This window comes from Ochotona princeps, chromosome 19 (assembly GCF_030435755.1).
Source record: "Ochotona princeps isolate mOchPri1 chromosome 19, mOchPri1.hap1, whole genome shotgun sequence".
Taxonomy (NCBI): Eukaryota; Metazoa; Chordata; class Mammalia; order Lagomorpha; family Ochotonidae; genus Ochotona; species Ochotona princeps.
The window spans coordinates 5,978,775-6,098,580 of record NC_080850.1 but is presented as its reverse complement, the minus strand read 5'-3'; the positions used below and the strand labels follow the sequence as shown (position 1 = coordinate 6,098,580).

Here is a 119,806-nt window from a genome sequence, read left to right as displayed (position 1 = left end):
TCTCTGGTACTCTGATTTTCCTCCCCCAAAATTGGAAACTCACCTTGTGTTACTTATTTTCTCCCTGTAAGTACAGACTTGCTACTATATACTTTAGTATATACACCAATGTCTCCAGGTAGTAGCTTATTGTTGCTTGTGGTTTTGTCTTATATTTGATGAAGAGTTTATAGTTATTGTCTGTGGGACTGTCAGATTTAATCAGTTCTTAGTCATAGTGGAACACAGAAAGTCAAATATACAAAGAGAAAGATCTTTCATTTTCTGGCTCCCTCCCCAAAGGACCACAATGGCCATAGCTGAGTTGATCTAAAGCCAGGAGTCAGAGCTTCCTCCGGGTCTCCCTGCAGGTGCAGGGTCCCAAGGTTTTGGGCTGTCCTCAACTGCTTTCCCAGGCTACAGGCAGGGAGCTGGATGGGAAATAGGGCAGCCAGCATGTGAACTAACATCCATATGGGATCCTGGGTGGATGCAAGGCAATGCCTTTAGCCACTAGGCTACAATGCTGGGCCCCCCAGATTCTCTCTTTCGTCAACCGTTTGTAGTGAACTTCCTCTTTTGTTGCAACCATAGCTATCAGCTGCAGAAGGGCATTAGCAGATGAATTGGGGCAGTGTTTCCAAGTGCAGAAGAGGCCTTGCCCAGCTCCTTCCTGCTGGGAGTTGCAAGGTGTGTTTCCTATACTCCAAAGTGGGTGCCTTGGCGTGGCAGACTTGAATCGCAGAAGACCTCAGAAAAACACTGACCTAGCAAAGTTATCATTTCTCTGCCTCTGCAACACGTGGTCTTTCTTGAACCTCTAAAGCAGCCGCCATTTCTTGCTCATCAGGCACACTTAATATTAAGACCGATGTGCTATTACAGATAGGGGTCCAGAAAACCAAGGTCTGTTTGGACTGTGTTGTGGCAGTGCGTAGGAACCTTTATGGCAGAGCACTAAAGCTAGCCCGTGAATGCCTACTGTTGTCCATCCATGATAAATGCAGACTGCCTTTGATTTTCATTTCTACTGCAGACTGAAAGGAACACATTCATTGGCCCCACAGGCACGAACTGTGTAAGGGAGGCAGGGTGGCTTCAGTCTAGTATGGATGCCTCAACCCACACAGCAGCTGCCTCGAGGCTGCCTCTTAGCTGACTATACAACAGGCTACTGTCCTCGGCCACAATCCATCTGACTTTACGGGCATCCAAGCAGTAAATGAAAATGGGGTCACACAGGGATCGCACCCTCCTATTCGTGTCTCCAGGGTCAGCACACCATCCCCCCCACCACGGTTGTATGCTTTATGATTGACCATTGTAGCCAGATTTGGAGGGATTCGGGGAAAGCAAGGGTAGCTCAAGGCTTTGCACTTGAACTTGTCTACTCTAACAGTCCTTATTCCGTAAACGAAGGAACTAAGGGAAGGGTTCTCTACAACATTAACCTAATTCCCCCCCACATGTACTTAAACATGTTGGACCTACTCTAAGGCAGACTTGGGTCAGGACTGCATTTGTTGCCTGATCTCCATGACCCCCTATCTTAACAATGAGTCTTTGATGACAATTTAATGCTAGAACGTTGTTTGGTATTGAGAGCAGAGAAAGAGACAGGCCTGGAAAAATAGAGCTCCCACACACTTGCTCACTCCCCAGGGACTCAGTTAAACTCAGACACCCTGATGTGGGGTGTGTTCTCTAGTTTCATCCGAATCACCTCTTTGTAAAGACTCAGATGCACTTTGTTGTGTCTGCATGCCACATTTTTTTTTAATCTTTGATTAATGGATTCTAACATTTGTTCCGTATGTTTTGGTCATTGCAAATGGTGCTGCTATAAATATAGATTTCTCAGGCAAACTGGTTTCACCTCTGCAGTAGGTGCCTACAACTGGAACTGTTGATCAATGATGTCTTTTTTGTTTTTTCCCTTAAGATGTATTTATTTATTTATTTATTTGAACAACAGCGTTACAGAGAAAGGGAAAGATAGAGAGAGAGAGAGAGAGAGAGAGAGAGAGAGACCACCTGCTGGTTCACTCCCCAGATGGCTGCACTGGCCAAGGTTAAGCCTGAAACTGCATCAGGGTCCACCAAGTGCATGGCTCTGACCCAAGTACTTGGGCCATCTTCTGCTGCTTTCCTAGGAGCACTGGAAGAGAACTGGATTGGAAGCAGAGCAGCCAGGAGCCCAAGAGGAGTCCAAATGGGATGCTGGCATTGCATTGCAGGTGGCTGTTTAACTCACTCCACCACAGCACAGGCCCTAGTGATGGTCTGTAAAAACTGCAAGGGGTTCTGACTTTCCTTCTGGCCTGCAATAGGTAACTGCCTCGAGCCTGTCATCTTCACAAGTCAATAGCATTTAGCAACACTAGACTCATTCTGCAGGCGTTTAAATGACTGCTGCTTTGCCATTGCACAAGCCAATGCAGCCCCTTCGGGCTGAATGCGGTGCTCACTTACACAGACACATACAGCAGGAGCAGCCGTGTGCCAGCATACTAGGTACTAACTGCAGTGCCCTGACAGGAGTATGGTGTTTTTTTAAAGATTTATTTATTTTTATTGCAAAGTCATATACATACATACATATATATGTGTATATATATATATATATAGAGAGAGAGAGAGAGAGAGAAAGAAAGAAGAGGAGAAACAGCGAGAAATATCTTCCGTCCGATGATTCACTCCCCAAGTGACCGCAACGGCTGGTGCTGCGCTGATCTGAATACAGCTCTTCTGGGTTTCCCAAGCGGATGCAGAGTCCCAAGGCTTTGGAACATCCTCCACTGCTTTTCCAGGCCACAAGCAGGGAGCTGGAATGGAAGTGGGGTTGCCAGGATTAGAACTGGCGACCACATAGGAATCCCAGGATGTTCAAGGCAAGGACTTTAGCAGCTAGGCCATGGTGCTGGGCCCAGGAATATGGTTCTTAATCCCAGCTGGCCAGCAGGGGTTCCCTGTCGTATCCTGAGGGCCATTCCAAATGTGAACTAGGGTTCTTCAAAAGCGGGTTAGCACAAGATGGTTTATGGGTGAATCCTCCCCTACTGAAAAGCTCCCAGGAGAAACTGGGAAATGAATAAGGAGGAACAAGATGGAGAAGGAAGAACCAAATCGAGGGTACTCGAGCAGAGCCCCAGGGGAAGGGGGCCCCCACTTGATCCCCAGGGGAATGGGAGGATGTACATTGCACTGTTGTGTTTGCCCGGACTTGTTGCAAGGGAGCTGAGCTTTCATACTCCCAACACCGCCCTGGCACTGGCTGAGTCCCATCTCACTGTGGGTGGATGTCAACCCCCCAGGCTCTCCTACCTCCCTACTTGTAGGCGGAGTGGCTCCATGCAGCCCCAGAGCAGGCCTTTGAAGAGAGGCCCAGGTGTGGACTAGCCCAAAGCCACAGGAGCTGGGACGGGGTGGAGGGGAGGAGGGGAAGGGAAACCAAGAAGGGGGAACTGGGTGGAGCACCCACAGCTCCAGCCACTCACTCTGCACCATTGCCTCTCACACTGTCTTTTCACTGTTCTGGCCCTAGAGGAACCATTTGCAACCCAATGGGTGGAGAGTATAGTGGGACCACAGACTCCGAGGACCAGCTTGGTTATCCTGTACTAGAGGAACTTCAAAAAAGTAAGGAAAATTGGGCCTGGCACAGTAGCCTAGCGGCTAAAGTCCTCGCCTTGAAAGCCCCGGGATCCCATATGGGCACCAGTTCTAATCCCAGCTACTCCACTTCTGACCCCACTCCCTGCTTGTGGCCTGGGAAAACAGTGGAGGACGGCCCAAAGCTTTGGGACCCTGCACCCATGTGGGAGACCCAAAAGAGGCTCCGGGCTCCAGGCTTCAGATCAGCTCAGTTCCAACCATTGCAGTCATTTGGGGAGTGAATCAGCAGACAGAAGATCTTCTTCTTTTGTCCTCTCTGCATATTTGATTTTGCAATAAAAGTAAGTAAGTAAGTAAGTAAGTAAGTAAGTAATAAGTCTTTACAAAAAGTTGGGGAATGTTGAATTGAAAGATAGAATTATTGGGTCCAGTACAATGGCTCAGTTATAATCCTCCCCTTGCAAGTGCCGGGATCCTATATTGGTGCCGATTCATGTTCCAGCTGCCCCACTTCCAATCCAGCTTTCTGCTAGTAGGCTGGAAAAGCAGCAAACGATGGCCCAAGAGCTTAGGCTCAACGCTCCTGGTCAGATCAGCTCAACTCTGGCTATTGCGACCATTTGGGAAGTAAACCAGCAGATGGTAAATTTTTCTGTCTCTCCTTCTCAATGTAAACCTGCCTTTCCAATAAAAATAAATCTTCTTCAGAAATGAAGACAAAGAAAGGCTTATTTTGGTGCAAAAGATTGTGAAATCCATACATGCATTGGATCTTCCACCGTATAATGACAATGCGTGCCACGCAAAATCTGTGCATGAATTTGAAATATTTTTGTGTTCAAATAACTCTTTGAATTCTGTTTTTCCCATCGACTTTTTAAAGTCCCTTCATAGAAAAATAAAGTCCTCGCAGCTATTGCAATAAAGTTTATGTTTTGCTCATGCCTCGTGTCCCTAGTGGACTGGCACAGGGCATGGGGGCTGGGAATAAGGGATTCTGCTCTACCTGGCCACCAGTCATCCCACACCGTCATGAACACACAGCCTCGGCAATTCTTCAAAAGCAAAGAGAGAGACGGGGCAGGCATGTGGGGGCACTGGCTTGCTGTGACTTCAGCACAGCTGTGACAATCTCTTCACTGAGCAGAATGTGTCCCAGGGTGCTGCCTGAGGACCGTGGCACTCCAAGGACAAGTCTAGGTCAGCAGGAGCAAAGCGTATCCGAGCTCCCAGAGTGAGAGTGACCAATTACCCACCTTCTCTCTGTTCTGCCCTTCCAGGGAGCCCCCAGCTCAGTGGATTACACCCACATACCCTGAGGGCAGGTCTCCTTGCAGTCCGGATTGACTCACACACCAATCTCTGCAAACAGTCATATACAGGAAGAAGGCTTCACTACTTCTCTTGGCAGTCCTTACTCTGTCAAAATTGGATTTGACACCTAAAATTAACCATCACACGCCCTCCCATCACCAAACCCAATTTTGTCTTGTGCTGGTCTTCCATCACTCAGTAGAAAATAGTTCTCGGGCCCGGCGGCGTGGTCTAGCGGCTAAAGTCCTCGCCTTGAAAGCCCCGGGATCCCATGTGGGCGCCAGTTCTAATCCCGGCAGCTCCACTTCCCATCCAGCTCCCTGCTTGTGGCCTGGGAAAGCAGTCGAGGACAGCCCAATGCTTTGGGACACTGCACCCGCGTGGGAGACCTGGAAGAGGTTCCAGGTTCCCGGCATCGGATCGGCGCGCACCGGCCCGTTGCGGCTCACTTGGGGAGTGAATCATCGGACGGAAGATCTTCCTCTCTGTCTCTCCTCCTCTGTGTATATCTGGCTGTAATAAAATGAATAAATCTTTAAAAAAAAAAAAAAAAAGAAAGAAAATAGTTCTCCCGGGCAGTAGGTGGAGTTTGGAGTTCGGTCCCTTTTTTAACTTCTATTCCCACTGAGCCCCTCCTGGACTCTCTGATTCTTTCCTAGGTCACATTCGTTCAGCAACCCAAATCCCATTTTTTTAATTAACTAATTAATTTTTTAATTTTTTATTTTTCAAATCCCATTTTTAATCGCCTCCTCTCTGACAGTCCCCTCGTTCCATGAGCAAGCAGAGAAATTCCAGTGGACTCTGCTTTGGTCCCCAGGTGTCCTCAGAGAAGTTCACCCCATCTTGTGGGCCGTGCTGTTTTGGTGGCTTGTCAGCATATCGTGTGCCCTCTCTCCAGGGAGCTGGACAAGAAAATATTTGGCAAGTTTTCCAGGGCCTTTGTCATCCCAGTCCGCGGCAGGAGGCATGGCAGGTAGCAGTGGGGAGGTGGTGCAGTGGACTCATGAAACCACAGAGGCCCCGAGGTTACCCACTGTGTGCCTGGAATGGAGGACTTAACTCCAGTTCCTTTTTGTGTTCACTTTCAATTTTTTTATGTTTTTCTTTAAAAAAAAAATTTTTTTTTTGGACTTATTTATTTGAAAGGCAGACCCAGAGAGTTTGGTTCGCTGGTTCATACCCCAGATGTCTGCAACAGCCAGGCTGAAGCCAGGGCCCCCATCTCTCAAGGAGGTGGGAGGGACCTTGCTACCTGACTCATCACCTGCTGCCCCCCGGGGTGTTCACCAAGAGGAAGCCAGAGGGGAGAGGCAGCACACACCCCAGGCCCTCTGCCGTGAGACCGGATATCCCAAAGAGCGGTTAACTGCTGTCCCCAGCACTCACCCCGCTGCTTGATGCTGCTGCTTCTGCTTTTTCTTCTACTTCTTCTTATTTCTTTTTAACATTTATTTTTATTGCAAAGTCAGATGTACAGGGAGGAGAGACAGAGAGGAAGATCTTCTGTCCGCTGATTCACTCCCCAAGTGAGCCGCAATGGCCGGTACTGCACCGATCCAAAGCCGGGAACCAGGAACCTCTTCCAGGTTTCCCACACAGGTGCAGGGTCCCAAGGCTTTGGGTCATCCTCGACTGCTTTCCCAGGCCACAAGCAGGGAGCTGGATGGGGGTAAGCAGGGTCACTGGGATTAGAACCAGCACCCATATAGGATCCCGGCACGTGCAAGGTGAGGACTTTAGCCACTAGGCTACCACACCAGGTCACCTGCTGCCATTTCTAATGTGTGGTATTCCTGTCATTTTTTTCTATGCCTAGTGATTGTTTGACAATCTTTACACAGTTAATTAGGGTACAAAGGGTCAAGGACTGCAGGAAAGTGGGTAAGACTATTATTTCCACTGTCCCACCCAACCTCCCACCCATCCCAGGTCCCCGACGTGGGGCATGGTCTGAGGGTCTTGCTCAAGTGGGTTTGATAGTTCACCAGTTATGAATTACTGTCAGTCTCGCCATTCCAAGCACAACAAAATCGCTGCAGAATCCACTGATTGACATAGTCCACCTTAGAGTCTCTGTTTGCCCTGTTTTTCACTGCCAACATATGGCTGGGGTAGTTGATTGATTTGTTCTGTCCTCTGTTGTGGTGCCAGGTATCCTCTGCAGGTTCCGCATGTTCATGGTGGCTGGAATCAGGGCTCCAAGCATGGAGTCCGACCTGACCTGGGACTTCCAAGAGCCAACCGGCTGGTGATTTTTAATCATGTGTTGGACATTTTAGTTGTAAATTGTTTGCAAAAATGGAAGGTTCAGAGGCAGTTCTTCTCCAGAGAGGATTCACCTTTTCTTCTGCCTGGGACATGTGAACACTGGCAGTCCAGGTCATCCCGGGCCTGTTTCAGAGCTTCTGGTGATGTGAACAGCTTTAGTCCCCTTACCCCTCCCACGCACACCCCCTCCCCGCCGCCCTTGCAAGGTCCTGGGCTCCAACCCCTACGCTCCTGGCCCTGGGCAATACACCCATCGCGCATCATCTGCCCCTCTTGCCTGATCTCCCAGGCCAGGATTGCACCTGTTCTGAGTCCGTTTTTGCCTGGGAAGCCTGCCTTGCTCTTCCAGCCTCGTCCCTGTCTCCAGCATCAGGACTCAGAATGGCTAAACTGAGTCGCTGTCTTCCAGTGTGGACATTCATTCCCCAGGACTCACCACCACCTCCTATAGCCATCCTTGATCCTCCCGTGTCAGCTGGGATGTTGCCCCTTTTTAGGACCAGGATTTTAAAGATGGTGCCCTTGTCAGAAGTCATAGTCACTTCAACATCTCTAGTGCTTAGCGTTTAAGAGGTGCCCAAGTGGAATGACTTCACTTCCTAAGCGCCCACCGGCTCCTGAGGTATTGTCTGGCATCTCCAGCACTCCCTCAGAGCCGCCTTCCTAGCCGGGAGCCTGCAGTCCGCACGGACACTGTGACCGGGCCTGCCCCCTGCTGGCCAGAATGTGTCTAGGCCCACTCAGGGGTGAAGACAGAGTACGGTTTTTTTTTTTAATATGTATTTATTTTGATTGGAAAGTCAGATATACAGAGAGGAAAGAGATTTCCACCCACTGGTTCACTCCCCAAGTGGTCGCAATGGCTGGAGCTTAGCTGACCAAAAGCCAGGAGCCAAGAGCCTTTTCCAGGTCTCCCACGTGGTACAGGGTCCCAAGGCTTTGGGCCGTCCTCAACTGCTTTCCCAGGCCACAAGCAGGGAGCTGGATGGGAAGTGGAGTAGCTGGGATATGAATTGGTGCCCATATGGGATCCTGGTGCATGCAAGGTGAGGACTTTAGCCACCATGCTACCGTGCCGGGCCCAGCAACAGAGATTCTTAACTGTGTTTATAACACCGGCACCTCAGGTATTCCACACACAAAAAAATAGGAAGCCCTCCTCAGAGTATTTCCAAATGCATCATATAAAGCTTACAGATCACACAGGAAATTAAACTAAACAGGAGGAAATAAAAGGCTTAAAATATTCCAAATATGTATTCGTATGTTTTTATCTGACAGAGAAAGGGGTCTTTTTGGGGCTGGCACTGTGGCATAGTGGGCTGACACCTGCAGCACTGGCATCACTCGTGGGCACTGGTTTGTACCCTGGCGGTTCCACTTCAGTCCAACTCCGTGCTTGTGGCCTGGGAAAGCAGCATAGAATGGCTCAGGTCCTTGGGTCTCTGCACCCATGTTGAGGACTGGAGGATAAGCTCCTGGCTTCTACCTTCAGATCGGCTCAGATCTATTTCGGCCATTTGGAGAGTGAACCAGCATATGAAGGAGCTCTCCTCTCTATAATTCTACCTTTAAAAGAGATCTTTCCATCTGCTGGTTTATTCCCCAAATGACTTGAAAAGCTGAGACCGGGTTAGGTAGGAGCCAGCAGGCAGGGACTCTATTTGGATCTCACACTGAGTGGTAAGGGCCCAAGTCCTTGGGCCAGCACTTGCTACCTCTCAGGTGCATCAGTACAAAACTGAATCAGAACATGTAGCAATGAGGGCTTGAACCAGGCACGCTGATGTGAGATATTGGCACCTCAGCCGGTGGCTTAACCTACTGCGCTACCACCCTTGCCCCCAAAACATGAATGTATGTGTGTACGTATATATAGTTTGTTTATAACATGCATAAGAATTCTAAAAAAGCTTACACAATGCAGAATTAAAACACAAATTTTAGTGCAAAAAAAAAAATTGAGGTCTTGTGTTTTGTTTTCCTAAATCACATTCTTTCCAAGAATGATTTTTTCCAAGATGTTTCATACGCAATTTCGAAATCGGTTTTGGTGCCAAAATAAACATGTCTCTTAATTCCATGAACTTTCTGAAGTGTAACAATTTTCACTATAAGGCAACCGGCCTCATAGTAGGAGATGCATCGGCAGCTCCAATGTGCTGTGTGCTCACTGCCGGGGACAGTCACAGGTTTTGCTGATAGCACTGTACTGTTATCTATGACCGCAGTGAAAGGGTTTCAGTCCAGCCGGAGGCGAGTAAAAGTCACAATCAGGGCCTGGGACGGTAGCCTAGAGGCAAAAGTCTTCGCCTTGCGCACACCAGGATCCCATATGGGAACCGATTCTAATCCCAGCAGTTCTGCTTCCCATCCAGCTCCCTGCTTGTGGCCTGAGAAAGCAGTCGAGGACGGCCCAAAGCCTTGGGAGGCTGTACCTGCGTGGGAGACTCAGAAGAGACTCCAGGCTCCTGGCTTCAGATCAGCTCAGCTCCGGCCATTGCAGCCGCTTGGGGAGTGAATCAACGGACAGCAGATCTTCCTCTCTGTCTCCCCTCCTCTCTGTATATCTGTCTTTCCAATAAAAATAAATAAATATTGGGCCCAGCGGCGTGGCCTAGCAGCTAAGGTCCTCACCTTGAAAGCCCCGGGATCCCATATGGGCGCCGGTTCTAATCCCGGCAGCTCCACTTCCCTTCCAGCTCCCTGCTTGTGACCTGGGAAAGCAGTCGAGGACAGCCCAATGCATTGGGACACTGCACCCGCGTGGGAGACCCGGAAGAGGTTCCTGGTTCCTGGCTTCGAATCGGCGCGCACCGGCCTGTTGCGGCTCACTTGGGGAGTGAATCATAGGAAGGAAGATCTTCCTCTCTGTCTCTCCTCCTCTGTGTATATCTGACTTTGTAATAAAAATAAATCTTTAAAAAAAATAAATATTAAAAAAAAACCCTAGCAATCAAATTTCTTACTATTAAAGTATAAAAATTCCCTATTACCCATAAACCCCAGGATAAGGGTTCCTAAATTGTCACAGAGGATGCCAGCAAGTCCCTTTAAACAAGGTACAACCAGAGATGTGGCTTAGCACGTTATGCCACTGCTTGTAATGTCGACATTCCATAGGAATACCAGTTCAGAGTCCTGGCCGCTCCACTTCCGATCCCGTTTCCTGCTAGTGCAGCTGGGAAAACAGCAGATGGTGACAAGTGCTTGGGCCTGGCTCCTCCTGTGAACAAATCCATGCAGGATTCCTAACTCCTGGCCTAGACCTGGCCCAGCCCTGGGCATTGCAGCCATCTGGGGAGAGCACCAGTGGCTGGACATCTGCACCTAGAAATCTCTCAAATAAATCAATCTTGAAAGGCGGCGAACAGCTGGTGGCTAGGGATCCGTGTGACCGTAGGGCCTGTGTGGGTTCTGAAGGCACCAACAGCACGGTGTACGGCGCAGCTGATCCTTCCCCTCACCCCAGATCCATTTCTTCATGTCTGAAATAGGTGTGACGCCTTCCTCAACGGGTAAAAGATGAGTCCAGTCAGCTTCCCTTCACTACAGCGAAATACTCAGTACAAGCACTTAGGAAAAGAAGGAGTTTGCTTGGTGCTTTTGTTTTTTGGGGGGGTCACAATTCGAGCCTGGGAGACCCCGCCTGATGTCCTGACATGGTCCAGGAGGCAGTTTCCAGGAGGCATCCCATGGCAACAGACGGGGTATGTGGCCTTCTTCTGTCCTAATAAACCCACCGTGCTTCCTTCGTGGGGCCCTGGCCCAACCACCTAATCCAACAGCATCACCGGATACCACAAGTGGATGAAGCTGCCACCTGCCAGTACCAGTACCCTAAGACTTTCTGCAGATGGACCTCTGGGTGTCAGCCAACTTCCAAACTAGTACCCAAATGATAGCCAAAGGATTCAACATGTTCCCAACCTAACAGCTCTTGGGGTGAAAGGAGAGTGAAGCGATGTGTCTGGAGAGAGTCCATACACACAGACACACACAGCTGCCAGGCATAACTCCTTTCAGAAACAGATACTCGAAGCCTAAGGCGCTGCCATGACCTGGGAGCTGCTGGGGGCGGCGGGCAGAGGGGGTCACCTGTGCTGCAGACCACAAACCCTTTCCGGCCAGGCAAAGAAGGACCAACATACCTGCCTCCTCCTCACCCCCCCATCCAAAAGAACAGCCCCAAATGCAAACCACTTTGTTATTTTATTAGAAGCCTATTTACATCTTTGCAGTCAACTTTGCGGAGCGCATCTTACAAAAGTTCCGTATACAAAGTCTGGAAACTACATAAAAATAACTTCTATCCTTCATCAAGGGAAAATATAAGTTAGTTTTATTTACTCTGCTAGGAACAACAACAACAAAAAAAGACTGAGATGGACCAGCAGTTCCGTCTGTACCTCACACAGAAAATGTTGAGCACAGGACACGAGGACCACTGCACGGACCTTCTCAGCAACAGGCACACTGCGTGGTGGCTCGGCAGGTGGGGCTCCAACCTGGCGGGACCCCCAGCTCCAGCAAAGACGCTGGGGCAAGGGAACAGCCTCTGGGCGGTGCAAGCGACCGGCCAAATCCTGGACTGCTCAGAGCCTTCCATACCTGAACCGGCGAACTGGCCTCTCACGGCCGGCTGCCGATGGAAGTATTGTAAACAAAGGGTCCACCTCCCGCAGCCCGCCCCACCTGATCCTCTGCTAGTGCAGGCTGGCACAAGTGGGCTTCTGCTCTGTGCCTACCCTGACTGCGGCTGCTTCAGGCATCCCAGCTCCTGCTGGGCACGCAAGCAACAAAAAGGAGATGATTGTTGTGCCTGGGAGCGTGGCTCTGTGAGACCTGAACAGCGACCCAGCATCCATAAGGCCTGTTGGTGTCCCTTGTCCTGTGGAAGCACAGCCCCTCCCTTCGCTAGCATCCAGTTAACTGCTCTGAGCAAGAGCAAGGAGCCGGCCCTTTAAAAAGACAGGAGGAAGACAATGACCTTCTGGGGCACCTTGGGCACCCTGCGCCGGGCAAACAGCACTCACACGGCACACGCCCGTGTTGAGGACTTCTCCCAATTACCATTTCCCGGGTGTTCAAAGCATGTGTGCTCCCACAGGGGCCTCCCAAATGGGCTTCACTGGGACAAGAAGGTGAAACAAGGTGGCTTTGTGCACGCACGGCATGCTGGCACACCGGCTCTCCAGGCTCCCGTGCTCTGCAGCCTCTGGTCAGGCCACCGAGACATCGAAGGCCCAGGAGTCGGGCTGAGCACAGACCCTCCACGTCTGCCATGTTCCTGGGGGCAGGAGTCATCCACTGGTGCTCTCTGGTCCTGAAAAGACTTTCCAGGGGGACTGCTAGGCTCAGTCTGCAATGCAAGATGGGGTTCCCAGGAAGGGGGCGTCCAGGGCAGAAGAACCCAGCCTTCCCACATTACACACAGGCAGGCTGGAAAAGCATCAGGCAGGAGCAGCCCTTGGTGGGCAGATTCCGTGTGCTGAGGAAGTCATCTCTACGTGACTGGCAGCACAGCCCGTGCCTTCTCAGGGCCTCCTGTGCCCACAGCCAGCATGTTCCCCAACAGCTGCTTCACTCTGCACACCCAGTGCCTCGGGCGCAGGCAGGCACACAGGGTGGGCACACAGGTGCAGGGAGGGCAGGTACATGATGGCACAAAGTACCCATGAGCAGCACAACCCATAATCAGACCTCCCTCCTCTGGCCTCTCCCCTGCATGTAGACACACACTGCAGGAAGCAGAAGGCAAAATGGGGGGGGGGGTCGGAGGAATGAGGAACACCCCCTGAGGTTAGGGGCCTTGCTTCTGGTCTGGTCCGCTAGGAATGGCTGAAAAGCCGGCAAGAATCACACTGCATCGTGGGCAGCGCTGCAGTGTCCAGAGGCAGCCTGCCGGGGGCTCCCCAGCACCCAGAGCATCCAGGCCCCGACTCCACCTGCATGCAGCCCGCAGGGATCCAGGCTCAGGGAGAACGCACACCAGGGCCTGGGTGCAGAAGTCAAGTGCCCGGGTGCTCCGCAGCAGGCTTGGCGCTGGCCTTGAGCTGGCACGGAAGCAAGAGAAAAGGCGAACCTGAGTCCGTTGTTCACAGAGTGGGATCAGGGCACCCCCAGGGTGCCCCACACAGCCCAGAGCAATGAAGGGTGTAGTTAAGAAGCCACCGCAGAGCTGGAGGGGAAGAACTTGGTGCTCTTGCTGGGCGTGGTGGGGTTCGGGCACTCAGCCTCCTCGTTCAGTTTGAAGAACATTTCCTGCTCTCGCTTCTTCTGGTTCAGATCCTCCTCCAGAGCCTGCAGACAGAGAGGGCGGACGGCACCAGTCAGATCCCCAGGCCACGCATGCGCCAGCATTTCCCCTCCAGAAAGTTCCCTCCCAAGCCTAGGTGGGGCTGGGGGAGCAGTCAGAAGCTGAAGAGGCGGGAGGGAGATTGAATAGGGAGAAGGGCAGACTTGTGAGAGTCACACAGTGGCCTGACCCAGGCACCTGCCTTCTGAAATCACCCAAGGAGGTTCTTACGCTGTTGCCTCCACTCAGCACCCAGCTGCAGCCTGTGGTGACGCGGGGGTCCATGTAGGGTGGCAGCTTAGCAGGAGACTCCAAAAGAGTTGTCTCCTACCCTACAAGCACCAAGAAGGCTCTCTGGGGTACTAAGTGTGAGATGGGTAGATAGATCTTCCATTGGCTGGGTCACTCCAGGCACGCCACTGCCACTGCAGTCAGCCATGGATCCTGTGTACAGGAATGAGCACGGCTGTGTTCCAATAAAGCTTTACTCACAAATACAGGTGGTGGGCCATGAGCAGTAGTCAGCTAACATCTACTTCACAGCTGGAAAAATCCAGCTTGGGAGGGAAGGCTGGCTGAGTCTAATTCTGTATTCTGAGTTGGCCAGGATCCAAGCACCACTTTATTGCTCCTATCCGGCACTGCATACTTATTGAAAAGAAATACGAAAAAAATATATATTTTTTTCTAAAACTACTCCACAATGTAACAGTCATCTCCTTTGCTCTCCAGGCAAGAAAAGCAGCCGAGGGCTGCTGGTTATGATTCAGAGTATAAAAGACAATGTATTCCATGGGCCCCGGCGCGGTGGCCTAGTGGCTAAAGTCCTCGCCTTGAACGCGCCAGGATCCCATATGGGTGCCGGTTCTAATCCCAGCAGCCCCACTGCCCATCCAGCTCCCTGCTTCTGGCCTGGGAAAGCAGTCACGGATGGCCCAAAGCCTTGGGACCCTGCACCCGCGTGGAGACCTGAAGGAGGTTCCTGGCTCCTGGCTTCAGACTGGCACAGCACCAGTCGTTGTGGTCACTTGGGGAGTGAATCATCGGATGGAAGATCTTCCTCTCTGTCTTTCCTCCTCTCTATATGTCTGACTTTGCAATAAAAATAAATCTTAAAAAAAAAGAAAGACCATGTATTCCAAAATGAAAATCCTCACCTCTGAGTCCTTGCTTCAGCAGCAACCCAGGTTACTAATAACCGCAGAAATTTACATAGAACTGTGCAAAGAGCGGACCAGTGTCATAGAGTGGGTGAGGATGTAATAGGTGATGCCGGCACCCATGAGTGCCCATGAGTCCCAGCTGCTCCACTTCCCATCCAACTTCCTGCTAATGTGCCTGGGAAAGCAGCAGAGGACAGCCCAAGGACTTGGGTACTGCCACCCACACGGGAGACCCAGATGAAGTTCAATGCTACTTGCTGTGACCTGGCCCAGCCTCAGCCATGGTAGACATTAGCGGACTGGATCTATAAGTGAAGGATCTCTATTCTCTCTCTAACTCTGTCTTCCAAACAAAGAAATGCTTAAAATCTTAAGGGAGAAAAATAAGAATTGTGCAAAGAGGCAGCCCCCCACAAGAAAAATCCAATGCCCACCGGCCAGGCCACCCCACGAGGGGGTCTGAGTCATCAGGAAGTTGCTGGGGGCAATTCACTCACTCATTTCTAGATTCTCCCGGGATCGTGCCAAAGGAACAGAAGAAGCCCCAAGCGACAGAACCAGGGCCAGAGCCAACCTACGTCAGCAACAGTAATGATCTGAGCATCAAGTATCAAGAGCTGGCAGGCCACGGTCACAGAGGGATGCGTGTGGGCTGCTGGTGTGGGGCCCTGGCCAGCTTCCAGCCAGAAGATTCCATCAACAGAGCAAGGGCAGTCCCTGTTCAAGGAAGTCCAGGGCCACTGCGCAGCGGACAGGGCAGCTGCCTCCTTTTCACAGCGCAGTCTCCACCAGCAGAACTGGTGAGGCATGGCAGACGAGCCCCAGAGCTTCAGGGCATGGGCACAAGGTCCAGGTGCTGAGGGTAGTAGGACATGACCATGCCCTCAGCCTGTACCGTCACAGGCTGGTGACCTTTTACAGTACTGACCTGTCCACTCTATCAATAACCACACTGAGGCTGTGGGATGGCTGAATTGATGCATCAACTCAGTGATGTCATTGGTACCCAGTTGCAGGGTCAAACATCAGTCCTGATATCACTAGATAGGTTTGAATTATTTGAGAGGTGAACAGACAGGAATCAGACATCATCCATCCACTGGTTCACTCCTCAACTGCCTGCAAGTCAGGGCTGGACCAGGTTGAAGCCAAGAACCAGATATTCCAGGTGGCGCCCACGTAGGCAGTTAGGATCCGACTATGTGCATGGGAGTCCTCACCTGCTCTCTCTTAGGGGCTCATGAGTAGGTAGCTGGGATTAGGAGGGGAGCTGGGACTTGAACCTAGGCACTCTGATATGGGAGGCATGTTTCCCCTATAGTGTCTTCATCACTGCATCAAATGTGCATCCCGAGTGTATTCTAAATGTGATGAACACCTATGATATTCACTCAGTTGAAGTCCTTAGGAGGACAGATGGGGAAGAAGGAATTCTGTCTCCAGATTGCACTGAGACTCGAGGCTGCACCTCAGCTTGTCCCTGGTCTCCCCTGGCCCCCCATGCTAGCCTGTCCCACAGAGTTTGAACTCATTGTGTCCCACAACTGTGTTGGCCAATTCCTTAAGGGGAATAAATGAACCTAGCTGGTTCCAAATCCCAAAACTGGTGACCAGCAAGAACCTCCAGAAAATAGCAGAGATGAACCAATTCTCCTCGCTTCCTTACTACCATCCTAACACAGCCAGCACTGCTTCTTGACAAGGTCAAGATTACGGCAGAGTCGGTTCCCACTGCTGATCCTCAAGATTATCCGGCGGGAACTTTTCCTTTTTGTTTTAGAGATTCATTCATTTTTATTGGAAAAGCAGATTTACAGAGAGGAGAAGAGACAGAGAGAGAGATCTTCCATCCACTGGTTCACTTCCCAATTGGCTGCAACGGCTAGAGCTGAACTGATCCTAAGCCAGAAGCCAGATTCCAGGTCTCCCATACAGGTGCAGGGTCCCAAGGCTTTTCTCTACTGCTTTCCTAGGCCACGAGCAGGGAGCTGGTTGGGAAGTGGGACAGCTGGGATATGGATTGGAACCAATATGGAATCCTGGCACTTACAGAGTGATGATTTAGCCATTGAGCCATCTCGCCAGGCCCACATCTACTGATTTCTAATGCCTGAACTCGAACCCCTAGCGTAGCCATCTCTCTCCCTGAGTTCACTCGGCCCCACAGCTCTGCATACCCTCCAAGCTGTGTCATCTACATCCCAGCCGTCCATTCCCACCACCCAGCCCAGCACTTTCTCTCGCCCAGATTCCCAGGCAGCTAGCCTGAGTGTCGGTCACTTAGCTCTGTCCCTTGTTCCTCTTCCTCTCCCCAGGGCTGCCTCTTGCCTCCTGACCTGGCCCTCCCCAGCTTTCCACCTGATCTGCCAATCTGCCTTCCCCCTGGACTCCTTGCACCTGCTCCTGTTGCCCGTGCCAGCTAACTCTCTCTCCTTAGGACCCTCTGGCACCTCTAGCCAATGGTTCTCAAGCTTTCTTAGAGCCAGGATCGGTTCATGCTCTCAAAGGAACCCCAAAGGAGGGTGGTGTTTGGCACAGCAGGTGCGATGCCGCTTGGGACGCCTACAGCCCGTGTAGGAGGGATGAGGTGAAGCTGAGCTGACCGTGACTGCAACTTCCTGCTAGCATGTGCCCTCGGAAGCAGTGGACAATGGCTGGAGCACATGGGTCCCTGCCACCCACATGGGTGATGTGGACTTAATACTTAGCTCCCAGCCGCAGCGTGGCCCACCTCTGGCTGTTGTACGCATTTAGGGAGTGAACCAGTGAACCAATGTTTCTGGGTTTGTATGTCTGTCTGCTTTTCAAAGAAATTAAAATAGGGGCCAATGCCATGGCGTAGTAGGCCATACCTCTGCCTGTGGCGCCAGCATCCTATATGGGCACTGGTTTACATCCCTACTGTTCCACTTCTCATCCAGCTCCCTGTTTATGGCCTGGGAGGGCAGCAGAGGATGGCTCAAGTTCTTGGGCCCCAGAGCACACACATACATGGGAGACCTAGAACTCCTGGCGTTGGATCGGCTCAGCTCTGGCCATTGCAGCCATATGGAGAGTGAACCAGCAGATGGACGATCTCTCTCTATCTATCTACTTCTCAAATAAAAATAAATACTTTTTTTTACAAAAAGAAATTAAATCAAAGACATTTAGATATTTTTTGGAGGAAACATCTTTCCTTCTCAGGCTGGGTTCCATCTGACGAAGGCTACAGAGCCAACAGTTACCGGAACAGATCCCGCGGCTCCAGAGCCCCAGTCCTGTGCCGCGTGGCCGGGAGCGCCAGCCCAGGCACGTGTACCTTTTTGCGTGGCCGGAGTCGGTCTCGCCATTCCTTCAGGTTCTGGTTGTGGCTCTCATCCAATGCCTTCAGCTTCTGGGTCTCATGCTCCACCAAGAGGTGGCACTTTTCATTCTGGAACAAAGCCCAGGCAGAACAGGTGAGACAATAGGACGGCAGAGGCAGCGAGCTGAAACCCACCCCAGGCCGCAGCCCCAAGGACACCTGCTCCTTGGTAAACATCCCATCTCTCCATAAAGCAGCCTATCAAATTTATTCAAACGTTGTTTTCTGACCGCTCAGTCTGTTTCAAATGTTCACATAAAAAAACACCGTGTTGGGTCCCAGTGCAATGATAGCTCCTCTGACTAACCCTTCCTGCAAGCACCAGGCTCCCACATGGGCGCTGGTTCATGTCCCGGCTGCTCCACTTCCCATCGTGGCATCTGGGGAGTGAGCCAGTGAATGGAAGATCTTTCCATCTCTCCTTCTCTCTGTAAATCTGCCTTTCCAATAAAAATAAATCTTGAAACAAACAAACAAAACCATTGTGTTATAAGGCACATCAAGCAAAGCCACTGCTTGTAATACTACCATTCCATATTGGAGCACGAGTTAAGAATCCTGGATGCTCCACTGCTTTATCTAGCTCCCTGTGAATGAGCCTGGGAAAACAGCAAAGCCCAAGTGCTTGGTCCCTGCACCTACACGGGAGACCCAGCTGTGGTGGGCACCTGAAGAGTGAGCCAGTGGATGGAAGATCTTCACCTCTTTCTCTCCATCTCCCTGCCTTTCAATCTTTTTTTCTTAAAAAAAAAAAAAAAAAAGATTTATTTATTTTTATTTGAAAGGCTGCTTTACAGAGAGGAGGAGAAACAAAGAAAAATCTTCCATCTGCTGGTTCACTCCCCAAGTGGCTGCAGTGGCCAGAGCTGAGCTGATCCGAAGCCAGGAGCCAGGAGCTTCTTCTGGGTCTCCCACACGGATGCAGAATCCCTAGGCTTTGTACCGTGCCCTCGACTGCTTTCCCAGGCCACAAGCAGGGAGCTGGATGGGAAGTGGAGCAAGTAGGACAAGAACTGGCACCCTTATGGGATCCTGGCGGATACAAGGTGAAGACTGTCATTGAACCATTGCTCTGGGCCCCGAATAAATAAATCTTTTTAAAATCAGTAAAATTGACACGGTGGCAGACAAAAACCACTGCACTGTTTTCTCTGCTCCTCTCTGGCTCTCCAGAAATGGCCAGACAGATCAGCAGCCTGAGCCGTCCTGAGGTCATGTAGGTTGGTCAGTCCCCGTTCCTGGGCCAACACTGCCTTGTTCCACCACAAGGGGGCTCCAAGTACCAGCTCCTGGGATAGGCCTCTCCTGTGTGTGGCCCAAGTCTTAAGGCCAGGGATCCGTGGAAAAACAGACAAGAGGGGACACATAATCTCAGGACACAGCAAGAACTGGAAGAACCAGCAGCTTGTCCCACCTGCCTGGCCTGGGCGAGGCCCTTTGCAGAGCGATCACTGCTTGCACAAATGGCTTGAATCTTGCAATGGGAGGCCACTCCACCCCACCCCCAGTCCATCTCAGGCCTGTGTAGAGCAGAGCTTGCCGGGTGATGTGCTCTGCCCAACATCACTTGTCCAGTGGACCTGGGCATGTCCCTGCTAGCTGAGCCACTGCCCTCCAAGCACCATCTGCTTGGGCAAGCTAAGGTCACACAGGGGCAGGGCGGGGCAGGGCGCCTGCTAACCTGCAGCTGCTGCAGCTCGCTCATGTTGCTGTCACACTGCGCCATCATGTCCCGCATCTGGTTCTCATGCTTCTGCTGCTGCTGCAGCCTCTCCGACTTCTGCCTCTTCTCCTCCTGCTGGGAGAACTGCCCCCACAGAGAGAGAGAGGGAGAGAGTGGGTGCTTTGGGGAGCCAGGAGCCTGGCTGGTCTCTTGCAGCCCTGCTCGGCAGGGTCATCAAAGGGTCTGGTCTATGCACAGCCCCTTCCTGTTCCCTGGACCCCCTCAAACAGCGACCTCTACCATTTTAAGATCCAGTTCTTGCCCTCTGGAGCTCGTAGGTTGGCAGGGATACCACACTGCAGTGACGTGCAGGAATACATGTGTGGGCCATGCAGCAATCACAGGCACCCAGGCCACTGGCTCCATGTCCCAGCCATGTGGGTGTATGCGAGTGGGCAGGAGCGCTTAACTAGCAGAGAAGTGGGTGTCCGCCTCAACAGCCATGGAAGGGAGTAGCACGAAAGACGGCACAAGGCCAAGGTCTTTTCTCCATAGGGACAGATTCATCATGTACCCAGTGAGGCTCCCAGGCCCTGACCCGGGACTTGCAGGTGCCCTTCCAGAACCCTGTGCTACGTCATTCCTCCAACAGCATCAGGCTGAGGTCACACCCCACCCAGTGTCTATAGCACTGCCACCTCACCCCCACCCCACGCCCAGAGCCCCGCCAGCCCACCCCACCCCACACCCAGAGCCCCGCCAGCCCACCCCACCCCACACCCAGAGCCCGGCCAGCCCGGCCCCACCTGTTTAATCTTCTCGCGCTGCTCAGCCGCACTACCCCCGCCGTTGATGTGCAGGCTCTTCTTGTACATGGCCATGCGCGTCTTGCCCTCGCTCCGCTGGATCTTGGGCAGCCGCGCCTTCTCCTGCTGCTGCCGCACCTTGAGCTGCTCCACCATGCGCTGGTTGTAGCGTTGCATCTGCTCCCGCTCCTGCCGGGGAGGAGACACACAGAGGCGCGGCGAGGTCAGCTGGGCTCCAGGCACCTGGCATGCTCGGAGGGCAAAGGCCACCAGGCTGGACTATGCAGCCCAGGGTGCTCGGCACAGCCAAGTTATCTCTGCTACTGTTAAAGAACACTTTCTGCTCCTGCTTTTCAAAGGACAGTCCTCTACCTATGATGGTCTGCTTGACAACATTTTTTGACTATTAATAGTGCAAAAGCCAACTGCGTTTAGTGGAAACCATATTTCCAAGTTTTGAGTTTGGGTCTTTTCCCGGGACATGCAGTATTGATACTGTCCCATGAAGTAAGCGCCTGAGATGCCCGACACTTTAATATGCACAGGAACTTAAAAAATATACATGGAAAAGGGAAATGGAAAGATAGGCTTATTTTGGTGCTCTTTTCTTTATAAAAAAAAAAAAAAGGTGATTTATTTATTTGAAAGGCGGGATGGGAGCTGTGGAAAGCGAGAGAGAGATATCTTCTACCCACTGACTAGCTCCCCAAATGACTACAACAATGGGGGCTTGCCTCCCAGCTTGGGCATCACCTCTTCCAAGAAGCCTCCCCGGATGGGTGAGCTCCCAAGCCTTCTGTAGACTCTCCTAACAAACTCCTCACCCAACTGCTTCTGTTGGCCTCAGCTTAACTGTCACCATCCTCGCGTGGGAGTGGGACGCAGAGGGCGCCCTGGTCACACTGCAGGGGCCCTGGCTGAGTCTGGAAGAGGGCTCTGAGCAGGGGGAGAGCTGCAAGCTCTCTGAGGAAACGCATGCATGGCAGGGACGGAAATAATAAGAAAATGGCATGAACAGGGACTGGACAGCCAAGAAGGCAAGACAAAGAGAGAGGCACCGGTGGGTGGTCCTGGGACCCCACTGCTGGCCCGGCTTCCCTGCTCCACCTCCCGCCTTCGCCGTCCCTCCAGGGGTCACGGCGGGCTCCTTCCTCCGGGGCGGGGGGCACCGCTGGCACCCAGCGCAGCCCTGCAGCCCCCCGGCTCACCTTCTCATGCTTGCGCAACAGCTCGTGCCGCTGCAGGAAGTACTGGTCCTTCAGCTGCTGCTTCACCAGCTGGTGCCGCTCCTGCAGCTGCTGCTCCTCCATCTCCCACAGGGCTGCCTCGCGCTCTGCGGAGGACACACGCACAGGTGAGCTGTGTGCAGCCTAGCAGAGCCCCCTGGGCTCCGTGCCCACAGCCAGGCTCCTCCCCCACCAATCCCCTCACCGCACCTGGTCAACCACCTGCTTAGCACTGGCCACCACCTCCCACCTCCTCAATTGTCCCGAAGCCCCAGGGCTGCCAGCGCTCAGCCCCTGCGCAAGGGCAGAGCTCCAGGGTTAGAGAGCAGAGGAACCAGAGATGAAGGCCTGAGCTCAGCTCCACCTTGGGTTGGATAAGAAACCTGCTCAGTCTTGAAAAGCAGAATGAGAGAGGAGGGCGAAACAGAGAACACTGCCCTCTGCTGGTTGACTTCCCAAAGGGCTGCCAAAGGTCAAGGTTTGGGTCACCCCAGCGCCAGGAGCCCACAACTCCATCCATGGACCCCACACCGGCCCAAACACTTGGGCCAGGCAGGCATCCTTGCCGCCTGTGACCACAGCTTGGTCTTCCATCAGCCATGAGGCATTGCGCAGCCCCTGGGTTTGGGTCTGACCATTTGGGTCTCTCCCATTCAAATACTGGGATTCTAGCTGTTACAATAATGCCATGAGGCAGCAGGGCCTTTGGAAGGGGCGGGCCTTCGTGCTTGGGCTTAGCGCCCCGGGAAGGAGGCCTAGGGGTGCTACCTGAAGGTGCCAGCTCTGCTGTGTGTATGAAGCAGAAAGCAGGTCCTCACCAGGGCCACACACCTGCTACAACCTTGGCTGTGAACTTCCAACCTCCAGACAAGTGAGAATCAATGTCTGTTGTGTATACGCCACCCAGGGCCCAAGGACTTTGTTAGAGCAGCCCAAACAGACATGTGGGCCAAAGAACCCTCCATGGCTCAGCTGCCCGTGGAAAGGCAGCAACAGAGGGACCCACCCTCCAGCTAAGGTGCAGAGTCTGTGGCACTGGCACAAGGCCCAGTAGACACTCCACGTTTAGATCAGTTGGGGCTCCTCTGCATCTGGTTTCTGCCACCCAGCTCTTCCAGACTTCCTGCCTGATTCCCCTTGACTTTCGGAAGCAGGTCCGATAGTGCCGGTGACAGCTGGTGGCCTCGCCTTGCTCCTGGCTTCAGCGTTACCACAGAGGATGTTGTCAGCCAGCAGGATGGAGAAGGCCAGGCAGCTGCTCCCAGCCTACCGGTCTCCCAGGTCGGGGGTGTCCTCAGCGAGCCCCCGGGCCCAGACGGGCTCGCCCACCTCGAAGGAGCTCCTGCTTCTTGTTGAGGCACTCGCGCTCCTTGTCACAGATCTCCCGCCTGTTGTCCGCAGTGAGCTTCTTCATGGCCAGCTCCAGGTCCCCCTTCTGCTTGGCGACAAAGTCCCGGTCCTGCAGAGGACAGGGGAGGACAGAGCTGCCTTGAGGGACATCCCAATATGATTATTATTTTTCTAATTAATAACCATTATTTTGGAGCCAGTACTGTGGCTTAGTAGGCTCCACCTGCAGTGCTGGTGGGCGTCAGTTCGTGTCCTGGCTGCTCTACTTCCCCCCATCCAGCTCCCTGCTTGTGGCCTGGGAAAGCAGTCGAGGACGGTATAAAGCCTTGGGACCCTGCACCCACGTGGGAGACATGGAAGAGGCTCCGGGCCCTGGCTTTGGATCGGCTCAGCTCTGGCTGTTGTGGCTGCTTGGGGAGTGAGCCAGTGGATGGAGGAACTTTCTCTATCTGTCCTTCTCTCTGTAAATTTGGCCTTCATAGAAAACTAAAATAAATCTTTAAAAAATACTTTCAACTTGACAGGTGATGGAGAGAGGGTAAGGAGACACATGTGCGCGCGCACACACACACACACACACACACACACACACGAGTGCCCCAAATGACCAGAAGAACTGGTGCTGGGTTACAGTCAGAGACCCAATCAGGTTTTCCACGAGACAGACAGCAACCCAATCACTTCAGCCATTGCTGTCGTCTCCCAGAGCCGGATGATCAGGAAGCTGCAGCTGAGAGGCAGACATTTAATTCACAATGATCCAAGGGGGTCGAGAAGGGAATGAGTTGCCAATGACTGGGATGGCCTCTGTGGACACATGACTTCCCGGGCTGATCAAGCAGATGTGACCTCTAAATGACCCTGAGACAACACAGGAGCTGGGGCTTTGGGGTGGGGGGTCAGTGTAACTGGCTGAGATGTTACTTCTAGCTGTGTAGAGGACAATCAGAGAAGGCTGCCTGGAGGAGGTAAAAACAGGGGGCCATGCAGGGTGGGCAGGATTCAGGCATTTGAGGGACAGGGCTTCAGCCAAGATAGAAGCGATTCCTGTTCACCTGTCAGGGTGTCAAGGCTGGGACTACCCCCCACCAACCCGCAACTGCTCCTCCACCCCAGCCCAAGCCCCGCAGCCTCGCACGCCCCCGACTGAGGCCAGAACACTCACAAGCAGCTGCTTCTTCTGCGCATGCTCCTCCATCTTGTGCTTCATGCTCTCCTTCCGCTGCTGCCGCGGCAGCTTCTCCACCTCGTTCTTCACCTACACCAGACACAGTGTGGACAGCGTCATCAGTGCACCTGTCGCATCTCCCAGGCTACACCTGCAGGATCGGCCATCCGGCCTCCTCCTGCCCACAGCCTGCTCCCAGGGTACGCAGGCGCTGTGGTCCACTGCTAGGCACCCCCTCTGGCTGTGGCGGCAACTCAGCCCTCTGCAGAAACTTCTAGCTTCTCACAAGCCTTTCTGACATGTCCCCTTATCCATTCTTCTCCAAGAAGCACAATCTTGCACGCTGTTAGTCTACAAGAAGGCTTCTTGGGGACACATTTGTCTACCTAGTCAGCGGCAATTAGGGGTTCCTACCAGGGCCGGTGTTGTGGCATAGTGGGGAAAGTCACAGTCTGCAGTGGGGACAGCCCAACCACAGCACTGGTTCAAGTCCCAGCTGCTCCACGTCTGACCCAGCTCCCTAATGATGTGACTGGGAGAGCAGCAGAGGATGGTCCAACTACTGACACCTCCCTGATGCCCATGCGGGAATGCAGATGGAGCTCCTGGCTCCTGGCTTCAACTGCCCCAGCTGTTAGTCTGCTAGCTGTGGTTATGGCACAGACTTTTCTAATAGGAGTAAGAAGAGATTTATGCTACTTAGAACTTTTTTTAAGATTTATTTTTATTTATTGAAAGATAGTTAGAGAGAGATGCAGAGACAGAGAGAAAGATCTTCTATCTGCTGGTTCACTCCTCAAATGGCCACGATGGCTGGGGCAGTGTCAGGCTGAAGCCAGGAGCTGTATCTAGGTCTCCTACATGGCTGTCAGGGGCCCAAGCACTGGAACCATCCCCCACTACTTTCTCAGGCCACGAGCAGGGAGCTGGATCAAATGTGGAGCAGCCGGGATTCGAACCAGCACCCATATCGGATGTCAGGACCACAGGCAGTGGCTAGATCTGTTTCATCACAGCGCTGGCCCCTAGAACTATCTTAATCTACTTCCCATGGCTATAAGGGGACAGTTGGGCTCAGGGACTCTCTCTCTCTCTCTCTGGAGCTCATGGGGCTGGCGGGTACACAGCATGGTGCCCAACCCCTGCCTGGCTTCCTGCAAGGCCCTGTAGGGTGGAGCACCTACAGACCCCTGCTCACCCATGTATGCGAGGGAATGCGCACTGGGGCTGCGCTCTCCCACCAACCACTGGCGCAGGTCCCCACTCACCCGCCACGGTAGGGGTTGCAGTAAATCCTAGGAAAGGGGCAAGTGCCTGTGGCCTGAAGACCACTTCCTAAAGCCCGCCTCACCCATCAAGGAATACCTCTTCATCTGCAGAGGTTTGGCCTGAATATCAGGAGAGACAAAGCCCACCTCTTTGGGGGGAATACAGCAGGCACACCCCGACTCCCTGGCATGGTACAGCAGGCTGGCATGGGCCAGTGCTCCTGCTGGCTGCCAGGAAAACTCAAGGACAAATACCCACAGTAACTACCTGGGGACTCTGAAAAGTACTGGAAGTAGGTGACCCCGGAGGGAAGCCAGGACTTGGCAGAGGGGCTGGCAGAGTGGGCACAAGTCCTGCTTCTTTCCCTCTGCCCTCTTTGCACCAGGTCCACACAGACCTGCCTGCTGGTAAAGTAATCAAGGTGGCGGACACAAACTGAGACCATCCTGTTTCCGGTCAGTACTTTTTGGCAACACCCGCTGGCCCACCCAGAACCAGCAGGTGGCACAAGAAGGGGCATATTCCCGAGGGCAGCCAACACGGACTAAGCGCTGTAGAGATGCATAAGTTCCCCGCTCTTCAACAGTCCCTGAGGGCCTCACAATTCCTCCCAAGGAAAACAACTGAGCTTTATCTACAAATTCCCGAGGGATCCTTCCCCAGTTACAACACAGCACCTCCGGGACATCCAAACATTGGAAGAGCCAGAGGCAGGTGCTATCTGAGAACTGCCAGGTCACATGCTTGTGAGCATCCGGATTTACATACCCGACTCGATGCAGGATCAGCACCTGCTGTCCCCATTTGATGCAACCAAGAGACCCATGTACATACGAAGGGCTGGCGCTATGGGGCAGTGTGGCCTGCAGTAGCGGCCTCCCACGTGGGAGGAGGAGAAAGTGGGGGAGCCCGGGCATGTCCTGCTTCCCCACTTAGCTGGAAATGGCATCTCCAGATCCCAGGCTTAATGCTGCTTCCTGATTCCCAGAGCATCTTCCCAGGGCAGCTGTGGAGGAGGCCACCGCAGCCTCACAGCAGGGACTCAGTTGTACACCAAGGCACCCCAAGAAAGTGGCTGCCAGGTCGTGGCTGAAGTGAGCACTCGCAGACACGCCCTACACCTGAACCCGCCAGGCTTACAAGCCCCAGGCGACCCTATGTGGCTGAAGTCCGACTGAGTTTGCAGTGATGGGGTCCTAGGCATCCGACCTGACCCCAGACACCCCAGTCTCTGCCCAGCTCACTCACCTCCTTCTTCATGAGTTTCAGTTGCTCCTGGAACCTGGCATAGTCCCGGTCCTGCTCCAGGCGGATGCGCTTGGTCTCCTCCCGGCGGCGCACGGCGTGGTCCTGCTCCATCTTCTCCACCTGCTGCTTCTGCTGTTTCTCCAGGTTCTCCAGCTCCGTGTCAAAGAACTTCTTCTTGGCCTGGAAGGGGCAGGAGTGGAGAGGAAGTCAGCGCAGCCACTTTGTGTCTGGGAGGGATACGGGGAGAGCTCAGGGCTGGGTTTGCATTCCAGCTCTTGTGTGACTTGGGGCAAGTCACCTAACGTCACTGGGTCTCATGTGCCCAAGGGGAGCAGACCACAACCTCACAAGACCCTTGCCTGAGGGTCATTTCCCCTCTAGAGAGCAACCCGCCTGGGATTCCGTGTTTGCAGGTCACCACACGAGGGCGCTGGGAAGGCACAGCCAGCCGTCCGGCTCGGCCCATGGGCACGTGTGAGAGGCGCCCACGGGCACGCGAGAGGCTCCCACGGCCCCGCGTTCCCACTCACGTTGATCTCCTGCTCGAAGCGCTTGTGCATCTGCTCCAGCTGCAGCTCATGCTTGCTGCTCAGCTGCGTCTGGTTTCTGTGCTCTTCCTTCTGCAGCAACCGCAGCTCTCGGAGTTCCTGGCGCCTGGAGGGGCACCAAAGACAAACAGAAGTTCACGGTGAGAAGGGGTGGCTGCAGAGGGCTCGGTCATGGCAGGATCAAGCTAAGACTTAGACAGCGGCTTCCTGAGGCGGCCATCAAGTGACTAACATCCAGCACTGATGCAATGGTAACCATGTTGGCAGATACGAAAGAAGATGAGCCCAGCCCGAGAAGAGGGTGAACTTGCACAGATCTCAAAGATCAGGCAGAATGTCACTGACTGACTGATGGATTTGCTGCTGTTTCACTACCCAGATGGCCACGATGGCCAAGGTCCTGAGCTCATCCAACGCCAGGAGCTTCTTTCAGGTCTTCCACTTGCGCCCTCCTCTGCTGTTTTCCCAGATCATCAGCACGAAGCTGGATTGGAAGTGTAGCAGTCAGGATTCAAGCCAGCACCCATATGGGATGCCAGGGCGACAGGTGGAGGGTTAACGTGCTAAGCCTCCAGGAAGAAGTCGTAAAATCCCCCATAGGTGGATGAACCACAAATTCAAAAAGAAACTTCATTTCCATGAGCTTATAGAGGCAGGCGTGTGGGGAAGTGGATAATTTTATATATGTTGATGGACAGAACGTGGACTTGCGTGAAGACACCTTGCAGCCATCTTTTGTCTTTTAGCACAGTTGTTCCACTTCTGGGACTGACTGAAAGAACTCCTTACTCTACGCCATGAAATAGAAATGTGTATAATAACACAACATTGGAAATAAACCCCAGCTATCGCAGTCCAGGTAAGTCTGCTACAATATATACACATGGAAGCAGGCATTTAACGCAGCAGCTAGCACGCCTGCCTAGCGCGGGGCAGTCTGAACTCTGACACTGCTTCTGACTCCAGCCTCCCGCTACTGCGGATTCTAGGAGGCAACAGCAATGGCCCCAGTCACTGGGTCCCTGCTATCCACACCGGACATCCAGACTGAGTCCCGTGCTCGCTTCGGCAGCACGTATACTAAATCGGAACAATACACAGAAGATTAGCATGGCCCCTGCGCAAGGATCACACACAGACTGAGTCCCTGCGTCCTGCCTTTGGACTGGTCTCAGCTATTGTGGGCACCCATGGGGAGTGAATCAAAGGATGGGACATCTTCCTCCTTCTTCCTCCGTGTCTCTGCCTCTCCAATAAAATGACAGATCCTGAAACTCTCCATATAGCTGTAGGATGGAATTCTATTTACAGTGCTATTAAGCATTGAGGTTTAGAAAGCAGGAGGGCCTGGCACAGTAGCCTAGTGGCTAAAGTCTTCCCCTTGAGCACACCGGGATCCATACGGGTGCTGGTTCATATCCCAGCAGCCCTGCTTCCCATCCAGCTCCCTGCTTGTGGTCTGGGAAAGCAGTCGAGGATGGCCCAAAGCCTTGGGACCCTGCACCCGCGTGGGAGACCTGGAAAAAGCTCCTGGCTCCTGACTTCGGAGCAGCTTAGCTCTGACCACTGCAACCACTTAGAGAGTGAGTCAACAGATGGAAGACCTTCCTCTCTGTCTCTCTTCCTCTCTGTATATCTGATTTTACAATAAAAATAAATAAATCAAGTTTTAAAATACAATGTTACAAACAGGTGTGGGATGATCCCCCGTTAGTGAAGCAGTGGTCTGTTACATAACCTATCACTGGGTGAAAAACCTCAAGACAAGCAAGCAGCACACGTGGCTCAGTGTGTTAACTCTCCAATCCCAGCACCAAGTGCTTCTGGGCAGATCACACCCAAAACATCAGTGCAGACGGAGGGCACAGACTTTCTAACAGGAAGGAGAAGTGGGGAGATCTACCACTCTCTGGCTTCTTCCTCTTTGATTTTTAAATTTTTAACCATGACATTCTATTACGTATTTTTAAGAACTGAATCTCACTGCAATTATTTGGTTAACACCTTCAGTTTCTAATTTGGTGTGCACTCACAGACACAAGGCCTGCAGATAAGCCCCAACGTATCAGCCACGCTTCTTGTTAGCCAAGTGCGTTAAAACTACCAAGTGTCATTATATAACCAGAAATGTAAAGAAGTTCAAACGCTTTCGGGAAGAATTTGGGACTCTGGGCTAAGTCAGGCGCCCCCTGGTGGCTGTGAAGGATTGGGGCCCAACAGTCCTGGGTCCTATCTTGGCAGGCTCCCTGTCCATAACCTGGGATTGCTCCCCAGTGTGAGGTCCGGCCCAGGCCAGCCTGGCCAGCCTTCTCCGCAGCTCTGTGGGGGCTGCACCTGCTCACAGAGCTGCCCACCAACCATTACAAGAGGATAGGCTTTGCATGGCTAATAATATTTTCTAGCACCAGAGACCTTGTTTGAATCTCAGCTCTAGTAACTTCCCTGCCAAGTGCCCTTTGGGGGCTGTGTCACCCCTTCTTTGTGAGCCTCTTTCGTAGCCTGTAAAACGAAGCAAACCACCTCTCCCACTCAAACACTGAGGAATTAAGCAGAGAATGCACATGCCAAGTGCTTGGCCAGGTCCCAACCAACGTGCCAGGAACAGCACCTGCTCCACGGATAGGGAAGACAAGCCAGTGGCTGCTTGGCAAGGGCCAGTTTCCATCATGCACCGGCAGGCTTCTGCTTCAGTATCTGCTACAGAGGACACTGTTCCACAGTGGCAAAGAAAGGGAAATCCTGACTCCAGAAACGACGACTTGGAGAGCAAGCAACAGAAAACCCAAACAGGATGATGGGAGGAAGGCAGGCAGCCCAGTGCCAGCACGGTCTCTGGTCCACCTGGCCTATGTGAGCAGGATCCTACCTGCTTCCCCTGACCTCATGCCCCATCCCCCAGCCCTGTGCCTTCAGTTCCTTACACAAGCCCTGCAGTCACTCCCTGGGGACCTCGGTGCTCCTCCAGCTCTGTGTAAGGCCCACGGGGACTTCCACTTGCAGCAGCCTCCCCCAGCCCAGGCTCTTACAATGACTTCCTTTACAGAGTACCCTCGGTCAGATGCCATCTTAGTATTCTACATTGCCCCACCACATCTAACTGGGCCACCAACCTGTGGGTGGGTGGGGAGTGAGTGGATGAGTAGACAGCCAAATGGACGAGTACAGAAGTGGGTGATTGGGTGGATGAACGCATAGGATGGTGGATGGATGGATGGATGGACGCACACATGGATGGAAAGATGGGCAGGTGGGTGGGTGAAAAAGTGAGAGGACAGGTGCATGACTGAGCAGATAAACAGCTGGATGGGTTTATGGAATGAATGTTGAGGCTGAATTAGTGGGTGGATGGAGAAATGGATGGGTGGGTAGGTAGGCAGTTGGTTGGCTGGTTGGATAGAAAAGTGGGAGAAGAGATGAATAATTGGGCAGATGAATGCATGGACGGGCTGAGCAATGGATGTGAGCATGGATGGGTGGATGCGTGGGCAGGTGAACAAAGGGACAGATGAATGGGTTGGAAGTTGGACGAATGAATGGATGGATGGATGGATAGATGTGTGACCAAATGAAATAGACAGGTGGGTGGACAGGCAAATGGGTGGCTGAATGCATGAGAGAGTGCAGGACCCCAAACAAAACCAGTTTCCTTCATTTCCCTGATTTTCTCATTCACACTGTAGCCACAGGGTCTTCTCATAAACAGGAGGCCCATCTCTCTCTCTGTGCCCACCTCCCCAGCCAGGGCCCCTCCCACACTTGCCTGAGAAATCTCATCTCCTCGTCCTTCTTCTCATCCTCACTGATGATCTTGGACGTGGTGATGCTCACCTCCACGCCATCCACCACAAACCTGCGTGTTCGCTTCAGGGTTTTATTGTGCAGCCGGGAGTCCTGGCCAGGAAGGAAGGCAAAGGTCAACATTCCAGCTACAGATCCACAGCTGGCCCAGGGGTGGGGAGGCCCACAACCCTCCTGGCTCCTCCAGCCTCAGTCCCACCCAGGGAGAACAAGGCTGCCCACCGTCCCTCTCACCCCAAGCTGCCTGACCCAGGGACCAGGGGCGAATGCTTTCAGGGCACTGCCAGGTGCTCCGTTCTCATTTGGATGCAAGCCTGGAGTCAAACACTGGCTCTCTCCCAGCCTCTCCCGTTCTACCCACTGCCTCCAAGTCCTTAGCTTGTTCGCCCTCTCTGGGGGTAGTTCAGTCCTTCTTGCCTTTCCAACACAAGCCCGGGACCTTCCAGGAGCGTTGGGACCTGGCTGGCTGCCCGCAGTGCCTCTCTGAGTTCTGTCCTTGCTCTCCAGAGACCCGCAAAGAGTTCTCACCCTCTATGGCTGGACTCCTCTCTCCTGTGGGCTTCTGCCTGAAGCCCTGCCCAGGGGCTCAGCACAGCACCTGTGAGCTGCCACATCCCGTTCCACACAGGAATTACGCTGTTCCCAGGCTGAAGGATTCAAGCAAGGACAGGTAGGAGCAGCAGGGACAGATGGAGGAGGCAGAATGGGGAGGGAAGGAAGTCCAAGGCCGAAGCCCTCGGATGAGAACAATTCCTGAGCTCAGGGTCCCTCATCCCTGCACTGGCGGGGTACTGACACCTCACACAGCTGGGAGTTCGTATCACAGCAGCCCAGCTGCCCGAAGCTTCTGCTCTCAGTCAGGACATGGTGTGGCACTAGGTGAACTAGCCTCAACTTTAAAATCAAACACCAGGGCTGGCCGTTAGCACTGTGGTTAAGTTGCTGCTTGAGATGCCTATGCGCCATAGTTGCGTGCACGGGTTCGGGTCCCAGCTTCTCTGCTTCCGCTTCCAATCCGGCTTCCTGCTGATGCATACTCTCTGGGAGGGAGCAGATGCTGATGGCTCAAGCATTTGGGTTTCTGTCACCCCCACGGGAGACCGACAGAGGCACTACCAAGCTCTCGGCTTCCACTGGTCACCCTGGCTGTTGTAGGCATTTAGAAAGGGAACCAGGAGAAGCAAGGTTTCTCTCTGCCTCTTTCTCTCTTTCAAATAAAATAAAAATGAATGATTTTTTGAAGATGTAAGTTACTACACACCTATGCTATAGAAAACAAGGCTTCGACACGAATCATCGCCACCAGGAGAGCGACCTCCAAGCATGGTATCCCATATGGGCACCAGTTTATGTTCTGACTACCCCACTTCCCATCCAGCTCCCGGCTTGTGGCCTGGGAAAATATTAGAGGACGGCCCAAACCCCTGGACCCTGCACCTGCGTGGGAGACCTGGAAGAGGCTCCTGGTTCCTGGTGAGCTCAACCCTGGCAGTTGTGGTCATTTGGAGAGTGACCAGCAGATGGAAGATCTTTCTCTCCTTATCTCTGTAAACCTGCCTTTCTAATGAAAGCAAATAAACTTCAAAAAGGACGTTAAAAAAAAAAAAAAACATTAAAGAGAGGAAAGAGGAAAAAAGGAAGGGAGAGGGAAGCTGTGGTGCCTTCCTTGCGATCCGCTCTGGTTAAGGAGCTCAGGAACACCCTGGGGCTCATCAGACCAGACAGGGAAAGGCAGCAACCCCACCAGATAGAAGGCCAGGGGAGGCAGGATGCCATGTGGGGTCCAGAGCTTACAGCCTGTGGTCTGACCACCACTCCACTGCTACCTTCTTAGCCCCGGGCTGGCTCCAGAGCTTAGAGCCTCTCTTTGCTCATCTGTGAAGGGGGACCATGAAGCAGCCCCTCTGTGGTATCGCAAGCATGGTGGCCACAGTCCCCGACCACACTGTCACCTCCAGGATGCTGACAAGAAGAGACAGGAGCCTGGAGCCCATTTCTCATCATGGCATCGATTAGCCATCAGCTGGTTTCACGGCTGACTTCCAAAGGCGTCTGTCGCTAGGACATATTTCTCTTTCCAAGTTTTGCTAAGGGCTTAAACCAAACTTGGCAATGTAAACCCCAATTCCAAGCCTGCTGCTCGATGCTGCTCAATCCCATAAAGTGCTCGGCGATTCGGCAGGTTACAGTAAGAACCCAATGAAGGTATGGGTGTCAGGAATCCCTCTGAACGCTTCTGCACACCCAGCCCTGGCTGCATCACCTCCTGCTCCCAGCCCTGGCTGCATCACCTGCTTCTGACTGCTCTTGGCCACTTCCTGGGTGGACCCCTTACCTTGATGGACAGGGAGCCTGTCTCCTTGTTCAGGGCCAGGTCCGCAGACAGGGAGGTGCTGTAGTCTGTGCTGTCAGAGGTGGAGAGGCTCCCACAGTCCGAGTCCCGCTTGGAAGCCCCTGGAACAGCTTGGGCAGGGAGCTCCAGGCTGCCATTGGCCAATTTCTCCCCACCCAAGGTCTCCAGGGCACTGCTGTTGGGCCGGCTCTGGTTTGCTTTTTGGGACCTATTGGCATCTGGGCTGAGGTCCCCATCCTGATCGGTGACATGCTTGTCCCCGGCCACCTGAATTCTTGCATCCATCGAAACCGGCCGTGACTTCCGCAGGGGCACAGGCACGACCAAGCCATTCTCTGTGGCGGGGGCAGCCCCTGGAGTGCTGGTGGCTTGGACAGGTTTGTCCTCAGAGGGCTGTGGGGTGGAGGATGATGCCTGGGTGACCTGGTCGGCATGGAGGCTCAAGCGATTCAGTTCAGCAGAATCCTGAGTGTGGTTCCCCAGGGTCTGAAAGAAAGGAGACAGGGTCACAGTCATGCTGCTGGGCATCAAAGGCCAAGGTCAGAGGCACAGCGAGGCAGCATGAAGTGGCACAGGGCAGCAGCAGGCCTGTCTCTGAGCCACAGTCTTCACCATTCCCTACTGCCTACCCGAAAAGACTGTTACAACATCTTGGACTCATGAATGCCTCTAGTTGTAGTTCCACTTAACTTTTGCTCCTAGGAGTACAACCCACTGTGGCCACCTGGAGAGGCAGAAGCCCATCCTAAAGGGGCAGTGGTTGCTCCACTCCAGCCAACCATGACAAGGCAGAAGACCACCCCTCCCACCCTAGGGGTCAGATCCAAGTCTCAGGACAACTTAGCAATCTAGGTGCTTACTTGACATCTCCTGTTTTTTTTTTTTTTTTTTTTTTTTTTTAAGGTGGCAACTGATTAGAATTTTTAAAAGCTCCAAAGAGGCCACCACAAATCTCTCTGGGGACTCAACTCAGCCTTGGTCCCCCTCTTCTGGAGTCTAGCTTCTGCAGAGGCTCCGTCATGGCCAAGGTGACTGTGCTGACCCCACGTGCCCCTTCATACTGGACAGGGTTTGCCACTGGCCTCAGGGTCTCCTCCAGGATGGGATCAGACATGAGCGAATTGCTGTGGATCCACAGTGCCAGGATGTGGGGCCGACTCCAGGCCACAGAGGACCATCTGGACTGCCCGATGTCCCCACCCCGCCCCGTGCTGGAAGAGGCCTCCGCACACAGCGGGCAGCTCAGGGCAGGATCCAGCCTGCTCACAGGCGATGATGCTTGGCTCCCACCATTCTCGCTTAGTTCCTCTTTCTAGCTGCAAATGGGCTAGAAATGTGCCAAGGCATGGGTGCCCTTAGCAGTCAGGACGGCCACACAGATGGCACCCGAGGTGGCCAGCGCTGCTGCCTGGCCCGTTGCCCCTGCCCATAGGTGTCTGCAGCCAGGTAGCCCTGAGGCTGCCAGAACAGTTTCGTTTTGCACACGAGCTACGGGAGGAATGAATTTGTTAGCAGCTTCTAAAAGCTGCCAGGTTTCACACTGACATCTGGACACTCGGCCTCTCCCAAGGGCCCACTGCAAGGGGCAGGTTCACGGCCTCACCCAGGCCTGCATCTTACGTAAACAGCAGTGTGGGAGCCTGGCCATCTGGCCGAGGAGGGACAGCGAGGCCTCCCTCCCACGCTCCACCCGGGCCCGCTGGGACCCCAGCCCTGCCGCCCTTACAGAGGCGGCGTCCCCAGCATCATCCTCTTCTGCCTCCTCACGGCCGTCTTCAATCTCCTCCATGACCTCGGCTTTGGCTTCGGCCACCAGCTCTCGCAGAGCCTTGTTGCTGGTGACGCTGCTGACGAAGGGGTGCTGGTGGGGCAAGAGGTACCTGCGTTAGAACCACTCTGGGATGGGGAGGGGAGAGGAGTCAGGGGTCGAGGGGGAGGGCTGGGAGAGGAGCAGGTCCTCCAGGGCCAGAGCAGGCCAGCGGCAGCCCTGAGCAAAATGTGCACATGACCTTGGCAAAGGAAAGCCAGGGGCAGCTCAGTGGGTCCAGAAAAAAAGGTCGAGGAGAGAGCCAGTGCTGCTCTGCTCCCCAGCAGCTGTGTGACCCGGGGCCTGTCACTCAACCTCTCTGAGCCACGGCCTTCTGGTCCCTGAATTGGAGATGACAGTGTCGAACCCTCAGGCAGGCCACGAAAATGAAGTGACATAATGCATACGAAAGAGTTGAGGCCAATGCAGGAGCTCGGATTCAGGAGGGGGGTTGTTTGTGTGTCTAATTTTTTTTTTTTCTTTTTGCAAGGCTTTAAAAGTGGCTTTACAGCGCACTCTGTGTGTGTGTGTCCTGGAGGCTGATGCTGTGGTATAGCGTGTTAAGCCACCACCTGTAACACTGACATCCTACATGGGCTCTGGTGCGTGTCCTGTCTGTTCCACCTCCCTGCTAATGCACCTGACAGAGCAGCAGAGGATGGTCCAAGTGCTCGGGTCGCCCATGTTAGAGACCCTGGTGGAGCTCCTGGCTCCTGGCTTCAGCCTGGCCCGGCTCTAACTGTGGGGGCCATTTGAGCAGTGAACCAGCAGAAGGAAGACTTCTCTGTCCCCGCTCTGTCACTCTGCCTTTCAAATAAAAATAATAAATAAATAAAATGATTTATGTATCTGGAAAGCAGAGTGACAGAGAGACAAAGATCTCCCATGGACTCCGCAAGTGGCCATAATAGCTAGGGCTGTCTCCCACAGGGGAAGTGGGGATTACTTGGGCCAGCACCCACTGCCTCCCAGGTGAGTTAGCAAGAAGTTGGATCACAATTGGAGGGCCTGGCACTCCAACCGGCACTCTAACATGGGATGCTGGCATTGCAAGTGGTGGCTTAGCTCACTATGCCACAATGCCTGTACCCACAACATGTATATTCTATAGAGGCACGGCTTACCTAAGAGCAAAGCTCCTTAACTAGTAGGTTCGGTGGACTTGGACGTCAACAGCCATGTATCACTCAACAAAGAGAAAGATCTTCCGTCTGCTGGTTCATTCCCCAAATGGCCACAATGGCCAGAGCTGAGTCGATCAGAACCAGGAGTCAGGAGCTTCTTTCAAGTTTCCCATGTGGGTGCAGGATGGGCCTTCCTCAATTACCTTCCCAGGCCACCAGTAGGGAACTGGATGAGAAGTGGAACAGCCAGGACACAAACTGGTGCTCATATGTAATTCCAGTGCTTGCAAGGCAAGGTTTTAGCCATTGAACCATCATGCTTGGCCCATAAAAATAGATAAATCTAAAAAAAAAAAAAAAAAAAAAAAGGGCTCCAAGCAAGCAGGTCCTGAGGAGTAGTGTTCAGTGACAGTGGTGGGCTAAAACAGCACACACACGCCCACCTGCTTTCAGCCTGGGGCGGGCCCAGCTCCCAGATGGGCAAACCGAGGCAGCACAGGGATGGGCAAAGCAGATGCCAGAGCCTGGGTTACTCAGCACTGAGTGATGTGGGCTCAACAGTGTGTACGAGCCAATGAAGGCCTCAAAAAACAGCATTGGAGGGCCTGGTATGGCAGCCTAGCAGTTAAAATGCTTGCCTTGCATATGCTGGGATCCCATATGGGCACTGCTTCTAATCCCGGCAGCCCCACTTTCCATCCAGCTTCCTTCTTGTGGCCTGGGAAAGCAGTTGAGGATGGCCCAAAGTCTTGGGACCCTGCACCCACGTGTGGGAGACCCAGGGGAAGCTCCTGACTCCTGGCTTCGGATCAGCTCAGTTCCGGCCATTGTGGTCATTTGGGGGAGTGAGTCATCAGGCGGAAGATCTTCCTCTCTGTATATCTGACTTTCCAATCAAATAAATAAATCTCTAAAGTCTCTCCAGGACCCCACAGGCGCAAGGACCAAGGTGGGGGCACAGACAGCCCCACAGGGGGCTGAGCCCTCCTCTGCCACTCCAAGCCAGGGTCCCCCGGGGCTGAGCCCTAGTGCCCTGTAGAGAGTGATAACACTCCAACCCTCCCTTACTCAGCAAGAAAAAGACTCTTTGACCAGGCTGGCGCCGAAAGGTGTGTGCTCGCCTTGAGTTTTTGCCTCTGTGTCCTGTGGCCCCTGGTGCTGCACGCTAAGAATGCTGAGTTTGGCACTGTATCCAAACACGGGACAGACATTCCTGGCTCAGGCTGAGGTTCAACAGGCTGCTATGGAGGGATGGCCGACAGCTGGCCTAGCCCGTGGAATGTCCCAGAAGCCGGATGTCCTGGGGCAGGAGGAGGGGGCCGGCTCGCAGCAGACTGAAGCTACCAAGCCCCTACCACAGCAGCCCAGGCAGGCCACCATCCCCTCACTGCACCGACCTTGCCCTGCCTCCTGGTTCCTGTGCATTTTCAGCAAATGTATGAATTCAATCCTTCAAACATTCCTTAGCAGGTTGCTGCCCAGCGGAGCTAAGTCATTTGCAGTATCTTCTCATTTAATTCTCACCAAGTTGCCCAGTACCAAGGGGTCACTGCCGTGAATCCGTGCTACAGAGAGGTACTCACCGTCAGACAGGGCTGGGGCTGGAACCCAGGACCCTAGCACACACACTCAGAACCACCCAGCTGCACACCCCAGAGAGATGCCCTGCAGCCCAGGCAGGCCCATCCCGGCCTCACTGCCCAGCACACAGCAGGTGCTCCAGGAAAGCCAGGGAACACAGAGGAGCCAAACGCTCAGAGCAGCACCACCTCCTTTCCTCTCAGCTTCCGGCACGTGCAGCCACACACACGCAAGGTCCGCTGTGGCCAGGGCAGCCCCTCTGCATCAGCCAGGCCCTTCTCGCTCGCTCGCTCTCATCAGTGAGGACTGGTAACATACAGCAGCCCGTATGAGAGCACTTGGATTCGAGGCTCTGGCCTCACTTCTTATTTCAGTTCCCTGCTCACGGGTGCACCCCGGGAGGCAGCCGTAATACTATGGGCCCCTGCCACCCATGTGGATTAACCTCCAGGCTCCTGGCTGTAGCCTGGCCCAGCCCTCGTATTTAGAGTGAACCAGCAGATGGGAGGTCTGTCTTTCAAATAACATGAAAATTTAAAAAAAAATTAATCTGCTATGAACATCCCAATGCTTACCCTAGCAACTGCTAGCTGTAGACCCCTTCCACTCCCCCCCAAAAAAACCCTTGTAAAGGACAGGTCATAAATAACCCCAGTAATTTTCAAATAGAGATTGAAGTTTATTTGCCTGGCCAAAAAAAAAGTGGGGGGGGGGGAGAGACTGATCTTGTATCTGCTGGTTAATTCTCCAAATGGCTGAAATGTCAGGTATGGGTGACTCAAGCCAGGAACTCCAGGTCTCCCACCTGGGTGTTAGGGGCCCAAGCACTTGGGCAATCTTCCCCGCCATGCCAGGCACATGAGCAGGGAGCTTCATTGAAGGGGGGGGGCAGGAAGCAGAGTAGCCAGGACTCAAACTCAGCACTCCAATATGGAATGCTGGCACCATAAACATTGGCTGCACCACAGCACCGGCCTCTCCCCCACTCCCACTGACATTTCAAGATCAGCTTCCTCTCTCCTTTGCCTGGTCCTTCCCCAGTCCTCTGGGTAACCCTGGGTCCCACTAGCAGGCTGAGCCCCACATGTTCTTTCAGGCTCAGGGCCGGGGAACCCCCAGCACCTCTTGCGGCTCATCTTTATCCCCTACCCCCAATCCTTGCACACCTGCCACCTGGCTTCCTGGCCTTTCCTGGTCACACCCCTCCCCTCCTGCTCACTCAGAGCCCCTTCCTGGGCCCCCTGTGCAGGTAGGCAGCCTCTGGGACCCCCGAGATGCCCACACCTCCATTCCTTTGCCACCTGCTCCCCGACCCGTGCCCTTGCATCACAGCTCTGTGCCCCAGAGGCTCCCCACCAGCAAAGAGCTGGCACACACAGATGCCTGGGAATGGCCGATCACGAAGTGGCCCACACATCGTGCTGTGAGCAGCCCGGAGCCCACTCACCTCCAGCAGCTGCGCTGCACTGGGCCGTGTCTCTGGGTTCTTGTCTAGGGCCACTTTCAGGAAGTCCCGGAACTCCACGGACCTGCCAGGACCCATGGTGAGCTCAGAGCAGAGAAATCCCCGAGGACATCACAAATCACCCCCAACCTGAGAGTCCTGTGCTGCCCAGTCACGCCCCTGAGAGGACAAAGGGCAGGGGTGACAGAGTGTCACAGCCGTCCCAGGACACAGAGACTCGCCCAAAGCCACACGGTATGTTACCGCAGGCTGCACTTCCACCCTAGTCTCCGGCTTGCTCTTGTTTTGTTGTTGTTGTTGTTGTTGGCATTTTTCTTTTATTTGAAGGGCAGAGAGGAACAGAAGGAGAGATTTTGCACCTGCTGGGTTGTTCTCTAAACGGCCCAAACAACCAGGGTTGGGCTCAAGTCTGGGAACTCACTCAGGGTCTTTCATGTGAGCGGCAGGGACCAAGTGCTTGAGCCATCCCTGGCTGCCTCCCAGAGGCTGGGAACTGAGACTTGAGCGCAGGTCCTCTGCCATGGAAGCTGTCAGCCCCAAGCAGCACCCAGAACTCATCCCAGAGTTGGATGTGTTGGGCATCTGGTCTACCTTGTCAGGGACATAAGGGCAGGATGGCGTCGGGTGCAGTGAGTTAAGCTGTTGTCCCACAGGAGCGCCAGCTGGAGTCCCGGCTGTTCTACTTCCAATGCAGCTCGCTGCTAATAGGTCAGGGAAGGCATCAGAAGATGGTTTGAGTGCTTGGGCCTCTGCCACTCACTCACGTGGGAGACCCAGAAGCTCCTTGCTCCAGCCTGGCCCAGCCCCAGGCACTGCAGCCATTTGAGAAGTAAAAAAATCTCTCTCACTCCCTGTCACTCTGCCTTTCAAATAAATAAGCAGCATAGAGAACAAGACAGGCACACAGGGCTGAGGGAGCTCAGGAGGACCCTGAAGCAACTCCCCTACCACCATCCCACCATCTCCACCCCCTTCCACCTGCCCACCCCAGGCCTGCTGCAGGTGCCCTAGCTCCTTACCACTTAGAGGGCGTGAGCAGCGTGGGAGGGTCTGACTTGGCGATCTTGAGCAGGACCCGCATGGGGTTGAGTTCATGGTGTGGGGGCTCGATCTGAGCCATTTCAATCAGTGTGATGCCAAGTGACCAAATGTCGGCTTTGTAGTCGTACGGGGTGTCCTTCATGGTCTCACAAAGCACCACTTCGGGGGCCATCCTGAATCAACCAAGGGACAACAGAGGGCTCAGAACCAGGCCTCCAAAAGCGCTGCCCGGAGACTCAGGGTCGGGGTCACCAGCAGCAGCGCGGCCCATCTTCCTCAGGTCTTCCTGTCCTGCTCGCAGTTGCCGACCTCCACCACAAGATGGCAGCAGCCACCCAGCCCACCGTGTCCTGGCAAGGGGCGGGGGGCGTAGGGAGGGAAGGTGGGGCTGAGAGAAGTCAGAGGAGGGGGTGGGAGCGAAAAGGAAGTGATAGAGAACCAGTTAGGAGGAGCGAGCGAGCCAGGAGCCCAAACTGCACCAGGGCACATAACGCACGTGAAAAAACTGAGCACACACAGCGTGGTAGGAAGCAATCAGCAGGCAGACGGAGCAAGGCAGCCTGCTTTGTTTTTAAAGTTTTAGGAAAGAACAGGACAGACTAGGGAAATCTTAGGGGACTGTGGGAGGGGAGGACTTGAACTGCTCTTCACTCCAGCCTGGTGCTGAGCTCCCAGTGTACTGAATGAAACAGCCAAAGGCTCCAGAAAATGAGTACGATGGAAAAATATATATATATATGCACCCAAGGAGACCTGTCCGGCGCTTCCTCCCCATATCCCGCGCTTCGCTTGCTTTCTTGGGATGCTGCTTTGTATTCCGTCCCTGACCTCACGTGAGCAGCAAGGTGAGGTCCAGGCCAGGACAGGCCCACCCCTTGGCGGCAGGTGCCCCGCAGGCCCTGGCCTCAGCACCCCGAGGCCGCCCATGTGGCTTGAAGCTCGGTGCTTCCAGAAACGGTGTGACTCACCAGTAAGGCGTCCCGATGAAGGAATCTCGCTTCTGCAGAGTCTTCAGATTCTTGGCAGACACGCCAAAGTCAGCTGCAAGATGAACATCTCAGCTGGCGCACGGCGAGCATTCCACCACCCACGGCCCCGGGCGCAGGCTGTGACCGGGTCTGAGTGAGGCACATTCCTGCCGTGTCCCTTCAGGGGGCCAGAGGCCGGACACCCCAGCTGCAGCAGCAGGGGTGCCCCAAGACGGGCTGATGAGGACGCAGAGAGCCAAGCACCTCCGACCCAAATACAAGACACCTTTACAGTGTCTGCATCAGAGGCAGCTAACACAGGTAGGAATGAAACGGTTACTCTGGCACACTTCCAGTTCATGTGGTCTTTCCCATTCTTACTTGTTAACCTTTAGCATTTGTGTCAAATGAAGCCTGTGGATTTAAAACCCACTCTATTTGCTGGGGCCAGTGCTGTGGGAGAGTAAGCTAAGCCTCCACCTACGGCGCTCCCATCCCGTATGGGTGTCGTTCATATCCCGGCTGCTCCACTTCTGATCCAGCTCCCTGCTTATGGCCTGGGAAAGCAGTCGAAGACAGCCCAGGCCCTTGGGACCCTGCACCCGCATGGGAGACCTGGAAGAGGTTCCTGGTTCCCGGCATCGGATTGGCGTACACCGGTCCATTGCGGCTCTCTTGGGGAGTGAATCATCGGACGGAAGATATTCCTGTCTCTCCTCCTCTATGTATATCAGATTTTCCAATAAAAATAAATAAATCTTAAAAAAAAAAAAACAGAAATTATGTCTTTGCAAGAACTGATGAGCAGGGGGAAGAAGGGGTGTAGGCGAGCGGGGAGGGTGCTATCATCCGCTATGCTATCATGCCGGGCCCGGGAGTGTAGCTTCTTTAAAGCTTATTAATTCAGACCCAGTGCAGTGGCCTAGCAGCTAAGGTCCATGCCTTGAACGCCCCGGGATCCCACATGGGCGCCAGTTCTAATCCCGGAAGCCCCACTTCCCATCCAGTTCTCTGCTTGTGGCCTGGGAAAGCAGTCAAGGAAGGCCCAAGGCCTTGGGACCCTGCACCCATGTGGGAGACCCGGAAGAGGCTCCTGGCTTCAGATCTGCTTGGCTCCGGCCATTGTGGCCACTAGGGGGAGTGAATCATCAGACAGAAGATCTTCCTATGTCTCCTCCTCTCTGTATATCTGACTTTCCCATAAAAATAGATAAATCTTGAAAAATAAAAGAAAGAAAAAGAATCCTGCATTCTGGGGAAAAAAAGTCACAATTAATTGCTTAACTATCATTTTAAAATGTTCTTTAAAACACCTTTCTGTAGTTTTTATTGGAAAGGTTGATTTACAGAAAGAAGGAAAGGCAAAGAGATTGCCCACTGGCTGGTTCATTCCCCAAATGGCAGCAATGGCTGGAGCTGGGCCGATCTGAAGCCAGGAGCCAGGAGCCAGGAGCTTCTTCCAGGTCTCCCACATAAGTGCAGGGTCCCGAGGCTTTGGGCCATCCTCGACCGCTTTCCCAGGCCACAGGGAGCTGGATGACAAATGGAGCAGCTGGGATACAAATTGTGCCTATGTGGGATCCCAGCACTTGCAGGTGGAGGATCAGCCAACTGAGCCACCATATCAGCCTCTATTGAAAATTTTCTATGCACAATATATAATACATTCTGCTCCTCCCCCACCAAAAAAAGAGGTGTATTATACACACACAGAGCATGACAAATTCAGAAACTGGAGAGGTATGGTCTATGTAATGGAATATTCTATGATCACTCATGACAACTAAAGTGTTTTCCTTTAATTTACAATACTGGACTTACACAGCTGCCAGTTACTTGATCAAAGTTGGGGAGAGGGAACGCAACATTGAGCCCAGGGTCAGAGTCACACCCTCCCAAAGAAAGGGAAACCCAGGCCCTGGGCGGGGTCGGGGGAAATACACAGAATTGCTTCAATAGCTGTCTGCGGGCAGTGAGGCCATGCATGGGCCTTCCACCTGGTTGGATGTCATCACCCTGGAGCAATGCACACGTGGGGCCTCCAGAGTAGCCAGGTTCCTCTTTACACTCACACCCGGCCAAAGAAGGGGGGGCCAGCGCTGCGAAAGGAGAGTCGCTGCAGCCCCTGGGGACTCACAGCCACACCGGAGCGCCCCACTTCCCGCCAGGCTGAGCATCGCAGGGGTGAATCGGAGGAGGGCCTCGCTGCCCAGCCTAGCTCAGCTCTCTCCCCACAGGGTCACCCACTCCTACAGGTGCTCACTGGGCGCCCCTGGGAGGCCAGCCCGAGGCTGAGCAGATAATGCAGTGAAGGACCCAGCTCACGCACCTGCACCTCTCTGGGCGTAGGCGGGGAGACCAAGAGTCATCAGATCAATACCACCGTGTGTCCTGGAAAGTGACCCCTGGCCACAGGAGGGGGTGGGTGCACCTGAGGGCCCTCGGCAGGAACTAGGAGAGCATCCTCCCCCTTTCCAGGTGCAGGGATGACCTTGAAGCAGCCTCTCCCCGTCCTCCAGCCCCTGGGGGTGAGGAGGAATCTCCTAGCACAGGGCTCTGCACCAGCCCTGAGGGAGGACAGGCCAGGGCAGTCACTCTCCCCCCTCACCCTTGCCACCCGCAATACTGGGACATTTGGCATAGCTGTCCCATCTCCAAGCCTGGCTCAGGGCAGCTGCCCCAAGGTGGGGGTGTCATTGGTGCTGTAGGAGCCCAGCCCCCCAAGCACAGGCAGCCAGCAAACTGAGCTCCCCTCCCAGGAGTGGTCGGTGACCGAGGCTGTGTTGGGGGACTCTGGCCAGTGACAGGGGCCATTACCCCTACAGTGGTGCCAGCTACCGAGACAGCCAAGGTGGGAAACTAAAGACCACCGGCACTGGCGCTGGCACCGTATCTGCAGCAGGAAGCAGGCTAAGGAGAATGTGCAGTCACTGAGCAAACCAAAGCCTCCCGGGTCCTACAGGGCCTTCCACAATTTGTTTCCCATAGTTCCTGTTGGACATGATCTACCAGGCTGGAAAACATTCAACAACTTATAAGAAACAATTCTGCTAAAAACAAAACAAAAAGAAACAATTCTGCTTGCATTTGAGAAAGCAGCGCAAGGGTGGCTTGGGCCCCAGCTACACGTGGGGCAGAACTGAAAGAAGCTCCTGGCTCCTGGCTCCTGGCTTCAGCTTGGCCCAGCCCTGGCCATTGGGGCCCTCTGGGGAGTGGCCCAGCAAATAAAGAGACATATCTTTAAACACAATCACTACTACATGTCTTCGATAGAGCCTGTTGCTGTTAGGTCTTAAAAATTGAAGTACACAGAGCAAAGGCCCTTTGGTTTTTGTGGGTTTTTGTTTTGCCCAGGATGTGGTGAAAGAGACTTTGACACTTGGCTAGGGGGATTGTCAGGGGCACATCATGGGCAGGGCCCGTGTGCGGCAGCGATGAGCCAAGCCAGGCATCACACACACCTGGGGAAGGGGGGCGCTTCCTCTGAGAAGAGGAGAAAGGGAAAGTGGCTCAAAGGGGCAGCAGGTGTCCGTACCACCGCGTGATTTTAGGGGGTAGCAATGAGGATGCTGCCTGCACAGCATGGGGCTTCCCCAGGCCTGCGGAGGAAACAGGAACCTTGAGCCGGAGGAGTATTTGAGGACACACAGGAAACAGGTCGATGTTATTCAACTTCAAAAAAACACAAACCAGGCGTGGGCATCTGACCTAAATAGAAAAGCACCGGCCGGAGTGCCCAGCCCCCATGTCACAGTGCAGGTTCGATTCCCGGCTGCAGCTCCTACGACCAGCTTCCTGTTAACAGGGACCCTGGGAAGCAGCAGGTGAGTCCCTGCAGCTTGTGTGGGAGACCTGAGTGGACGTCCTGCTGCTCCCAGGTTTGGCCCAGCACAGCGCCACCTGCTGTGGCCTGAGGAGGGCGGGGAGTGGAGTGGTCGGTGGAAGGGACCTTGCTCTCCAGCCCACCCCTTTCCCTCTCCTAGTTAAATTTTAAAATTTTATTTTTTTTAAAAGACTCATTATTTTTATTGGAAAGGCGGATATATATAGAGGAGAGACAGAGAGGAAGATCTTCCATCCGATGATTCACTCCCCAAGTGAGCACAACGGCCGGTGCTGCACCGATCCGAAGCCAGGAACCTGGAACCTCCTCCAGGTCTCCCACAAGCGTGCAGGAACCCAAAGCATTGGGCCGTCCTCGACTGCTTTCCCAGGCCACAAGCAGGGAGCTGGATGGGAAGTGGAGCTGCCGGGATTAGAACCGGCGCCCATATAGGATCCCGGGGCGTTCAAGACGAGGACTTTAGCTGCTAGGCCACTGCGCCAGGCCCAAATTTAAAAAATTTAAAAGAGGCTGCTGTATTAAGTGAAAGCGGTCAGGTATAGCTTTCCAGAACATACATTCTCCATGAATATTTTAATGACCCTCTCTAAGCTTGATTTCAACAATATTTTGCACCAAAATAAACTTTTTGAAGTACTTTCTGAAGTACTCTTGTATTTATATGTAACCTACACACAGCCTTTAGTTTGCTCTACATCACGGTAGCTACAGTTTGCAATGCAAAGTCCATGCCAGGCCATTCGTTATTAAACTGCAATGTTTAACAAAGGAAGAAGTCTATTTTCTTTCCCCCAAATTGAGGGGCTCGCCATTTTGGGTTACAAACTCGCCTGCAACACCAACATCCGTGATCAGATCACTGGTTTACGTCCTAGCTGTTCCATTTCCATTCCAGCTCCCTGCTAAGGCACCTGGGGAAACAGCAGGGGACGGTCCCAATGCCTCGACCCTGGCCCCCACGGTGGGAGACCCCGATGGAGTTCCAGGCTCCCACCTCCGGCTTGGTCCAGCCCTGGTCATTGCAATGATTTGGGGGAGTGAATTGAATGGACGGAAGCTCCGTCCCTCTGCCTCCCTCTCTCTGCAACTGTGCCTTTCAAGTACATAAAAGTCTTACATAAATAATGAATGTCCATCTTCAGACCACAGAGCCTGCACTCACTCAGTAAGAATGTCCACTGTCTCAGGGCAATGCTCACACATTCTCTCTCTGCCCACGCAGCCCAGCTGCACAGCCACCCCAGAACTGGGAAGGGTGCTTTTCAGGGCAGCTATCCCATGGGTCTCCAAGAGAGCCAGCAATTCCAGACAAGGTCGATGTGTAACCCAAGGAAGCAGCAGAGTGTCCAGAAGCCTGAGTGTGTGTGTCTGAGGCCAGGACCTTGCAATCCTCACCCTCCCACTGGGCACCACTGTCCTCGGAGGAGGCTCCACCACTGTGCCCATTGCACAGATGGGACAACTGAGTCTGCAGACGCTCCAACCACTGCCTACAGAGCGAGTACTTGGCAGAACCAAGATCTGAACCTGGCTTATCTGGGTCCACTGCCCAGACGCTGGGCTCCGCTCATGTGGCTCTCACTCTACCAAGAGCGCAGACACTGCAGGGAAGCGATGCACGGGCCTCGCAGAAGAGCTGGTACACAATGCCCTTCTGGGTTGCACGGGCTGGGCAGGGGCAGGCGGGAGGCTGCAGGTCCCTGGAGGGTGGGAGGAGACAGCCAGAGGCCCAGGCCTCCTCAGTGGCAGCTGCCAGCCTGCAGGGTCTCAGCCCCAGCTGGCAGGAGGATTTTTCCAAGTCAAGACAGATGCAGTGGGTGTTCTCAGCAGGGCTCCTGGTACCAGGGTAACCGCTCACCCTCTTTCTGTCTCCTTAATTTGTGTTGGAGTTTTCTTAACAGAGTATGACAAATCATTTTTTTGTAAGCTTTGTAACTGTTTCATGTTTAAAAACACGATTTATGAGTCTGACGTCATGCCGTAATGGATTAAGCCACTTGTCCGCAAGGCTGGCATTCCATGAGTGTTGCTTGGTGTCCTGGCTGCTCCAATTGCATTCCACCTCCCTGCCAAGGCACCTGGGCAAGCAGTAGAAGATGACCCATGTGCTTGGGCCCTTGCACCCACAGTAGAGACCTGGAAGAAGCTCCCGGCTGCCAGCTTTGGACCAGCCCAGCTCTGGTTGTTGTGATCATTTGGGGAGTAAACCAGCAGATGGCCAATCTCTCTCTCTCTCCTTTTACTTTGTAACTCTACCTTTCAAATAAATCTTTCAAAATATAGTTCATTCGCCAAGCACCTGCAACAACCCGGGCTGGGCCAGGCTGAAGGTGGGAGTGGGAATGCAACTGAGCACTCCCACAGGATTGGCTGCCAGGACCCAAGGGCCAGCGACTGGCGCCCACACCACTGCCTCCCAGTGCACACATTCATAAGAACCAATCAGGAGCGGAGCCGGGCCTTGAACCCAGGCACTCAAAGGATGTAGGTCAAATGCCCCTATGTCACTTTTTTTTTTAAAGATTTATTTTATTTTTGTTGAAAAGTCAGATATACACAGTGGAAGATCTTCTGTCCTCTGATTTACTCCCCAAGTGGCCGCAATGGCCAGAGCTGAGCTGATCTGAAGCTAGGAGCCAAAAGCCAGGAGCCTCCTCTGGGTCTCCTATGGGAGTGCAGGGTCCCAAGGTGTTGGGCTGTCCTCGACTGCTTTCCTAGACCACAAACAGGAGACTGGATGGGAAGCGGGGCCAACCAGGACACAAACCAAGACCCATATGGGATCCCAGCACATGCAAGGTAACAGAACTTCAGCCAACAGCCTACTGTGCCAGGCCCTCCCCACCCCAACATCATTTTGAAACTGACACATCCACCTGTCTCTGACCCGACCCTCCGTAGTTTCCAACTGGGATTCCAGAGTCGGCTCATGGGATAGCACCCTCCAGATTAAGGACATGTGTGGGGGGCGAGGAGGGAGGATGAGGCCGCCCTGGGCCAGTCTCAGCCTGTACCCACTGGGCCCCACCCCATCCCGGTGCTGCTTGTCCGTTCTCCCCAGGCTCTCAGGCTGGTCCTGGTCCAGGTCTCCTCTGCTCTGCCTCCTTCATCGGACGCATTCATGGCATGCATGTGTCCTCTGGATTTCCAGGAGCCCACAAGGCTCCCCCTCACCAGGCAATTCCCTGACTCAGCCTCTACCTGGCTGCTGTGGAATCAGGAAGACTCCCTCTCCTCCCCTTGCTCAAGACAGGTTCAAAGCATCTCATTCCTCACTGGGCCTCAGGGTCCTCTCTGCAAAGTGGGCACAGCCCTTCCCCCTGGGGTGCCCCGGGATGCTGATGAAATGAGATGACCCCCCCCCCAGGTGCTTCCTAGACTTGGAAGATGGTGTGTGTGGGTGTTTGCAAATGATTGCTCTCCCTGCCTTCCTGGGCCACCCACCTGCCAGCCCAAACAACATCTGAGTGCCCCAAATGCATCCTCGGAACCCGCAGCCCCTAGGCCCGATGGGGAACCACATCACCCATCTCTGTATACTCTACCCCAGCACCTGCGGCCCTCCAAGGCAGGCAGGGCTGTGCTAGGCCTGCCTCCACCCAGCAGGGGGCAGTAGTACCTGCACCCACTGGACCACATCTCCCTGGGAGGGGCAGAGCGCCCCAGGATTGAGCCCCATGAGGTCACACTGAACACACAAGGACAGCACTCCATCCATGGCCCAGGGCAGGAGGGGGAGTTCCCAGCCATGCCCCCGGCAGCCCCGCCTTACCTAGCCTGATATCCCCCTCCAGGGTCATGAGCACGTTGCCAGCCTTCAGGTCACGGTGGATAATCCTCTTGCTATGCAGGAAGTTGAGGGCTTCCAGCATTTGGCGGCACACGACCTGGATCTGGGGCTCGGTGAGGGGTCTGTCCAGCTCTGCAAGCAGACACAGGTGTCAGCAAGGCAGCCAGCGCCCACCGCAGGCCTCCGCCAAGCACAGGAGATAAACACACAGCCTCTGCCCTTGCAAGGAGGTACTCGGCACGGGTCCCAGGTTCACTCGGCCCATTTGGTCCTCACTCCATCCCGTGCAGCAGCCAGTCTTCTCCCCACAGAGCAGGGGAGGATAGAAAATAACTTGAGCATCAAGCCAGAATCTCGATTCAGCACAAGCCGGTGGAGGGGTGGGAATGGCTGTGCCAGCAGGTATGGGGCCCTGGAGCCGCTCTCTGCTGCAGGGAGGAGACTCCCAGGGCAAGGGGTGGCATCTGCTCAGCCAGCACCTGGCAAGGGCTAGGCAGGTGTTCCGTAGCAACACTGAAGCTGCCATCCACATCACGAGGCCCACCCTCATGACCTCCTCAAAGGCCCCATCCCCAGGGGCGGGGATGAGGGTGCTGGGGTACAGGTGTCTAGAAGACTAGAATGGGTAAGGATGCTCTCTCCCGGGGGAATCTCAAGGGGGCACAGATGTCTGGGAAGGGAATCAATGGGGCAAGGGCATTGCAGGTCAAGATCAGCAGAAGCAAAGAGGCTGACATGAGCTGTGCTGGAGGACATGTGCAAAGGCTGGGGGTGATGGCTTGGCAGGTGGGACTGCTGGGTCCCAGACCAGGAGATCAATCCTTTGCTGCAGCTCCCAACCCCAGCTTCCTGCCACCGCAGACCCCCTGGGAGGCAGCCATGATGGTTCAAGTGGTCCTGCCACTCACTTAGGAGACTGGAGTTTCAGGCTCTTGCGTTTGACCTGGCCCACGCCATGGCCACTGCAAGCATCTGGGAGTGAGCCAGTGGATGGCAGGTCTCTCTGCCCCAAGGATAAAGGATGAAAGGAAGGGAAATAGCATAGAAAAAGGAAACAGCCTGTGTGCAGAGGACCCCAGCGTGGCTGGAGGGGAAGGATTGGGAGTCCGGCGTGGGTGGAAACAGCCCAGGAGCAGGGCCTGAAGCACATGGGGCAGCCAGGGCTGAGACCTGATGGCAGACAGCCCCGGCCTGGGCAATGGAGGGAGGTGTTTGCAGGGGCTCCAGTGCAGGAGGTCGGCAGGGGTTCTGGATGGGAGAAGGAGATCCTATTTAGGTCGATGGATCAGGATGGCAAGAGTGACGGAACATGGGACAGAGTGGGAGGCAGTGGGAGGGATGGAGAAGATTCGAGAATGAGATCCTTGTACCTCTGTCCTAAATGACTGTCCTGGGGATGTTATCCGCTGCTGCTACCACAGACCCGTGACAGCCCACCTCCCAGACTGGTCACCCAACACATCACTCTGAGGCCTCTGTCGGGTTGAACCTGCACAGCTGTGGCTGTTTCTAGTGGTGGCCTGTGGCCAAGAATCTGCAAGGTCTCAAGGCTCCCTGTCAGGTCCCTGGGGAGCAGTCAAAGCAAGGACACAGCGGCCAGGGCTGCGGGCACCACTGCCTTGTCCTGGGAAGCCAGGCTGTAGAGCAAGGTGCCCGGACTGCTCCTCCCCATCCGTGCAGCCTACTCCTAGCCTCTGGCTAGCTGTGGGCTTCCTGCCTGACAACTCACTCCAGCTCCTGAGTATACTCTTTTGCTGACTGGCTAGCGCTCTCTGCCCAGGCTCCACAGACATGAGCCATGGGATGGGCACCGTGGTCATCAGGTTAAGCTGCCACGTGGGACACCAGCACCACTTCTCAGAGCGATAGAAGTTGCGGCTACTCCAGTTGCCGTCCAACTTCTGGCTGATGTGGCTGGGAAAGCGGCAAAGGATGGCCCCGGTGTTTGGGGCTCTGCCATCCATGTAGGAGTTCTAGGCTCCTGGCTTCAGTTTGGCACAGTGCTGGCTTTTGTGGCCATTTGGGGAGTGAATTAGTAGATGGAAAACCTCTATGTGTGCATGTCATTGTGCCTTTCAAATAAATAATCAGATCTTTAGAGAGTATGTCTTATCTTGTTCCTTATAAACCATTTGTGTCAGCTGCTCCTTTAGACAACAGATTGCGGATGGAAGCAACAGGGACCACTTTTCAAGTCTCCCTTGGGTGCCCCATGTTCACCTGCTCAGGGTGCCACATCCATCTAACACCGAGAAAGCTCGAGAGGCAAGAGACAGTTCAAGGTCACGTGGCTTCTGGAACAGGAAATACTGGTCTTTCCATCTCTGACCCCATCGTTGGAGATGTGGGAAGAGGCCATGGGCTTCCTGGCGTGGGGGAATGAAGGGCCCCAGCCCTGGGGACAGTCGCACAGGAGGTAGACAGAAGACGGCAGCTAGGTCCTCCTGTTGCTGGCCAAGCCACAACGCTCAGCACACTCACCCAGCATGATGGCGTCCACGGCTCCCCCGGGACAGAACTCGATCATGATCTGCAGAGAACACAGGCCAAGCAACAGTAAGCAGGGCGCCATGCCCCTCGAGACGGGAGACCTCCCAGCACCCCACTGTCCTCCCCCAATGAGGGCCCACCCCGGCCCTGTCCCCCTCCCCAGGTCACTCCAGTTTGTCCACTCTCCCTCCGCCAGTTGGCGGCCCCCACCCTTGCAGGAGGCCCCATCACTTAGAGCAGTGGGGCCGCCTGGGGCTCCCGTCTTCAGTAAATGATAAACTATCAACCAAGTGGCAGCAGACAGCCTTGGGCCCCCGCCTGCCAGCCCTGCTCCCTGATCCCCACCTGCCAGCTATCCTGTTTCCTGCGCTTCACTGGCCAGAGCCTCAGGGGACACCTTTCCTCAGGCACAAGCTGACCAAGTCTTCCCACTGCCCCTGCACCTGTCCCCTGCCCCTCCACCTATCCAAGCTGGGAGCCCTGCGAATCCGCAATGTCAGGATCTGGAATCAACTCAGAGGGACAGAAAAGGGGACGGCATTGACCAAAGCCACACAGATGGTTCAGTGGCAGGATCCTGCGTGCAAAACAGGTTTCCCACCCCAACTCGTTAATCCATTCACTCCTCCATTCATTCATTTATCACACACCTTCTATGTTCTGACTGGGTAGCAGGCCCTGGGAGATCAACTCAAGCCAGCCCCTCAGGGAGGGGACAGAGGAGAAAGCGCCATGGGAGGGGTGGGGCCGGAGCAATCCTCTACCTGCAAGTGCCAGGGTTTCATATGGGCACTGGTTCATGTCCTGGCTGCTCCACTGCCCATCTAGTTCCATGTTGGTGGCCTGGGAAGACAGTGGAGGATGGCCCAAAGCCTTGGGACCCTGCACCAGCATGGGAGAACTGGAAGAGGCTCCTGGTTTTAGAATGGCTCAGCTCTGGCCATTGTGGCCATTTGGGCAGTGAACCGATGGATGGAAGATTTTTTTTCTCTCCCTCTCTGTAACTTTGCCTCTCAAATAAATAAATAAATCTTAAAAAAAAAAAAAAAGATGAGAACATGCATGGCCCCTCCCTCAGGCCCACTCAGGGTTCCCTGCTTATAGGCACAGCTCGTCATCAACAGGACACACTCCCAGAGTCACTCCCAGCCAGGGAGGCCCAACGGGATAGCTCAGGGTGGGACTTGGCAGAGCTAGCATCCATGGCCCAGCCAGGGAGGCCCACTCTCTCTAAAGGCATACAGCCACCCTCAGCCACCACTCAGCTGGGCCCAGGCTGGGAGAGAACAGTAGCTTCAGAATGATTTTTTTTTTCAAAGAGCTCTTTATTTATTTATTTGAAAGGCAGGGTGACAGGGCAGACTGGGGGAGGTGGCAGCGGATCTTCCATCTATCTGCAGGTTCACCCCCAAAATGGCCACAACAGCCAGGGCTAGACCAGGTCCAGAGCCAGGAGCCAGGAACTCCATCCTGCTCTCCCTTGTGGGTGGCAGGAGTCCAAGTCCTTGGACCATCTTCCACTGCCTTCCCAGGCGCATCAGCAGGGAGCTGGGTTGGGATTAGAGTCTTGGCAAGGACTCAAACTGGCCCTCATATGGGACGCCAGGATTGCAAGCAGTGGTTTAACTCACTGTGCCTCAATGCCAGACTGTCTTAGGCCTCTAATGAGGCCTCCAGTTTGTAGCTGGCCTTCTAGAGGCTTCCTGGTAGGAGGCTGCAGAGGAGCTATGGCTTTGGAACCACTCACAGTTAGGTCCAAGCCTCAGGACCTTGGCTCAGCGGGGTGGTTTTGGACATGTCAGGCACCACCTGAGCCTGTTTCTGGAGATCCCAGTTATATTGGGGTGGTGGGGAGAGAGGAGCCCTACTGGGCTGCAAGTAACCCAAGCAGGTCAAACAGAGGGTTTGCAGGTGGGCCAAGCTATGCCAGGCACACTATTCAAGGCGAAGCACCACAGCCCTAAACCTGCCAGGCCTACCACCCACTCACACACCGCTGCCCGCTGGGGAGGAAGACGAGGTCCCATGGCTCCCTGGGTCACTCTGGCACTGTCCATCCAGGCTTCCCTGAGCCTTCTCCCCCCACCACAATGGTGACCATCACCAAGTCACCAAGAGATATACTCATGTCCCTCTGATCCACAACAGGGAGGAAGAGATATCTCAGTCATTCGTTCTTTCTTCAAGTCAAGTCAATTTCCCAGGGGTCAGGGAAGTGAAGTGACTTGGATATAGGCGCTGAACTCTCAAAGCGTGCATTTCACTGTCTTCTAAGCAGCTCTCAGTTCCACAAAAGAGGACCAAAAATCCCAATACTTGATAGGAAAACAAACCCACCCACAAGAGGAAACAGGTGAGGACGAAGCAACGAGGTGTCACTAGGCAAAGCCACTTGCTTACAGAACGACTCTAAGATGTATGATACGGGCTGGCCCCGCTTCTGATCCAGCTCCCTGCTGATGTGCCTGGGAAAGTGGCCGAGGATGGCCCAAGGGCCTGCTACCCATGTGGGAGACCCAGAGTAAGCTGCTGGATCCACGTTCCCGACTTCCATCTGGCCCACCTTTCCGAATTGTTTCACCCTTGGGGGTTATTGCAAAGTAGGACCAGAGGGACTCAGACCCAGGCAGCTCCTGCAGCTTTCCGGGAAACTGACCCCTTACCCGGCAGCCTTACGCAAGGCCTCCCAGCCTCGCCCCAGCACAGGTCAGCACAGGGAACATGCTCGTGGTTGGACAATCTGGCTTGCTTCCACTTCTGCAACTGGGAAGCTCGTGCTTCCTCTTTAATTACTTCTTTTTGCCTGAGCTGCCAGGAAGCTCTGAGTGCAAAGGACTTTCTTCACTTTGTTTTCAGTTTCTGGCACCACTTGCTCCTTTTTAAAGAAAAAAAAATATTTATTTATATTAGAAAGCCACATATACAGAGAGAAGGAGAGACAGAGAGGAAGATCTTCTGTCTGATGATTCACTCCCCAAGTGGCCACAACTACTGGAGTTGAGCTGATCTGAAGTCAGGAGTCAGGAGCCTCTTCTGGGTCTCCCATGCGGGTGCAGGGTCCCAAGGGCCGTCCTTGATTGCTTTCCCAGGCCACAAGTAGGGAGCTGGATGGGAAGTGAAACAACCGGGACACAAACCGCACCCACATGGGATCCTGGTACATGCAAAATGAGAATTTTGCCACTAGGCCATCGCACCAGGCAATGTTCAATGTTTACTCACAGAATAGGTCTCACGGTTAAGCATCTACCATAAGAAAATTAAAATGTTTAAAAAGAAAAAGGCAATGGTGGTGCATGAGTGTAAACCCAGACTACCTGGTGGTGAGAGGCGGAAGCCCCACCCCTTGGAAGGGGTGTGTCCTCAGCACAGGAGGTTGCCTTAGCAACCGCAGTCTGTACACAGCACCAGTGCCTGACGCAGTCCCCGCCTTTCAGCTCTGGCTGGAGGCCAGAGAAACTGGAAACCTGTGTTTACCTGGATTCCTCCTCAGGTCAGGCTGAGCAGCTGTCACAAGGCCGCTTGAGGGTGGGGCCTGGCCACGCCATCCTGGTAGCCACGTCACCCACTCCGGACATGACTGATGGAGGCATGAATGGTAGGCAGGCACTAGGCTGGCAGTAGGAATGCAGCAGTGGGGAAGACAGAAAAAAAAAAAAAAAAACAGTTCTGTCTCCATAAAGGTCCCCCTCAGGAGGCCGATCCACTCCTGGGGTAACTTCCCCACCTAGGGATGGTGTCTGGGCCTCTCTACAGTACCAGCCCTACACAGCTCCATCTCTCTCTTTCATAAATCATACACATACAGGAAATCCCACTTGCACAAGAGACTTCTCTTCTGTCGGCTTACTCCTTGTCCCCTCCACATTGCCACCCGGGGAATGGTCACAAGTTTAGCCAGCCTGAGGCTGCCTCGGTTCCCCCAGCTGTGGAGCACGGTGCTCCGGCTCTGCATGGGTCATCTCACATTCACCCACTGATGGCAGGGATCTTTAGTACCATGAAGTTCACCATGAGGACACACGGGACGGTGGTCCGTGGGAGGCAAGCACACGGCCTGGGGCCCAGGAAGTGAATGCATGAGACAGGCTACCCGTCTTTATCAGCCTTAGGTGGTATTTTACTCTCCCATTTTACAGACATGGAAACCGAGGCTGAGAGACTAAGGCCACACAAATAGAAAAGCTGCAGAGGAGTGTGGCGCGGTAGCCCAGTGGCTTAATTCCTCGCCTTGCAAGATCCCATATGAGCGCCGGTTCTAACCCTGGCAGCCTCGCTTCCCATCCAGCTCCCTGCTTGTGGCCTGGAAAAACAGTTGAGGACGGCCCAAAACCATGGGAGTCTGCAGCCATGTGGGAAACCCGGAAGAGGCTCCTGGCTTCGGATCAGCACAACTCCAACCATTGAGATCGCTTAGGGAGTGAATCATCGGACAGAAGATCTTCCTCTCTGTCTCTCCTCCTCTCTGTATATCTGGGTTTGCAAAAAAAATAAATCTTTTAGAATGAATAAATATATATATATAAAAAGGAAAAGTAGCAGTGCTGGGACCTTTTGGGGAGGTGTGGAAGGAGACCAGGCCCGGCCTCTGTCACCTCTGCTAGTGCAAGAGACCCAGTCGGCGCCCTACCCTGTCCCTGCTCCCTCCACCAGGAGCCTGCGTTTCCCAGAGAGCTGGGTGGGTGGGAAAAAAGGCCCTCTCAGGCCTCGTCCTGGTCAGCTCACACATACCAAGTGAGCTGGATGACCCAGAAATGAGGAACAGGGATGTTCCCAAGCAGATAACAGGCTGCTTGGACCACCCATGGTAACACTTTAATAGCCCCCCAGTTCCAGGCTGAGGGCTGAGCCCTGCCGCTGCTCCACCAGACAGCCGAGGCACACTCAGCATAGAGACACGTCAGCAGCACCCCAGGGACCTTTCATGTACAGGGCCCACAGCCAGCCAGGCTGTGGGAATTCCTGGGCCTGCCCCGGCACCTGCCCCCAGCCCCCTTAGGCTCTCTGCACTCTTCCTTTCCTTCTTGGGATCCCTGATTTCTCCCTCCTGAAAAACGAAGCGGTCAGCCCCTGGAAGGTCATTAGTGTCACTGATAATTCGGAGTCCACAGTGAATGATACAACTTCATGCTTGGAGACGGCGTTTCATAGAAGTCCATTCCCATCACCCACTGCCACACTCTGGAGGATCGCTGCTCCCCGATCAGAAAGCAGAATGAATGAATGAATGAATGAATGAATGAAAGCAGCTGAATGAATCCGAGATTCCTGGACCCATGGCAGGACACACCCACAAGGTGACTAATGTGAGTGGCAACCAAACCTGGCCAACAGCCAAGCAGGGGCCTCCGTCCACTGCCTCCCGAGAGCAGCCGGGGTGACTCACTCAGCAGCACTGAAGGCTTGCTGGGCACTGCTTTACGTAAGCCTAGGAGCACCTACACTGTGTCCCATCTAGAGATGAGAAAGCTGAGATCGAACGGGGCCACCCAACACCTAAGCTGCCTGAGCCAGCTGCCCATGTTCCACAGGCAAGCCATTTCCTCTCTTTGGCCTTGTCTCCTCTCTGTGTGAGCACAGGACGCCCCCAGGTCACCCTGCCCCGAGAGCACAAGCTGGGGACCTCTCCAGCTTCCCCAAAACACCCCATCAGTGCAGAAGGCAGACAGAAAGTTCTGGTTCCTCAACTGACCCTGTAGGCGGAAGTCCACTGACTGACCCGATGAAGCTGCCAAAAAGGGCAACAGTCAACAGAGAAACTGTACCCTGCTTATCAGCTGCAGGTCCCCGTAGGTGGAGTGTCCCCACCTCTGAGCTCAGGGCCAAACAATGTGGCCATTTGAGCCGGGAGCCCACACCCACAAGGCCTCCAGGAACACTGGGCCTTGTTCCTCCTCTCCCCACCCCACACACTACATTCACAGAAAGCTGGGGGCCAGGAATTCCCAGCGCCCCCTGCCCTGGGTAAACAGAGCTCGCCACGACAGGAAGCAAGAGCCCTGGGGTCCTGGGCAAAGGGCAAGGCTCCGGGGCTCCTGTGTGTGTGTGGAGCGTGAGGGGGAACAGGGACCTGCCTGGCACCAGCGTCAGTGTGAAGGGCAGGGATGACTTAGCCCCATCACCCAGCTCAGCAAGGGAGATAGAGGGACTAAACCTCCCAGGGGGCTTGCCATCTTGGCGGTGACACTGAAGGGGCTCACATCCTTGGGTGCCTCACAGGGCCATCTTGCCCCTCAGGGCCCATAGTTCTCCCAAAGGTGCTGTCCATCCCATCTCCATCCAGGAAAACCTTGGACCAGATTTGGACCAGATGCAAACTGGATTTCCAGCCCCAGAGAGACAAAAAGGCAGTTCCCTGTTGGTACAGACAGCTGCGATCCCCACCGTTCCTGAAGGCCACCTCTGCCAGGGGAGAGTGCCCCAGGACACAGTGGGGTCTGAGTTAGGTCACGGTCCTGCCCTGGGGTGGGGTCTGGGAGGGGAGGATAGGCAGGAAGCAGCATCTTTAATTCCAATGAGGACTGGTGTTGTATTGCTGGAGCTAGTGCTCTGGGGACTGGGAAGCGAGGCAGAGGCTGGTGACACAGATGGGCAGTAATGGAGCTAGCCAGCTCCTGGGGCTCCGGGCAGGGCTGAGCAGTGCTGCCCACAAGACTCAGGGTGTGCATTCTGCTGTTTTATCACATCTCTAAGGACAAGCCCTAGGCCTCCTCCACTCCCTGCCTGACCCTGGAGCCTGATACACCTGCTTCCCAGCATGACCTCAAGACATCGACACCTCGGTTTGCTCATCGGTGAAGTTGGGTAACTGCAGGAGCTGCCGCCCAGGTCAAGAGCACATGGGAGGATGTGGGCAAAGTCTTCGACTTTAGCAAGCATGCCACAGCCATGAGTCATCATGGGAAGCTGAAGTAGCTGGCTTCTGTGTAGAGACCAGCCCTGGCACTAGCACCTAACCCGGGGAAGGCTGAAGGGCAAGTCCAAAGGTAGTACCTCAGGGGCACACTGGGTCCTGGTGTCACCCCTGACGCTACCACCTGCCCTCCCTGCCCTCTTAGGGGAATGTCAGTTCCTTTGTATCTGTGCCCTATGTATGCCCTTAGTGCTCCATCAACACCTGTTGGTAAATGAACAAGTGAATGAATGAATGAATGAATGATGGCTACCCAGCCTTCTTGAGGCAGAGGGGACTCCAGGCATACAAGAACAGGCCAATTCAGGGAGGTTGTGGTAGGGATGGAGCCAGCATCAGAAACAGGCGCTGAGGGGTCCCTTGGGAAGAGCTCATCCTCAAAGGCCCTCTAAGGGACCAGCAGGGGCATGGCCAGGCTGGAAGCAGCATCCCCCAGAAACACAAGGACAACAAAAGACCCAACCATCACCAACCATTACACCCAGGAGTGGAATTCACAGTTCCATATCAAGCACCAGGCAGTAGCTGCTAAGCCAGAAAGCTTTCCTGGGGAAGGAGGCGGGAGGCAGACAACAGCGTCAGGTGTCAGCAGGGGAATGTGGCCAGTGGGGCCGGAACCGCGAGGCCTGCAGGCCACAGGCCACGTCAGGACTGCTCACGTGAGACATGCTCAATTCCAAAGGCCCACAAGCATGCTAAGGCGACAGGGGCCTGTGATCCACAGCTGGTGGTGGGTTCCTGTGTGGGACCGTGGGGGCCACTCCCACCTGCTGGGTGCCTGCAAGGCTTGCAGTTACACTGATGAGGCTACACACAAGTTGGGGACAGTCCTGACACTCCTACTGCCCACAGTGGGGTCACTAACGCTGGGTGCTCTGCTGGGAAGCCAGTGCAATCATCCCCACCCCACATCTGGGGTCACACAGCAGGTCTGCACGTGACTGATGGAAGGAACAAGGTGGGGAATGGTATGGTGAGGGGCAGGTGGACAGTATTCCAGTGGAGGCCATTAGCTGGCCAGCCAATCATAAGGCTCTTCCCATACCCTCCCACAACCCTGAGGCCACGAGTGTCTGGGAACATGGCGGCTGAACCCTGGGAAGACAATCTTGTCCTCCTCCTTGTCCCCATGCCTGTGACACAGACACCTAGCCTGGCCTTTCCAGTAAAACTCCACCTGCTCCAGGCCAGGGCAGCAACAGTTCCAAGAGGGTTTGCAGCACCCGGGCTAGAAGCTGGATGGATGCCCAACAAAGGCCTGCTATACCCAGTGTTACCACCACACACGATGCTAGATGGGGCAGGGGAGACCCGCAGGTAGAAGATAGGGCTGCTGGGATGCCCAGGGCATGGCGCCCAAAGAGGGGCACTGCAGGGGACAGCAGAGCAGGCTCTAGGGCTGCGCAGATCTGGTCTGGACCCCACTTGGGGGACACCTGGACCAAGTCTTTGTCTCTCTGCCCCCTCTGACCTCAGTCTTCACACCTGTACAATGGGGACAAATTAGGTAAGATTCGAGCAAAGTTGCCCTCTCGGTATCCTCACATGGCTGCCTCCTTCCTCCCATAGTACAGCCATCCCCTGCCTCTTGATTTACCCCCTGGGGATGAAGAGTCTAGAAGCAACCGTACCTGCTGTCCTTCCCTGGGCCTTAGGTGTCTCATCTGTCAAGTGGAAACATGCCAATGTGGCCATAACACCCCCAGCTTAACGGGCAGGAGCCCATGCACATCTTAAAGTGTTTTGCAAGTGCCCCTGATAACATGTTGGGACATGCAGTTATCCCAACAAACGTGTGCCTCGCAGACCTAATCCACAGGAGGCCTAGGACCCCAGGGCCCACAGCACGTCCAGGAGGGCCAGCAAAGTCACTCGGGCAACTCCAGATCATGGACTCAGAATCGCAGTAGCCCAAGAGCTGGGGCAACAAAAGCAGACTCGGCTGCAAGCCAATGAGGCAGAGGCCAGGGCGCACTGACTCGGCCCCACTCAGGTCCTCTCAACTGTACCTCGTGCTGTGGGCCACCTGCAGACGACACTCGCTCTTTGCCCGTCAGGGTGCTGACGTCGCAAGGGGGTGTATACACAACCTCCGTAGGTGGCCAAGGTCACCAGGTGTGCACACTCTGCTCTGTGACCCTGCCCTTCTGCAGAATGCTTTTGCCTTAAGACAGGCATCACACAGTGCCAAGCCCCAGATCACTGCTTTGGGGTGACCATGGCGCAGCCAGGTTCCCCAGTGGAAAGTTTGCAGGGGTGCTCCTGGGCAGGGCTGCACTGCAATGCCCCTGGCGGACAACAAGGATGCAGTCCGTGGCTCCCTCTCTCTTCCCCACACACACAACCATGTACGGATTTCCTGCCGGGACTCTGTGCTGAGACCTTTGGAAGGAAGCCCGAGACGGGAGGCAGCTGACGTCAACGGGAGGAAGCTGATGCTGACGGAAGGCTCTCAGCACACCCAGTCCTCTTCTGGAACTTGCCCACGTTCTCCAGGTGCTTCTGTGAGCACCCCCACTTCACAGCTGAGAAAACTGAGGCCCAAGGAGAGAAGCAACTGACCCAGGTCCCACGGGTGGTAGGAGAGGGATTTGAACCTGTAGTCTTCAGGGGCAGACCTTTATGTCTTCCAAGTGGAGTTATGGCACTACTTCGGGATCCCCAGCTCTCTTCTCTCCAACCACTGCTTCCTGTGAGTACAATGTGCACACACACACACACACACACACACACACACATCTTGACACACATGTTCAGGATATTTAGATGTCCTGGAAGCCTCTTAGTGGATTCCCTGGCCAGAAGTCCTGCTTAGCTCCCTTCTAATAGACTAGGACAGCCGTTGAGGACAATTCAAAGCCTTGGGAACCTGCACCTATGTGGGAGATCTGGATGAGGCTCCTGACTCCTGGCTTCAAATAAGCTGTTGTGGCCACTTGAGCAGTGAACCAACACATGGAAGGTTTTTCTTACTCCCTGTGTGCAGATGTGTGTGTGTGTCCCTTTCTCTCTGCCCTTCAAATAAATTAATTAGTTTTTTAAAAAGACGAAGAAAAACCTGTGCCTGGGGAGAACACAGCAACCGTGTGTGTCAGCATTGGGGACACGCTGGCAGCAAGGTCTGGGCAAGCGGGGGAGGTGGCTGCCCGATCCCTTCAGACATGCCAGCTCCAACTAATCCCAAGCCATGGAATCTTAATGACACCACGCCCAGCCAACACAGGGTGCCCCCGAGCCCGCCCCGGCCTGAGATGACCAACTTGGGATCTTTTACAATAACTCCTTTTATTGTTCCTTTATGAGCGTGAGTAATGCTTGAGAATATGAACAACACATTATAAAGCAAAAACTCCCTAAGCAGACAAACTCTTGCTCCAACACTGGAACCACCACAGCTCTTGTGTACTTTTAAAACGACTGAGTAGAAAAGAACTCTTCATTTCCCGGGACTTCTAAAACTATTTTGGAGAAGGCCGTAATTCACTCATTTGGAAAAGGACATTGTTAGGGGCAGGCAAACAGCCTGGGGGCGGAGACATTGGACAGGATGCCTACTTCTGGGATCACAGAATTGGGGTTCACTCGCTGGCTTTCTGGGACAGACCCTGCAAGGCTCAGGGTGATGGAGAGAGGCCAGTGGTGTGTTTCTGGCTTCAGCTCCGGCCCTGGCCAACCACAGCCGCTATGGGTATTTCCAGAATGAGCCAGCAGAACAGACCTCTGTCTCTTTCTCTGTCTTTCAAATAAATAAATGCATACGATGGATGGGATCCCATATGAGCGCCGGTTCATGTCCCGGCACCCCCACTTCCCATCCAGCTCCCTGCTTCTGGCCTGGGGAAAACCTTGGGACCTGCACTTATGTGGGAGATCTCAAAGAAGCTCCTGGCTTCAGATCAGCTCAGCTCTGGCAGCCATTTGGGGAGTGAACCAGTGGATAGAAGATCTTTTTCTCAATTTCTCCTTCTTGCTATAAATCTGCCTTTCCAATAAAAATAAATAAGTCATGAAAGGGAAAAAAGAAAACAAGCAAGCTTGAAAGGGAGGATTCTTTTCACCCGAAAGAAGCGGTCCCCAGCACACCCAAAGTAAAGGCAGCGCTGTGACTTGACTGGGGCCCATGGTTCATTGCCTGGCTGGCGGGTCAGTCACCTTGCCACCCCCAGAGGTAAGGGGCCACAAGTTGGGGGGAGCGTGATCACGATCCTCAGCCAGGGGCCATCTGCCCGTACTTGTACCACATGGCCACTTGATGGGCACCCAGCCTAGCGCTGGCTCCAGCATCCCACCAGGCAAAGACCAAAGTCACTGCTGAGCATCCATAAGGCACAGGGTGGCTTGGTCACGGCCAAGATTATCAAGCCCCAGACATTTACCAGGAGATAGATAAATAGATAGATAGATTGATTGATTGATTTTTAAGACATTTCTTTTTATTGGAAGGGCAAACTTACAGAGAGAATAAAAGACAGAGAAATATCTTCTGTCCGCTGGTTCACTCCCCATGTGGCCACAATGGCAGAAGCTGAGCCAATCTGAAACCAGGAGCCAGGAGCTTCTTCCACGTCCCCCACATGGGTCCCAAGGCTTTGGTCCATTCTCTACTACTTTCCCGTGCCATCAGCAAAGAGCCGGACAGGAAGTGGAGCAGCTGGGACATGAACCGTCACCCATACGGGATCCTGGTGCTGGCAAGGGAAGATTTTAGCCACTAGGCTACCACACTGGTGCACTGTCTAATTTCTAAAACCCAGGGACTCTCCAGGCAGCAGGAGCATGAATGAGCTCCGGGAGGGGCAGCCCTGCCCAGCAGGTCTCACCCAACACCACTGTGATTGCAAGAGAACCATAATGCGCCCGGGCGAAATCCAGGCAGACTCCAAGGCAGTGCAGGGCCTTTGATGCCAAGCAGAGGAATCTTCGTGTTGGCATGTTCCCCAGGCTGATCAACCCACTGCACACAATTTCTGAACAAAGGCGCCCCAGGGGCAGAGGGACTCTCGACCTTGACTGCCCTGTGGGTCTCCAGGTCTGACTGAGGGGCAGGGAGGCCCGCTGTGTTCTCCCCCTGGACTATGACCTCACCCACCCTGACTGCTTCTCTGTAACCATTTAGGGTTGATGGGATCACACAGGATCCTCAGACAGGTTACGCAGAGCAAAGCACCTGGAAGAGAGAGGACTCGGAGACCTGAGTAATCAGGAGGGTACTGGCAATGGGAAGCGAGATGTAGGGGAAGAGGGGAGAGAGAAGCAATGGCAATTACTAGGCAGTCACTTTGTGCTGTGCTCTGCTACCCATCCCAACCTGCCTGTCTCCTGTCATCCTTACAGCGATGCTATGTACCAGACTTTATCATCCCTGGCCCTGTTTTGAGATGAACAGACATGGGGCACAGCCACCACCTGGGACACCCACATGCCATACCAGTGCGAGTGCTCTGCTTCCATCTAGCTTCCTGCAAACACAATCCTGGGAAGCCACAGGTGATGGCTCAAGTACCTGAGTCATCAACACCTACATGGGAAAACTGGATGGAGTTCTGGGTTCCTGGCTTCGGCCAGGCTCAGCCCTCAGCAGTAAATCAGCAGAAGGAAAATCTCTTTATCCATCAGTCTTGTCTTCAAGTAGATGAAAATAAGTGCTTAAAACGTTTTTTTTTAAAGTGGGCACAGGAACTTGGAAAGTCTCCACAACCCCACTTGGCATGAGGAGCCAGCCCAGAGCCCAGTGAGTCACCCTGCCTAAACCCTCCCATTTCCCAACACCTACATGGAGGTCACAGCGCCCACCTCCCTGATCCCATCCCCGATCAGCCCAGCGGTACCCGTGCAAGGCCGCGGCCCACATGGCCTCACTTCACAGCACTGTATCCAACTGCAGCAACCCTGGCCTGGTCCTCCCCAGGCCTCAGGGCCTTTGCACTTCCTACACTCTCCACGCAGCACTTTCTGCCTTCCCCACACCCTGCAAAATACCAGGAGGTCTACTTCTGGCTTGTCTCTGGTCTCAGCTAGACTGTTGCCTTGAAAGGGTTTGCCTGCCCCTCCCACTTACGGCTCCTGCTGCTGGCCCCACCCCAAGAACCTCTGTCGCGTTTCCCTATTGATTCTGCTTCCACACACACCACCTGCTCTCACTGTTTGTTTTCACACCGTCTGTTCCAGCTATCAGATTGTCAGTCTGGTGAGGCCAACAGACCTCCCAGCTGTGTCAGGGACAGTCCCCTAGCAGGTGGACACAGAGTGTCCTGGTAGTACATGCAGTATCCTAAGCCACTGTTCTTCTCAGGGAGTCAGTGGTTAAGCAGGTAGCGGCATTCTCCCTCCTCTGGCTGGCAAACAGACCCAACCCTTGGAAACACCTGCGCAGGTCCTAGAATCTGACCGAGGCTGGGTGCAGGCACGGTGACAGCCCCAAGGGAACTCAAGAGGCCAGCCAAGGGTTTCTGGAATTGCCCCACTTCAAGCAAGGTTGAAGGGGGCATGTAGAGCATGCTGAGCTGCCTACGCCAGCAGCCTCCGGCCACACCCCACCATGGGAATGGCCACAGAATCCCCCAAAGTGGGGCCAAGTGCGGAACATAATGTATCAGTTCATTCACTTCTGATCAATTTAAAGCCGACAGGATCCCTTTTCTCAGAATGACAGACCAGGGCAGGATCGTGGTGCCGTGCATACGGCTACTGCCTGTGGTGCCAGCATCCCACACGGGCACCGCTCATGTCCCGGGTACTCCGCTTCTGATCCAGCTCCCTGTTGGTGCGCCTGGGGAAAGCAGGAGAATGGCCCAGGTGCTTGGGCACTTGTCCCCAACAAGGAAGACCCATAAGAAGCTCCTGGCTCCTGACCAGCTTAGCTCTGGCCGTAAGGAGACTGAACCAGTGGATGGAAGGTCCCTCTTTCCATCTCTCCCTCCCTGTAACTTTGCCTTTCAAACAAATAAATAAATCTTTACAAAAAAAAAAAATGATGGACTAACTTGGAGATGTGAATCTGTTCTTCACAGCCATAAATCCCAAGAGGTGGTATGTGCCCCCCTAAGTACAGAGCAGGGGTCTGCCGTGAATGGCTCCTCAGCTGAGATATGCCGGGAAGGCCATGCACACCCTGGACTCCAAGGCTGGGGGCGAAAATGGGCTCTCATACAAGGCTTATACTAGTACGTGTCACAAACATCAGGTTTCCACGCACTATTTTAACACCTTGTACTACTGAAATAAGTTTAGCTGTTTGTTCTGCTGGTTTTTTTTTAAACATTATTTACTTATTTAGCAATTTAACCATTCGTTTGAAAGGGAGAGTGGCAGAGAGGAAGAGAGACAGAGAATTTTCCATCTGCTGGTTCACTCAACAAATGGCCCCATCAGCCAGCTCTGAGACAGATCTAAGTCAGGAGTCAGGGCGTCTATCCTGGTCTCCCATGCTGAGGTACCATGACCCCAGCACTCTTGCCATCTTCTCTCATCTTCCCAGGCGCACTGGCAGGGAGCTGGATCGGAAGTGGAGCAGCCAGGACTTGAGCCCAAGTTTCCCTCTCTGTAATGCAGACTTTCAAATAAATAAATAAGGCTCTATATAAACAGTGACAGAAGTGTGACAAGACAGCTGTGGTTGGCCAGGACTGGTTTAGAACATTTCGGGTTGTTCTCTTCCACCCGTCTGGCGCCATTTGATATTTCAAAGCAGAAGTGCAGATAAGAACCCACTAGAAGGATTTGGCTAAGATGATTGACTCTGCGGGTGACGGGAATGAACAAATGAACAAACGGTGTCAGCTCCCAAGTGCATGGCTTGGCGAAGGACTCCTGCCCTGCAGGGGGACAAAGCCCTGGCCGCCACAACTGCAGGTGGGCCCCGGGCACAAGGGCAGCAGCCAGTTTCTGAATGCCAAGGCCCTCAGAACACAGCCTGGGGGTCAGGACTGGTTTGGTCAAGGGCACGCACATGAACAAACTGGCTTCTGGGATCAGTGCGGGCCCGGGGCTTGGCCACGAGTTGGCCCTGAGTCATCTCACGGAAGGTGACAGCAAAGGACTACTGCACCCTTTCTCCTCGTAGCAAATGCCCCATGACCTCTCCCTTCCTGGCTTCTGCTGTTATGGGTCTCCCCAATGACACTGCACTTCCTTATCCCCTCTGGCGGACTCCTACACAGCCTACAAGACCCAGGTCCTATGTCCCTTCTACTGAAGCCTTTCTAGTCCACATCACATCTGGAGCTTCTGATCAGCCTCCAGGCCTTCCTGGGCCCTTCACGGCTTACTCCTTCCCAGAACTGAGCATGGTCTCTCCACCATGGGAAGCTGCCACTGGCTCCCCCATGAGCCAACACAATGGTTTTCTAAATGAGACAATCAAAGGAGTCATCTGAAAGGCACTAGAATGCAGATTGCTGGGTCCCACCTCGTGGCTCAATAGGTCCCAGGAGAGGCTGATGCTGTTGTGCCTTGAGAGCCACTGCTCTAAATGGTCAAGTGAAAGGAGCCGGCGCCATGGTAGAAGAGCTTCAGCCTTCACTTGCAGTGCTGCCATCCCATATGGGTGCCAGTTCATATTCTGTGTCCTGGCTACTCCACTTCCCATCCAGCTCCCTGCTTGTGGCCTGGGAAAGTAGCAGAGGATGACCCCAAGCCTTGGGACCCTGCACCCGATTGGGAGACTCAAAAGAAGCTCCTGGCTTCAGATCAGCTCAGTTCCGGCTGTTATGGCCATTTGGGAAATGAGTCAGTGGGTGGAAGATCTTACTATGTCTCCTCTCTGTAAATGTGCCTGAAAATCAGTCTTAAAAACAGACAAACTAAAATGTCCCACCAGATGCAGTGTCTTCACCACAGCATTCAAGGCCACTCCTAATGTCACTCTAGCCTTGTCTCTGACCAGGGGCTAACCCAACTCTAGACTCCCATCACCCAAGCATGCCACACTTCTCAGGCGTCCACACTTTGCATGGTTCATGCTGCTCTTCTGTGGGATATCCTGTCCCCCTCCTCACCCACCCAGGTCCACAGCCACCTTCTATGATCTAACCACATCGCAAACACAAAACATCAGTCATGAGAAGACAGAACCTTCAAGGATCTACGCAGTTATCATCGTGAGCTGCAGGGGCAGCCTAAGAGCTGGAGCCGCCGCAGCAGCCCTGGATAAGAAATACCAGCCCTAAGTGACAACTCTGGGTCAGAAAATGTCAGTGTTACCTGTTCCAACTACCACAAGGCCTTCGCTCTTTCCCATCCGGTTGGGAGTCATTCTCTCCCTCTGTCTTTTTTCCTCCTTTCTGTCTTTCTATCCCTGCTACTTTTTAGCTGGTGGTCACAGGATGGGGGGGACAAACACACATTGAACAGAGAGATCAAGTCGCAGAAGGCATATGAAGCTCACGGCCAGAGGCAGAGGCCTCAGCCTTGCACAAACGCCAGCTGTTATCTTTGGACCTGGGGAAGTAATGAACTTGGTGTCCAGCCACCAGCAGCAGCAGCAGGACCGAATATTCAGTAGATTGTTTTTAAATCAGCCCATAGTCAGCAATAATTCAACATTGAATTACTGGATGATGGATGAGAGACGGAGGGCAGATGAGAGGTTGGCTGGACAGGAGCAACACTGGGGTCAAAGGTGGGGACAGTGCCATGGCAAAGGCTGGGGCTAAGCCTCTGCATAAAGCACCAGCATCCCTCATGGGCACCAGTTCTAGGCCCAGCTGCTCCACTTCACATCCAGCTCCCTGCTAGTGGCACAGGAAAGCAGTAAGGGATAGCCCAAGTCCTTGGGACCCTGGACCCATGTGGGAAATCCAGAGGAGGCTCCTGGCTCCTGGCTTTGAATCGGCTCAGCTCTGGCCATCGTGGCCAATTGAGAAGTGAACCAGAGGATGAAAGATCTCTGTCTCTCCCTTTCTTTCTCTACAATTCAAAAAAAAAAAAATCTTAAAAAAAAAAAAAAAAAGAGGGCCCGACGGCGTGGCCTAGCGCCTAAAGTCCTCCCTTGAACGCCCCAGGATCCCATATGGGTGCCGGTTCTAATCTCGGCAGCTCCACTTCCCATCCAGCTCCCTGCTTGTGGCCTGGGAAAGCAGTTGAGGACGGCCCAATGCTTTGGGACCCTGCACCCGCGTGGGAGACCCGGAAGAGGTTCCAGGTTCCCGGCTTGGGATCGGTGCGCACTGGCCTGTTGCGGCTCACTTGGGGAGTGAATCATCGGACGGAAGATCTTCCTCTCTGTCTCTCCTCCTCTGTGTATATCTGGCTGTAATAAAATGAATAAATCTTAAAAAAAAAAAAAAAAGAAAAGAAAAGAAAAACAGACCCTGGGGTTTTTCAGCTGCACCAACAGCCCAAGCCCTCAGGCCTCGGCTGACCACCTGCTCCTTCTGTAAACAGCTGCCTGGGTTCTGCCAGCCTCACAACTGTCCCAGGGTCGCACGGGGTTACCATGCTGTGTGTACAGTTCTGAGTTATAAATACATATTTTGAAAAACATATTTCCATCTACTTGAAGAAAAGGCAAGAATGATAGAGAGAGAAAGAAAAGAAACAGAAATCTCCCATCCACCAGTTCACTCTCCGTATGCCCCAACAGCCAGTGCTGGCCCAAGCCAAAGCCAGGAGCCAGGAGCCAGAAGCCAGGAGCTCCATCCAGATCTCCCAAGTGCCAGGGGCCCGTACAACTGAGCCACCACCTACTGCCCTCCAGGACACGTCAGTAGGAAGCTGAACCAGAAGTGGAATAGCCTGGACTTGAACCAGGGTTCCGATGTACAACGTGGGCATCCCAAGCAGCAGCTTGACCTGCGGTGCCACATGCCTGAGTCTAAGTATGCGGTTCTTCCATTCACAACATTGACTGAAAACAACTTCGGGGAGAAGTCGCCTCAGGAATTTCAGCTTCCGTATGCAAGAGGCACTCATTTCGAGAGGATGTCAGTGAGAAGACAGCCTGTCCCACACAAAAGCAGGGACACCCCAGAACACCCGGCCTACAGCTGGGGGTGGTGCTGGATCTGACACATGAGGCCTGGAGCTGCCATTTGCACTGCGCACATCCAGGGATGAGGGTGTTGACAGGAGAGGGTGCTGGGGAGCAGCCACTGGAAGGAATCTGCGCGTGGCAGCCTGCCAGGCATGGCTGCGGCACTAGCAACACAAGTAACGCCGCAGCCGGCACACACGCAGCCGGCACTCATGCATGCTCTTGGCCAGCCCAGGCACCCTACAAAGCAGCTACCACACTTTTATTCACTCTAATCCCTGTCCCCACTCTGCACCTGACCCCAGGCCTTCCGGTTTACCCAAAGGCCTGGGAACATGGGTACTGTTGTCTTCACTGCTTTGCCATCCCCAATCCCAGAATCTGTACATCCAAAAATTTTTTGGAGTGACCGAGCTCAAGAAGGCTCAGATCCCCGAGCACCTCGGATTAGGAATGTTCAATTTGTACTATTGCACCCAGCCTACAGACGGAAAAACCAAGACACAAAGCAGCTCAGCCTTGGCGAGGGTTACCCAGTTTGTGCTGGGATGCATAGCCAGGCAGCAGAGCTGCAGAATTACCTCCTGTCCCAAACCACAGGACCCATCCTGGAGAGGTAGGCGCCCTAGAAAAGGAGGGGAAGCTGGCAGGAGACCCAGAGCTCCCCGCCTCACCTTCCCCTTGCCCTTGAACCAGACGCACAGGCAAGAGCTGAAAACCTCAGGACCAGGCGAGACCCAGCTCACCAAGTCATGGGGCGAGAAGGGGCGAGGCACCTTACCCATAGCTTCCCGTCGTAGTAATAGGCTCCCAGGAGCTTCACGATGTAGGGGTGGTCGCAGGTGGCCAGAATCTCAATCTCCACAATGTAGTCCTCCAGCTCCTCCTCACTCTTGGTCTCGATGACTTTGGCCGCAGCCAAGGCCCCGGTCTCCTTATTCTTGGCCTGCAGAGTGGAGACATGGAAGGTCAACAAGGCCTGCTGGGCAGGAAACGTCCCCCTCTGGCCGGCAGCCCACAGGCCCAGCGGGAGTGGGAAAACAGAGACCGGATACGAGGAGGAGGGACAGAGGCGCTGGACCGGGACACATATTGTTCTTGATGAGGGCTGGCACTGCATGTGGCGCCAGCACAGAGGGGCACGCACAAGCAACTGTTGAGGGTTCCAGAATCACTTGGAAAGTGCCGTACGTCCGCGGATCAAACCCAGGTACAGGAATGGCAGTCAGCTGTACAGATAGCACATGGAAAAACAGCCCATCTGTTCACTTAGAAAGTCACCGAGAAATACAAGTGGCCTGATGTATTTTATAGAAAAAGTGGAAAACATCACGTTGGTTTTAACACGTGTCTGTCAATGCACAGAAAGCTCTAGAAGGATGCTGCCTGAAATGAGCAGGCAGCCAAAGGGCACTTGCACTGTCTCTATGTTGTTGTGAAACATTTTTAACTCCATTGCGTCATGCATTGATTTGCACCATTTCACATGCATCACAAGCAGAAAGAAAAAGGATTTTAGTTAACTAAGCATACACCAACGTCAATGGAGTTGCTTCAAGAAGCCCATCATTAGGAAAAACAACTTTTTTTTCTTTTTTAAAGATTTGTTTATTTATTGGAAAGACAGAGAGATCTTCCACCTGTTGGCTAACTCCCCAAATGGCCACAAAGCAGGCCAGGCCAAAACCAGGAGTTTCTGCTCCCACGCTTGAATGCAGGGCTTCAAATACTTGGATCATTTTCTGCTGCTTTCCAAGCGCACTAGCAGGGAGCTGGATTGAAGTGGAGCAGCTAGGACTCAAACTGAGGTTCAGATGGGATTCTAGTGTTGAAAACAGTAGTCTGGTGCTCGCTTCGGCAACACATACAGTAAAAATCGGAACGATACAGAGAAGATTAGCATGGCCCCTGCACAAGGATGATATGCAAATTCGTGAAGTGTTCCATATTTTCTCATGTCCTGGCATGGGAGAGGGGGATGGGTGTGTGGGGGAAGGGACACACCCTGGGGTTTTCAAATAAAACAGCGAGGAAAAAAAAAAGAAGAAGAAAAGAAAACAGTAGTCTAACCTACTTTGTCACATGTTGGCCCCAAAGAGCTATTTTGTATTTGATGAAAAAGAGAGTAAGGAACCCGGCAGGGAAGCCTAGTGGCTAGAAGCCCCTGCCTTGCATGCACCGGGATCCCATATGGGCGCTAGTTCATGTCTTGGCAGCTCCACTTCCCATCCAGCTCCCTGCTTGTGGCCTAGAAAAGCAGTCGAGGACGGCCCAAAGCCTTGGGACCCTGCACCCGTATGGGAGACCCAGAGGAAGCTCCTGGCTCCTGGCTTCGGATTGGCTCAGCTCCGGCCATTGAAATCACTTGGGGAATAAACCAGTGGACAAAAGATCTTTCTCTGTCTCTCCTTCTCTCTGTATATCTGACTTTCCAATAAAAATAAATAAATCTTATTAAGAAAAGAGAGTAAAAAAAACCCCTAACCTATTACTATGATAAAAAACAGGAAATAATAATTGCTGGCAGGAATGTAGAAAAATTAGGAACAGAAATATCAGAACATGTACTGCTGGTAAGAATTAAAATGATGCAGACACCGTGGAAAACAGTTTACCAGAGATGAGCATTGTGGTGTGGCGGGTTAAGCTGCTGCCTAGAATATCGACATTCGCTATTAAAGCACCTGGTTTGATACCAGCTCTTCCACACTTCCAATCCAGCCCCCCCAATGATGCACCTGAGAAACAACAATTACAGCCCAGGTACTGTCTGGGTTTCTGACACCTGTTTAGGAGACCTGGGTGAAGTTTCCAATTTGTGGCTTTGTTCTGCCCTAACCCTGCCTGTTGTGGCCATCTGGGGAACGAAACAATGGAAAGATCTCCGTCTCGGGCACTCTTCCTTTTAAATGAATTACTACATCTGCACAAAAATCAGTGTGTCAGTTTCTCTGAAGGCAAACACAGATCTACGACAAGCTGCGGCGGTCCCACACAGACATCCCGAAGAAGCGGGGCAGGATGCAGGTGACTGGCCTCGAGTTCACAGCAGCAGCAGCAGCAACGTGGGTCTCGGCCCAAGGCCCAGACACCGGCGTCCCTCGCAGAGGGAGGGGTCTGTCCACAGCACACAACATGCCACAGAGAAGGAAGGAAGTTCCAACATACGCGTAGGAGGATCCTGCAGACTCAAAGAAACCAATCACCAGAGGACACACAGTGTGGGGCCCTACTTCTACGCAATACCTAGAAGAATCAAACTCGGGCTGAAAGTGGAACAACCTGGGTTCTCAGGAGCTGGAGCAGGGAGCAGAGGAGTTTTGTCTTGCATGGGAGACTCGAAGAAGCTCCTGGCTCCTTGCTTTGAATCGGCTCAGCTCCGGCCGTTGCGGCCACTTTGGGAGTGGGTCATCAGACGGAAGATCTTCCTCTCTGTCTCTCCTTCTCTAATATATATATCTGAATTTGCAATAAAAATGAATGGATCTTTAAAAAGAAAAGAAAGAGAGATGGGCTGGGGGCAGGGATCTTCCTGTACTGGGATACTCCTCAAACACCGATGAGAGGCAGGGCTGGGCCAGGCCGAAGGCAGGACCCTGGTACACCATCCAGGTTTCCCATGACAGGCAGATTTATTTATTTTTATTGGAAAGGTAGATACATAGAGAGAGGAGGAGAGATAGAGAGGAAGATCTTCCGTTCGATAATTCACTCCCCAAGTGACCGCAACGGCCGGGGCTGTGCCGATTCAAAGCAAGGAGCCAAGAACTTCTTTGAGTCTCCCACACGGGTGCAAGGTCCCAAGGTTTTGGACCGTCCTTGACTGCTTTCCCAGGCCACAAGCAGGGAGCTGGATGGGAAGCAGGGCTTCCAGGATCAGAACCAGCACCCATATGGGATCCTGGTGCGTTCAAGGCGAGGACTTTAGCTACTAGGCTAGCATGCCGGGCTGAACTAATCCACTTCTGATCCAGCTTCCTGCTCGTGCACCTGAGAAGCAGCGAGGATGGCCCAAGTGCTCGGGAGCCCCACCAATCACACAGGAGTCCTGAATCGCTCCTGGCTCCTAGCTTTAGCCTAGCCCAGCCAGGGTAACCAGCAGATTAAAGATACCTTGCTATGTGTCTCTCTCAGCCTTGCAAATGAAAAGCAGACACTAGCTTTGTGGCCCAACAGGCCTTAGGTGCAATTTCTCACTGCACTAGAAGATAAATATTATCATTGCCAGGTTACAGAAGAGGAAGCTGAGGTTCAGAGAGGCGTATGACCCGCCTCCATCCACACAGCAGGTGAGCCCAGGAGGAAGGCTGGACCCAGAGGCAAAGCTGCCTGACTCACGCGGCCTCAGCGCTACATCACTGCTCCCCAGGTGCTCCCTGGTGAGTCCTCGGAATTCCCTGCTCACTAAGGGTCAGTGGCAGACACAGCGGCAGCAACACCACTCACCTAGGGCAGAGCTTGGTGGCTGCAGAAAGCTGGGACTGCCGGCACTGAATCTGCTTGCATGTCACTAAGGCTAGGTGTCAGCCCTTGTGCCCATTTCCCAGACAGAGCAAGCTGAGGCTCAGAGAGGTTCCAGGTTCCACCCAGCATGGTGAGAGATGCTGGTCTCCCCACTCCTGCCCTAGTGTCCAGTCAACCACACTGCACAGCCAGCAAACAGTGTTACCTCCCACTCATTCATTCATTCATTCAAGTGGTATTTGATGAAGCCCAGTAAAGAATGTTCTGGTGAACAACAAAGTCTGTCTAGAAGACTGAGTAGGCAGGAATCCTTGCCCTCTCCTAACACCATTCCCCACTCGCTGATCTTCCTTCAGCAGCGCCAAGTCCCTGGCTCCCAGTCCCCCAGCTGCAGCGAACCCCACTTCCTCTCCATCTCCAGATGAAAGTGCATGGCTCACCCTGGCCAATCAGGACACTGCATTCCTTCTGGCCACAGTGATTGGCTCAGAAATAGGCAGGGGATCAAGTCTGCCAATGAGATGCAACTGTGGAACTATCGCTAAGGCAACTGAAACTCTCAGAGTCTCCAACCCAGAGCCATCACTCACCAGATTAGGGAACCGGAAAACAAAACTGAGTCCCCAGGCCAAGAGCCAAATTGAGAGCCAACACAGAACACTCAAGGCTGTAATTTGTGTTTGCTTTTCCAATAAAAATAAATAAGTAGATTTTATTTTTGATGACGGTTACACAGTTGATTGGGATGAGAAGCATCAAGGACTATGGGAAAGTAGGTGAGACCACTATTTCCACACCTTCCTTACCTTCTTTCTGCACCTGGAGGGAAAGAAAAGAGGAGTACCATGTGTTTTTCTGTTTGTTTTTTAAGATTTACTTATTTCTACTTGAAAGGCAGATTTACAAAGAGAAGGAAAGGCAGAGAGAAAGATCTTCCATCCACCAGTTCACTCCTCAAATGGCCGCAACGGCTACAGCCAGGAGTCTTCTTCCGGGTCTCCCATAGAGGTTCAAGGTCTCAAGGCATGGGCTTTCCAAGATGATAAGCAGGGAGTTGGATGGGCAGTGGAGCAGCTAAGACACTACCCAGCACCCATATTAGATGCTGATGCTTGGAAGCGCAGTATCAGACAATTGAGTCATGTCATGACCAATGCCGAGGTGTAGCAAGCCAGGCCTCTGCCTGTGGTATCAGCATTCCAAATGGGGTGTTGGTTCGAGTCTCAGGTGCTCTACTTCTTTTTTTTTTTTAAGATTTATTTATTTTTATTACAAAGTCAGATATACAGAGAGGAGGAAAGACAGAGAGGAAGATCATCCGTCCGATGATTCACTCCCCAAGTGAGCACAGCGGCCGATTCTGTGCCAATCCGAAGTCAGGAGCCAGGAACCTCTTCCGGGTCTCCCACACGCAGGTGCAGGGTCCCAAAGCATTGGGCCATCCTTGACAGCTTTTCCAGGCCACAAGCAGGGAGCTGGATGGGAAGTGGAGCTGCCGGGATGATAACCAGCGCCCATATGGGATCCCGGCGCGTTCAAGGTGAGGACTTTAGCCGCTAGGTCACGCCGCCGGGCCCAGGTGTTTCACTTCTAATCCCTACTAATGCACCTGGGAAAACAGCAAACAATGGTACAAGTGCTTGGGCCATTGCATCCACATGAAACACCCAGAAGAATCTCCTGGCTTTTGACAGACCTAGATCTGACCGTTGCAGTCATTGGAGAGTAGACCAGGAAGTGGAAAAATACCTTTCTCTAACTCTCTTTCTCTCTCTTGGTACCTCTACCTTTCAAACAAACAAACAAAGATCTTTTTTTTTAAGAGTCCCATGTTTTATACAAGGAACCTGACGTTCAGAGAAGTTATCAAAGTTATCACAGGCCTCTCCTAGCAGACAAACTAGAGAGCAAGGATGGGATGCCACTTCTGGCCCAAGTAGTTTTCAAGCTCACAGTGTTGAATATTTTCTCCTGGAAATTTTTCAAAATGGGGTGCACGTGGGAGTCGGCAGGCAAGGGGTGGCACACAGAGCAAGCGCTGTCTACAGCCTCTGACGTCCGCGTCTCCCACTGGTGGTGAACGCAGGGCCAGGGGTCCAGCCAAGGGGACAGGAGGAGCTCTGCCCCAGCCCTCCAATGCCCTGCCGGCCAGCAGTGACTCACGCCTCGGCCCACACCCTTGAGAGCAAGCACACAGTGGCTGCTTGTGTCGGTTGGTCCAGACACCTCTGTGAGAACAATTCTCCCCCTTGTGCAGTGGTGGGCCCAGCCTGGAGGAGATAGGAGGGGCAACCTTCCCAGCTGGGAGCCCTGCCCCACCGCAGGAGCCCGGCCAGCGGAGAGGGGACTGGGAGCTTCCTGAGGGCCAGCCTCTCAGCCAGGTGGCAGAGGCGGACTGCCCCAAGGTCCTGTCCCTGGCTCCTGGCTGCCAGCTCTCCCCTGTGCCCCACCAGCGCTGCCGCCTCCTCCTGGAAAGCACTGCTGTTACACAACACAGAACCCAAGGATGATGTCAACCACTCCCAAGTCCCACTTTGCAGAGGAGCAAACGAAGCCCCCAGAAGTTACTGCAGATGCCAAAGTCTAACTTGTGCCAGCAAGAGTGAAGGGTCCATGGCCCACTGCAATGGCTCAACTGGCCAATCCTCCCCCTTCAAGTGCCAGGATTTCATACGGGCACTTATTCGCGTCCTGGCTGCTCCACTTCCCATCCAGCTCCCTACTTATCTTGGAAAGCAATACAGGATGGCCTGGTGTCTTGGGACCCTGCACCTGCGTGGCAGACCTGGAAGAAGGTCCCGGCTCCTGGCTTTGGATTGGCCCAGCTCCAGCCATTGCAGCCACTTGAAGAGAGAACCAATGAATGGAAGATCTTTCTCTCCTTCCCCCTGCAAATCTGCCTATCCAATAAAAATTAATAAATCCTTTGCAAAAAAAAAAAAAGAGTATAGAGTCCAGAGGGGCTGTTCCAGGGTACACCTCCCACCCCGGCAGATCTGGAAGCATGCTAGGGGGTTGCAGGCAGAGGGCAGCAGGGGCACGTGGTGCAAAACTCTTGCTTCGTGTGTGTGTTGGGGGGGAGGGCGACTGCCTGTCCCTAGCTGTCAGTCCAAGAACCTCATGATGGGCCGACCCCACCCCCTCAACCCCAGTGGTCGGGCACACCCCAGCCCCAGCGACTGGAGTGCAGAATTCCATCAAGCTGTGGGCTCAGAGGTTTGGGGTTGAAGTTTTCAGGGAAACAGCACTTTTATTCTCCACAACTGCTACGCTGGGGGAATGGAAGCCTGGGGATTGGCCAGTCCATCCCACCAGTCCTCCAGGGCACACACAGGAAAACCGGACCCCCAACCGGAGGCAGGCAGAGCGCTGACGAGCCTGGGGAGCAGCTGGGGCCAGCCACTCCTGAAGGTAGAAGTGATTCTTACGGACTTTGCAAGGACACGAGCCCACGAACTCCCTCGTGGACTCCTCTGTCCCAGAAAGGAAACACCCTTCTCCCCGGGGAGAGACAGTCACGGAGAGGCCTTTCCAGGCAACACGTGGGCCACAAGGGCCACCCTCACACCCATGCCCAGCAGGACCTGAGGCCCCCAGCATGGGCTAAGCAGCCAGCACTAGGTCCCGGCTAGAAAGTAGGGCAAGGCAGGGGCCCCAGGCAAACGTAAACTAGGTTTCCTCTCCTGCAAGAATCCCCCTTGCAAAGCACAAAAGGTAGAAGGCCGTGTCACACCCACTGCATGGGCAGCAATAGCAACAAGGACCTCCCCACTGCCAAGAACTTAAACCCAGAACCCAGCACAATGGCTCAACTGGCTAATCTTCCACCTCCGAGCACCAGGATCCCATATGGGTACCCAGCTCCCTGCTTGTGGCCTGGGAAAGCAGGAGAGGATGGCCCAAAGCCTTGGGACCCTGCACCCACATAGAGACCTGGAAGAAGCTCCTGGCTCCTGGCTTCAGATAGGCTAAGCTCTGGTCATTGCAGCCATTTAGGGAGTGAACTGACAGATTGAAAATCTTTCTCCCTCTGTCTCTCCTTCTCTCCATAAATCTTTCAAATAAAAATAAATAAATTTTTAAAAAAAGAAGAAAAGAAAAGCTTAAACCCATTCAGCCTATGAAAGGTAACAACTACCAAAAGGTTCTAAGCGCCTTGGAAAGAACTTTTAAGCCGATTACAACTCATTCTTGAGAGTTTAAAACTGAAGACAATTCTAAAAAGACACAAAGAAAAGTGCTAGGATCATATTCCCATTTGTTTACAACAATGGGGAAGAAAGGATGGGTGTTGTGGCACAGTGGGTTAAGCCATTTATTGGGACACCATGCCATGTCAGAGTGCCTGGGTCAGAGCCTGGCTGCTTTGCTTCTGAGTGCCTGTGGAGGTCAACAGAGGATGACTCAGGTGCCGGAGTCCCTGCCACCCATGTAGGAGACCCTACAGAGGCGCCTGGCTCCTGGTCTCAGCCTTGCGTAGCCCCACAGCTGCAGGCATTTGGGAGAATAACCCAGAGGACAGAAAACATCTCTCCCCTGCCCTATCACTGTACTTTCCAAATAAATGAATAATCTTTAAAAAAAAAAGAGGAGGAGCAGGGAAAACAGGTGAAAATGAATGTTTATTGCAAGATGGTAAAATTAACTAAGTGTGATATTAAACAACCCCTTGCAATCATGAAGAAGAACTAGTAAAGAGAAAAAAAAAGTACTCGTGCCATCAAAAATACGTAACAAAGCAAGCTTGGGGTTGGCATTGTGACCCAGAGGGTTACGTCACTGCCTGCAAGGCCAGCACCCCATGTTGGAGCAATGGTTCAAATCCCGGATGCTCTACTTGGCAACCCCATGCTCTGGCAACGCCCCTGGGAGGGCAGCAGGTGCCAACTTGAAGTGACTGAGCCCCTGCTGCTCACATGGGAGTCTGGCTCCTGGCTTCAACTTGGCCCAGCTCCATCTGTTGTAGCAATCTGAGAAGCGAACCAGTCGATGGAAGTTTGGCTTTCTCCCTCTTGCTTTCCCTATCCAAGAAATAAACAAGCAAATTTTTGAAAAAAACTGTAATGACAGGCAAGCAGCGCCTTGGGATGTGGATGAGAACCGGACAAGCTGAAAAGCCGGCACAGTGGAGGGCACGAGGTTCAGACAGGGCATCTCCGCGAGGACAGATGGGGCCTGGTGCGCAGCTGTCCCCTTTATCCTGACCTGGCTGTGCTGGCTTCCAGGGCTAGACAACCCTGTCCTCTCTGGACGCTGCCACCCAGCTGCCCCATCTGATTACCCGCCTGTCACCTGCAGTGTCTTCAATGAACAGAAATGAACATGTTCATTTCTCAGTTGCCAAGACCGCATTTCCAGTGCCTACCACCCACCCCGTGGCTACCATACTGAATACAGAGACAGAGCAGGCTTTTCTCATCAGAGAGTTCTAGAAGGCCACTCTGCCCTCGGGCAGAGGTCAGGGATCATCCCAGTCTCAAAAATGAGCCTTTTAGGAAGGCAAAAAAAAAAAGAGTATGGAGCAGAGGAAGCCCACCAGGCCATGGTTTGCTCCGAGGTCTCCTAGCAACTGGCCAGGCGGGCGCAGGGCTCCAGGGAAGGCTCCCAGCTGACCCATCAGATGAAAAGCCTGGAGTGCGGGTCACAGCTAGAGAATGGAGCCGTCAGGGCTCCAGGTTTCCATTTCCTTATTATTCTGGATGCTGCGCCAGGCATGTGTCCAACACGGCTCAGGCCAGTGGAACCCAAGAGGGGGCTTGTTGAATGTCACACAATACATAGCTGTGGTGGCCCTGCCCAGACGCATTTCATGTGCACAGGGTGACTGCTATTGCTGGTGGAGGGAAAGGCCTGAAGAGGAGGGGGGCAGGAGGATCTGGCGCCAGAGCAGGGCCAAGGCCAGACGAAAGGCAAGGAGGTGATGTGAGGGCAGCACGCAGAACCGGCCCGAGCCGTGATATGGGGCTTGGGCTTGAAGCCCACTGCGGCTCCTGGCAGGAGTGAACCAGCAAGCAGGGGAGCCATGGCTCCAGCCTTCCCATGGCTAACGCAGGTCCAGCTCCATCAAGTTAAGCATCTCAGGGATGTCCAGCCCTGCTCTCCACGGCGGTCCCCCTGCCCCATCTCTTCTTCCACTGCCTTTAACCAGCAACACTCTTAGATCAAACCTTCAAGGACTGCCAGCAGCTGCCAAGATAAAGCCCCAAGGCTGTCCCAGGCAGTGCTCATGGACCTCAAGCTCTGCCCCTGCTGCCTCTGCAGGCTCTCACTCTTCCCTTCTCTCCGCAATGCCAGACCAGGGCTTGCACACTGCCAGCCTCCAATGCCCTTCCGCACACCCCTTCCTCCACCTGCAATGCCTTCTCCACACTTGTGTTTGAGCATTCCACAAGCTTTGCCTCCACCACAGTCCACTTCACAAGAGGTGTGTGCCCCAGGACCCCTGCCCACTCCCCTGAGCACCTTGTTGGGGCCTTCATCACAGACTGCCTGGTGCCAGGACCATTAGTAACACAGGTTCTCTCTCTGCCATGTATGATCTCCTGCACTCTACCCCTACACAGCCTGCCATGGAACAGCTGATGGATGAACAGTGAAGTGGAACTGGCAGCTGGGAGACACTGGGGTGGGAGGGACAGATAAACACGAGAGTACCTGAATGGGAAGAAAAGTGGATGAATGAATGGGCAGGTGAGGTCAGCCAGGAGGGTGGAAAGGGAAGGGTGGCTGGACAGATCTTTGTATAGGAGAACGGGTGAGTAGACAGGAGGCAGATGGAGAAATGGATGTGTGTGAAGGTGGTGGCTGGCCAAAAGGATGAGAGATGGTGAGGTAAAGGAAGGGTCACTGGAGGATACCCTTCATCATTCATGAATGATGGATGATAAGACAGCATAGGGACACAAGGGATGGATGGGCAGGAGGATGAACGGGTAGGTGGATGGGTGGATGATGGACAGATGGATAAATGGGACACTGGGGGCAAGTGGGCCGATGAACGTGAGGGCAGGTGAGTGGGAGCATAGATGGACAGACAGAAGGAGAGTGGACAAGAGGATGCACAAGTGGATGTGAGAGAAAATAAAGGAATAAAATGTGGAGGGGGGCAGGAAATGGTCAAGTCCTCCTCTTTTCCCAAAGGCCCTCGATAAGTCCCATGAGCCTCCCTCCTTCCTCCAACACTGAAGCCAAGCGAGCTATTTTTACAGGTCCTTACTACTCCTCTCCATCTAATACCCGGCCCCGCCTCGGCAAACTCAGAAATGGGCAAACGTCCATAACACACGTTGAGAACTGGAAACAGCATTAGTTCAAGTGGTGGACTCCGCCACTTCAGCAGCTAAGTGTGCTCAGGGACACCAGAGCTCCAAGCCTGAGGAGCCTGCCGGAACTGTGGACAACTCCAGGGCCCCACGGGAAAGTCTGTAAACCCCCACAGGGAAGTCCATTAACGAGTGGGCATCGCTGCTCTCCCCTGGCACTGTGCATTTTTGTTTTGCTTTCCAAAGCCTAACACCATGTTTATCTGGTTCACTAACATATCTATTACTGTGGCTGGGTAAACGGTGGGTCAGTGGGTGGGTGTTTCATCCTCACAAACAAATAGGAGAAAAAAAAAAAAAAGGCGGGGGAGGGCACTAAGCAGCCAGCTTTCCCCTCCACGCGCTGAGATTTCTCCGGCACTTCTCCAGTTCAGGGAGATGGCATCTCTCCACCTTGGAGAGGCCAAAGTTTCGTCTCAGCCAGGATGTGCACAGCTGCTAGGGGACAGACACCGCTTCCTGATCTTAAGTGTCATGCCAAGTTTCAGCTGAATGACAAACAAGGCGGCTGAGTTTCAGAACCAGCTAGCCCTACGGGAGAGCCCCTAGGACAAGCAGCAAGGAGCAGGGGCTTCCAAAGCCGAGCGCTTCCTCCTCCCTGCCTTGGAGATGGCCAGGCGAAGCATCTCGGCAGAGCCCGGAAATGCTGTGCCTCAAAAGCCCAGCCATGGGCCAGCAGACACAAAAGCAAAAAAGCCCAAGCAGAACTGGTCTCCAAGCTAACAACTTTGGCTGAAAACCCAGGTAACCTGTCCAACTTGGCATGGGATGTGGGGTGCTTTCAGAGCTCAGTGCTTCCAAAGTGGCGAGAAATCCAACTCCCTCCCCAACCCTAAACTGATTAACCCTCAGTTAGGTCAATGCCCTCCTGCCAGCCGTGCTGCCCTGGTGTCGTAATGAGGGTCCCTGAGACTTCGATGTTATGAGCCTCAAAAAAGCTCTGAGAAAGGTTGGGCCAACCGACCCTGCAGGTGTGCTTGCTAACCCCAGACAGACACAATTCAGTCGCCCAACTAAGCTTGCTCATCATGCAAGTGCCCTGGGGTACTATCCTCATAAAACGCTGAGTGTAGGGGCCAGTGCAATGGCTCTATTGGCTCATCCTCCGCCTCCAGGTGCCAGCATACCGTATGGGCACCGGTTCATGTCCCAGATGCTCCACTTCCTATCCATCAGTAGAGAATGGCCCAAAGCATTGGGACCCTGCACCTGTGTTGGGAGACCTGGAAGAAACTCCTTGTTCCTGACTTCAAATTTACTCAGCTCTGGCTGTTGCAGCCACTTGAACCAACAGATGGAAGATCTTTCTCTATCTCTCCTTCTCTGTGTAAGTCTGCCTTTCCAATAAAAATGAATAATTTTTTTAAGATTTATTTTATTTTCATTACAAAGTCAGATATACAGAGAAGAGGACAGACAGAGAGGAAGATCTTCCGTCTGATGATTCACTTCCCAAATGGCCGCAATAGCCAGAGCTGAGCCGATCCAAAGCAGGAGCCAGGAGCTTCTTTCAGGTCTCACACGCAAGTGCAGGGTCCCAAGGTTTTGGGCCATCCTCGACTGCTTTCCCAGGCCACAAACAGGGAGCTGGATGGGAAGTGGAGCTGCCGGGATGAGAACCGGCGCCCATATGGGATCCCAGCGCGTTTAAGGCGAGGACTTCAGCCGCTAGGCCACCGTGCCGGGCTCAATAATTTTTTTTTTTGTAAATACTGAGTGTGAAGACACCTCAGGACCCATCTGTGAGCAGCACCATTCACCCCATTTTGCAGAAAAGAAAACTAAGGCTCAGCCACATCCCTTGCACAATGTCACACAGAGGCTGACGGCGGAGCCAGACTTGTGGTACATAGGACATATCAGGCATCTCCAAGCACCAGACACACGCCACTGGCCATGGAGGACCCTCCCGCAAAAAACCCAGAGGGTCTATACCCAGGCTGGCACATTCCCAAATCCCCAAGACAGGGCCTGGTGTGCAGAGAGCCCTTGAGGAACCAGAGTGCTAGAGGAAGAACCCAGAGCTCTCTAATCCCACCACGAGAGCCCACCAAGCTGCAATGCACAGGCGAACAGCACATTGGGGCTGAAATGCGCAGCATGCCAGCTGCAGTGCAGAGCCCTGCTATATGGGGACAAAGCCAGCTTTGACGGTGGCCACTGCCTCACCGCCAACAGTCGGGCCTGGGCTCCCAGACAACACGGTCTAGAGCTTTCCAGGAAGGAGGAGGCAAGCACTGCCTCCCCTGCAGGGCATGAACGCCAACGTGCCCACGCTGCTCTTGGCCAACAGGCCCTGTGGCTGGCCTAGAGCTCAGACCTTGCATCCTGGATCCCACCCAGGAGCCCCGCCCACCCCACAGGCAGCCAGGGGAGGACATGGGCCCTTGCCTGTGTCCCCTCCAGCCACCATGGCCACAGCAGACCATCCACTTCTTCACAAACTCTGAGCCAAGGACTATTTTTTTTTTCCAGTTCCCTTTTCATCATTTGAAAGGCTGAGTGACAGAAAGCACATGTGTGCTGGAGCGACATCTTCACTCCCCACGTGTGTACAGCGAGGGCTGGACCGAGCTGAGTCCAGGAGTCCAGAACCCAACCCAGGTCTCCCACGTGGGGGCCAGGGACTCCACTACATGAGGTGTCCTGCTGCTTGCCAGGCTTGCATCAGCAGGAAACTGGATCAGAAGCAGAGCAGCAGGGACGCCAACCAGGCTTTCTGAGAACGGGACTCAGGGTTCCCCAGCAGCGGCTTAACTTGCTGTGCCACAAAACCTGGCCCACGGGCCCGGTACAGCAGCCTAGTGGCCAAAGTCCTCGCCTTGCACATGTTGGGATACCAAATGGTCGCCAATTCGTATCCTGGCAGCCCTGTTTCCCATCCAGATCCCTACTTGTGGCCTGAGAAGGAAGTTGAGGATGGCCCAAAGCCTTGGGACCCTGCACCTACATGGGAGACCCAAAGGAGGCTTCTGGCTTCGGATTGGCGCAGCTCCGGCCATTGCGGCCACTTGGGGAGCAAATCAGTAGATGGAAGATCTTTCTCTCTGTCTCTCCGCCTCTCTGTACATCTGACTTTCCAATCAAAATAAATAAATCTTAAAAAAAAAAAAAGAAAGAAAAAACTGGGGCCCGGCAGCGTGGCCTAGCAGCTAAAGTCCTCGGCTTGAACATGCCCCAGGATCCCATATGGGTGCCGGTTCTCATCCCGGCAGCTCCACTTCCCATCCAGCTCCCTGCTTGTAGCCTGGGAGAGCAGTCGAGGACGGCCCAAAGCCTTGGGACCCTGCACCTGTGTGTGGGAGACCCGGAGAAGATTCCTGGTTTCCGGCTTTGCATCAGCTCAGCACCAGCCGTTGCGCTCACATGGGGAGTGAATCATCGGACGGAGGATCTTCCTCTCTGTCTCTCCTCTTCTCTGTATATCTGACTTTGTAATGAAAATAAAATAAATCTTAAAAAAAAAAACTGACCCATGCAATACTGTTTGGATTTGTATTTTTAAAAGGTTTCTGTGGGTTTAAAACATTTATTCAGGTATTTGAAAGGCAGAGCTACAGAGAGAGAGAGAAAGAAAGAAAGGAAGAAAGGAAGAAAGAAAATGAATTTCCACCCAATGATTTACTCCCCAAATGGTTGCAACAGCCAGAGGTGGGCTGGTCTGAACCAGGAGCCCAGAGTGGGTGCAAGGCCCAAGCACTCAGGCCCTCTGCTGCGCCCCAGGAGCAGCATCAAGAAGCTGGGTCAGACATGGAGCAGTCAAGGCTCGACTCGGGGCCCATATGGGATGCATGTGCTGCAGGGGCAGCTTTCCCTGCCACAGCTCTGGCTCCGTACTTCATAGCTGAAGACAAGCTGGGAAGGAAGATGTGACTTGCTGCCGGTCACATAGCAGACAGGTGGGGAAGCTAGGGGCACACCCAGAACTGACCCCGCACCTGACCTCAACACTGGGACAGCCAAGGCGCGGGGAGGCGGGGTCTGGGATTCCCTCATGCACTCCTCCATCCATCCGTGCATGGTTCAGGAGCCACTAACTGAGCACCTGTGTCAGGTGCTGGAACACAAAGGCTGGATTCTTCCGGCCCTCAAGGGCTTGGCAGTCCACCAAGGAGGACAGGAGACCACCCGGGGGAATACCCGAGAGCAGCTCAGATGAGGAGAGAGACAGAAGCAGCAAGCATCAAGGCGGCTTGCTTCTCACAGGGGCCCCCACTCCCACACCACAGGCAGCAGCTGGCTGCAGTTAACTCCGCAGTCCCCTGTACACAGGGCAGTGCCCCCGCTGTCTCCTCCAGCCCCACAGCTTCCCTCAAACCCTGGAATCTAATTCTGGCACTGGCAAGGTCCAAAAGGGGAGGGAAGGGGAAAAAAAAAACCGGAGCAAGGGGGAAGCAGAAAGAAAGGGGAAGAGAAAGAAGGAAGTACAGCAGAGGTGTGTGCCCGGACTGAGAGGCGACCACACCCACCAGGGCCCCCCCCCCAGAGGGGCCCCAGGAGCACCCTGCCCCCCACCGCGGCGCCCGCCCCCTTCCTCTGCCACTTCCTGTGCTCGCCCTGCCTGTACCCCTCACCACTTCCTCTGCAGGAGGGGAGGCCACCGTGTGGCCCTGCAGCCCAGGGAAGAATGAGGGGGGGACACATTCCCAGGGGACCCAGAAAGCCCAAGGCCTAGAGAGTGTGGGGAACAGCCAGACCTTCACCTGCCCACAGAGAACAGGCCAGTCCTGCCCTGCCACACACACACACACACACACACAGCTCGGGGATCTAAGCGAGCCCTTGCACTCTGGGGCCTCCACTTCCTCAGCTGGGGAGCAAGGATAGTCACCCCGCCTTTGGCGCAAAACAGGGACAGGATACATGATGGATAACGCCTGGGCAAAAGTCCACTCCCTACTGAGGGTGTTCACTTTGGAACCATGTGGCCTGGCACTCGGCATGGACTCAAAACAGCTCTGCAGCTTTTTACAGATTTTACTCCTTTTTAGGGGCCAGTTTTGTGGTGTAGCTGGTAAAGCCACCGCCTGCAAATGGTTTCTGTCCCAGCTGCTCCACTACCAATCCAGCTCCCTGCTAAAATGGCCAGTGAAAAGCATTGATCCAAGTGCTTGGGTCGCTGCCACCCACATGGGAGACCCAGATAAAGCTCCTGACTTCTGACTTCTGGCTTCAGCCCAGTCCAGCTCTGGCCATTGCAGCCATGTGGGGAGTGACCAGATTTCTCTCTCCTCTGTTTCACTGTGTCTCATCTCTCTGTGACCGTGACTTTCAAATAAATACATATTTTTAAATGATTCATCTATTTTATTTAAAAAGCAGAATGATAGAGAAGGAAGAAAGGGGACAGAGAGAGAAAGACCTTCCATCTTCTCGTTCACTCCCCAAACGGGCCAGTTCGAATCCAGGAGTCAGAAATTCCATCCACATCTCCTACGTGGGGAGTAGGGACTCGAGTCCTCTGCTTTCCAGGCATTTTAGCCAGGAGGTGGACCAAAGCAGAGGACTCAGGACTTGAACCAATGTTCATGCAGGTATCCTAAGCAGTGGCCATGCCACAATGTCCACCCCTCAATAAGCAATTCCCATGGTTAATCCTCATTTGGGCTTTTCCAGTGTCCTAGACCAAGAGTGGTTTTCAAGAGCTGTTCCATTTCGCCCTCCCAACAACCCTACGTGGCTGTACCATTCAGACCACCGTTTCCCACAGTCATTTACTCCGGTGCCTGCGCCATCTCTGATCCCTAGCGGGTCTCCTGCTCTCTGCTCTTTCTCCTCCTCTGGACCACTCCGTCTTAGCTCCCTAGAATCTTCTGCACCTCCCGCCCAAAGCATCTCAGGCTGGAGGGGTTACATCAGCCACTTCCTGGCCCTGTGTGCCTTCCAGCCCACAGCTAAGCACCTAGCACCTATCCCCCACCTGCTTTCACCACCAGGGAGTGGACACTCAGATCTCCCACATAACAGCCACCCAAGCCAGGGTCAGCCAAAACCAGGGCTCTGGCATCCACCCCCCCCAGTTGTATAGACTTGTGCAAGTCACACCCAACCATTAGCCCCCCCCATTGTGACCATTTAGAATAAACAAGCAAATGGAAAATCTCTCTGCCCCTCTCTTTCTCTGTCACTCTGCCTTTCAAATAAATACTCAGAAAAAAAAAAAAAAAGCTATTCTAGATCTGGCCCTGACCTAGTTAGCACCCCCATCCCAGGCCACACCCAGGTCCCACTGACCTCTGGACCTGTGCAGGCCACCAGGAATGGCTAGAGAGGCAGGGGAAGGTGTGGGATGGTAGCAAATAGGCCAAGTCAGCTCTGCCCTGCCCAACACAGAAATCACGCAATGTGTATCCGTGGGGCGTGTGTGCAGGAAGTGTGGCTTGGGTGGACAGGGTGTGCTGTAAGCACAAAGCACACACTGAAATTAGGAGACGTGGTGAGAAATGTCAAAACTCTCTCGTGGTCTATGTTACGGCATACAGAAATGAGGTTAAACTCACACCTCCTCTTTCTGTTTTTGCTTGAATGAAGCTACCAGGAAAGCCGTGAGAATAGCGCGGCACACATCACAGCCACATCAGACAGCATCGGTCTCCGTCCCAGCAGGTGCAGCCATATGGGAATACAGGTACCAGCTGACCTGATACGCCCTGGGCCTTTCCATGAAGTCTCCTGATTGCTAAGTGCTGGTAACAGCATCCAGCTGTGGTTTCCACGCCATGAGCACGATGCCCAGCTCAGGCCATGCCAGGCTCGAGGGCCAGCACTGGGTACACTCAGGCATCCTGTCACCCGCTTAACCTTTGCATCATCATCTGGCCTGCCCCACTAAGTGGAAGCTGTTGGCTCCCCAGCGGCCAAGGACAGCAGCTCCATAACTGGCAGGGCACCTGCCTCCACCCTCACCCCTAGAAATAGCCGCTGGCTGTCCTGAGCCCCTCCCAGGGCAACTGCCTGACCAGCAGGCCACACCCCTCATTCTCACAAGAGCTGCATGGGGAAGGCAAGCTGCTTGGCTGACATCGCACAGCTGGGACAAAGCGGACAGAAAGGATTGTCCAGCTGATCTCGCTGCAAGCTCCAAGTCCACCAGCACACACCCTGAGGCCGGACGCCAGCAATGAGAAACTACAGCGTGTGACCCTGAGCTCCACAGCTATGGGTTCAGCCGAGTGTAGACTGAGAACACTGGGATGCACATTTTTCCCTGTCATTATTGCCCCACAGAATGCAACAGAGACATTTACACAGCACTCACAGGAGGCCAAACCAGTCACCCAGAGATACACACAGGGCACAGGAAGGTGTATGTGTGGCATCTATGCAAATGCTTCCCCATTCTACCATGAAAGAACCAGAGTGTCCCAGGGTGCTGGGACCTACAGGGGGTCCTGGAGTCACTTTCCTAGGGCCCCAAGGGGCAGGTGCAACAGTTCTCAACCTCCACGATGTTTCTCCCTCTCCTCTCTGCCAGCCGGGGCACAGGGCTACATCTGGGACCCTTTGACTAGGGCAGTGGATAGAAGTCAGGGCCGCCACTGAGCATCCTGATGCCCAGGATGCCACTGCAACCAATACCATCCCTCCCCCGTGGCAAGAGCATCAAGGTGCAGATGAGCTCCACCCAGTGACATTGGGCTGTGCTGTCCCCTGCTAAGTAACAGTGGATGCAATGGAGAATGTCAACAATCACAAGCCATGTATGTGGGTTTCCTGTGCTAGGGAGCAGGTGCTAACCCTTTCCCACCTTAGCTCCCCACAGCCCTGGTGTCGCCTCCTCCTTCCAGACACGAGCTAGGGCTGCCAGAAAGGATTCAAGCAGGACCAGGACAAGACCCTGAACCTACTAAACCCTCTCTCTCTTCCATTAAGCACCGGCCTGGCAGTAGGCATCACCCAGGCCGCTGCAGGAGGATCTGGGGGCTACAATAGATGGAGGGCACACTCCCTTGAGGATGGGCCCCTGCTCCAGGGAACCTCACAAAGCCTGAGGACTGGACAGGCAGGAGGCAGAAGCCGGGTGCAAAGGCTGGTAGCTCCTTGCTCCCTGGTCTACTTTGGAACAGGTCAGAGACGTTCCCAGCGTGGCCTACACTTACATCAGCAGAGCAGCTCCGCGGGCCAAGCCAGACACCAACGTGGACCCCAGGTCAGGCGTCAATCCCAGGAAGCACATGCCACCTCGGTTTAGGGAGGATTGAGAAATCCACTCACAATTGCAAGGGCTGGGGCTTAAAAATACTCAGCCTAGCGGAAATAAGGTTACCGCCTGGGGGCAGAATTCCTTCCGGGGAAGAAGGAAGGGGAGGAAGAGGAGGAGGCCAGGACAGGAGACCTTGGGCAGTCCCCAGAGGCAGCTCCTAGCAGAAGCGGAAGGCCAGGCTCTCCATCTATTAGAGGGAGGAGAGGAGGTAAACAGAGAGGGAGCCTAGCCTCAGCGGGGAAGGGAGATCCCCTGCCCCCTCCACAACTGGCCAGGTCCTAAACTGCCCTGCCCAGGCCTGGGTGTGCACAAGGCGACCAGGAGACATCACCGCAGAACCAGCACAGCTCTGAAGGCACCTGAGGTCTGCCCGGCAGCTGTCAAGGTCCCCGCCCTCCCCGCTCATTCGGGGTCCCCAAAGACTTGGGGGTAGGACCGGTGGGTAACAGTTTAGATCCTTTCATTTTCAGAGGACCGCTCCCACCCCACCCCCACCCCACCCTCAGACCTAGCAATTCCCTTCTGGGAGTCTGCGCAACAGGAAGAAGTAAACAAAGCTGTTTCTACTAACTGAAGTGGCACCCCCTCCTACCACAGCCCGCAGCCCCACAAGTACCAGGTCAAATGCCATTATCCACATAATTAGTGTGAAACTGCACTGCAGTTTCTCGCTCCAAATCTTTCAACGCATCACTGATGGAGTTTCTGGGTACTGTGTGGATGGGAGCCCCTCCACTCCATCTATTTGTCCCCCAGTGCCATGGTCCAAGCAGAAAGCACGATCCCAGAATTCCACTCCAGTGTCCAATGAGGGTGGCAAGGACTCCCCTCCTTACTGCCTACCAGGGCGCCCAGCAGCAGGAAGCTGGGATTGGAAGCAGGCCCTCCCAGATGGCTGAGCAGACTGCTACAGGCAACGCAGCTACAGGCAACACAGCCTTCCAGCCAAGGGCTCCCACCCCCACCTGCCTCTCTTCGCCTCCCAAATGAAAACAAAATGATACTACAGATCAATCACAGAGCTTGTGAACTTTTCGTGGCATTCCACAAATGGACTAGAAATTACTTCTTTTTAAAAGATTTATTTAAAAGGCAGACAGAGGGAGAAGGGTCTTCCATTTACTGGGTGGTTCACTTCCTATAGGGCCACAACAGCCGGGCCTTAGCCAATGTGAAGCCAAGCACCAGGGTCCTCCTCTGGGTGTCCTACATGGGCACAGGGTCCCAAGGCCTCGGGCTGTCCTCGACTGCTTTCCCAGGTTACAAGTAGGGAGCTAGATGGGAAGTGGAGCTGCTGGGGTTACAACTGGTACCCATATGGGAACCCAGCACATGCAAGGCCACTAGGCTACCAGGCAGGGCCTTGACCTTCTTTTCAAAGTCGATTTGCCATCATGTGGGGACTGGGTGAGAATGAGCCTGCCTTTTGCACTGCATTCAGCCTGTCCTCCTTGTCCCTCTGGACGGACAGGGCTTAGCAAGGAGAGGAGGAAGGAGGGGGCTTTTTACCTTGGGCATGGCAATGTTCAGATTCTCAAGGGGAAACCTGGGGGATTTCCTGGGCCTGGGAGTCCCCAGAAGGCCTCGCCACCGGTGCCACCTGCACTGTTGGAAGAACACCCTGCTCTTCTTCTGAGGACAGCAGCAAGGGATGGAGCTGGTGACACATCCCCGTCCAGCTGCTGTCCCCAGAGTCAGAGTGGAAGGAATCCGGTCCCAGTCATCCCAACATGCAGCTTCTGGCTTGCGCCTTTTTGCAGCCACCAGGCCTGGGGACAGGAAAGCAGGCAGGAATTTTGGTCCTTCAAAGAAAGTCTTTCTTAAAAACTTTTTTTTTTAATTTGAATATTTATTTATCTTACTTGAGAAAGTTACAGAGAGAGAGAGGGAAAGACAGAGAGAGGATTCATGTGCTGATTCACTACCCAAATAGCCACAATAGCCAGAGCTGGGCTCTGAAACCCAGCGCCAAGAGCCTCCTCTGGGTTCCCCACATGGGTGCAGGGGTCCCAGGACCCAGGGATCATCCTCCACTGCCCTCCCAGGCCACCAGCAGGGAGTTGGACTGGAAGTGGAGCAGCAGAGAGAAAAACTGGTGAACATTTGAGATGCTGGTGCTGCAGGCAGAGGACTAGCTTGATACACCACTGGGCCAGCCCAAAAGGGGTTTTGTACCAGTAGCACCTGCTGGGTTAGGTCTAAGGGTCACATGCCAAACAAGTGCACAGCAATAATAAAGCATTCAGGTATGCAGCCACCACTCAGCTCTCCGGATCTGGCTTCCCCTCGTTTCAGTTATGGGGACACCCCGCGTGTGGGGGCAGGGGGAGGAGGCTGTGCAGGAGCCAGATCACGGCTTTGGCCGACTGTCATTTTTCGGAGGGTTTCTATGTATCCAGTATGGGGAGAAGGCGGAGGGGTGTTCACCAGGCCAGAGTAGGCGGAAATAACAACCGAAAATGACAAAGGGGAATCTTAGCAGCGAAAAAGCTGTTAAGTTCTGCAGTTAGGCTTAAACGCAAAATGAACCATAGGAAAGCAGGATATGCTTAGGGGACAGAAAGGCACCGAAAGCCCCTCCCACACTAAAATCATCACTGTGTGCCAGCAGCAGGCACAAGAACTTCAGGATCTTCAGGACCAGGAGGAACACAGACTGAGGGCCCCACATCCAGCGGCCATCACACACAAGCAGGAAGAGGCTCTATCCAGTGCAAGCAAGAACACTGGCAAGGTGTCCAGGCACAGTTCCCAGGCAGAGGGCACTTTCCTGAGTGCCATCAGGACAAAGATACAACTCTGAGAAGAGTCAAGCAAAGATGGGCCCTTAGGGTCATGTGTTGGAGGCCGGCAGGTTACACCGCTGGCAATGCAGACATCCCATGTCAGAATGCCACTCCACTTGCGATCCAGCTCCCTGCTAATGAGCCCCAGAAAACAACAGAAGAAGGCCCAAGTGATTGGGCTCCTGCTCCCACGTAAGCTCCAGCATCAGTCATCAGCGGCCATTTCCAGCAGAGGAAGACCTCTCTCACTCTGCCTCTCAAACAAGTCACTTAAGTATTTACAAGGAAAGAGATAAAGTTTTGAAGACAAGAAAAAGATGCGCCCGCAGAGAAGGGCAGACAACACATGAGGGCAATCCCAATGCCACAGCAGAGTCAGCTGTACAGCCGCAGGACCTGCGTTGGGGGGGTAGGGGAAGGGCGTTGCCTCCTCACAGACTGCTGTGGCTCAGAGGGGAGCCAGCAGCGGACATCTAGAAGACCAAGCCCCTCCAGGTAAGGATTTCTCTGACTCATTTGGGATCTTGCTAAAATGATCTGTAAGTGCAGGGTGTGGCTTGGGACTAGGCGAGGGGGTCGGGGTTTGGTACCTCAGGGTATAGATCCCAATCAAGTTAAGGGCAGCCAGTCTGGGAGCATTAGCCCAGCTGGAGTCAGAGAACTCTACTAAGCCACAGGCGCCTCCTGAGGAGGAGGGTGGCTGTCTTCAGAAGAAGATGCTCCTCCCGCGCTTATCCAGGCGAGCAGAGAAGCAGGATGTGCCCGCCCGCTGGAAGGTGTCAGTATCGCCCAAAGCACTCCCAGCTCTGAACTGACTCTGGGGAGGCAGCCAGCAGCCAAGTCCTGCTACAACGCGCGCGCGTCTAGATTTAATCAGCTCTGCCCCACCCACTCCTCCACAAAAGCTCCCTGCCCCGGCTTCCTCCAGGCGAGAGGTGACTGCACTATTCGAGGGCCGCCCCCCCCGACTCCGCCCTGCGCCCCCACCGCCACATGACTCACCCCTACAGAATCAAATCTGCGCCCTGCAGCTCCGCAGGCATCAGTCCCTGACCTTCCTCGCTCTACCTCAGCCCCAGGGCACCTTTCCCACCTCACCTCGCCCCCTTGGGCGCCACCCCCAGCCCTGGTCCCAAAGCTGTCTCTGGCCCTCCATCAGGTGTGTCCCCAACTCCCCACGCTATCCCAGTCCCCACCGCCTCGGCCCGACCGCAGCATCCCGCGGCCTCTCTCGAGAAACATGCCTCGAGTCAGTTCCATCAGGGGGTGTTTCGGGTGGCCCTCTCCGAGGCTGAGGTCCCCTAAGCACCCCTCCCCCGCTTTGTCTCGCCCTGCGGCGCCAAGTGAAGTGTCGGCTGCACAGGAAGTGCTCGCAAACGCGACCATGCTGGGCTGGGGGCAGTCCCCGGCGGGGCTCACAGACTCCATCTGCAAGGAAAGGTCCGGTCAGCCGGGGGCAGGACCGGAGCGCAGGACCGCGCAGCCGTCAGCACCCTCCCAAGCGTTGGCTGTGCCGTCCGGGGCCGGCGTGCTTTCCTTTCCGAGCAGCGGCACGCGCCCGGGGCCACCCAACTCCTGCGCCCTCACCTTGTAAACCTTGCCGAAGGCGCCGTCGCCCAGCTCGCCCACGATCTCCCAAACCTCGTTGGGGTCCAGGTCCCGGCGGACGTGCTCATATTCGCGGGACTTTCTCTTCTCGAAGGTGGATAGGCGCAGGATGCGGCGGAAATTGGCGAAAGCCATGGCCGGGGGGCGCGCGAGGTGGCGCCTCCGCGGGCTCGGGCTCCGGCTCGGGCTGTGGCTCCGGAATCGCAAACAGGGAGAGAGCTGGCGGACGCCGAAGGAGTCAAGGATTCTCCTCAGACCCGCCCTTCGCGACAGCCGGACTCGCGTCAAGTGCGCCGTGGGCAGTGCCGCGGCGGGAACACCCGGAACCGCGCAGGCACCCGCGTCCCCGCCCCCGCCCTGCCCGGTGCCCCGGGCCGCCCCTGGAGTGCCCGCCCCGCTCGCGCCACGCCCCCGCCCACTCCAGCCCGATCGCCCCGGGAAGCGTTCCGGGGACCCGGCCCGGCGACCGCCCACCCTCTCGGCTCCACCTGCGGCTCCGGGGCGACGCCCGGAGACCCCCTAATTGGCTGAGGGCGCTCGGGGCTCCGCCCGTCGCCGCGGGGCACTCTGGAAACTGTAGTCATTGTGCACCTCGGGCCTCGAGCCCAGATCAGAGCTTCAGAAAGCTTGGGGAGACCCCTTCGACTGGACTGTTGCAGGTCGGCGCAGGATGCACGTCGAAGCTCCCAAAATGCTTGTGGGAGCGAGAGGGGAAGTGACCCGGCCTGGCGCGAGCTCCCACTAAAATTGTTGTCAGTGCCAAAAAAGTGAACCCCCTCTGAGCTCCCCGATGGCCCCGAAACCCCTCTGCCAGGCTGTCTGGAAGCCCCCCTCACCCTCCCTCCACACTTTAAAGCTGAGAACGCAGGGCGGACACGGGGACAAGAGCCCGACCCCCAGGGCACACATGCTGGCGGGCCCTTGGCGGCCGGTTCCTCGGCGCGGTGCTGCCTCCTAGTGCGTGAAGTGCGGCTGCCTTGCAACTCAAGCCATCCCAAGTGACCACCACAGAGGCTGCCCCAGAGCGCTGGGAGCCAGCGGCAGCTCTGGGGTTTACGAATCTCCTGCTTCTTTTTAAAGTTAGTAGGGCCAAGCGCGATGGCTCGGTGGCTAAATCTTCGCCTTATAAGCGCCAGGATACCATGTGGGTACCAATTCGTATCAGACCTGCCCAACTTCCCATCCAGCTCCCCGCTTGTGGCCTGGGAAGGCAGTGGAGGGCAGCCCAAAGCCTTGGGACCCCAGAGGGGGCTCCTGGCTTCGGATCAGCTCGGCTCTGACCATTGTAACCACATGGAGACTGAACTAGCAGATGGAAGATATTTCTCTCTGTCTGTCCTTCTGTCAACCTGCCTTTCCAATAAAAATTAATCAATCTATAAAATAAAATATTTGTTTATTTATTTTCATTTGATTTGAAAGGCAGAGGAAAAAAGGCACAATAGATCTTCCACTCCCTGGTTTACTTCCCAAATCTCTTGGGACACCCAGGGCAGCGCCTGGAACTTGGAGTCATGCAGGTGTCCCATGCAGGAGGCGGAGACGCCCCAGCCTGACTCACCATCCTGTCACCTCCCAGAAAATTGTATGCGCTGATTGACCTGCAGCAGAGTAAGCGGGACTTGAACGCGGCACTGTGGTGTGGCATGTAAGCAGCCCACGCGCTGGTTTAACTCACTGTATCACACGCCCACCTGTTTTTGTTTTTGTTTTTTTTTTGAAGAATGTCATTGAGGTTCAGTTGACTTTCCGTAAGCAGAACATCCAGTGAGGTTTGATAAAGCTGTGCTCTCACCACTATCAGAACTTTCCAGTCACTCCCCACACCTCCTCACACACCCATCCACACTGCCCATGACCCTGTGACCTCTGTCCCGCTGGCTGCACCACATCCAGGGATCAAACTCTCTGCCTTATCATGTAGGTGCAGCATGTTAGTGCCGGAATTCAGATGTCACCAGGATTCATCCATTCAGTTGTTGATGGGCAGTTGTTTCCAGTCTTTGCTGATAAGGATTGGCGCCAATAGCTAATTCAGGTGATGCGTTTGGAAGCCATGCTTCCCCCACCCATGTAATCCTTTCTAACCACATGCGACACTCACCTATCATTACCTGGAACTTGGGAGAGGGCGGTATGGCATTGTTGTGTAATGACTCCACTCACAAGCCCCCACAAAAACCCCTGATAGCGAGGGGCTCTCTCTTTTGGTCGCATGCCTCCATTGCTCTTACAGGCCAACTCTTGGACTTCCCAGCACCTGCTTGCTCTCTGGCTTCCTAAGGACAGACTGAGGACAGATAGCTCTTGAACACAGACCTTGCTTACCTGTATTCCTCACCCTCCATTCACACCTTGGGTGAGTCAGTGAAGGTGCAAATTCTAAGATGCTTTGTATTTCTGGTTTGTGTACTATCAGGAGTTCCAGGAGAGGTGAGGCCGAGCAGTAATGGAATATGGACGGAGAAGCCTTGTGTGTCCAGGTTGTTCGCTGCGTGTCTTTTAAGATAGTTTATGTTGCTGGGAAAGCTGGAACATAGGTCTTCAGTTTAACAGGCGGACTTCACAGTAATGACCATTTATTTGTTCCTCTCAAGGTTTTGATTCAGACTAGATAGCCATGACATGGACTTGCCACTTGCTAATTTCTAGTAAGCCCTGCTGTCACCAAGTGTGGTTAAGAAAGATGCCTTAATACATCCCACACTTATCTGCCATGTTCTCTCTCACACCCCACAACAATATCGATATTTTGTATAAATCTTCGCAAGAATATAATAGAATTTAGGACCTGCTTTGCTACAGTATGGACCCTTGGCATTTGAGAAGGTAGCAGGGACAGGAAGGTCGCTCTCATTTTCCCCTCCGCAGTCCCACCAGCTCCCCTCCAGCAGACCCCAAGATCCGCATTGGACAGGTGTCCTCTCCGTACCAAAGCAAAGGATGCAAAAACACAGCAGCACCAGAACGAGTGAACAGGTGTCACTTTCCGCATTTATTTCCACGAGGTCATTCGTTTCTTCCAGTCACATTTCTTTTTTCTTTTTTCTTTTTTTAAGATTTATTTGTTTTTACTGGAAAGTGAGATATAGAGAGGAGGAGAGACAGAGAGGAAGATCTTCTGTCCAATGATTCACTCCCCAAGTGGCTGCAGTGGCCAGAGCTGCGCCAAAGACAGGAGCGTCTTCCAGGTCTCCCACGTGGGTGCAGGGTCCCAATGCATTGGGCCGTCCTCAACTGCTATCCCAGGCCACAAGCAGGGAGCTGGATGGGAAGTGAAGCTGCCGGGATTAGAACTGGTGCCCATATGGGATCCCGGGGCTTTCAAGGCGAGGACTTTAGCCACTAGGCCACGCCGCTGGGCCCTGCTTATGTTTTTTAAGAATTATTTATTTTTATTGGAAAGGCAGGTTTACAGGGAGGAGAGACTGAGGAAAAGAGCTTCTGTCTTCATTCCCCAAGTGGTCACCACTGCCAGAGCTGAGCCATCTGAAGCCAGGAGCCTAGAGCTTCCTCTGGGTCTCCAACATAGGTGCAGGGTCCCAAGGCTTTGGGCCATCTTCCACTGCTTTCTCAGGGCAAAAGAAGGTGCTGGATGGGAAGTGGAGCCACCGGGACACAAACCAGCACCAATACAGGATCCTGGCATGTGCAAGGCGAGGATTTAGCCGCAGTGCAATCATGCCAGGCCCCACAGGTGGAGTTTTGCAGACATAGGGCAGTTCTAAGACAATCTTGTCTGATGATGCTCATCCAGTGAGGACCCTGCGTAAGCCAGTCCCCAGGGCAGGAACGCTGTGCTGGTACGGAGTAGGTCTCATTCGTGTGCTGCCCTTTAGTCCTGCAGCTGAGGGATAACTTCCCAAAGACTATACTGGTTTTATTTTTAATTTTTTAAAAGTCTTTATTTTATTTTTTTTTACTGGAAAGACATGTATGGAGAGGAGGCAAGATGGAGAGAAAGATTTTCCATCTGCTGATTCACTCCCCAAGTGTCTGCAACGGCCCGGGCTGAACTGATCCGAAGCCAGAAGCCAGGAGCCAGGAGCTCTTCCGGGTCTCTCATGCAGGTACAGGGTCCCAAGGCTTTGGGCCGTCCATGGACGGCTTCTCAGGCCACAAGCAGGGAGCTGGATGGGAAGCTAGGCTGCTGGGACATGAACCAGCACCCATATGGGATCCAGCTTTCAAGGCGAGGACTTTAGCCGCTAGGCTACTGTTATGGGGTGCAGCCTGTGATAGCCAGCACCCATTGACAGTGGGCAAATGAAATTTGGCTGTGTCCCCCAACCTCTGTCCTGAAGGTGGGTCCTAACAGCAATGGAATGATAATTCCATCCTCAACCACTTCCCCCACATCCTAAATGAGCCAGGATATTGGAAGTCCAATTAGTCTAGGTGTTTTTAGCTACCAGCCCTGTTCCTGTTCCTGCCCATCCTAACGAGCATTAATCAACTCTTTGCCCACAACACTCAGGTATTTGCTCCTGCCCACCTGTGACTCACCTATCAACTGAGAGGGGACGGTATTGCATTGTCATGTAACCACTCCCCTTACAAGCCCCTTTAAAAGGCCCATGAAGCAGTGGCTCTCACTCTTTTTGGCCCGGTGCTTCTGTTATGCTAGCATCTCGACTCTTGGCTGACCCAGGACAGGTAATCCCGAGCATGGTTCCTGTGTACTGCTTAAATGAGGCAATGGTTATAGTAATGTTGTTTCTGCTTTGTGTACTATCTGGAGTTGCAAAAGGGGTGAGGCCAAGCAGTAGTAGAATGTGGGCAGAAAAGCCAGGGAAAAGTGAATGTCTGTAGCTTTGTAAGTGTGTCCAGGTTCATTGTAAGTGTGTCCTGGTTATTTGTTTGATGTCTCTTAGGATAACTTATATTGCTGGGGAAGCTGGGACATAGGTCTTCAGCTTAATGGATGGACTTAAGGATGATGACCATTTGTTTCTTTTGGGATTATGATTGGTTGGATTATGATTGGGTAGATTGCTGTATGGACTTGTGATTTGTTACTGTGTTCTATTATCACCAAGCTTGGTTAATAAAGACTCCTTAATAAGCCTTAGACATGTCTGGTGTGATCTCGCTCGCACCCTGCAACACTACCATGTGCGCTGGATCCTATATGGGTGCTGGTTCTGATCCCAGCACCCCAGCTTCCCATCTAGCCCCCTGCTTGTGTCCTGGGACAGCAGTCAATGGATGACCCAAAGCCTTGGGACCCTGCACCCACGTGGAAGACCTGGAAGAGGCTGCTGGCTCCTAGCTTCGAATTGGCTCAACTCCAGCTATTGCAGTTTCCTGGGGAGTAAAACAGTGGGTGGAAGATCTTCTCTGTCTTTCCTCCTCTCTGTGTATCTGACTTTCCAATAAAGTCTTTTTTTTTGCATCGCAATAGGCCCTGCTGATTGATGGAAACATAAGGCACCATGTTTTGCAGGGTGGGGCACGGGCAGACAGGAACAGAATGCAGGCATTTTTGTCTAGTGTCTCTTGAGGATATGAACATCTTGGGGTCTCAGTGTCTTACTCTGTAAAATGGGTATAGTACTCTTTCACGGGGTTGTTGTGAAGATGGAATGAGATAATTTTTGGATGCACAGCTTTGATGATGATGGTGACGAAGGCAGTCTACAGACAGGTACCTCTCGTTGGCTTTGGAAAGTCTCAAGTTTTATGTCTGTACACTTTCCTCTACTCGCATGTTCCTGTTTGGAAGACCCAATTATATGGAGTTTAGGATTTTTTTTTACCATTTCCTTCTTGCTTCGTCATGTTCATAGATACCAGTCATTGTTTTTGTTTGTTTTTCAAAGATTTAGTTGTTTTTCGGAAAAGCAGATTTTTGCAGAGAGAGATCTTCCATCTGCTGGTTCACGGTCACAACAGCTAGAAGTGAGTCGATCCAAAGTCAGGAGTTAGGAGCTTCTTTGAGGTTTCCCACATAAGTATGGGGGCCCGAGGCCTTGAGCCGTCCTCCGTTGTTTTCCCAGACTGTAAGCAGAGAGCTGGAGCAGAAATGGAGCAGCTAGGATGTGAACAAATGAGCACATGGGATTCTGGTGCCGGGGCTCAGGCTTGCAGGCAGAGGGTTAGCTAGTTGGCCACCCCAGTGCTCTGCCCCCAGCTCTATTCCCCTGTGCTGACTTGAAGGTGGTTTTTCTGATCTATTGATCTATGGCTCTGTCTTTTCTGCTGTAAAACCCAGCCATCAAAGTTTCTTTTTTCTTTCCCTTCGAGCATTTAATTTCAATTATTGAACTTTTCACTTCTAATTATGGAATTTCTGTCTTTTTTCAAGTAGTGTAGCTCACTTTTAGATCCCTTAGGTTCTTGGCTCTAGGCTTCAGCCTGGCCTGGCCCCAGTGGCATGTGAAGTGAACCAGGAGATAGGAAATATTTGCTTTCAAAGAAAATAAATAAATAGCTTCCTGTCCCTTGCAAGCCTTCTTTGAAAAAGATTTATTCACTTGAAAGACAGAGCAGCATGAAAAGAGAAAAAAAAGAGAGAGAGAGAGAGATCTTGTATTTGCTAGTTTCACTCTCAAATGGTCAAAACAGCCAGGGTTAGGTCAGGTCCAAGCCACAGTCCAGAACTCCATCTGTGTCTACAGACAGGTGACAGGGATCCAAATATTGGAGCCACTTTCCGCTGCTATTCCAGATCCACTAGCAGAATGAACTGGAAGCAGAGCAACGCGAACTCAAACCAGCATTCTGATGTGGGAGGCTGGCAGCCCAAGTGGCAACTTAATGCACTGCACCACAACACGGGCATCACAATCATTTAAAAGTGTTTCGCTATTACTTAAAAAAATGTAAACAGAGTGGGTGTTGTGGCGCAGCAGGTTAAGTCAACACTTGGGATTGCCTAGGATCAAGTTCCCTGTACTTTGCTTCCAATCAAACTCCCTGCTAACATTCACCATGGGAGGCAGCAGGCGAAAGCCCACGCACTTGGATCCCTGCCACCCGCAAGGGGACCTGCATGGAATTACTGGCTTACAGTTTCTCAGCCACAGGTGTCGTGAAGTAAACCAGCGGATGGAAGCAAAATCAAAAAGAAAAATCCCAAAGTTTAAAAAAGTCACTGCTTTTCTGTCTGCTTCAAAGATAGCTTAGATCAGATCAAAACACTAAGCATTGCTTACATGGAGTTAATCTCGGGGAGCATTCGTTCGTACAGATATTTCCCCAGGACCATATGTCACAAGAATCAAAACAGAAAAGCCCACCAACTGAAAACAAAAAGTTGGCTTAGTTCTTCAAATTGTCATCAAAAAGGGAACTGGCCTGACCTCGCCAGCAGGTGACCTCAGAACCACACTAAAACTCTCTTGACCCGTAGCCACCACTATAAAAATACAGCCCCAGGGGGCCTCGGGCTGAGTTCTGGCCTGCTGATTCGCGCTTACCACCTGAACCGGCAGAAAACCTCTTGTTCCTCCAATTCCTCCTCCTCTTCTTTTTCTTCTTCTTCTTCTTCTCCTCCATCTTATAAGGTTTACTTATTTGAAAAGCAGTGTTGACAGAGAGGGAGGGAGAGAGAGGGGAAGAGACAAAGAGAGAGAGATTCCATCCGTTGGTCCACTCTACAAATATTGCAAGCAACACCTGGGCTGGGCCAGGCTGAAGCCAGGAGCTTGGGTGTCCATCTGGAGTGCCCATGCAGATGTCAGGGGTCTGAGCACTTGGGCTTTCATTCACTGCTTCCCAGGCTTGTGAGTAGAAGCTGATTGCAAGTGGAAAAGTGGGGACTCAAACTGGGTGCTCTATTAAAGGGTATGCCTGCAACCAAAAGTGTTGGTTTAACCCACTGTGCCACCATGCTTGCCCCAATCTCCTTCATTTGCTTCTCTGAATTTCAGAAGAATCTGATCTTTAACTTTCAACTCTCAGCTCTGCTAGCAATCTCTTTATGTTAATCAATCAAACAATCAACACTTAAAAATACAAAATGGCAAGCATGATTTTTTACAATCTGTACCTGGAAGTTTAGTATCTGAAGTGTTCACAGCTCATTCTGTAGTTTTTGGTGTTTTTTTTTTTTTTTTTTTGTAAGATTCATTTATTTTTATTGGAAAGTCAGATATACAGAGAGGAGGAGAGACAGAGAGGAAGATCTTCCATCCAATGGTTCACTCCCCAAATGGCCGCAATGGCTTGAGCTGAGCTGATCTGAAGCCAGCAGCCAGGAGCCTCTTCCTGGTCTCCCACGCAGGTGCAGGGTCCCAAGACTTTAGGCCTTCCTTGACTGCTTTCCCAGGCCGCAGGCAGGGAGCTGGATGGGAAATGAGGCCACTGGGATTAGAACTGGCACTCATATGGGATCCTGGCGTGTGCAAGGCAAGGACCTTAGCCACTAGGCTACCATGATGTTGTATTTTATTTCTGCTGTTTCTTCTTTTGAAGTTTTTTTTATTTAATTTGAAATGGCAGATTTACAGAGAGGATGTCAGAGAGATTTCTGTCCACTGGTTCACTTCCCAAGTTGCTGCAGCGAGAGCAGAGCTGATCTGAAGCCAGGAACCAGCAGCTCCCTCTGGGTCTCTCATGTGAACGCAGTATCCCAAAGACCTGAAGCCATTCCCTGCTGCTTTCCCAGGTTTCAAGCAGGGAACTGGATCAGAACTGGAGTAGCTGGGACTAGTAACGCACCCGTATCAGATATTGGCACTGCAACGTACAGGATTAGCCTGTTGAACCACCACACTGCTTCCAATTCACTGTGCACTTTTTTCCTTATTTGTTTAATTTCTTTGGCAAATTACTCCTGGGATTTCAGCGAACCCCAGAGTACCAAGTGTGACCTGCTAAAGGACACATGTGGACGCTTGGCCAGAAGACTGGATGCAAGTTCAGTGTCTGCTCCTGGCTCCAGGCAGGGTCCCTATGCCCACTGCATGAAGTTAAGTGTGAGGTGCAGACATGAATGGGTCATTCCAGTTGGGGTCCCTTTTGTCGCTTTCCTTGGGCTGTCTGCTCAATGCTACTGCAACTTTCCTTACAGATTTTTGGAGACAGGGGAGAGGTTGTAACCTTATGCTGATGAGCTAATCTTTTGAAGCTCTGGCTCTTTAAATGATGCTGCTCTCCCGCTTGGGGTTTACTACTGGGTTTCCCTGTACCCCACAGATGAGAACTGTCTTCCTTCAGCCCCTCAGTGCTGCTTGCCGACCTCATCCCTAGCACCTTTAGTGGGGGGAGTTCACCCACGTAGCCCAGTTCAGCCTTGTACTCAAATCATAACTGTGTTGAACGAGTTTATACAACACGGTGACCATCCGTTCCCGGAAAGTTTCATGTATCCTCCAGAAAGCCATGTGGGTCAGATGTCTTTATTTCTCATTTCAGCACTAACTTTTTGATTACCGGTTATGGTTCTTGGTTAAGGGAGCCTCTGTCTTGCTGCTTTCCTCCCCAAATGACCACAACAGCTAGAACAAGGCACGGGTCCGAAGCTGGGAACCAGGAGCTTCTTGTGGGTCTCCCACGTGGGTGCAGAGGCCCCAGGCCTTGAGCCATGCTCTGCTGACTTGCCAACCACTAGCAGGGAGTTGCGTTGGAAGTAGAGCAGTCGGGACTCCAGTTGACGCCCATATGGGTATTTAGCCACTGCGCTGGGACCTCCATCATTGTTTTGAAGAGGTTCATCAGGGTCAAGTTTGACTCCCTGGCCCCTGGTTGAGCTGATGTAGACTCTGCGGGGCAGTAGCCTGATTGAAGTCATTGGATTCCTGCCCCCCTCCCCCCATGTGGGAGAGCTGCTCTGAGTTGCCAGCTCCTGACTTCTGCCACTGGCTATTGTGGGTGTTTGGAGAGTGAACAAAGTTATGGGTCTTCCCTCCATCTTTCTTTCTGTCTTTTAAATTAATTTTAAAAAGAAATGATTGATGGTGTGCGCTGCAGTGCAGTCTGGCCCTCCCACCTCCTGTTTCAGAGTGATGGTTTGAGTCCCAGCCACTCCAGCTTCAGATCCAGCTCCCTGCGAAGGTACCTGGGAAACAGCACGCCTTGGCTGTCACCCACCTGGGACACCTGCGTGGAGTTCCTGGCTCCTGCCTTTGTCCTGGCTCACTTCCCACTGTTGTGGTCACTTGGGGGAATAAACCAACAGGTGATGGAGGACCTCTCTGTCTCTCCCTGTCACTCTTTCAAATAAATAAGAAAATAATCTAAAAACATAGTGTCTCTGAAATGCACATTCCAGTGGTCAACAGGTGAGCTGCGCTGCCTGGGATTCATTACCACATAAGGTGATGATGCTATGGCAGTGGGAAGCGAATGCAGCTACAGCGAGACTGGTATTTAGCTGCTCTGTGCAGCAGTAGAATGGGGAGTCCAGGAAACATTGAGGCGTGTCCCTCACCGCCTCCCGCTTTGGAACCTTGGGCCCCAGGGAGGCGGTGGAGTTTTTTAGCAGGTGGGGGGGCCCAGAGGGAAGTGAGGTGATGAAGTCATTGAGAGTGTAGTTCCCAGGGGACCCTGGCCAGGCCTCTCGAGAGGGTTGTTCTAAATGAGCAAGCCTGGCGCCTCCCTGTCTTTGGCTTCCCCCTCACTGTGTGTTCTCCCTCTCTGGCATGCTGGCCCACCACCGTGATGACATCTGTCATGGATTGTTCTCCAGTGCTGAGCCTATGCCAGTGTACACCCTTTGAGCTCTTGAGTTGTGAGCCAAAGAAAACTCTTTTTAAAGAGACAATGTCTTTAATGTATTGGAAAGGCAGAGTGACAAAGAGACACACACAGTGAGAGAAAGAGGGAGAGATCTCCCAGGCACGGATTCTATCCCCACACAGATAGACTGGGCTAGGCTGAAACCAGGAGCCGGGAACTCCAATTGGGCTCTCCCATGTGCGTAGCAGGGCCATCAGGCACTGCTTTCCCAGGCGCATTGGCAGAGAAGTGGATTAGAAGTGAAGCAGCTGGGACGCAAACTGGCGCTCTGGTATAGGATGTTGGCATGGCAGGCATGGGTTAGCCCACTTTGCCACAATGCCAATTGCTACTACTCTTCTCTATAAAGTACCTAGGGTTCACATGCGTCATTATTGTCAGAGAAAATGGACTAGTGGGTGCAGTTCTCCCCTTTGGGTGTGTTTGAAATTTTCCATTGTAAAAAGCAAAGTATAAGAAAAAAAGATCAGCCTATGGGATTACGTCATGGAATAATAAAATTTATTTTGTTGTTTTTTCTTTAAAGTTAGATATATACAGAGAGGAGGCGAGACAGAGAGAAATATCTTCTGTCCAATGGTTCACTCCCCAAGTGACCTCAATGGCCAGTGCTGCGCCAATCCTAAGCCAGGAGCCAGGAACTTTATCCGGGTCTCCCACGTGGTTGCAGGGTCCCAAGGCTTTGGACTGTCCTCGACTGCTTTCCCAGGCCACAAGCAGGGAGCTGGATGGGAAGTGAGGCTGCCGGGATTAGGACCAGTGCCCATATGGGATCCCTGCGCATTCAAGGTGAGGACTTTGGCTGCTAGGCTATGGCACCAGGCCCCAGGAATAATAAAATTTATTAATCCATTGTTTATAAAAAAAAAATTTATGCTATTCTAGTCCAATTTACTGCTTTGTTTTCTGGTTCACTGATTTTGGGTTTTTTGTTTTAAATTATTTCTTCTCTGGGGTCAGCATTGTGGCACAATAAGGTAAGCTTCTGCCTGCAGTGCCGGCATCCCATATGGGCCCTATTTGAGTCCTGGCTGCTCTACTTCCAATCCAGCTCCCTGCTATGGCCTGGAAAAGCAGCAGACGATAATCCAGTCACTGTGCCCTGCACTCATAGGAGCTCTGCCTCCCAGTTTTTGCCTGAACCAGCTCCATTCATTGTGGCCATTTGGAGAGTGAACAAGCAGATGGAACACCACCCTCGTAGATCTGTTTTAAAAGTTTCTTCCTCTAGGGCCCGGCGGCGTGGCCTAGCGGCCTTAAGTCCTTGCCTTGAACGCCCTGGGATCCCATATGGGCGCCGGTTCTAATCCCGGCAGCTCCATTTCCCATCCAGCTCCTTGCCTTTGGCCTTGGAAAGCAGTTGAGGACAGCCCAAAGCTTTGGGACTCTGCACCCATGTGGGAGACCCGGAAGAGACTCCTGGTTCCCGGCATCGGCTCGGCACGCATCGGCCCGTTCGGCTCACTAGGGGAATGAATCATCGGACGGAAGATCTTCCTTTCTGTCTCTCCTCTCTGTATATCTGACTTTGTAATAAAGTGAATAAATCTTTTAAAAAAAAAGTTTCTTCCTCTCTTGAATGGGCATTGTGGCGCAGTACATAAAACCACCAGCTATGGGACTCTATGTTTGGTATATGCTTGCAATGGGGGAATCTCAACTGAACTTGAACTGTGGTTATGCAACAAGGTGGAGGAATCCACCATGGGGGGAGGGTTTGGGGAGGGGTGGGGAGAACCCAAGTACCTATGAAACTGTGTCACATAATACAATGTAATTAATGAATTAAAATTAATAAATAATAAAAAAGTAAAAAAAAAAACAAAACACCAGCTATGATGTCAACATCCCATATGGGCGCTGGTTTAAGACCCAGCTGCTCTACTCCTGATCCAGCTTCCTGCTAATAAGCCTGGACAAGCAGCAGACGAGGCCTCCAGTGCTTGAAGCCCTGCATCCACTTGGGAGACCCAGAAGAAGTTCCTGGCTCTTGACCTTGGCCCCAGCCCAGCCCAGGAGTGTGGAATACAAACCAAAGAACAGAGGATCTCTGCCCTCTCCTCTCTTTTTGTGACGGTTTCAAATAAATAAATACTATTTCCAAACAATTCTTCTGTTTTGATTTTGACTATACTTATTCCAAACTACTTCAGTTCTTCTATTTTTTCAGTGACTTTAAAGGCAGAAGAAAGTGAGAAAGAGAGAGGAGAGGTTCCATCTGCTGGCCCACTCCCCAAGTGTCTGCAACAGACAGGGCTGGACCAGGCAAAAGCCAGGAGGAGCCTGCACTCCATCTGGGTCTCCGATGCGAGTGCCAGGAAGTCACAAGTACTTGAGCTATCCCTGCCACTCAGGCTCAGTAGTAGCAAGCTAGATCAGAGGTCCACCAACCAGCATCCTACCCCACTGGGCTACAGCACCATCCCCTCAGGGCTTCTCTCATGTACTTGTCCAACTTATTTTCTTTTTAAAGATTTATTATCTTTATTGGAAAGGCAGGTTGACAGAGAGAAAGAATTTCCAACCTTTGGCTCAGTCTCCAAGTAGCCACAGCTGCCAGAGCTGATTAGATCTAAAGCCAGGAACTAGGAGGCTCTTCCAGGTCTCCCAAGCAGGTGCAGGTTTCCAAGGCATTGGGCCATCCTCTGTTGCTTTCCTAGACCTGAAGTAGGGAGCTGGATGGGAAGTGGAGCAGCTGCCACATGAGCTGGTGCCCATATGGGATCCTGGCACATCTGAGGCAAAGATTTAGCCACTGAGTCATTGCACCGGGCCCATTTGCTAACACATTTAGATAGTGAATACTCTAATAATCACACGAGCCATGGTGGCCAGGTTTTCACATGTTAGAGTAACACATATTTACTCATTTCTAAACCGTCTGATTTTCACAGAGAACTTGGTAGGCATTATCCAGTTAACAAGAGTTTCAAGATGTGCTGAGAGTGAGGCTCGAGAGCGGGGCGGAAGCAGCTGTCTCCCGTGGTCTCCTCACCTTGGCCACTGCCGAGCTTCTCAGGCGCTCTGTCCAGCGCTGTCCGGCACTCCGGTTCCGAGATGGAATGTTCCATTGTGTTCTCACTTGCTGGGGACTTCGGCTTCTTGAAGACCAAGATGAAACTGCGACAGGGCTCATTCCTGTGGTACTTGTACCTGGACAAGATCTACTGCTTGCTGTCGGTGAGGAATGTCAAGGCCTTGGTGGAGTACTTCCACCTGCTAGACGCACACCAGAGCAACACTTTGAATGGTCAGTGCCTCAGACCCGCGGCCTCTCTGTTTATAACATATGGGGTGGTACTGGAAACCGAGTGGTCAGCAGGTGCTTCCTTTGCCTTCCTGGAGAGCCAAGCTGCCAAGAGGGGCTTGCAGGAGAGGGGAGGACATGACTGCAGGCTATGCAGTACAGCTCAGGCTCCTGAGCCCCAGCCTGGGAAGGACTAGAAAACACTCGGTCACCATCACCCGCTGGAGTCCTGTTTCCCTCATTTAGAGGTGAGGCTTCTAGTGGTGGGGCCCAGCTCGCTGCTGCAGAAAGGAAGAGAGACAGTACATACCAAATGCTTGGCACAGGGCTGCCACGGGGTAAGGCCTTAACAGTTGCCAGTTATGGGGCCCAGCGTGGTAGCTTAGTGGCTGAGGTCCTCACCTCGCACACGCCAGGATCCCATATGGGTGCCAGTTCGTATCCCAGCGGACCGGCTTCCCACCCAGTCTCTTGGGAAAGCAGTTGAGGACAGCCCAAGGCCTTGAGACCCTGCACCCACGTGGGAGACCTGGAGGAGACCACTGGATCCTAGCTCCGGATCAGCTCAGCTCCGGCTGTTGCTGACACTTGGGTAAGGGGGGGTGTAAAACATCAGATGGAGAATCTTCCTCTCTGTCTCTCCTCTCTGTATGTCTGACTTTCCAATGAAAATAAATAAATCTTTAAGAAAAACAGTGCAGATTATGATTTTAATTATCTTTCTTGGCAGCTGAACCTCAGTCAGTGGGACATTAACCCTTAGACTGCACAAAGATTCTCCTCTTCCCCTTCTCCTCCTCCTCCCTCTTCTTTTTAGAAAAAGACTTATGTGTTTGAAAAGCACAGTGAGAGAGAAATATCTCCGATCTACCAGTCTCTTCCCAAATGGTTACCATGGCGGAGGCTGGGCCAGGCTAACGCCGGCTGCCTAGAACTCTAACTGGGTTACTCACATGAGTGCAGGAGCCCAAACACTTGAGTTATCTTTTCTTGTCTTCCCAGGCACCTTAGCAGGGAACAGGAGCAGGCACAAGTCAACCCAATATCACCTTAGCAGGGAGCTGGATGGGAAGCGGGGCTGCCGGGATTAGAACCGGCACCCATATGGGATCCTGGTGTGTTCAGGGCGAGAACTTTAGCCACTAGGCCACCGCGCTGGGCCCCAATCCAGTATTCTTAAAGGGAATGCCAGAGTCCCAAGTAACATCTTAGCCTGCTGTGCAACAACACTCACCCCCAGACTTGATTTCTGATTTGTCAGGTCAGAGTACACATTCCAGCTATCTGCATGAGTCCTTCTAAATGATGCCTGCTGCTAATGAGTGACTAATAAATGTTGAAATTCTCAGCCCTGCAGCTGAGTCTGTGAACCGATTAAAACATCTTGGCTGCTTTTCAGGACTGCGTATAAATAAGGCATTCTAACCTGCATGCATTCCAGCCCGGGAGGGAGAAGTGTGAGTTGTGAATATGGCGTTCCTTTCATGACAAGTTTTAAGCATCTATGGAGCAGGCAAGGTGGCATAGTAAGATAATCCTCTGCCTGCGGTGCCAGCATTCCATATGATGCTGGTTTGAATCCTAGTGGTTCCCCTTGCAGTCCAACTCCCTGCTTATGTATTTGGGAAAGCAGCAAAAGATGGTCTAAGTCCTTGGGCCTGGGCACTCGTGGGAGATCCTAAAGAAGCTGCAGGCTCCTGGCTCCTGGCTCCTGGCCTTGGACCAGCCCAGATCTGGCTTTTGCAATCTTCTGGGAAGTGAGCCAGGAGGTAGAAGATCTCTCTCTTTCTGTCTCTCTTCTCTTTCTCTGAAGCTGTCTCTCTCTCTCTCTCTGTAAAAAATCTGTAAAAAGAATCAATAAAAATCTTCAAAATTTTTTTACTTTAAAAAAAAGATTCATTTATTTTCATTGGTAAAGCAGATCAGATTTATAGAGAGAAGGAGATACAGAGAGAAAGATCTTCCATCTGCTGATTCACTCCCTAAGCAGCCACAATGGCCTGAGCTGTGCCAATCCGAAGCCAGGAGCCAGGAGTTCCTTCCAGGTCTCCCACGTGGGTACAGAGTCCCAAGGCTTTAGGCCGTTTCGACTGTTTGCCCAGGCCACAAGTACAGAACTAAATGGGAAGTGGAGCAGCTGGGACATGAGGATCCCGGTGCATGCAAGGTAAGGACTTTAGCCACTAGGTTATTGCACCAGGCCCAAAACATCATTTTTTCAAAAAGAAACCATTCAACGTTTAAAAACAAATGATAAAAGTGGGCACCTTTTTCTCATTATTTCGTCTTCATTCTTCCTTTAAAATAAGATTACTTGTTTGAAAGGCAGACCAATAGGGAGGAAGAGGCAGATCTTCCATCTGCCCATTCATTCCCCAAATGGCTGGATAGGCCAGTGCTGGGCCAGGGCCAAAGCCAGGAGTCAGGAGCTCCGTCCAGATCTTCTGTGTGGTAGTATCAGGGGACCAAGAACTTGAGCCATTACCTGCTGCCTTCCAGGCGCATTAGTAGGAAGCTGACGAACTGGGAGTTGAACTGACACTTTGCTAGTGTGGGGAAGCTGTGAGGCAAGTGGCAGTTTAAAATGTTACACTATAGGGCCCGGTGCCATGGCCTAGCGGTTAAGGTCCTCACCTTGAATGTGCCGGGATCCCATGTGGTTGCCGGTTCTAATTCTGGCGACCCTGCTTCCCATCCAGCTCCCTGCTTGTGGCCTGGGAAAGCCACTCCTCAAGTGACTGCAACGGCTGGTGCTGCGCCAATCTGAAGCCAGGAACCAGGAACCTCTTCCAGGTCTCCCACACGGGTGCAGGTTCCAAAGCTTTGGGCCGTCCTCAACTGCTTTCCCAGGCCACAAGCAGGGAGCTGGATGGGAAGTGAGGGTGCCGGGATTAGAACCGGCGCTCATATGGGATCCTGGCGTGTTCAAGGCGAGGCCACGCCACCGGGCCCACGAGGTACATATTTAGCGGGCCACAAGGGAGGCTTTTTGGTAAGTAACAGGCAGTGGGAAATCACGTGCAGACAAAACTGCACATTAGAACCCTGGTCACCCTCTGTCATCTGTGTGACCGACTGGGGACAGGCAGGACCAGGCTTGTGTACCTGTCGCACCATGATGACAGACGCGCAGCGATGTGGTTAACGAGTGCAAGGGCGGGGAGCTCCTCCCCTGCTCTCTCAGGAGTCGTTCTCGGAACGTGTCTGATGGCATATACACCAGCTCATACATAGGAGACCCGGCACTGCACCACGGAGGGAAGACCTGGCTTTGGAGTCAGACCCACACTTGAATCCCAGCTCTGCCTCTTGCTAAGTAATTGACGTGATTGTCATCTTTGAGGTCCTTTGCCCCTGGGCCAGTAGTGCTGCATCCCTTGGCGGTTCTGCAGGGACATCGCCTGAATCCAGACCCTGCAGCTTTATGAGCGGCCCAAGCAGCCAGCTTGCCCATGAGTTGCACAAGCTCATCACTAAGTGATGGCAACGCCCGTGGGGTTGTCAGCGCTTCCTGGGCTGTGCCTCTTAAAGTACCTAATATAGAAAGTGGGCAAGTCAGTTTCATTCCCTCTCTCCCACAGCCAAGTAAGGAATACAGAAACTTAAAAATATACATATTCATCTATTTTCATTTTATTTGAAGGAGATGGGAGAGGGGAAGAAAGAGGTGAGCATCTCGCATCAATGAGACTTCTAGTGGATGGCGGTGACTGAGTGTTCGCTACTGTGTCCCAGGCTTGGCTCAGGAGCCTAAGCTGAGCTGCACAGCTTGCACTCACATCCTCCCTGCTCCTGCAAGTCCCTCTCCTGGCAACCTGGCTCTGTGCTTCACCAGGAAGAGCCAGGGGCTTGGCCAGGTTGAAACTAAGAGCCTGAAACTCAAATCTGGGCCCCAGGTGTGCGTTGCAGGGCCTGAGTGTTTCAGCTGTCGCTTTCTGCCTCTCTGGGTGCCCGTCGGGACAGAGGCAGCTGGCTCCGACGCGGAGGAGCCAGGATCACACCAGGCACTCTGCTGTAGCTCTGAATATCCTGCGCAATGGGACTGCTTTGCCTAACACCTGCTCCCTGAGGCTTTTATGGAAAAAGAATGAATTGTTCATTTCCTGCTTTAATGCCTGTTACCCAACATCTCTCTCTCTCTGCTTTTCAGTGGAGACAAAAATCACCTCGGGGTCAAGGATCAGGGGAAGACGTCAGCATTGGTGTGAATGTGTCCCAGGTCCCCAGTGCGAATGAAGCACTCCCTTCTGTACATGAACATCCCTTTGTGCCTGTTTTACAGGGTGGTATTTTAATACATTCATGGAAAATGGAATTAATAAGCTTATTTTGGTGCAAACCAAAATCAGGGAAGCGTGTGGCACAGCAGTTCCAGTCACCACTTTGGGACAGCCTGGTTCCAGTCCTGGCTGCTCTGCTTCTGCTCCAGCTTCCTGCCAGTGTGCACCCTGAGAGGCAGCAATGAGAGGGTGGGTCTCCACCAGTCACATGGCCGACCTAGGAGTTCTGGGCTTCTGGCTATGGCCTAGAACAGCCCTGGGCTGTGCAGGCATTTGGAGAGCAAATGAGCTTGCTGTTGTTTCTCTATCAACCTTTCAAAGACAGTAAATAAAGTCAAACAAGTTAAGATTTAAAAAGCTGAAATGCACACTTTGCTAGTGCACATTTTCCGTGCGTTTTGGAAGCCCCCTAGGATGTTATCACCCTGCCTTTGTCAGGGGATGTGTGCACATCTTGCCAGCTCCATGGTGTGTATGAGCCGCAGTCAGGAGCAACGCCCTGCTCACCGTTGCATTTTAGACAGCCCCTGGGCACTGTGCTTCACCACACAGCCACAAGGGCAATTAAGGGTCTGAGGAACTGTGGAAGGTCAGAGCGAAGCCAGAGCCCAAATAAGACCATTATTCTTCCCTGGTCAACAAACCCTAGCTTGGAACACCCAAAATAATCCATCTCCCTGCCTGAACAGATGTGTTGTTCTACCACTTCCTCAAGCACGTGACCAACTTGAAACAGACACAGATCAAGACCGTGTTTGACATGTTTGACTGGAATGCAGTGGGCGAAATCGGCTTCGAGCAGTTCTATGTGCTGGTCTGTATACTGCTGTCACACCAGGCAAGTCACAGGTCAGGCATGCCGCGGCTGCTGAGCGTGTTGGCCTCAAGGGGGCGCCGAATCAGGAACGCATGATTACGCATGATTACTCTTGCAATCTGTCACCAAAAACAAGAGGGAGGAAGACGAAAGAGGCGTGTGGGGGTGTGCAGCGGCCTTATTTTGGCTCTTGAGTGGTCCGGCCATAACCCAAAAGCTCCCAACATCTGCCCAGGCTCTCCCTGCCAGTCGCTTCTCCTTGTAAAGATCTGATCTCTAACCACCTCCGTTGCTGGTAACTCAAAGGCCTTACTCCCTCCATGGTCCGTTTTCGGAGGATATTCTGAAGGGGGATGCACAAGGAGTTCACCCTCCTGTCCAGGACACAGACGAGGGGGAGGGGGGTCACCATTTTGTCATGAACGTCACGGATGACCACCAGGTGGCCACCGGAGGTAAGGAAAAGCACAGGGTAACTGGAGGGCTGAGACGTGATTCCCGCAGGTGCTGAAGTGGGACTTGACGTGGGCATGACAGAACCGTTCCCGACCCGAGCTGCTGCTTTCCACTTCATTTTGCTCTTCAGCTCCGGAGGGATGGCACCTGTAGCACCCAGTGCCCTTGTCTGACCAGTTTCTCTCCCTATAGAACCATCTGGAAGAACAATTTATGTACCGGCATTCCCGGCCTGTTTTTGACCTGCTTGACGTGGACGGGGAGCTGAGAATTGCAGCGCACAATTTCCACACATACAGATTTCTCTTCAATATCAAAAAGCAGGAACTCAAAGAGCTCTTTCATGATTTTGACATCACTGGTGACCGTGTAAGTGCCAATGGCCTGCCAGTTCTTGTAGCAGAGGGAAAAGCCCACTCCAAGGAGCAGACTGCATGGTTCTAGGAGCAGAGCAAAACCAGGGGGAGCAACAGGTCCCTGAAGAGGAAGGAGTACATGCTGCATCCTGTAAGGCATGCGCACGCGCACATACACAGAGACGTTTAGAAAAGGAAAGTGGGGGGAGGCGAGATAGGGGCTTAGGGTAGAGACACTTCGGCGTGACGGAGAGTCTTTACACAGGGTGAAGCACAAGAAGTATAAAAGGGGAGTGATATCAACTGGCCTTGGGGGAAGAGTTTCTCAGGTTAACTTGGTATACAAGAAGTAATCTGTGGTGAAGACATTGCATTCTGCTGATTCAAACAGCAAATTCGTGTTGGGCAAGCAAGTGGGAGATAAGGTGGGAAGTGATGGGGCACGCTGGGCAGCACCTGATGGGTCAACCTGAGAGGATCTGTTGGGAGCTGACCAACAAGACCAAAGTGACCCTGTGCCTTCAAGTCCCCAGTAGACGCTGCATTCCCTGGGTACAGGGCTGCTGTCAGAATACCAGCGTGTCCTCACTACCAAGCCCCTGCATCTCTGACTTCTAGAATAAGACATGATTCCAATCCCGTTACCATGTGGAAGAGAGTATCTGATCCTTCCCGCAATAATTTTTTTTGAAGTTTTATTTTATTTTATTAGAAAGTCAGATATACTGAGAGGAGGAGAGACAGAGAGCAAGATCTTTCGTCCAATGATTCACTCCCCAAGCGGCTGCAACAGCTGGGGCTGAGGCAATCCGAAGTCAGGAGCCAGGAACTTCTAAGTCTCCCACGCGGGTGCAGGGTCCCAAGACTTTGGGCCATCCTCAACTGCTTTCCCAGGCCACAGGCAGGGAGCTGGATGGGAAGTGGGGCAGTCGGGTTTAGAACTGGTTCCCTGGGTGGGATCCAGAGCTGCAAGGCGAGGACTTTGGCCCCTAGGCCACTGCAGTAGGCTCCCCAGCAATAATTTTTTTTTTCTCTTCTCTTTCCCAACAAAAGCGTCTTAACTACAAGGAATTTAAACTCTACACTATCTTCTCCATTGACAAATCTCAGGAGAGACAGAAAGCAGAGAAAGAAAAACATGATGAAAGAGAGAAGCAGCAAGAGAAGAAGGAGAAAGACAAAGGGAAGTGGAAGTCTCTGCTCCTAAGGAGACTGTCACGTCAAGTAGGTGTGAGTCCTCAGGGTCATTTGGAAAAAATGAGAATTGACTAAAATGGTTACCTTGTCTACAAATAAACTTAGAGTATCCAAGTGAGTATGTTTACCTTGCTTTACATATGGAGGGTCCATCTGCATCTCCTGTGTGGGTGGCAGGGGCCCAAGCACTTGGCTCGTCCTCTGCTGCTTTCACAGATGCATTGGTAGGGAGTTGGACTGCAAATGGAACAGTTAGGACTCAAACTAGTGCTCCTACGGAATGGCTTGTGCTACAGGCCGTGGCTTAGCCCACTGTGCCACCCCAGAACCTGGAAGCGTTTTCTGTGTTTTTTTTTGTTTTTTTTCTGGACACATTCCAGACTGCTGTTTCAGCTCACCCTTGCTTTATAGATCGCGGTGTATCCCAGTAATGCCCAAGGCCCACTGGCACGAGGCACCCACTGGCACAATGACTTCCTGCCGCTTGCCACTGACAACCCAACAGTCCTTTCCAGTTTCCTAATTTGTAGGCTCAGACCCCGTGCACACTGGGCCGCGGTACAGTGAGTGTCTCTAGCCACGTGCGAAGCTTTTAAGGAGGTTGTTTTCTTCCTGAAACTTGTATTACTCTCTGCGCAACAGGCACCTGAGCCAAATGTATTAGGATAAAATCATTAGGTGTCTTCGTGTATGATTACTGCCCTGAATAATCTGGCACTTGTGACTTCTCCCTCTCTGTGATGTTAGTAATGACAACCACATACTGTGGCCATGTGCTAGGCCAGCCATGCAGCTGTGTGACTTTATTTATACTTACAATCCTGTGAATTAAGCATGATTATCCTCAAAAAAGAGATGAGGGAATTGAGTTCCAGAGATATTTTTTTTTTTAAAGATTTATTTTATTTTTATTACAAAGTCAGATATACTGAGAGGAGGAGAGACAGAGAGGAATTGGAGCTGCCGGGATCAGAACCAGCGGCCATATGGGATCAAGGCGAGGACCCCAGCCACTAGGCCACGCCACCAAGCCCCAGAGAGATTTTTTTCTTTTGTTTTTAAACTGAATTCTTTTTTAAAATTAATTTATTTTTTATTACAAAGTCAGATATACAGAGAGGAGGAGAGACAGAGAGAAAGATCTTCTGTCCGATGATTCATTCCCCAAGTGAGCGCAACGGCCGGCACTGTGCCGATCCGAAGCCAGGAGCCTGGAACTTCCTTCTGGGTCTGCAGGGTCCCAAGGCTTTGGGCCATCCTCTATTGCTTTCCCATGTCACAAGCAGGGAGCTGTATGGGAAGTGGAGTCACTGGGATTAGAACCGGCGCCCATATGGGATCCCGGGCATGTTCAAGGCAAGGACTTTAGCTGCTAGGTCACGCCGCCAGGCCCCCAGAGAGATTTCTTAATCTCTTACCCAAGAACATATAGCTCCTAAATAATGGGATCAAAATTCAAATTCAAGGTCAATTAGATGCCAAGAATCTGAAGTTTTAACAGATTCTCAGTTGTAAGCTGGCAGTTCATTGACTCTTAAATCCCTGACGCAGAATGTTCATTATACGAGATATAGAAGGTCTTAGAGGCATTCTAAGTTTGTCATTTGTAAGTTGAATCTGCAATAATGCAAATCACATTACTTACTATGAATACCTCTGTACTTACTTGAAGAGCTATGGGACTTTAACAGCATGCCTTTGAGCATGACTAATTTGTTTCACAGTCAAAATTTCTCTCTTCCCCCACAATGGTACTACACAGACTTAATGGAACTAGTGTTCCAAGGAGCCACAGTGAGACCTTAGGAAAGCTTCTCTCCTTTTGTCTTCTAGGGGCAGAGGGTGTCAAGTGCTTGGGCCCTGCACCCATGTGAGAGACCGATAGGAAACTCCAGGCTCCTAGCTTTGAACCAGCCCAGCTCTGGCTGCTGCGGGCACCTGGGGAGTGAATCAGAAGATAGAATCCCTCACTCTCTGCCTCTCCTTCTCTTTAATTCTGCCTTTCCAATAAACCATTCTTAATATTTAAAAAAAATTTGACATATTTTAAAATGTTTTTATTGGAAAGTCAGAGTTTCAGAGAGAAGGAGATACAAAGATTTTCCATCTGCTTGTTCACACCCCAAATGGCCACAATGGCTGTAGCTGAGCAGATCCAAATCTAGGAGTCAGGGGCTGCTTTTGGGTCTCCCATGGAGGTCCAGGGTCCCAAGTCCATAAGCAGGAAGGTGGATGGGAATTGGAGCAGCTGGGATATGAACCAGCACCCATATAGGATCTTGGTGTGTGCAAGGCAGGATTTAGCCACTGAGCCATTGTGTTGAGCCCAGAAACAAAATAAACCAAAAAACAAACTTAAAAACAAAACCAACCAAAAAACATCCCTAAAATTCAGTGCACCAAATGAGTCTTTTGGGATCAGGAATACGATCAAGGAAACTATCCATTTCCATTTCAGATCTTTTCCCCCTCATTTACATTATGATTTAATTATAAAAAATATTTGAAAGGCATAGTGAGGAAGAGGAATCTGTTGGCTTACTCCCCAAATGCTTCCAACAGCCTGGACTGGGCCAGGCCAACGGCAGGAACCCACACTCCATTCAGAGCTCCCGTGAGGGTAGCAGGGGCCCAAGCACTTAGATCACCTGCTGCTGCCTTGCAGGGGGCATCAACAGGAAGCTGGATGGGAAATGGCACAGCTGGGGCTCAAGCCAATGCTTGATAATAAGATGCACACGTCACAGGTGGCAGCTTAGCCATGTGTGCCACTCGTGACATCGTTTTAAAAAATGTGTGTGTGGCTTTCTAGGTAGTTGCCATTATTTCAACAACGAATTAACCCACGTTACTTGGGCCATGTGTATTTGTTTCTGGGTGGCAATAAGTTATTGTGATTCCGACTACTAAGTTTCTTGGTCCTGAATGCAAACAAGGGATCTGGGACCCAGCGTTAAAGGAACAGCGCCCACAGGGGGACACACACAGGTCCGATGAAGACAGGCTGCCCTTCCCTGCCAGCTTCAGCCCAGGGCATGTTCCCGTGCCATCTGTGTCAGCTACAAATAGAAACAAACTCAGGGATGCTAAGTGACATTGTTTCCTTTCCTTCAGCTAGCTGTCAAGGCTTATGGTTATCCTAATCCTTGGGCCACCAACACAGGAAGAGGGCACCTGGTCTGCACTGACCTTTGCTGCAGTGGGACAGTCGCACATCTGAGCAGTGCCTGCAGCACCAGACACCCAGACCAAGAACAGGATATTGGACATAGCAAGGGCACTTACTCAATGCACTTTTCTTACTAAGTAAAAATATGATGTTGCAGCACTGGACAACTGGAAATGAACACAAGCGTATCTGCTCATTTACCCATTTAACAAGAAAATTAATCTTCTTAAAGTCTATTATCTTAAAAAGTACCACAAAATGCTTGATTTTTTCCCCCATCAATGGAGAAAAAAAATTTGCCCTATTCCCTTCGTGAAACTAAACTCTAAGTAACAATAAAACTACAAAACAAATCCCAAAAATTGGATTCATTTGTAGAAAGCTCAGTAAGATGCCCATGAGCCCCCCACGAGTGCCTGGGTTCAGTATCCCTGTTTCAGCATCCTGCTCGCGCAGACCCCGGGAAGCACCGGGGTCTTGCCACCCACCGGGGAGACCTGGATTAAGTGTCAGACTTCAGGGCTTGGGCCCAGTGCCAGCTGTTGCAGGCATTACAGGATGAAGTCAGTGGATAGGATCTCTCTGTCCCTCAAATAAAGAGAGGAAAAACAAAATCATCTGGTTAGACTATGAGGAAATAAGAAGTTTTGCTGTTGGAGTATAAACTGGTGGAATCTCCTCAGAGGGCAAGTCACACACATCTACAAAAATGCAAGCCTCTGAAAAATGCATCCTACAGACACAGGGATGTGTTCAAAAGGAAACCGGTTCACGCCAGCCAGGTTGACCTGAGCGGAGGTGAAGTAGCTGGGGGACGCAGTGACTGTGGGATGAGGTAGGTCCAGGTCTACCTATGTGAACCCTCGGGGAGACTGACCTGTTGAGAAAAGCCCTAGGTGCAGACTGGCGTGTGTCCGAGGAACTCACAGAAGAGGATCTCAGCCTGCCTCCCCGGTCAGAAGGCTCAGCATCCCTGGAGGCTTCAGAAAACGCAAATCATCGAATCCTGCTCAGACCCACTGACCCAGGGCCCTGCAGACAAGGGTCTGGCGGCCTCTTAGGAGCCTTTCGGATGATTCTTACACCTACCTCTGAGAAACACTAAGCTGGTCTATCTCTCCAAGTACCCAGAGAAGTGGCACCAAGTCGTTAGCTTGTGGGGTGGAGGAATGGGACAGGCAGACCAGAGTACCAGAGTAAAGGGGGTCTTGCTCTATGTTCGTATATTGCGATTCTCCCCACAAGCATGCATAACTTATTTTGAAACAAAATGTTGAAAATTTAACAAAACAAGAGCTGTCACATTGATACTAAGTGCTGAGTTCTGAATTATAGCATAACCCTTTACAGAAAAGCTGACAACCTATTTTAGTCTGAGACTTCAACGCAGGAGGTAAAGTGCATCTGTGACAGAAATGACCATGTGGGGTTCCGCGTAGCAGAGCCTGTACTGGATGATAATGACCTTGTTATTTATTGAGCTGAGGCTTTAAAAAGCACGGAAATGTTCACACGTCTCCTTAGAATGAAGCAGATCACCCTGATGTGGATTAACACGTAAGTAAGCAGAGTAACACAAAACAAAAACCCAGAAAAAAAGGCCAAGACAAAGAGAAAATTTGAAATTTTTTTAAAAAGCACAAAATTCCTACATACTAAAATTATACACATCAAGTATTGGTCCAATCTTGTATCAATCTATTTACAATGAAACAGCACCATGGTTTTCTCACCTGGGTTAGTGAAACATGCCCATAGAATATGATCCTGTAAAATGAAATAAACTCTTAATAAGAGCTCAAACCCTC

The 119,806-nt window shown here is 53.0% G+C and overlaps 2 protein-coding genes and 2 non-coding genes across 4 annotated transcripts; 3 read left to right on the top strand and 1 right to left on the bottom strand.

Moving 5' to 3' along the window:
• Nucleotides 1–13,026: 13,026 nt before the first annotated feature.
• STK10 (serine/threonine kinase 10) lies at nt 13,027–94,153 on the bottom strand. The gene is made up of 19 exons (XM_058677863.1): nt 93,773–94,153; nt 70,192–70,356; nt 51,517–51,565; nt 49,018–49,167; nt 41,402–41,474; nt 40,412–40,606; nt 39,375–39,456; nt 35,142–35,276; nt 33,398–33,901; nt 31,025–31,155; nt 27,247–27,370; nt 26,717–26,896; nt 24,197–24,289; nt 23,011–23,140; nt 21,664–21,788; nt 20,456–20,644; nt 19,668–19,793; nt 17,942–18,055; nt 13,027–13,482 (listed from the first exon to the last, which is right to left on the bottom strand). Exons 1-19 carry the CDS (start codon nt 93,926–93,928, stop codon nt 13,342–13,344), a joined length of 2,862 nt encoding a protein of 953 aa, XP_058533846.1. The 5' UTR covers nt 93,929–94,153; the 3' UTR covers nt 13,027–13,341.
• Nucleotides 28,321–28,426, top strand: LOC118760120 (U6 spliceosomal RNA). Its single transcript, XR_004996592.2, has one exon. It is a non-coding gene; the product is annotated as a U6 spliceosomal RNA (small nuclear RNA).
• On the top strand, nt 71,256–71,363 carry LOC118760160 (U6 spliceosomal RNA). Its single transcript, XR_004996615.2, has one exon. It is a non-coding gene; the product is annotated as a U6 spliceosomal RNA (small nuclear RNA).
• Nucleotides 94,154–107,559: 13,406 nt separating the features above from the next.
• Nucleotides 107,560–114,941, top strand: EFCAB9 (EF-hand calcium binding domain 9). The gene is made up of 4 exons (XM_012927668.2): nt 107,560–107,726; nt 112,693–112,841; nt 113,469–113,645; nt 114,686–114,941. Exons 1-4 carry the CDS (start codon nt 107,591–107,593, stop codon nt 114,902–114,904), a joined length of 681 nt encoding a protein of 226 aa, XP_012783122.2. The 5' UTR covers nt 107,560–107,590; the 3' UTR covers nt 114,905–114,941.
• The last annotated feature ends 4,865 nt before the right edge of the window (nt 114,942–119,806 follow it).

Bases quoted from the DNA above. Each gene is read 5' to 3' on its own strand.
- STK10 (XM_058677863.1), bottom strand. From the start codon at position 93,928: ATGGCTTTCGCCAATTTCCGCCGCATCCTGCGCCTATCCACCTTCGAG. The intron at 40,607-41,401 runs GTGAGTCACACC...TGGTTGATTCAG, and splicing joins TTCATCGGGACGCCTTACTG to GATGGCCCCCGAAGTGGTGC. The intron at 27,371-31,024 runs GCAAGTGTGGGA...GTGCCCCTCCAG, and splicing joins GAGGAGATGAGATTTCTCAG to GCGCCAGGAACTCCGAGAGC.
- EFCAB9 (XM_012927668.2), top strand. From the start codon at position 107,591: ATGAAACTGCGACAGGGCTCATTCCTGTGGTACTTGTACCTGGACAAG. The intron at 107,727-112,692 runs GTCAGTGCCTCA...CTGCCTGAACAG, and splicing joins CCAGAGCAACACTTTGAATG to ATGTGTTGTTCTACCACTTC. The intron at 112,842-113,468 runs GCAAGTCACAGG...CTCTCCCTATAG, and splicing joins GTATACTGCTGTCACACCAG to AACCATCTGGAAGAACAATT.